At 41.1% G+C, this 144,179-nt stretch overlaps 1 protein-coding gene across 1 annotated transcript; it reads left to right on the top strand.

Annotated features, from left to right (window-relative positions):
* The first annotated feature begins 48,744 nt into the window (after positions 1-48,744).
* On the top strand, positions 48,745-134,357 carry tie1 (tyrosine kinase with immunoglobulin-like and EGF-like domains 1). Its single transcript, XM_072574559.1, has 24 exons — positions 48,745-49,254; positions 76,826-77,119; positions 80,106-80,216; positions 82,612-82,767; positions 83,852-83,983; positions 85,527-85,667; positions 89,922-90,050; positions 90,944-91,089; positions 95,116-95,260; positions 96,619-96,780; positions 98,785-98,922; positions 99,914-100,201; positions 106,085-106,360; positions 106,524-106,826; positions 108,376-108,566; positions 110,922-111,132; positions 111,746-111,856; positions 112,433-112,623; positions 113,783-113,896; positions 115,834-115,904; positions 120,089-120,129; positions 128,784-128,880; positions 130,186-130,285; positions 133,409-134,357. The coding sequence occupies exons 1-24, from the start codon at positions 49,206-49,208 to the stop codon at positions 133,478-133,480; spliced, it is 3,669 nt and encodes a 1,222-aa protein (XP_072430660.1). The 5' UTR covers positions 48,745-49,205; the 3' UTR covers positions 133,481-134,357.
* The last annotated feature ends 9,822 nt before the right edge of the window (positions 134,358-144,179 follow it).

Genomic DNA, 144,179 nt, shown 5'->3' with positions numbered 1-144,179 from the left:
GTTATTTATATTCCCTGACAGAACTACATATCAACCACATGTCACCAGTCTGTTGCTTTAGGCTTCATGTTCATGATCATGCAACTTATTTTTTCTGGAACACAAAACATAGAAACTGAGAGTGCTGTGTTAAAATCAGGTGAGGAGATGTTGGATGTCTCTGTTTACATGGTGTGATCATAAAGTAACCACAAAATACAGGTTTCCTTGAGCTAAACAATGAGATTAGTTTTACGTTCCTTAAACTCATTGAAGTAATATAAGAAAATACATGCTGAATTTTGCATGTGCAAACATACACAGTCAGCATTCAACAACAAATTATAGAGTGGGGAGGTAAGGTGGTCAAATTGTAAAATGTCTTAAAAAAGGAAGAGCCTACAGTTTGGTGCCTTGGCTTGTTTCAAATTCAACAGTTTTGGTGTTTCCAATTTAAAGACATCAATGATTGAATTAGTTGTTCCTCTGGAGGCAGTATTGTTCAGTTAAATTCTTTTAATAGATTTCTTTTTGGAGGACTTCCCTAAATGATCAGAGTCAGAAAACAGAATTTAAACTCACAGCCCAAGAAAGCTATCAGGTGATTTGAAGAATGAAGGAGGCAGTCTGTGTAAGGTAATGTGTCTTTAAAGGTTAATTATGCAGTCTGCATAAGGCTCTACCCAATCTGATGATGTCACACAGTGGGTGGAGAATCAAGGACTCCAGCTCTGTATCTTGATGGGGTTAGACATGACATGTCTGACGACTGATAATATTAATAAATATGTCCAATAAGGCAATATAATTTGTACCTATTTTTATCATGCACCATCCTAAACATTGTTCTTAAGACAAGTGCCTCTTCTTGTTAAAACTCATTAGGAACACATCCTCTTATACTGTTAACTGAACAGATCCTTAGACCCATTATAGAAAAGATGAGTGGTGGCAGTACTTTACCTTAACATCAGGCTGCTAATGTTAGTAGGAGACATCCCACCTCAGTCTTCTCCCTAAAATTGTGTCTTTAATTCTGCTGCAGAAGCACATGATTAAAACTTATAAAATGGTTGACTTTCCTGTGATCTGCCAGAGGGATCAAAAGCAAAGATTGCCTGTATATTCCAAAGTTGACATCCTTAGTTCCTATTGGTTACCTAAGAGTTCATTGTCCAAGCCATTAGCCTTAATGACTTATTTTAATGAGTTGAACAACTCAGATGATTGCCTAGATGCTTTGCTGATGAGATGGGAGATGTGAGTCAATCACACTCCTTGAAGTCAGTGTCTTTGATGGGTTTTGCAGACAGACTGCCTCCATTGCATTGAATTGGAATGTAGAATGCATAACAATACAAATCAAAATAGCCATACTGGGCTGAGTTCAAGTCACTTCCATCTCTATCACTAGACTCATCACAGCTCTATATAACAAGAATTGAAATATGACATTCTAAATGTTAAGCAAATAAGTCTGATTTTCCACCCAAATGAGGCAAGCATTTTGCTTCCACAAGATCATTAGCATGCATTAGCCATGTCATTATTACTGCCTCATTTTTATGAAGTGTCTAGATTAGAGTGGTGTTGGAACATCCGACGAGCAGGCAAATCGACATTTTGGGCAAAAGCACTTCATCAGGAATAGAGGCAGGGTGCCTGAAGAGTGGAGAGATAAATGAGAGGGGGGTGGGGAGAAAGTAGCAAAGAGTAGCAAGTAGCAAATAGGGGTGGGGATGAAGGCGTTAGGTCAGAGATGAGGCTGGAGTGGAAAGGTGAAGGGAAGATAGGCAGGTAGGACAGGTCATGAGGGCAGTGCTGAGCTGGAAGGCTGGAGCTGGGGTGAAGTGGCCTCCTTCACCACCGTTCCCTCACAACCCGGTGCCTGGAGGAAGGGCGCGTCACCTTCTGCCTTGGAACACTTCAACCCCAGGGCGTCAATGTGGATTTCAGCAGTTTCCTCATTTCCCCTTCCCCCCACCTCACCCTAGCTCCAGCCTTCCAGCTCAGCACCATCCTCATGACCTGTCCTACCTGCTTATCTTCCTTTCCACCTATCCACTCCACTTTCGTCTCTGACCTATCGCCTTTATCCCCACCCCCCATTCACCCATTGTACTGTTTGCTACCTTCCCCCACCCTCCTCTCTGATCTATCACCTCCATTCCCACCCCCATTCACCTATTGTATTCTATGCTACTTTCTCCCCACCCCCACCCCCACCCCCCTCTCATTTATCTCTTCACTCTGCAGGCACCCTGCCTCTATTCCTGATGAAGGGCTTTTGCCCAATCCATCAATTTTCTTGCCTGACCTGCTGTGCTTTTCCAGCACCACTCTAATCTAGACTCTGCTTTCCAGCATCTGCAGTCTTTGTTTTTACCTCATTTATACGCAGTTTGTTATATTATAATGCAGTGGAGAGAAACTTACAGCAACAATTCTTGATATGGAGGCTTGAGCAGCCTCCTGGTGACTCCAGCTCACTACTGCTCATTCAGGCTTCCATCTTGGTCAGCATTCCTTAACATCTAAGTACTACCTGCTTGAACAGGGATCACCTGCATCTTTTGACCATGGAGGTTGGCAATGGACACAAACCATCCTCACCATATTATCATGGCATATCTCCTACTCACTTAGAATACAGTTCACCATATCTGAAATGCATTTTGGAGAGCATCGATACCTTTCATTAAAATGTTGCTGCCAAGCCACTTTGTACACCAAAAAGCACCTATCATATGCATTAGAATAGATTGCTTCTCAGGGTTTTTCACTTACTTTATTCATGCATAACTCACTTTGTTCCTACCGGATGCTAATAACACCTCTGCCTTGCCTTAGATTTTTGCACATTGGTGCCTCATTCAGAATGTCTATCTTACAGTGCTTCTGTTTTGCATGCTAGTCAGACAGCTTGTCATGTATGTCACCAGTAATCAGTCAAGAGGGTGAATGTTATTTAACCGAAGTTGAGAGGACACTCCACATGTTCCACCCTTAAATTCCTGCATGCCTACCAGTTTGACTCCCAAGATGCCTCAAAGAAGCTGATGTTAGATCTTCTGCTGAGGCCATTCCTCTCCAACCCCACCAATTCCCTTCAGTTAAGAGATCTTAAGGGACTTGAGATGGGTAGGCAGAAAGTCAAGGGACATTCTCTGACTAAGCTCAAAATCTCAAGGGAAGAAGGCAGGGTTCAGCTCAAGGCCTCTGATTTGGACGCCAGTGCACTTATATGGAAAGGGAAAACAATTCAGTTCTTGAGTAAAGGTTGTATTGATTTTTTTTACCATGTATTGTTCTCTGAACAATTCTGATCAGCAATTCAATATACATTTGTCCTGAGCTATTGGTAGATGTCTGATTGACAAATCTTTGGGACAGTATCAATACTACAAAAGATACTTTTGCTATTTATAGCATATTGTGCCAAACAAGTCTGAATGATAAAGTTGTGTAATCTACAAAGTTGAATTGTTTTCTAAATGTAACAATTTCTTTATAGCCACCTAAACTCAATTGATTACTCTGTGATTAATTATCCATAGAGAATCTGCTTTGGGCCTCCAATTTCACCAGTCCTACTGTTACTTTACTGTAATGCATATAAATGTAATGAAAAAAAGATAAAATCGACATTCGTGCAGTATCATTCATGATGTTCCAACTTGCTTTACAGCCAATTTAATTACCTTTGGCTTGTGGTCACTTGGATAGTATAGGGAATATAATAGGAGGAGACACAAGGATCCAAATGACCTATTCCTGCTCCTAAAACATATCATAAAACACAGCATGGAAGCAGGCCATTTGGCCCAAGTCCACACCTACCCTCCAAACACTAACCCAGCCAGACCCATTCCCCTAACCTGCACATCCCTGAACACTATGAGCAATTTCACATTCACCCAATCTGCATGTTTAGACTGTGGGAGGAAACCCATGCAGACACTGGGAGAATGTACAAACTTCACACATACTGTTGCCCAAGGCTGGAATCGAACCCAGGTCCCTGGTGCTGTGAGGGAGCAGTGCTAACCACTGAGTCACTGTGCTGTCATATGTTAATTTGGATGGATGAGTTGAGCTGAGCTAGATGTCCTTTGTGAGTATATTGTGAACAAATACTGGCATAATTGGCACGGTGGCTCAGTGGTTAGCACTGCTGCGTTACAGCACCAGGGTCCCAGGTTAAATTCCAGCCTCGGGCGACTGTCTGTATGGAGTTTGCACTTCTCCCTGTGTCTGTGTGGGTTTCTTCGCACAGTCCAAAGATGTGCAGGTCAGGTGAATTGGCCATGTTAAATTGCCCATAGCATTAGGTGCGTTAGTCAGAGGGGGGTGGGTTGCTCTTCGGAGAGTCGCTGTGGACTGGCTGGGCTGAAGGGCCTGTTTCCACACTGTAGGGAATCCAATCTATAATGGTTGAGGTCCTCCTGCTGCAAGTGAAGGTTTGCCATTAGCAGGTTTTGTGGGTGAAATTGCAACAATGGGACTGTATAATAGGCTCACAGTAAAGCACTAACATGCATACATGTCACATGATTCTCAAAAGTATTTACATTTACATCAATTTTGTCCCATTGTCAATTTTACTACAATCACACTCTATTCTGGTACTTATATATGCTTTAAGTTTTTGTACTAAAATTGTTTTGCATAGTAGACATTACAGTGGGAAGCAAAACTCAACAGAATCTTTACACTTGTTCATCAGGAATACTGATACAAAACTGTAAACCATTTAGACTCTTAAAAGTTATATCACACAGAGACCTGAGGGCTCCAATGCTTCTCACTACTCATAACGATCTTTGTTGTTAAATCATTCTATATTGTTGCTCAGGAGTCATTAGATTTTTCTGGGATTACTGATACACTACAATGCAATTACATTCCACTCCCCTCCCCCCCACCCCCTTGTATGAAGCAATTATCCTGAATAATATTATGCACCCGAGAGGAGGAAGTCTTCGACTTTTATAGAATGGGAAAGATCTTGTGCAGTTTACCCGTGTTGCAGGTATTGAATTATTCCTCCAAATATCCATTTACTGTCACCAAATACATATTGTGGAATGTGCAAAATATGTTCATGAGGACTGAGGCTATCGCTGAAATCAGTGTTCTTATCTGTACAGAGTTACAAACAACTAATGAAATCATTTCCTGTAAAATTAACAACATTGCATGATGCTGATAAAATAAAATTTGTCCCCTTTAGTTTGCTCAATACAGTGTGATCAATGATAGGGTACGCAAAAACTAACACGGTTATAACATAGCTGTGGTAATGTTAACATTAATGATACATACTGCCAATAAGTAGCAGTTGTACTGGGCCATGACCATCTCCAACATGAGAGAATCTAATCACAGCCGCTTGTCATTTAATCACAGAATCACCCACATTCTGGGGAGCAGAGGGAGTCCATTTGGCTCATCATGTCTGGACTAGCTCTCTGAGCTTTTTGACTCATTGCCAATCGTGTATCTTTTCCCCATAGTCTTGCAAGTTGTTTTTGTTTAAATAAGAATCTAATGCCCTTTTGAATGCCTCAGTTGAACCTGCCTCCAGCACACTTCCTGGCAGTGCATTCCACATGTTTAGTACTCTTTGAGTGAAAATGTTTTTTTCTCACATCACATTTTCTTCTTTTGTAAAACATTTTAAACCTGTACCCTGTCCCCATTCCTGATCCTTTTACGAGCAGAAACGCCTTCTCTGTCCAGGTCTGTCCTGATTTTGTAAACTCCTGTCAAAGTTGCTGTTAGCCTTCTTCTCTCCAAGTAAAACCATCCCAACTTCTCTAACCTATTCTTATATTTGTAGTTTCTTATTTCTGCAACCATTCTTGTGAACCTCTTTTGCATTCTGTCCAAAGCATTGACATTCTTTCTAAAATTTGGCACCCACACTGTACATAGTGTCTTATATAAACTTAATGTAACCTCTTTGTTCTTGAAATTTATACCCCTAGTAATGAAGCCTAGGATATGCTATGCTTCATTGACAGCTGTCTCCACCTGTTCTGCCACCTTTAATGACCCAGGTCTCTCTGGTCCGGCAAATACTTGAATTTAGTCTTCTTTTGTTAAAACTGTATCATCTCACACTTCTCTACATTGAACTCATCTGCCACCTGTCTGCCCATTCACCACCTTGTCTATGCCCTTTTGGAGTTCTACTTTGGAGTGTAGTTTGTGCTGTCCATGTAGGAACTTTGGTCCCGGGAAAACGTCGTCTAATTTTTACTGTATCAGTTGCATATGGTAGAAATGGCAAATAAAAAGCTACTCTACACTGTCTTCCTCACAGTTTAAAATGCTCCCAAATTTTGTTTTGTCCACAACTTTGAAGTTGTCTCCTGCATGTTGAGATCTAGGTCATTTATAATGGCATTACCATCACAGAACCTTCCATTATCAATATCCTGATGGCTGTCATTGGCTAAAAGCTGAACTGGAATAGCCATATAAATACCATGGATACAAAGAGTATGATGTAAGCTAGGAATGAATAACTCACCTCCAGTTTCACCAAGGCTTGTCTACTATCTACAAGTTAAAGTCAGGAGTATAATGAACACAACTGTGCACTTACCTGGATGAGTGCAACTGCAACAAACACTCAAAAAGCTTGAAGCCATCCAGGACAAAGTATCTGTTTGATTGGCATCCCATTCACAACCTTCAACATTTACTTCCTTTACCACAACGAACTGAGGCAGTGATGTGTACAATCTACAAACATACACTGCTATAACTCACTAAGGTTCCTACAACCAAATCTTTTAAAGGTGCAAGCTCTACCCATCTCAAATAGCAGAGGCAGCAGAAGTATGGGAACATCAACAGTTTTGAGTTTCCCTCCAAGCCATACACCATGTTGTGTCTGAACTATATCACCATTCCTTCACTGCCAGTGAGTCAAAATCCTGCAATCCACTTCCTTACGGCACTCGGGGTGTACCTACCTCCCAGAACTGCAGCAGTTCAAGAAGGCTACTCACCACCACCTTCTCTGGATTATTAAGAATGGGTCTAAATGTTGGCACAGGCAGTGATACCAACATCCTAAGAATGAATAAAAGAATTCCACGTGCTATTTGTTACTAGCTGACAACAATGGATATTTTCATTTCTATGCTTGTTTGATGAACTCTGGAAACAGAAACATTGATTATTCAAAGGGCCATATCCGATGTTGTGAGGGTGGGATGTTTCACAGGAAAGAGGTGGACAAAGTGGCCGGGAAACAGGAAAAATACCAGGGCCCTTAATTTCCCTTCCTATATTTGGCCCAGTCCCTCGTTGACCCTTACCTGTCTACCTGGTCTGATTGAAATCTGGACTTAGCTGAGTTTCCTGCAATATGGCTCTTCTTTATTGGAGCTGACTGGACCTCCCAGTCACCGCCCATTTCAATTCCCCCAACCACTGCCTTTCTGACATGACTACCCTTGGCCAAAACAAACCACAGCTCCTATTGGAGGAACAACACCTTATCTTCTGCCTGGGCACCCTACAGTCTGGAGGACTCAACATTGAGTTCTTCAATTTAAAATAACACCCCTCCCCAACACCAGACTCCCTTCCCAGCCCCTTCACCTCCCTGCCATTCCTCCCAGCCACCAATCGGATTCACTCCTTTCATTGACCAACCAGGTCGTACCCTCTACCTGTCTTCACCTGCCTCCCCTTCACCACCCAGTCCCTGCCTCCCCATTTCTCTGCAGCTCCCCCACACCCACCCCCTGTCCTGAAGAAGGGTTACACTCGAAATGTCAATTTCTGCACCTCCTGATGGTGCCTGGCTTGCTGTGTTCTTCCAGCATCCTGCCTGTCTACTTTGGATTCCAGCATCTGCAGTTTTTTTGTCTTCTTTACTAGAGACTGGCTATAGTTATACCTGTGGCTACTGTTCTCAATGATGCTGCTTGGACTAGATGGCCAACAATTGTGGGAGGGGCATCTCACCCTGAGCCAAGTACTAGTCTGTCGGTGGGCAAGCCTTCACTTAAAACTCTCCCACAATGAGTGTGCAACAAAGTGACAGGTGAAGTATGATGTAGGGAGGTATGAGGGTATTTGCATTCTTCATGAGACCAGAAAAGCAAAATTCCTGCTAAAAATTAAGGAAATTGGAAATGTTGGTCTTTAGATAGATTGGAAAGTACTGGGATAAATAGCACAGAAAGCGAGTATGCAGAACGGCAAAGATTTGGAAGTTAAATTGCAAGGACAATTCATTAAAGGGCACTATAGCATAAGATTAATGAAGTCTTGCTCCCAGGCCTTGTTAAGGCTACACCTGCAATACTAAAGTTTTGATCTCCATATCTAAGGAAGAATACACTCACCTTGAAAACATAATGGCAAATGTTCTCTAAATTGAAGCTTCAAATGAGAAGCCTGTCCTATAAAGAAAGACCAATTTTTTTTATTCATTTATGGGATGTGGGTATTGCCAGCAAAGCCAGCATTTTTTGCTCATTCCTAACTGTCCTTGAACTGAATGGCTTGCTCATCCATGTCAGAGGCTGGTTATAAGTCTGAAGTCACATGTAGGCCAAACCAGGTAAGGTTGGTAAATTTCTTTTCCTAAAGGATTTTAGTGAGCAACTGTTTTGAAACACTGTTATTTACAAGGATGGCTGCAGGTTGAGGTAGTAAAGAATTTAGTTCACTTAGTGAATTCTGTGCAGCTGTGGGTTCCAGGTAAATTGGATCTGAGAGATTGTTTACAAGTGAAGCTGTTTGGTCCCCAGTCCAAAAAACAATGATAGAAGACAAAGCTTCTCTGCCCATCAACAACTATGTGATTGGTTGTCAGGGAGCTGAACAGCTTGGGCTGTGAACAAGACAGAATTTTGTCAAACGAGAAGAGAGGATCAGAGCAGCAGCCAGAAAACTCTCTCAGTTCTCTACATTAAACCACTCTAAGCTGAAGTAAACCAGCTTTTCTTTTCCTTTAATGGATCCCGCAATTTGTAGGTTGAATCAAATAAGAGACCTTTCAAAAAATGAAACAGCCACCTTGTGCCTCATGCAAATCAATGGAAGAAATTCAGAAAAAGGATGATCAAGGAGAAATCTTCAGATAACAAGAAACAGTTTTCCAATGCTTATGTGTTTCTTTTTGTTCTGTTTTTGCATGTCCGTCTGTGTGTATATAAAGGGAAGATTATATGAAGCTTAAAGTTTTAATTTGTTGAATGTACCTAATTTAGTTTATTTATTTACTGGTGGCTAGAAACGAATTACCTGTAATATATAGTGATTCATGTTAAGTACAGAAACCTGGTCTGTGTTTTCAGTCAACCTGGGTCTCAAGAACAGTAATTTGGAGTTATTTTTATATTTCTTTGAAATACTTTAACTTTGTGATGACATTGGGAATACTAGGGTCCCTCAACCTCTTCATAACACCCCGCGCTGGCCTATTACCTGCCCTCGACCTCTTCATAACACCCCGCGCTGGCCTATTACCTGCCCTCGACCTCTTCATACACCCCGCGCTGGCCTATTACCTGCCCTCGACCTCTTCATATCCAACTGCCGCCGGGACATTAACCGCCTCAACCTGTCGTCACCCCTCCCCCACTCCAACCTCTCACCCTCACAACGCGCAGCCCTCCAATCCCTCTGCTCCAATCCCAACCTCACCATCAAGCCAGCGGATAAAGGGGGCGCAGTGGTAGTCTGGCGCACTGACCTCTACACCGCTGAAGCCAAACGCCAACGCGAGGACACCTCTTCCTACTGCTCCCTCAACCATGACCCCACCCCCCATCACCAAACCATCATCTCCCAGACCATACAGAACCTCATCACCTCAGAAGATCTCCCACCCACAGCTTCCAACCTCATAGTCCGGGAACCCCGCACTGCCCGGTTCTACCTCCTTCCCAAGATCCACAAGCCTGACCACCCTGGCCGACCCATTGTCTCAGCATGCTCCTGCCCCACTGAACTCATCTCTACCTACCTTGACACTGTCCTATCCCCCCTAGTCCAGGAACTCCCCACATACGTTCGAGACACCACCCACGCCCTCCACCTCCTCCAAGACTTCCGTTTCCCCGGCCCCCAACACCTTATCTTCACCATGGATATCCAATTCCTCTACACCTCCATTTGCCATGACCAGGGCCTCCAAGCCCTCCGTTTTTTCCTCTCCAGACGTCCCCAACAGTACCCTTCCACTGACACTCTCATTCGTTTGGCCGAACTGGTCCTCACCCTTAACAATTTCTCCTTTGAATCCTCCCACTTCCTTCAGACCAAAGGTGTAGCCATGGGCACACGTATGGGCCCCAGTTATGCCTGTCTCTTTGTTGGCTATGTAGAACAGTTGATCTTCCGTAATTACACCGGCACCACTCCCCACCTCTTCCTCCGCTACATTGATGACTGCATTGGCGCCACCTCGTGCTCCCGCGAGGAGGTTGAGCAATTCATCAACTTCACCAACACATTCCACCCTGACCTTAAATTTACCTGGACCATCTCTGACACCTCGCTCCCCTTCCTGGACCTCTCCATCTCCATTAGTGACGACCGACTTGACACTGACATTTTTTACAAACCCACTGACTCCCATAGCTACCTGGATTACACCTCTTCCCACCCTATCTCTTGCAAAAATGCCATCCCGTATTCCCAATTTCTCCGCCTCCGCCGTATCTGCTCCCAGGAGGACCAGTTCCACCATAGGACACACCAGATGGCCTCCTTCTTTAGAGACCGCAATTTCCCTTCCCACGTGGTTAAAGATGCATCTCGTCCACATCCCGCACCTCCGCCCTCAGACCCCACCCCTCCAACCGTAACAAGGACAGAATGCCCCTGGTGCTCACCTTCTACCCTACAAACCTTCGCATCAAACAAATCATCCGCCGACATTTCCGCCACCTCCAAAAAGACCCCACCACCAGGGATATATTTCCCTCCCCACCCCTTTCCGCCTTCCGCAAAGACCGTTCCCTCCGTGACTACCTGGTCAGGTCCACACCCCCCTACGACCCACCCTCCCATTCTGGCACTTTCCCCTGCCACCGCAGGAACTGTAAAACCTGTGCCCACACCTCCTCCCTCACCTCTCTCCAAGGCCCTAAAGGAGCCTTCCACATCCATCAAAGTTTCACCTGCACATCCACCAATATCAGTTATTGTATCCGTTGCTCCCGATGAGGTCTCCTCTACACTGGGGAGACTGGGCGCCTCCTAGCAGAGCGCTTTAGGGAACATCTCCGAGACACCCGCACCAATCAACCAAACCGCCCCGTGGCCCAAAATTTCAACTCGCCCTCTCACTCTGCTGAAGACATGGAGGTCCTGGGCCTCCTTCACCGCCGCTCTCTCACCACCAGACGCCTGGAGGAAGAACGCCTCATCTTCTGCCTCGGAACACTTCAACCCCAGGGCATCAATGTGGACTTCAACAGCTTCCTCATTTCCCCTTCCCCCACCTCATCCTAGTTTCAAACTTCCAGCTCAGTTCCTGTCTCCTTGACTTGTCCGACCTGCCTATCTTCTTTTCCACCAACCACTCCACCCTCTCCTCCTTGACCTATCACCTTCATCTCCTCCCCCACTCACCCATTGTACTCTATGCTACTCTCTCCCCACCCCCACCCTCCTCTAGCTTATCTCTCCATGCTTCAGGCTCACTGCCTTTATTCCTGATGAAGGGCTTTTGCCCGAAACGTCGATTTCGCTGCTCGTTGGATGCTGCCTGAACTGCTGTGCTCTTCCAGCACCACTAATCCAGTATTTGGTTTTCAGCATCTGCAGTCATTGTTTTTACCTTGTTTGATTTCTAGTGCGCTATCCCAGTGAATCATGACATTATGTTTCCACATCCAATTCTGCCGTGCTTCATCTTGGTTCAGCTGTTTGAATTAAATATTTGGCATTTGGCCCTATATTTCAGCTGGTGTTTGAGTATATACTGCATTCATCAGCTCTACCCTGAGTCAAGTGACAGTCACTTATATCACAGCTGAAAATTCCAAGACATGCCAACAAGAAGATAATCATTATTATTGGTAAAATAGAATTGTAGATAAAACATAAACTCTTGAAACTGATCTGGCTCATACTATTTTCCAGACACTGCATAAGTTTTGATTGCCCTCATTAATAAAATTCTTAAATGGTGATATATTGTACATAAGGATAGTTATGGGATTTTCCCTGAGGTTAGTGGGCTTTTTCAATAAATATTACAAAACTTGTGTACTTGTGAATAAATTGAATTGGTATGTTCCTGTATTGTCCCAAACATCTGGTTATTGTGGAAGCGGTAGAGGGAACTAATTGCTTATTGCTGGGTCACTAAGATTGAAAATAGACAATAGACAATAGACAATAGGTGCAGGAGTAGGCCATTCAGCCCTTCAAGCCTGCACTGCCATTCAATATGATCATGGCTGATCATTCCTAATCAGTATCCTCCTCCTGCTTCATCTCCATAACCCTTGATTCCACTATCTTTGAGAGCTCTATCCAACTCTTTCTTAAATGAATCCAGAGACTGGGCCTCCACTGCCCTCTGAGGCAGAGCATTCCACACAGCCACCACTCTCTGGGTGAAGAAGTTTCTCCTCATCTCTGTCCTAAATCTTAAAATGTACCCATAGTCCCTTTTATGTCAATTGGACTTAAACTCTGCCCTTAGTTTATCAAGATCCAGTGTCTGATTTTCTGAGGAGTAGTAATCTCAGGCAGTTTGGCAAACCATGTCCCTTTTCAGAGCAGTCAGCTGTTGTATTCTGAAGTTTTAAAATCCTGACAGCTGCAGTCAAACTATACATAACCATAGAAACAGAAAAAAATAAGAGCAGGAATCGACTATGTGGACATTCAAGCCTGCTCTGCTATTCATTCCAATCATAGCTGATCATCCAACTCAGTAGCTTGCTCCGGCTTTTCCCACCTATCCTTTGATCTCTTTAGCCCTAAAGGCTTTTTCCAACTCCTTCTTGAAATCTTAACATGCTTTGACTTTGACTGTTTTCTGTCATCGTGAATTTCACAGGCTCACTACTTTCTGGGTGAAGAAATTTTCCTGGCTAGACAGGGCAGTTAATAAGGTGTTTAGCACACTTGTCTTCATTAATCAGACCTCTAAGGTTTGGGATGTAATTTTGAGGTTGTACAGGATGTTGGTGAGGCCTCTTCTAGAATACTGTGTGCCATTCTGGTCGACCAGCTATAGGAAGGATATTATTAAGCTATGGATTCAGGACAGTTGGTTCAGAAAAGATTTAACAGGATGTTTCCATGACTGAAGAGTTTGAGTTATAAGGAGAGGCTGGATAGACTGGCACTATTTTCAATAGAATGTAGGAGGTTGAGAGGTGACCTTATAGATGTTTATAAAATCGGGATGGGGGGGCTGGAAGCAGGATATAGATTGGGTTAATGGTAGGTGTCTTTTCCCTAGGGTTGAGGATTTCAAAACTAAGAGGCATATTTTTAAGGTGAGAGGAAAAAGATTTTTAAAAAGATATGAAGGGCAACCTTTTGTACACAGAGAGTCATTTATATGTGAACTTCCCTAGGAAGTGATGGATGCAGGTACGGTTACAACATCTAACAGACATTTAGATAAGTACATAAATAAATGTTTGGAGGGATATGAGCCAAGTTCAGACAAGTGGGATTAGTTTACTTTGGGATTAAGATTTGTATGGATTGGTTCGACCAAAGGGTATGTTTCTGTGCTGTATAGCTCTATGATTCTATAACTCCAAATCCTTAAATGTTGGTCCCTGGCTCTGGACTTCCTTCTGATTAGGAACACCCTTACTGTATCTACCCTGTCAAATCTTGTTGTAATAGTATAACCTTCCAGGGGATACCCTCTCGTTCTTCTGAACTCCAGCATTGTAATCCTCATCTGTTCAACCTCACTTCATATGTCAGTCCTGCCATCTCAGGAATCAGTCTGGTAACCATTCACTGCAATCCCTCTATTCCAAGAAGATCCTTCCTCAGATAAGGAGACCATAACTGCATGCAATATTCCAAGTGTTGCCTCACCAAGAGCCTGTATAATTGCAGTCAGTCGTCCCTGCTCCTGCACTCGAATCCCCTAGCTATGAAGCCCAACATGCCATTTGCCTTCCTGTGGATTGAAGAGTGAGGCTTTAGCTCAGGAGTCTTTGACAAGGAGGTTGAGTGAAGTGATTACGTCACAGTTGAATACGGTGAAGACATGACTGCCCAGCTGGTTCAGCGCGCTACGTGCTTGATGTGGGAGGTCAACGACTCTGGTGTGTCTGGCTCGTATAAGTGTGGAAAGTGTGTGCACGTTCAGCTACTGACCGAGTATATTGCAGCGCTGATGAAAGAACTCAAGGACCTTAGGCTCATCCGAGAGAATGAGATCTTTCTGGACAAGACCTTCAGCGAGGTTATTACACTGACCATACCAGAAGACAGCAGAAGAGGACAGATGATGAGGAAGGCAGAGAGGAGACAGGTGCAAGAGACCCCGGGGGAAGTACCTGTCAGGAATAAGTTGAATCTTTTGGAAACAGTAGAGACAGATGACACTACCATTCCGCGAGGCGGCCAGGTCTGTCAATCAAAGGTTGGCGTGGAGGCAGAGCGGAAGAGTTGGACATCGCACAGAGCCGTGGTAATAGGGGACTCCATAGTGAGAGGAACTGACCGGGGTTTTTGTGGCAGCAGGCGGGACTTAAGGATGGTGTGTTGCCTTCCTGGTGCAGGGTTAAAGACATCACAGACAGAGTGCAAGATATCCTCAAGGATGAAGGTGAAGAGCCAGAGGTGGTGGTACATGTTGGCACAAATGATGTCGGGAAGAAGAGGAGAAACATACTACAGCGGGACTTCGGAGAACTAGGAAGAAGGATGAAAAGCAGGACGTCCAAGGTGGTTATCTCCAGTTTGCTTCCAGTTCCTCGGGTAGGAGAGGCCAGAAACAGGGAGATAATGGACTTGAACGTATGGCTGGGGAACTGGTGCAGGAAGCAAGGATTTAAATTCTTGGATCACTGGGATATGTTTTGTGGTAAGCATAAATTATACAAGAGAGATGGTTTGCACCTTAATAGGTTAGGGACCAGCATTCTGGCAGGCAGGTTTGCTATTGCAGCACAGCTACGTTTAAACTTAAGTAGCGGGGGGAGGGGTCAAACTAGATGTCTAAGAAGGAAATTGAAGGGAAAGTTAGAACAAGGGAAGTCAAGAAAGACAACTGTATCAATGAGGCAGAAAACTCCAAAGAGGGATCATGCTGTAAGGTTGAGTGAAATAGGAAGTGATGGGAAGGGTGAGGGCAGTGACAAATTATAAATACATGAATGCATTAGAAATAAGATGGATGAGCTTGAGGCTCTTTTAGAAATTGGCAGATACGATATTGTGGGGATAACTGAGACGTGGCTTCAAGTGGACAGGGCCTGGGAAATGAATATTCAAGGCTACACATGCTATCGTAAGGACAGACTGACGGGCAGAGGGGGTGGGGTGGTGTTGGTAAGGGATGATATTCAGTCCCTTGTGCGGGGGAACCTAGAATCAGGGGAGGTAGAGTCAGTGTGGATAGAGCTGAGAAATTCTAAGGGTAAAAAGACCCTCTTGGGAGTTATTTATATGCCCCCAAACAGTAGTCTGGATGTCGGATGTAAGTTGAATCAGGAGCTGAAATTGGCCTGTCGCAAAGATGTTAGTACAGTTGTTATGGGGGATTTCAACATGCAGGTAGACTGGGAGAATCAGGATGGTATTGGACCTCAAGAAAGAGACTTTGTGGAGTGCCTCCGAGATGGATTTTTAAAACAGCTGGTGCTGGAGCCTACCAGGGAGAAGGCAATTCTGGATCTGGTATTGTGCAACGAACCAGAATTGATCAGGGACCTCGAAGTGAAGGAGCCATTGGGAAGTAATGACCATAATACAATAAGCTTCAATCTGCAATTTGAGAGGGAGAGGGTACAAACGGAAGTGACAATATTTCTGTTGAGTAAAAGGAACTATGGAGCTATGAGGGAGGAGCTGGCCAAAGTTCAATGGTGCAATACCTTAGCAGGGATCACATTGGAGGAACAATGGCAGATATTTCTGTACATAATGCAGAAGATGCAGGATCAGTTATAGAGTCATAGAGTCATAGAGATGTACAGCATGGAAACAGACCCGTCGGTCCAACCCGTCCATGCTGACCAGATATCCCAACCCAATCTAGTCCCACCTGCCAGCACCTGGCCCATATCCCTCCAAACCCTTTCTATTCATATACCCATTCAAATGCCTCTTAAATGTTGCAATTGTACCAGCATCCACCACACCCTCTGGCAGCTCATTGCATACACGTACCACCCTCTGCGTGAAAAAGTTGCCCCTTAGATCTCTTTTATATCTTTCCCCTCTGACCCTAAACCTATGCCCTCTAGTTCTGGACTCCCCGACCCCAGGGAAAAGACTTTGCCTATTTATCCTATCCATGCCCCTCATAATTTTGTAAACCTCTATAAAGTCACCCCTCAGCCTCCAATGCTCCAGGGAAAACAGCCCCAGTCTGCTCAGCCTCTCCCTATAGCTCAAATCCTCCCCAACCCTGGCAACATCCTTGTAAATCTTTTCTGAACCCTTTCAAGTTTCACAACATCTCTCCTGCACCTATTGTCTATTGTCTATTCTATTGTTACTGCTTGCTGTACCTTCATGCTTCCCTTCAGTGACTGGTGTACAAGAATACCCAGTATATATATGGTAAATGTGATGATAGGATTCTGGGAGTGTTGGGTGCCAGATGGGTAAGGAGAGCCAGGTAAGCAGGATGTCAGCTGGGGATACATTGTGTGCCAAAGGTAGGATGTCAGATGTGTCTGGGATAAGATGCCAAGTTATTAGGATGCCAGCTGGGTAGGGAGCCAGTTTAGAGTGAGTTGGGTGCCAGATGGGTAGGGTTAGATCATGTACTTAATAATATAATGTTTTTGATTAAGTATTTTGCTTAATTTCATCGGAACTCTCCAAAGTCTCTTATTTAAATGGAAACTTTCAGGGGTTCCAGGAGTAGAGGGATCGCCCAGTGAAAGGTTCAATTTCCTTAGCAATTCCTTCAGACTGTGCTACAATGGGGATTCAGCCGGGGTTCCCATCTGAAACACGTAAGTAACAACTGCATGGGCAGTGGGAAATCTACACTCCTCCCCCTCCTGATCCGTACAACTATTAGAATTATCATAGAATCTCCACAGTGTGGAAGCAGGCCATTCAGCCCATCAAGTCCCTCTGACCCTCTGAAGAGCATCCCAACCAGACTCATCCCCCTGTCCTATCCCTGTACTTCCTAGCCTACACATCCCTGGACACTATGGGCAATTTAGCATGCCAATCCACCTAACCTGCACATTTTTGGATTGTGGGAGGAAACCAGAGCACCCAGAGGAAACCCAGGGAGACACAGGGAAAATGTGCAAACCCCACACAGACAGTCGCTTGAGGCTGGAATCAATCCCAGATCCCTGGCAGTGCTAACAACTGAGCCACTGTGTTCCCCATGTGCTCTAGACAGCATTATTGTTGTAATTTTAAATGTATATCCCTGACATAGAGTTGAAATTACTCTTTCACGCTGTTTGCTTTTTGAAACTGGATGAAAGGACATAGGCTACGGAAAAAATGGGGGAATCGCACAAGATGTCTAACGAGGCATTTCTTTATGTCGAGATAAATTGCATTTTGCAACAGATTTCCAGGTGTCAAGATGAGATTCTCTCTAGGCAGTGGTGAGATATCTGTTAACAAGGATTATTGCTTATTCTCACCCTCATTAACTGCACAGCTCACCTCAATAATATTCGCCTTCCTATATTATCACCCACTGTGTGGAAACTAGATGCTGAGAAGTCTCAACGTGGCCATTTGAGTAGATACTTGGTGAGTTCAGCTCACTGCTTGCTCCTCCAGATTGCTCTCATCATCTCTGCCCAGCCTAGCCAAGCCATGACATTAGCTACATTAGCCAGAGCCTAAATGGTCACTATCCTGCTCCACTCACTATTGAGTGTATACACAGAGTCAGGCTGCCCATCCTGATTGTCAGTTGTGTTCAGTCCAGGGGTGGACATCTCGCTGTGCCATACAGTGCATGTCAATCTCACCCCTCACGGCATGATCAAGCTGCCTGCATGGCAAACACACTGCACGATATTTCAAAGTCTGTGGGAAGTAATCCTCAGTCAAGTTGATGAGGGTTGCTGTCAGGAGTCCTGGCACAGTTAGCCAAGGGCAGATTCCACACACAGCCCAGGGGCTTGGTCACTGTCTGTCATTCGCTCGTGGCATTCATGGTCTGACCACAGTCCGGGGAGTAGGCCACAGTCAAACCTCTTGGGCCATTGTAAAGCAGTCAGGGTATTCATGTAACACCAGTTAGGGAACTGCACGGAGAACACTCAGGGGTCTATTGAGAGCTGATGTCAAAGTCTAACAGGAGGAGGGAGAGCAGTCAGTCCTAGGGGAGGGAGGTGGGTTGTCCATACTTTCAGGAGGTGAAGGGAAAAGGGACTGGGGGAATAGCAGGTGCTCTGATGCAATAGTGGGAGCATTCAATGCTGTTTTGGGGAGTGTGTGGTGCAAAAGCATGTGTTGAGGAAAAGACAAGTATGGTGACATGGTGAGTCTCGAAATATAAGGCGGAGAGTTGGTGGACAATGGAAGGACATGGAAGTCTATGGGATGGTATATTATTTGGAGTGACACCATCATGGTGGGTATCAACAGACTTTAGTTCTGGTGTTCGGGGGTAAGGAGCAAAGTTGGAGGTAGAGTGTAAATGTAGGCTGACTGAGTAAAAGGTAACAACTTCAACAACACATTCCACCCTGACCTTAAATTAACCTGGACCATCTCTGACACCTCCCTCCCCTTCCTGGACCTCTTCATCTCCATTAATGATGACCGATTTGACACTGACATTTTTTTAAAAACCACCGACTCCCACAGCTACCTGGATTACGCCTCTTCCCACCCTACCTCTTGCAAAAATGCCATCCTGTATTCCCAATTCCTCCGCCTCTGCCAGATCTGCTCCCAGGAGGTCCAATTCCACCACAGAACACACCAGATGGCCTCCTTCTTTAGAGACCACAATTTCCCTTCCCACGTGGTTAAAGATGCCCTCCAACGCATCTCGTCTACATCCCGCACCTCTGCCCTCAGACCCCACCCCTCCAACCAAAGCAAGGATAGAATCTCCCTGTGCTCACCTTCCACCCTACCAACCTTCGCATAAACCAAATCATCCGCCGACATTTCCGCCACCTCCAAACAGACCCCACCACCAGGGATATATTTCCCTCCCCACCCTTTTCCGCCTTCTGCAAAGACCGTTCCCTCCGCGACTACCTGGTCAGGTCCACGCCCCCAAACAACCCATCCTCCAATCCTGGCACTTTCCCTTGCCACCGCAGGAACTGTAAAACCTGCGCCCACACCTCCTCCCTCACCTCTATCCAAGGCCCTAAAGGAGCCTTCCACATCCATCAAAGTTTTACTTGCACATCCACTAATATCATTTATTGTATCCGTTGCTCCCGATGCGGTCTCCTCTACATTGGGGAGACTGGGCGCCTCCTAGCAGAGCGCTTTAGGGAACATCTCCGAGACACCCGCACCAATCAACCAAACCGCCCCGTGGCCCAACATTTCAACTCCCCCTCCCACTCTGCCGAGGACATGGAGGTCCTGGGCCTCCTTCACCGCTGCTCCCTCACCACCAGACGCCTGGAGGAAGAATGCCTCATCTTCCGCCTCAGAACACTTCAACCCCAGGGCATAGATGTGGACTTCAACAATTTCCTCATTTCCCCTGCCCCCACCTCACCCTAGTTCTAAACTTCCAGCTCAGTAACTGTCCCCATAACTTGTCCGGACTTGTCCTACCTGCCTATCTTCTTTTCCACCTATCCACTCCACCCTCTCCTCCTTGACCTATCACCTTCATCCCCTTCCCCACTTACCCATTGTACTCTATGCTACTTTCTCCCCACCCCCACCCTCCTCTAGCTTATCTCTCCATGCTTCGGGGTCACTGCCTTTATTCCTGATGAAGGGCTTTTGCCCGAAACGTCGATTTCGAAGCTACTTGGATGCTGCCTGAACTGCTGTGCTCTTCCAGCACCACTAATCCAGAATCTGGTTTCCAAGATCTGCAGTCATTGTTTTTACCCCTGAGTAAAAGGTAAGATCAGACATGGAGCCCTGGTGGCGTGCCTGACAACTAGGCTGAGGCCAGTGCTGAGTTTGTTCACAGGATCGGAGATCCTTGCCATCACTTTCTGATTGCTAGAACTGGAAATTGCCAAAGACACTGCCCAGGATGGGCAGAGTCAGTTTGATGGACAAGGTCATAAGTTCACATCTGCTCACTGAGAGACCAATGAAGCTGCAATGGCATCAGTCATGCACTTCCAGATTGCAGCTTCACATCATTTGCAATCACATCATTGTGCATCTGACATGCAAATACTGTTCACAAGTGATGTCCACTGTGCAAAGGTCCTTTCAAATTGCATATAGACATCTCAATGAATCATAACCAACTTTAAAGCAGGCATATATGGACTACTTCCAATATAATTCTCCTGCAATGTCCAATGGTGCAGTGGGGCACAGAACTGAATCCTGCTCCATCTGCACTATGACTATGATAATTTACACCATTAGTACATAGGAACTTACATGGTTGAAATGGGGCTGAAATGGGAGGGGTTCAAAGTGTATGGAGCACTCCCAACATGCTCTCATGTGTTTGTCACCCAATCAGTAGAGCTCCTCTACAAAGTAATTCCCTCTCAATTTGCCATCATACCTCAATACATGGCTCTCTTTCTCTGGATAATGCATGTTTTATTACATGGAGAAATATATACAATTGTCATCTGCAAGGTAAGTCAACACTAACTCTTCTCAGGGCTAAGAACCTGTTCTGTTTCTTATGATCCCAACGCAGGCTATTGCTGAAAGGATCAATGGGTCGAGTGAGTAGCAACTTGCTAAGGAAATGCAGGCAGGTGGAGGAGGACCAGATGCAACAGCAAGCCTGGAGCAGCTGCAAGTGTGATGGAGGGTGAAGAGACTCCAGCACAGGAAGACGTTGCTGCTGTAGGCTGCATTGGGGAATGCAAAGGCCAGAATCTTTCATCCTCAAGGACAATCACTCAGGATAAGTGAGGCACAGTGTTGTCACAAGCTTTGTATGCCCTGGGGCACCATAACTGAACTGTGCCAGCTGTTGAGCAGAGCCTGAAACCTCCTGGAGTGGTAAAGGACATGCTCTCCCATTGGCTCATGCTGAGTATAAATGGAAGATAACCTTTGGTTTTATTTCAATGCTTCCCTTATGTGAAGGTCCATTAGTGGACAATGATAAGATGTTTGTCTGCAGTAGGCATTAGAGAAAACAGGAGGATATGATAAGGTTATGACAGAAAAATATGTATGGGCTGATGATTAAAAAATGATTTGGTGGTGTATGTGCAAGGGAGTGTCAGTTATGCCAGCTCAGTGCCATGAGCAGCCTGAGTCTGTGTTTGCTGTGCCAATGTATTGATGGCAAAGGGTAACTCCAGAGTGCCAATGCTTGGCCAGGTGTTTTCCTGGGATTGCAAGGCAGCACAGGAACCAGGGATACAGATCCATTCCAGAATGTCTTGGAGGTGTTGAGTTTTTCTGCCCAGAGTGAGAGGGGGAATCAAGCTAGCACCAGACAAGGGGAGTACCATAGGGGCAGAATATGTAGACAAGTTTGGAGTGGTAGAGCAAGGAAACAAGTCAGGTCTCACTGAGAGTAACCCTCCTTAAAATTTGACAAAATTGACACCACCAAAAAAAATTTAAATTCACCCCTTCCTCTTTATTTGTTTATCATAATAACATACCAACTTAAGACATTAGAAGGAATAGACTGTATGGACCTTCATCGGGATAAAGGGCCTTTGCCTGAAACGTTGATTTTCCTGCTCCTCGGATGCTGCCTAACCTGCTGTGCTTTTCCAGCACTGCTCTAATCTTGACTCCAATCTCCAGCATCTGCAGTACCCACCTCTGCCTATATAGGCCTTGAGTCTTTCCACCATTCAGTGTGATTATAGTTGATCTTGAACCTTAACTCACCTTCCCACCTGTTCCCAAATCAAAAGCTTCCTGGCAGATTTCACACTGGCACACACTGAATCCACGTGCACTGGTGATGGAGGGAATGGATCTGAAGGTATTGGTTCAATTACCAATCAACAGGCTACTGTGGTGGATGGTGTTGAGCTTCTTGAGTGTTGTTGGAACTGCATTCATCCAGGTATGTGGAGAGTATTCCAGCACAGTCCTTATTTATACCTTGTATAGCAAGCTTTTAGGATAAGTATGTAAATTAGCTCATGATCTTGAAGGTTTGTTTTCATCAATGAGAGTCTTCGGTGAAGCATTGACGGTATGTCCCATCTCTCTATTTATAGGTCTTAGTTTCCTAAGGTGGGTGATGTCATTTCTGGTTCTTTTTTTAAGGGAAGCTAGATAGGATCGAAATTGATGTGTTTATTGATGGAGGTCTGGTCAGAATGCCATGCCTCTAAGAATTCTCGTGCTTGTCTTTGTTTCACCTGTCCTCGAATGTGTGTGTTGTCCCAGTCAAAATGGTGTCCTTCTTTGTCTGTATGTAGTGAGGAAGTGAGTCACTCACCTCCAAGTTGCAAACCTCTGATCTGCTATTATAGCCACTGTATTTCCACGGTTGGTCCAGTTAAGTTTCTGATCAGTGGTACCCTCCATGATCATGATGGTGGGAGATTCAGCAATGATTGAATGTCAAGTGGAGATGGTCAAATTCTCTCTTGTTAGATACAAGATAAGGCACTTGTATGGTATGAATGTCACTTGCAGTAACTTTATTATTCCAAACTCCATGAGGCATGTTTCACATATTGATCTTTTACATGCCATCTCCTCAAAAGCCTTGTGGAAATCCAAATGTATTACAGTTTCTGGGTTCCCTTTATGTAGTTCATTATTTAGGTGCCCAAAAATCTCAAATAAAGTTGTAAAACATGATTTCCTTTTTGTAAAATGATGTCAACTCTGTCTGATCATACAGATTTTTTATGTGCATTGTTAATAACACATTTATTGACAGTGAGTTCCATTATGGTTGTAACTCATATCAACTTTTTTTTATTTCTTGTCCATTCTTGTCAGTAAGTCAGCAAGCCTCATCCCAATCCTATCCTGTTGATATCAATCTAATTGATCCACTTTATTCTTGCTAAAAATCCCAAATGAAGAAATTGATGATAACAGAAAACTGTTTACCATAAACACTGTAGATAAATCTAATTCCTTTTTAAAAATACACTCGCCTTTTTAATTAAAAGAACAATTTGCAAGTACAGTCCATTAGAGACAGCGTAACAATAAGAAAATTAGAAAACAGTGAAAAGTAGAGAGGGGGATGGGATTAAATTAAAATGGGAAAGTGCCAGTTGTAAAGTTATCATTGTAACACCAAAGCAATACAGGGTTCAAAGAATCTATTTGAAATGATTTCTAATAAACTCAGTTAAAGTTGGCTCAGGTTTCAGTATCACAACAAACTTGTATGAAGAACCAATGTAATTTAAGCCAATCTGAACTAGCACTTTTGAGAGTCATGTTGAAAGTTCACCAGCTCTCTTAGAAGCACCACATTGGACCCTCATTGTGAGATGTGCTGGGAGGAGGTAGATGGAGGGGGATTAATGATACTGAAAGTAAGAAAAAAAAAGACAAGAAAAAGAAAGCAAATGAGTTCAATAAACATTTAACATTCAAATATAGAAGATTCAATAAACACTAAAACCTGCTTATATTGTCCATATTAAGGACTCATTCTTAGATTGTGAGTTGGGGTGTTTGTCACTTTGAAAATGAGAATGCTCTATCTTTCCTTGTCTGACTCTAATGATGGTAGAAGGATGTAAACAGAGGGCTGATAGGTGATATGATAGCGATCTTTGAGATAAAAAAGTACTGTATAGGGTTATCATAGAAAAGATGTTGCAACTCGTGGGGAGAGATTGAAACAAGATGTCATAAATACAAGATCATCAAAAATACCTGAAGAAATTAATGAGAATAACCAGAGAGTGATTAATATGTTAAGTTTGCTTACCACGAGAAATAGTTGAGACTATTAACACAAGCTACAGAAATACATGAGGAAAGAAGGAACAGAATGTTGTATTGATAAAGATGAAGTGAGTTGGGAGGAGGTTCATATGGAACAAACACAGCATGTGTCAGATGTTTAAATGGCTGTTTCTGTGACCTAATTCTGTGACAATCAATCTTAAATCATGTAACTGTACCAGACATAATAAACAAATCCTGATGAAAACTTTCATCTGGACTTTATTGCTTCATTTCAACATTCAAGTTGCTTTTTCTTAATTGTTATATATGCTACTTTTAACACATAATCCTCTGGTTTGCTAATCTAGTACTGTAGCATTAACTGTTGAGCAGCTTGATAACAATATATTTATAGCTCATAGGAAACGTGCACTTTCCACACTGACACTGGGGTTTATTTCCTCTCTTGTAACTAAAACCAGAAGTAAAATCTATTTAAAATGGAATCACACCCTGTTTCCTCCTGAATTGGCCAGATCCAACTGGGTTGATCCTCTGCTGAGAGTGGCTCCTGCACTGTGGGGGATCAATTGGATGATCGTCACATGTTAGCCCAACTCCAGATGGTTTCAGTGTTCCCATAAAATTATAATTGTTTTAATTTCAAGCATTATCAACTTTACAAGTATGTGTCTTGCTGATCTTTGAGGTCACAGGCTCATACAGACTTTCTTTCGTTTTTTGATTTCCCAATGCATATGGAGGGCATTGGGGAGGCTTTGAGCAACTGATTACACTCAATTACCCCACAACTAACATAGTGGTTACGTTGCTGGTCTAAAAATTCAAAAGTCTAAATCCTGTAATAGCAACCTGTAAATTCAGTGAATCTTGTCACTTGTTTCCTGGTATTGGGAAATAATAATGAAGACTGCTGGGTTGTTACTAAAATGCATCTGCTTCACTAATCGAATTCAGAAAAATAAGTCTTCCACTTTACTAGTCTTCCCTACAACATGTCTCCAATCTCACACAATGCAGTTAACCCCTGATGCCCAGTTGAGGATCCCAGTATCACTCATCTCCTAAACACAAATTAAAAATATGCAGTGTGCCACCGTTAGTAACAGAAATATAATGGTGCAAACTTGACAAAGATGTACAATAATTGCACAATTACCAAGGCCAACTTGCTGGTCTCACTTCCTCTGTTCAATTCTTTTTATGTCTGTACAAAATATCCTTCTTGTGCGACCAGGCTTCTCCATATATATCTTTACTTCCATTATGTTGAAACGACTAGAATGTGGGCTTGAGCAATTTGGAAAGGAAACCAAACTATATCATTTATCTTTCCTCCCCCATTTTACAAGTTGTATGAGACCTGCAGATCCATTTTGTGGGTGAACTCTGAATGAGAAACCCAAACATTAACTAGATAACTGGTGGAAGATAAGCTGTTAAGTTTGGAGATGGATTGTGGAGGATCCAGCTAAAACCTCAGGTATTGAACGGTCCAGCCACACCACAAGGTCTTGGCCAGTTTCAATTATATCAACAGATCCTGGTCAACCTGAACTAGACTGCCAGTTTTCGGTTATCATACAGATCACTGGAAATTCAACAATTTCAACTAGACCACCATCTGCTGGACTTGAAAATGGACTGGTATCATTGAATAGATCTCACTGAACCATCAGGTATAGATGAAGAGAAAATATGTAAGGCATAGAAACTTTACAGCACAGCATTAGTCCGTTATCTCTTGATCTGTAATACTGTTTGTTATGGTACTTCAAATGTACATCCAAGTAGCTTTTAAATGATTCCACCTTATCAGTAATTGTGTTGCAAACTCCTGTGGGTGAAAACAATTTCTCCTCAACTTCTCCCTGGTCCTCCTGTCATTGACTTCAAATATATGTACCTTCATTATTGCCTCTTTTCTAAGGGAATTAGATCCTTCTTATCCATTCTACCTAGGCACATCATACTTCGAGATACCTCAATCTAAGTATTCTTCAGCCTCCTCTGTTCCAAACTACTTAAAGCCCAGCTTAACTAAGCTTTTCTTGTCAGTAAAAAGCTCTGTTACTAGCAACGTCTAATAATTCTTATTTGTACTCTCTTCCATACAAGCAAATCTTCCTGTAATGCAGTGCCAGAATTGCATGTAATACTTTAGCTGTAAATCTAATTAGTGTTTTTATAAAGTTCCAGTATAACCTCTCTGCTCTTATATTCTATAATCTGGATTAGTAATGCTGGAAGAGCACAGCAGTTCAGGCAGCATCCAAGGAGCAGCGCAATCGACGTTTCGGGCAAAAGCCCTTCATCAGGAATAAAGGCAGTGAGCCTGAAGTGTGCAGAGATAAGCTAGAGGAGGGTGGGGGTGGGGGTGGGGAGAAAGTAGCATAGAGTACAATGGGTGAGTGGGGGAGGGGATGAAGGTGATAGGTCAGGGAGGAGACAGTGGAGTGGATAGGTGGAAAAGGAGATAGGCAGGTAGGACAAGTCCGGACAAGTCATGGGAAGAGTGCTGAGCTGGAAGTTTGGAACTAGGGTGAGGTGGGGGAAGGAGAAATGAGGAAACTGTTGAAGTCCACATTGATGCCCTGGGGTTGAAGTGTTCCGAGGCGGAAAATGAGGCGTTCTTCCTCCAGGTGTCTGGTGGTGAGGGAGCGGCGGTGAAGGAGGCCCAGGACCTCCATGTCCTCGGCAGAGTGGGAGGGGGAGTTGAAATGTTGGCCCAGAGGGCGGTGTGGTTGATTGGTGCTGATGTCCTGGAGATGTTCCCTAAAGTGCTCTGCTAGGAGGCGCCCAGTCTCCCCAATGTAGAGGAGACCACATCGGGAGCAACGGATACAATAAATGATATTAGTGGATGTGCAAGTAAAACTTTGATGGATGTGGAGGCCTCCTTTAGGGCCTTGGATAGAGGAGAGGGAGGAGGTGTGGGCGCAGGTTTTACAGTTCCTGCGGTGGCAGGGGAATGTGCCAGGTGGGAGGGTGGGTTGTAGGGCGGTGTGGACCTGACCAGGTAGTCACGGAGGGAACGGTCTTTGCGGAAGGCGGAAAGGGATGGGGAGTGAAATATATCCCTGGTGGTGGGGTCTTTTTGGAGGTGGCGGAAATGATTTGGTTTATTCGAAGGTTGGTAGGGTGGAAGGTGAGCACCAGGGGCGTTCTGTCCTTGTTACGGTTGGAGGGGTGGGGTCTGAGGGGGGAGGTGCGGGATGTGGACGAGATGCGCTGAAGGGCATCTTTAACCACGTGGGAAGGGAAGTTGTGGTCTCTAAAGAAGGAGGCCATCTGGTGTGTTCTGTGGTGGAACTGGTCCTCCTGGGAGCAGATCCGGCGGAGGCGGAGGAATTGGGAATACAGAATGACATTTTTGCAAGAGGTAGGGTGGGAAGAGGTGTAATCCAGTTAGCTGTGGGAGTCGGTGGGTTTGTAAAAAATGTCAGTGTCAAGTCGGTCGTCATTAATGGAGATGGAGAGGTCCAGGAAGGGGAGGGAGGTGTCAGAGATAGTCCAGGTAAATTTAAGGTTAGGATGGAATGTTTTGGTGAAGTTGATGAATTGCTCAACCTCCTCACGGGAGCATGGGAGTTGGCGCCAATGCAGTCATTAATGTAGCGGAGGAAGAGGTGGGGAGTGGTGCCAGTGTAATTACAGAAGATCCACGTAGCCAACAAAGAGACAGGCATAGCTGGGGCCCATATATGTGCCCATGGCTACCCCTTTGGCTGGAGGAAGTGGGAGGATTCAAAGGAGAAATTGTTAAGGGGGACCAGTTCGGCCAAACGAATGAGAGTGTGGGTGGAAGGGTACTGTTGGGGATGTCTGGAGAGGAAACAATGGATGGTATGGAGATCCTGGTCATGGCGGATGAAGGTGTAGAGGGATTGGATATCCATGATGAAGATGAGGCATTGGGGGCTGGGGAAACGGAAGTCTTGGAAGAGGTGGAGGGTGTGGGTGGTGTCTCGAACGTATGTGGGGAGTTCCTGGACTGGGGGGATAGGATAGTGTCGAGGTAGGTAGAGATGAGTTCAGTGGGGCAGGAGCATGCTGAGTCAATGGGTCGGCCAGTGTGGTCAGGCTTGTGGATGTTGGGAAGGAGGTAGAACAGGGCAGTGCGGGGTTCCCCGACTATGAGGTTAGAAGCTGTGGGTGGGAGATCTCCTGAGGTGATGAGGTTCTGTATGGTCTGGGAGATGATGGTTTGATGATGGGGGATGGGGTCATGGTCAAGGGGGCAGTAGGAAGAGGTGTCTCGAGTCGGTGCTTGGCTTCAGCGGTGTAGAGGTCAGTGTGCCAGCCTACCACTGCACCCCCTTTATCTGCTGGCTTGATGGTGAGGTCAGGATTGGAGCAGAGGGATTGGAGGGCTGCGCGTTGTGAGGGTGAGAGGTTGGAGTGGGGAGGGGGGGTAGACAGGTTGAGGTGGTTAATGACCCGGCAGCAGTTGGAAATGAAGAGGTCGAGGGCAGCTAATAGACCAGCACAGGGTGTCCAGGTGGATGGAGTGTGTTGGAGGTGGGCAAAGGGGTCCTCGGAAGGTGGGCAGGAGTCCTGATTGTGAAAGTAAGCTCGGAGGTGGAGGCGGCGGAAGAAGTGTTCGACGTCACGGCGTGTATTAAATTCATTGATGCGTGAGCGGAGGGGGATGAAGTGAGTCCTTTGCTGAGGACTGTTCATTCGTCCTCAGTGAGGGGGAGGTCTGGGGCGATGGTGAAAACTCGGCAGGGCTGGGAGCTGGGATCTGGTGTGGGTGTAGAGCTGGGAGTGGGGGCAGAATCAGTAACTGGAGTGAGTGTGATGGTGGGGGGAATGGGGGTGGAGTCATGAGCAGGGGTAGTGTTCCCCTTGGGGTTCTGGGGGGGGGCGTGTCAGCAGAATGCAGGTGAGTGGCGCTGGTGGGGGCAGAAGTGGTGGTGACCACGACAGTAGGGGTGGCAGAAGTCACTGAGCATGTGGCATCAGCAATGATGTGAGGGGCGGAAGTGATGTCACATGTGATGCATGAGGAATTGTGAGGGGTGGAAGTGGTTGTGGGAGTGGCCAGAATGGGGGCGGAAGTGACATCATCAATCAGCGTGGGGGTGGCAGCTGCATCAGCTGCATGGCTAATGGTGTCTGAGTAGATTCCGAGGCTTCTTATATTCTATACTCAGCTAATAAAGTAGGTATACTATCTGTCTTCTTAACCACATTACTTATTTGTCCTTCTATTCTTCCAGGTGTTTTATAAGCTTTTCCATTGTTTTGGAACTTTGAAGAAAAATCAATCAATGACACTTAAAAACAAGTGGAAAGAATGAGAGTAGGTACCACGTGGGAGGTGAAAACAAGGAGCAGTGACCCTGCACAGCTGACTGACCAGGCGGTGAACTTTTACAGCTGACTGCCTGTTCTGTGCAGTTACAAGCATCTCTGGATATTAGAGTTCAGTCTACGCAAAGCATGGTGCATACATGGAATGAATTGCAGGAGGAAGTAGTGGAGGCTGGTACAATTACAACATTTAAAAGGTATCTGGAGGATATAAGAATAGGAAGAGTTAAGAGAGATATGGGCCGAATGTTAGTAAATAGAACTAGATTAATTTAGGATTTCTGGTCAGCATGGATGAGTTGGATCAAACGGTCTGTTTCTGTTCAGTACATCTCTCTGACTTTGACCTGCGGACATGCAATCTAATTTCCCAACAATTCTTACTATTTTAACATTTATTGACCTGATCAATTGTTATAAATTCAGAGGAAGGTTTACAAAAAGCTTTGCTCAGAGCTCATCCATGGTTTCCATAAATCTTCCACTGAAATTATAGGGGACCAGGGAATTCCCAGAATGAATATTAGCAAGTTATTCAGCTACTAGAGCAGTAGAGCCATACATGACTCTGTTCTCATTCAGTACCATACAGACCCTCCCAAAGTGTAGAAATGTTAGCACGTTTTCCCACTAATTAGAATTGATACTAATTAGAGTATTTTCTTGACTAAGCTAACCGACAACACAGTAAACCTGAGACCATCTTGACCTGGTGGCTCAGTTCCACATGAGCCATTACTTTTACTAATATAGCCCTAATGAGACTTAGCAATAATTCTTATTTGGAGACATGGTTGGTCTGTAATCCATAAACCCCTGGTGTGAAACTCCATGGTACAATAAGCCACTGTGCAATGCCATATTTCTGTTGAAAGGAACTTGCCAATTTAACAAGCCCTGTATAAATTAGATGGTTTTGACAGCTGACACACTAACATGTACAGGAAAATTTCTCTAGATGTAGAGCTGGAACTGTGTGCACTGGGAGATGTCTCAGATGTGAAATGTTGCACAAGCGAGGTTGGAGTATGATCCTGGCCATGAGCTGATGCTGTAACAATCCCTGTGCATTGTAATTTTTACTCTGCAGTGCTGGTATTGTGTTATACACAAGGCCTGTGTAAGTAATGTATTTGAGTTTAGCACCAATGTGGTTTTTTTCTCTTGGACACATACTTAGTAGCTTCTTTTTGACTTATTGATTTTTTTTTCCACTTCTACTCAAAACATAACTTTAAAGTTGTGCCTGGATGTTGGTTTGACAAATTTATGATCATTCGACTCCCAAAGCTGCATAAAATGTTTCTGGTATTTATCCTTTGTAATCTATGTTTTTAATCTGTTAACTTGTTTTTTGCAAAGATCATTAAGGCAATACTAAGGGTCTGCATGTTCTGGATAAGGCTGGCAGTCTAAGAGGTCTAGTTTTATGTGTGTGAGATTGTTCTCCTCCCTTCCTCCTGGCAGATTGACAGACTTTATTTACAGTAGTGCCTCAATTTCTATGGAACATTGCTATGCTTACTACTACAATTCAAAGAGGCAATTTCCTTTCAGTTAACTTACACATCAAGCAAGGAAGTATTTACTTTGGAAAGGGCTAAGGATTTGGCACAAGATTCATGGAGCTTATGGAAATTTCCTCAAGATCCCACATTTAAGGGAACAAACCTGGATGCTAAGATGCACAGTTTTATTCATCATGCCTGTATTGGTAGGGTTATCCAAACGAGCAGCGAACTGCTGTGCTTTTCCAGCACCACTAATCCAGTATTTGGTTTTCAGCATCTGCAGTCATTATTTTTACCAGGGTTATCCAAACAATGATCCAGGACACCAACAGTCATGTGATGGCTACATCATCCTTCTTGCAATGTTGCAAGGAGCCCTATCTTTTCAATTAAATGTAACAATGGGAGAGTATTAGATATTTAAAATTGAAGACAGAGATTTTCTTATGAAGCTTTCCCTTGTCCTTTGTCCCAAAGCCAATAAGAAAAATGCCTTTATATATTTTTAAGACAGTGGTGGAGCTGAGCAATATCATAGTTATGGAAATGTACAATCTATGTGTAAGTTTACATTTTACATCTTTATGGGAAGTGGACATCATAGGAATGCAGATATATCAATCAAACTTACACTGTTGTTTTCAGCAAAAATAAGCAGGCTGGAATCCATCGTGTAACTTCTCTTGAATTAATGTAGTACCATGATGCAATGCAATGTGCATGCTGAGGTTTTTCACTGTCTAGCCTCTTAACTATAACCAGTGAACCATCAAAAGCATCAACTTCATCATTTGTCAAATGTAATTGTCACAAAGAAGAGCAAAAGTCTGGAATGGTCTTCTCAGAAAATATATGGAATCTGAAGTTTTCAAGATTGAGGTGGAAAGGTATTTGTTAAATAAAGGACATCTAAGGACATGGTGTAAAGATGTATAATTGGGGTTGACGTAAAGGATCACAAGATCAAGCTAATTGAATGACAAGAAGGAAGGTTCAATACATTAAATAATGAGGGGTATCAATAAGGGGAATAACAGGTGTCTTTTCCGTAAGGTGGGGGATTTCATAAGCTGGTGACATGGAGGAGAGGTGGTGCTGGAAAAGCACAACAGGTCAGGCAGCATCCAAGGTGCAGCAGAATCGATGTTTCAGGCATAAGCCCGTCATGGTGACATGGTGCAATGAGAACCATGTCTCTCTCAATGTCGGCAAAACTAAAGAACTGATCATTGATTTCAGAAAGCAAGGAGGAGAACACGTCCCTGTCTACATCAACGGAACTGAGATTGAGAAGACAGAGAGCATCAAGCTCCATGGATAACTGACAACCTGTCCTGGACTTCCCACATAGATGCCACAGTCAGAAAGGCACAACAATGCCTCTTCTTCCTCAGGCTGTTCGGGAAATTTGGCATGTCTGTAAGGACCCTCACCAATTTCTACAGATGCACCATTGAAAGTATACTGTCCGGGTGCATAACAACCTGGTATGGCAAATGCTCTGCCTAGGATTGTAAGAAACTACAGAAGGTGATGCGCACAACCCAGACCATCACGATAGCCAACATTCCATCCATGTACTCCAGTTGCACAGCTCACTGCCACAGAAAGAATGCTAACGTCATCAAACACACTTTGACCCTGGTAATGATGTCCTTCAACCTCTTCCATCAGGCAGAAGATATAGAAAGCTGAACACACTCCTGAAGGCTCAGGAACAGCTTCTCCCCTGCTGTTATCAGACTGATGAATGGATTCTCTAGCCTAAATAATGCTGATCTTGCTAACGCTGATCTCGGCTAGTGTACGCCCCACACAATATAGCTTGTATGTTTCAAAATCTTTTGATCTGTACATTCTTGCTTACTATGTACTGCTATGTAAATCATTACTGCCTGTACTGCTTGTAAACAAAGCTTTTCACTGTACTCTGTACACATGATAATAAATAAATCAAACAATCAATCAAGACTAGGGGACATTTTTAAGGTGAGAGGAGAAAAAAGACACGAAGGGCAATTTTACACAGAGATTGGTTCGTGTGTGGAATGAACTGCCAGAGGAGGGAGTGGATACGAGTATGGTTACAACATTTATAAAGCATTTAGATAAGTACATGAATAAGAAAGGTTTGGAGGGATGTGGGCCAAGCACAGTCAGGTGAGACTAGCTTGGTTTGCGATTATGGTTGGCATGGATTTGTTGGGCCAAAGGGTCTGTTATGTGTTATATGACGATATGACTCTATAAGAATTCTATTCCTGTTATAATGTTCCTAAAAATGGAATATATTACAAGATAACTTTAATGCCAGGAACAATAGGATCTAAACTACAATCAGAAACTTAATATATCCTTAATACGAAAGTTTTATCAGGCCCGATTCTGGTAGATTGGCATCTGTAAGCAAATTGATTATAAAATAAGTAAAATGTTTATAGTCTTTGGGAATGATCAATTATCACAAGTTGTGTCAGCATGTCATGCCAACAACTGTACACATGTAACTGGATAAATAGCTGCCACTATTCTCATTTTCTGATTGGGTCTACAGGGCCTACTTGGTCTAAATGTTAGCGGTAAATCACTAGGTAGTCTAACGAAAATATGCCCTTGTCTCAAACAAAGGTTAGTTTATTGCGTGTTAGCAATCAGTTGCAAGTTACATTAGTAAGATGGACATTGATACTAAAACTTTTGGGAGACTTAGAATAATAGACTTGTTCCCCTTATAATTTTAAGATAGTCTGCCTTTTCCAGTCACCCGCAATGAAATAGTCAAATTGTATTGAGCTTAATATTAAGCTCAGTATTAACCCTTTAAAATTCATCACCTTCTGCTAACGCAGAGGCCTGTGACCAGTGGAGTGCCACAAAGATCGGTGCTGGATCCACTACTTTTCATCATTTATATAAACGATTTGGATGCGAGTATAAGAGGTACAGTTAGTAAGTTTGCAGATGACACCAAAATTGGAGGTGTAGGGGACAGCGAAGAGAGTTACCTCCGATTACAACGGGATCTTATCAGATGGGCCAATGGGCTGAGACATGGCAGATGGAATTCAATTTCGATAAATGCGAGGTGCTGCATTTTGGGAAAGCAAATCTTAGCAGTACTTATACACTTAATAGTAAGGTCCTAGGCACTGTTGCTGAACAAAGAGGCCTTGGAGTGCAGTTTCATAGCTCCTTGAAAGTGGAGTTGCAGGTAGATAGGATAGTGAAGAAAGTGTTCAATTTGCTTTCCTTCATTGGTCAGAGTATTGAGTCCAGATGTTGAGAGGTCACATTGCAGCTGTACAGGACATTGGTTAGGTCACTTTTGGAATATTGTGTGTAATTCTGGTCTCCTTCCAATTGAAAAGATGTTGTGAAACTTGAAAGGGTTCAGAAAAGATTTACAAGGATGTTGCCAGGGTTGGAGGATTTGAGCTATAGGGAGAGATTGAATTGGCTCGGGCTGTTTTCCCTGGAGTATCGGAGGTTGAGGGATGACCTGACATAGGTTTATAAAATCAGGAGGGGCACAGATAGGGTAAATAGGCAAGATCTTTTCCCTGCGGTGGGGGAGTCCTGAACTAGAGGGCAGAGGTTTAGGGTGAGAGCGGAAAGATATAAAATGGACCTAAGGGCAACCTTTTCACGCAGAGGATAGTACATATATGCAATGAGCTGCCAGAGGAAGTGGTGGAGGCTGGTACAATTACAACATTTAAAAGGCATCTGGATGAGTATATGAATAGGAAGGGTATGGAGCAATATAGGTCGGGTGCTGGCAGGTGGGACTAGACTGGGTTGGGATATCAGTTTGGCATGGACAAATTGGACCAAAGGGTCTGTTTCCATGCTATACATCTCTATGACACTATGACTCTATGTTAATGATAATGGTCAAATAAACAATCACTCATCAAGGATTAATTAACTGCATAGATTAATTTATTTAAACCACATTATAAATTATAATGAAGGCATTACAGGAAAGCAAAGAACTATGAATACTTGAAATCTGAAGAAAGGTCTTAATGGACTCTGCTTTTTCTCCACAGATGCTGCCATACCTATTAGTTTCTCCAGCAATTTCTGTTTTTATAAAAGGAGAGATATTGCTTTCTTGGTAATGTAAAGGTAAAGCACATTAACTGAAAACTAACATGGTATACACCACAGCAGACCATGGAATCCAGAAAGATAAAGTCTCTTAACTGCTAAATGTGTATAAAACATCCCCATTTTTAGACAAAGAAAGTTTAAATAATTACAAATCACATGAGCCTGTCATGCTTTACAATGCATAAGTAATTTGCTGTTTTGATCTTTAAGAGCTTCTATGTCTTTTTAAAGCTCATGATTTTCAAACTCGTCTAATTCTATCAAAGTTTTAGCCTGCTGTTAGTCCAGTATATATTTTTTTCTTTATACTCTGTTCTAATAATTATTCAGTGTCCTCAACTTCATTCTTTTGCCTGTTTAATTTCTTTAGAGACTTGACCTCTCCCAGTTGCCAGGTTTGGAGGATTTGAGCTCTAGGGAGAGGCTGACTAGGCTTGGTATGTCTTCACTGGAGCATTGGAGGCTGAGGAGGTTTATAAAATCATGAGGGGCATGGATAGGCTAACAGCTAAGGTCTTTTCCCCAGGTTGGTGTAGTCCAAAACTTAGAGGGCATTGATTTAAGGTGAGAGGGGAAAGATTTAAAAGGGACCTAAAGGGCAACTTTTTCACATAGGATTGTGCGTGTATGGAATGAGCTGCCAGAGGAAATGGTGGAGGCTGGCACAATTACAATATTTAAAAGCCATCTGGATGGATAAATAAATAGGAAGTGTTTGGAGGGATATGGGCCAAATGCTGGAAAATGTGACTAGATTAAATGAATATACCTCTTAGGCATGAACAAGTTAGGTTGAAGGCTCTGTTTCTGTGCTGTACTCTATGACTCTATTCTAGTGATTGTCAGGTTTCCTTCATGCCCTACTTGAATGCTTTCACAAGACCATCAGTACTGGTATGTATTTCTATAAGGATATCTCATCAATGTTTGCAGCTCTTTGTTGTATCAAAGTTTTAGCCTGCTGTTCCTCTCCACCTGTTTCTCCAACATTACTTCAAATTCAAATCAATGTTTCCGTACCTGCTTCTGCTGAGCCTATTCTTTTTTATATTTTGGTTACTCCAGATCTTCCTGTAAACTGGCAATCTTTTCATTAGTTTGATGATGCAGAGCTTGTCGTTAATCTTGCTTCTTTCTTTCTTGCTCAGCTTGAGCTGTGAGTTGAATGGAGGTGTCCTCTGATTCATCATCTCATAGATGGTATTCTCAAGTTAGGATTTATCCTGAGCCTTTTCCTCCTGAACTTCAATTTTTTTCTCCATAGCTGAGAATTTAGCTCCAATAATTCAAAAGGAAATGCAATGTTGCATTCTTCTTTTATATTCAGTTCTACAAATGCTTCTTCAATTGACAGATGCAGTTCCTGTTGTGTCTGTGATGTCTGACTGATTCCATAGATTGTGAATAGTGCAAAGACACAGCATACTTGCATTGGTGCAAATGCTGGTTCAACAGTGTCTTCAATGTAGAATATCTGCAACATTTCGGTTCATTGGTTGTATTTACTGCATTATTAACATTGAATTGGTGAACCATTGTATACTAAATGTTTTGCATTTATGGATTTCTTCATGGCTTCCTGTGTCAATTAGTATGAAGATCGTATGAGGAAAGGCGGAGGCACTTGGGGCTGTTTTCATTGGAGAAAAGAAGGTTTAGGGGTGACTTGATAGAGGTGTACAAGATGATTAGGGGTTTAGATAGGGTTGACCATGAGAACCTTTTTCCACGTATGGAGTCAGCTATTACGAGGGGGCATAGCTTTAAATTAAGGGGTAGAAGGTATAGGACAGATGTTAGGGGTAGATTCTTTACTCAGCGAGTCGTGAGTTCATGGAATGCCCTGCCAGTAGCAGTGGTGGACTCTCCCTCTTTATGGGCATTTAAACAGGCATTGGATAGGCATATGGAGGATAGTGGGCTAGTGTAGGTTAGGTGGGCTTGGATCGGCGCAACATCGAGGGCCAAAGGGCCTGTACTGCGCTGTATTTTTCTATGTTCTATTTTCTATGTTCTATGTCTCTTAGAATTTGCAGGGATAGTATATTGGCACTTGCCTCTCTGTCAAATTTAGCCATTTTTATTTTTGCCTTTGAGATTTGTAACATCATCAGCTATAGTGCAAATTAAATACAAAGGTATGCTTATTTGTTCAGGTTCTGATTTAATGTCTAATTTCGAAGCAATTGTGAATCTTAAGAACTGTTTTCTATAACAAGTTCAATTCTGTGCTCTATTTAGACCATATCTGAAATTAAATCTTCCTAACAATATTACCTCCTTTGAATTGATCTCAATTGCTCCCTAACATGATTATTCATTTTTCTCACTTCAAAGTTTTGCAACTCTACAGTGTTGCTGACTCAAAATTCTGGAATTTCTACCTATTGGGAATTGTGGGTCAAACAACAGCATGTGAAGTACAGGCAGTTCAAGAAGGCAGCGCACTACCATATTCTCAAGGGACAGACAATAAATACCAGACAATGAGCGATGCCAACTTCTCATGAATAAATAAAAAAAAATTACATCCTGGTGAAGGTGAAAGACTTGAAAATCCTGGGTATATGTATTTATGTTGATCTGAAGTGGGAAAATCAAGGAATCTGTATGCTTTCAAAAATAAAGAGATGTTCATCCTCAGATCCATCTTCCTTTCCAGACTACATGTCCACGCTCTATTACTGTTCTTCACTGGTTACCTCTGTCCCTGAGTCAAGCACACTGTGCTTTTGTGACACCCTGGTCTCTCAGAACACAAACCACCTAAATTCAAATAACATAGAAGCATGTGTTCAGTGTGATGTTTGGATCTCAATACCAAATTTCATGGCACAAAGTTCAAAAATCTACAAACAAGGAGAATTAGCATTTCTGTTAAATTCAGCAATTATTTGAGTAATCCATCTAATTTCAGAGCTGGTTACCCTCACCATACCCAGAGCAATAAAGATAAATTTGACGTTTGTCTGAATTAAACCCCATGAGTCGCAGAATAAGATGGTAGTGATATAATCCTACAGTTCAGATTCTCAATGAAGTACTTAAATTATGTAATTTATACATGCTTTAGGACCTATAATGTAAAAATAGTGAATTGGTTTGTAACTTTAATGTAACTTTATTACAGCATTATCCTTGTTTTAATGTCCTGTTAAATGTCCTGGCTAACTAACAGGAAACAACAAAGATGAATGGGTCATAGTCAGGAGGGCAAACTGCAGTCAATGGAAAACTACAGGGATCAGTCCTGGAGCTTCAACTATTTAGAATCTAAGTTAATGACTTGAATGACTTGGATGATGGGACCAGCTGAAGTGTAGCCAAATTTCTTGACCTTATAAAGCGTTATAAGGCTAAAAGAATTCTGCAGAGAGAAACAGATAGATAAAGCAAATGAGCATGGAATTGGCAGATTCAGAACTTACACACTTTGGCACATAGAATAACAAAGGAGACTATTATTTAATTGGTTAGAGACCACAGAATGTTGCAATATCAAGGGATCTGGATGTTCTTGTGTATGAATGATAAAAAGTCAGCACGCAGGTCCAGCAAGTAATTAGAAAGGCAAATAATATTGGTGTTTTTAGCAAGGGAGATAAGTATGAAAGTAAAGAAGTCTTAGTACAACTTTACGGGGCATTAGTGAAATCACACCTAAGGTACTGTGCACAAATTTGCCCTACTTAACGATTTACATACTAGCTTTGGCAACAGTTCAGAAAAAATTCTGAAGAAGAGTCACTGAACTCAAGCATTTACTTTGTTTCTCTCTCCATAGATGCTGCCAGACCTGCTGACTTTCTTTAGCGATTTCTGTCTTTTCTTCACACAAAATTTGCTCGGCTGATTCCCGGCAAGAGCAGCTCATTTCATAAGGAAAATGTAAGAGTAAGCCTTTACTCATTGGACTTTAGAAGATTGAGAAGAGATCTAATTGTAACATATAAGGTTATGAGTTAGGTTGACAGGATAGATGCAGAGGGGGTGGGGTCAGGGCTGAAATTTCCCAGCCATTGAATAATGTTAGCATTGGTGAGAAAGCTGGAATAATAAATAGGGAAATCTCCGATGCCAAGAGGAAAACGTTCCATTTTCCAACCAAATGTTTGAAGAGCAAGATGTCACACTTGCTAGGGATTGCCAGATGCCTTTTTATAATTAATTCATGGGACATAGATGTTGCTGGCTGGCAAACCCAGGAAACCCAGGTGATCCCACCGGTGGTTAATACTTTGCCTGTTTGCAAGCATGCAGTTTATTTACTGGTAACTCGAAGTGGTTTCTAACTTTTATCAACTGTAGCAGATAGCATCACACTGTAGAAGAATGCAGGCAATACATTTTGAAACATAAACATACCTACTTTGGAACTCTCTGGATCAGAAAGCAATTGAGTTGGACCTATAAAAGATTTTTAAGGCAGGAGGAGATAGATTCTAGTCAGGCAAGAGAATCAAATTTGATCAGGCGATAGATAGCAATGCGCAATTTGGAACACAAACAGATGTGTGTGATCTTACTGATGGCAGAACAATCTTGAAAGGTCAAATGGTCTATTTCTGTTCCTAGTTTGAATGGTCACAAAGCAGAATGTTAAACTGAAACAGAACAGGTCTCACAGCACCATTTTGCAGAGTGAACAGGTATCTCCAAAATCAGGTCCAGTGTATGCCCAACAACTGCCATCATTATTTGCAGATCCAAGTATTAGTTCTCACCCTGAAGTGTTAACTTGGAAATCTTTGCTATCCCGCTCTTTGGCCATATGAGTCATTTGGCAGACTTGATCCTTGTAACAGAATTTCTGTATGGAAATTAATTTCCTTTGTTGTTCATGTGGAGTATTTAAATTTCAAATTAGATCACACTAAAGTCACAATATATTTGAGAATTCATTCCAAGACACATCGAGTGGGTTTTGATTTGATTCAGTTTAAAGAACAATATAGTCTTCGAGAGGATAATTATGCTATTGTTCTGCAGGAACAATGATAATAGATTTATTGGTATTTCAGAAATGCGTCAGTGACACATAATTCATTTAGTAGGTAAAGGGGTGTATTTTTGGATTTAACTGAGAATACGAAATGGTAGAATTTAACAGGTAAACAGAATTTAGCTTCATTCTTCAATAAATAAGCAAAAAATTCTGAAAATACAACAAGTATCAGTCAACAACTAGTAGAGATTGGAAATTAATATTTCAGCAGACACTTTTCATTAACTTCTTAAGAAATTTGTCCTTGACATCATCCTTGACTTATCTTAAACTGACCTCTTTAGGCTTCCAGTATTTTTTTTGTTCTTACTTTCAGATTTACAGCATCCGTGCTTTCTTTCTCTGGGTCATGCATTGTGAAAAATGAAAAGGCAATAATTTCAATCATTGTTATATAATAAAAACCATGCTGCTAAAGGTAACAAATTAAAACATCGACAGCCAGGCTATGTTCCTGTCCATTCAGTATTAGTCCTGTACTTCCTTTTTCCCAGTCTCCGGTAGCACTAATCCACCCAACCCAAAGACCCCTGTCGAGTTCAGACTTCCTTCCACTCGGCCGCCTCCAGTGTTAGCTAAAATCATTAGTCAGTCTTAGTTGTTTTTGTGACTATTTCCTGTGCAAATCCCTTCCTGTGCACTGGGACACAATACTGACAGAAAGAACATTTTCCACAGTCTCTGCCAGTCATCACTGCTTTTTCCCAATCTGGAGATTCGCCTGTTTCACTCACATCTTTCTCCCTGTGCCACAGGCTGCATTGCTGCAAACAGATGTAATTATCACTACATTAATGTACTGTTTGGTTCTATGCTGCATAAAACAACAACTCCAAAACTTGTTCAGAACAACTTAATGAATTTTTCTGGAATTGTCAGCAGCGTAAGGGTTAAGACTGCCTGCTAGAAATTATGGAATTAGCAGCTCAAAAAGATAACATTATTGAGGTGAATTCAAAGCTGTCAAAGGTATAGATGAATCTATACCTTTCCCATCTAACCTTGAAGCAAAAAGTAGGGGATGTTATGCCATTCTGTTGCTCAAATGATAAATTTAGGCAGACTGCATGAAAAATTGATATGGCAAAGCATATAATTGAATTTGTAATGATAAGAATATTTGAAAAAGGAGCAGAAGAAGACCCTCAGGCCCAGAAAGCCTGCACCACCATTCAATGTGATCTTGGCTGGTTTTATAATGTTAAGTTTTTACAGGTTAATGTGTGTTACTGTGTAAATAACACCTCCCATGATGGTGTTATAAAAAAAACACATGACTGAGACACTTGGAGGGAAAATGATCAGGCTTTACCAGTGAATGACCTCTTCATGAAGAGTAGTATACAATCAAACAGAGGTTGCTTGAACATACCAATAGTTCAGTAATCATTCCCAAGCTAAACTGATTAACATGCAACACAAAGTCAGTAGTGCTGGACTGGAAACAGAGTTTTAAGCAAGTTGAGAAAGTGATGCCAAAACTGCAGAACTCAGGAACAGACAGTTGAGGAACTCTAAAGTCGCTCCTTAGACAAATAGAGGTCATAAGGGTCAAGAAATCAACTTTCAAAGTCATTCAAGGCTGCACCACACATGCATGGTGGTCCGTGAAGAAAACTCCCATCCATTGATGACAAGCTGTAAATCAGAGACCCAAGCAAATATCATGGATTGGTGAGCCACCCTACAGTTATACTCTCACCAAAGCCTCATACAATTGTAGCAAGATTTCTTTATTTTTATATTCCTGTCCACTTGCAATAAAGGCCAACATGCCATTTACTTTCTGAATTGCTTGCTGTAACTGTAAGCTAACATTTTGAGTTCTTTGTACGAATACACGTTTAAATCGCTCTGGCTATCAACCCTTACAAGTTACATAACTTTCACAAAATACTTTGCATTTTTGTTCTTTCAATCAAAGTGAATAATCTTTCATTTCCCCCATTATACTTTATCTGCCACTGTTACTTATTCTCTGTCAATTCTTTGCAACTTCTTTGTGGTGACGTCACAGCATATATTTTTACCTAGCTCAATAGCATCAGAAAATTTTGATATGCTACTCTCTCTCTCTCTCTTTCTCTCTCAATGTGGAACTGTTGTTCCCTCGTGATGAACCAATCCTCTATCGATGCTAATAAATCACACCCAACTCTATGATCACTTATCTTGAAAATTAAGCTGTTGTGCAGCACCTTATAGGAAGCCTTTTACTGGCTTCTTAGCATTTTAGTTACATGTTCAAAATACTCAAACAAATTTGCAAATGGGTTTCTCTTTCTTAAAGCTATGTTGATTTTCTAAACATGCTTTGGTTTCAAATTGTATTATTAAAACTTCCTTCATAGAAGATTTTAGCAAGGAGCCAATGACTGAACTCAAGTTGATTGTCCTGAAGTTCACTATTGGGTCTCTCTTTCCTTGCTGAAAAGTGTTGTTATATTTGCTGACTTCCAATCTGCTGAGACCATCTACTAAGAAGATGATTTTATTCTTTGTTCAACGTCTGCCTTTCCTCATTCCCTGCAATAATGTCTCATGTCTCTCCTTCTAATGGACCAATTTTTTTTAGCTACACTCTTACTTTCTTTTAGATTAGATTAGATTACTTACAGTGTGGAAACAGGTCCTTCGGCCCAACAAGTCCACACCGACCCGCCGAAGCGCAACCCACCCATACCCCTGCATTTACCCCTTACCTAACACTACGGGCAATTTAGCATTCGCCAATTCACCTGACCTGCACATCTTTGGACTGTGGGAGGAAACCGGAGCACCCGGAGGAAACCCTTTCTATATGCTTGTAAACTCCCTTACAATCTGTATTTTATTCTGGCTAGGTTAGTATTGCAATCCATTCTTTCCCCTTTATATAATTTCAGATTTCTAAAACACTTTCCATCAAACTTCTTTACAAAATAAGTCTCTTATTTTCGTTGAATACTGTCGTTTACCTTCTTAGGAATGCACAATGGATCTTTTTTTGCTATGTTTTTGTTCTACAGCCTAATGTATTTCTGTTGAATATTTTGACTTGTTTCTGTTTATTTACTGTCATAAATTTGAGACTCTTTACCCAATGAGTCTTAGACAACTTTCCCTTCATATCTATTTAATTTACTTTGTTTAAGTTTAAGATTCTCATTTGAAATTTGCAGTATGTCACTTTCAAACTTTATGTGGAATGCAGTTGTATTACAATCACTATTTCTTGTGCATCCTTTACTATTACATTACTAATTATTCCTGCACCATTACACAACACTGGATCTACACGGGAGCTAAAACAATTTTATTCCACAGCAAATTGCTCCCGAAAATGTCACAAAAGCAATTTTCCAAAAATATCTTCCAGATCATCTTTGATAATTTAATAAATCTGGTGGTAATGAAGATCTAGCTCCCCCATAACTATTAATTAGGGTGGAATCTTCCCAGTCACTGAACAACATGGGCATTGGCAAGAAAATGATGTGAGAAGGCCAGTGAAAAGGTTCTCAATGTCAAAAGTACTGAACAACAACATTAGATTCTCACTAGTGAGAGGTAAGAGATCTATTTGCATGTTTACTTTGCATTTGCAGTTCATTCTTACCTAACCTCATCTCATTTATGCACAGTTTTCCAATCTGCAATCTGCCTGATAGAAATTTAATGCTGAGAATCCTCAGTGTAAAAGGGAGAGGGATAAATTGTGACTCTAACTTACCACTTGCTCCTCTGAACCTCCATTTTGAACACATAACACCAATATTTTAGGGCACACTTCATGAACATTCCCTGCCCAGGGACTTTGGCATCTGATACATACCTGCCTCACCGCACCGTCATGGCACATCTCCTACTCCACTTGCAAGATGGTTCAGCACTTCAATGCTGCACTTTGGAGCACATTGGCATTACCCATTGGAATGCTGCTGCCCAGATATTTTGACACTCATCATACTTCTGTTTTAGATTAGATTCCCTACAGTATAGAAACAGGCCATTTGGCCCAACAAGTCCACACCAATCCTGTGAAGAGAAACCCTCTAAACCCCATTCCCCTACCCTATATTTACTCCTGTCTAACACAGCTAACACAATGGGCAATTTAGCATGGCCAATTCATCTAATCTGCACATTTTTGGATTATGGGAGGAAACTGGAGCACCCAGAGGAAACCCCATGCAGACACAGGGAGAAAGTGCAAACTCCACACAGGCAGTTGCCTGAGGCTGGAATTAAACTGGGTCCCTAGTGCTGGGAGGCAGCAGTGCTAACCACTGAGCCTTGCCTTTTAGTACACACAAAGCCTGGCAGTTTGGTATGCTTGTCAGTAGTAATCATTCAAGGAGGTCAGCATGATGCTGTACATCAGTCTACATGTGCTATGTCAATCACACAATTGTACATGTCGGCAATGCTTTTTACTTGATTGCCAGGACCTGGGGGTTTCAGCATCATCACATGAGCAATATTGATCTTCATCAGCCAGCACCAGGATCCTCTTATCTTAGAGGGTGAGGAGACAAATGTCACATGCCCCACCACCCACCTGACTCTCTCCACGCAATTATGGGCCATTTTCTTCCACAATATGACAAAGGAAGAGATTGAGTGAGATGGAACTTTATGGAATAACTTTAGTACTGGTGCAGGTAGGAAAAGCGAATTCAGTGTCTGAATACACATTGGAATGAGGTTGGTCAAGTGGATCTCGCTGAGTATGAGATCCCTGATTGGGGTTGTTAACCTGGTTCAATCAGGGAGCCCTGGCTGACAGATATAAACAGGAGTCTCATATTCTTAAAAACCTTCTTCTCTGTTTTTGGTTGCACTTCAGCCCATGCTCCTGATCTTCGGATACCCACTGTGGAGGGGGGTGGGTAGATCGTGAGTCTGCTCCTAGGCCTGACCAAAACTGGCCATAAACTGGTTCAGACAACGGGCTGTGGAGGGGGTTGTTAGGGCCGACTGCCTGCCCCTCTTCCGTGGTTATGTCAGAGCCCAGGTGTCCCTGGAGAAGGAGCACTCAGTGTCATAGAGATGTACAGCATGGAAACAGACCCTTTGGTCCAACCCGTCCATGCTGACCAGGTATCCCAACCCAATTTAGTCCCACCTGTCAGCACCCAGCCCATATCCCTCCAAACCCTTCCTAATCATATACCATCACCAACACCTCGAGATTTTCAGGGAAAGGTGGGCATCGCAGGGAGTGGAGTGTATTATTTCCCCCTCCAACTCTCTTTTGATTTAATCCCAGCAACCCCCCCCCCCCCCCCTCATTGTTTCATCATGCAGTATTGCCCTTTGAGAAGGGCACTGCTTGACACTGGCCAATTTGGTGTTTCCTATAGAAAAAAAACAAAAAATTTTTTAAAGAAACAGGTATCTCTGAATAAAAGTAAACAGGAGTCTCAGAGAATCTCCTCATTCTAGGAATTGACACTGGATTAACAAGTCAACATAGCTGTGCTTAGGTAAATAAGAGGTGGCTCGATGATGGGATACCAGCCTCTGTACAATTATTTCAGATTGAGTGATTAGGTAGCGCAGAGGCCATGCAGGTTTAGTGGTTTGGAACATTGGTCTGAGTGAAAGCAAGAAATAGAAGATGTTGCAATGAGAGAGGTAGACAATGGTGGCACTTAGCGTGGTAGAGTGAAGAAGGTCTTTGACCTTCTTGTGGCATTGCTGAACATTTCTCCAGTCTGTGGAGATTACATTGATGCAGGTGGCAATCTCAGACAAGGGTGGCATTGTGACCTCCTCTGCTGCTCCTGGGGGATGAAAACAGTCCTCTTCTGTGCCACCCTTTCCACCTGGATCTCCGAGGCTCTGTCTATAGCGCGAGGCACCAAATTTCTCTTGTCTGCTATGTCTGTGAAAAATAACATGAACGGTGCAGAGTCTCTCTGGAATGACAGTGCTTGACCAAGTGAACAATTGCCTTTAAAATGGCATCACCACCAGGAATCCCAGAAAGTGCCAGCAGTGGCCAGTATTTATTAATGGTGGGTGAGAGAATATGTTAGGTGGGAGGCCATAGGGGCAGGGTGCATAGATAATGAGGTGAATTTGGGAAGATTGCCTGAGAAAATTCGCTAAACCTCATAGACAAACATCCTCCATGAAACTGGCTACACTTGACACTTAGCTGATTTTTGATAAGTTTCAGCCCAAGTCTTTATTATAGCCATCAATAATTTTTTTAATGATCTATCCAGTGTTGTAACTGTGACTAAGATGCCTATAAATTAGTTTCACCAGTGTTTCCTGACATTTGCTGTTCCAAACTTTCATCTGCGCTGATTCTATTTAATGATTTCTCAGTCGTGGTTCTTTCTCACTAACTTTATGTCATCTTTTATTAAGAGAGTTACCTCTTGTTCTTTCCCATTCTGCCAATCTTTTCAAAATGTTAACCAGAAGAACTGCGGATGCTGTAAATCAGAGTTGAAAATAGAAATTGCTGGAAAAGCTCAGAGACTGAGGAAGGGTGAATTAATCCAAAATGTTAACTCTGATTTCTCACCATAGATATTGTCAAACCTGCTGAGATATTCCAGCAATTTTTGTCTCTTTTCAAAATGTTAGCCATGATGTGGAGGTGCTGGTGTTGGACTGGGGTGGACAAAGTCAAAAATCACATGACACTAAGTTATAGTCCAATTGAAACCTGCACCTCCTTTCTCACAGATTAAAGACTTAATAGTTGTCTAGATTTATTCAATATATTTGCATAAGTTGTATGACCATTTGATCTTTTACTATATACTCTGTGTCCGATGTATTCTCTCTCACTAGCTGCCTGAGGAAGGAGCAGGTGCTCCGAAAGCTTGTGGTTTCAAATAAGGCATTTGGTATCCTTTCCAGAGTATTGAGTACAGCAGTTGGGAGGATTGTTGCAGCTGTACAGAACATTGTTTGGGCCAAAGTTGGAATATTGCGTGCAATTCTGGTCTCCTTCCTATCAGAAAGATGTTGTGAAACTTGAAAGGGTTCAGAAAAGATTTACCAGGATGTTACCAGGGTTGGAGGATTTGAGCTATCAGGAGAGGTTGAATAGGCTGGGGCTGTTTTCCCTGGAGTGTCGGAGGCTGAGTGATGACGTTAGAGTGTATCATAAAATCATGAGGGACATGGATAGGATAAATAGATAAAGTCTTTTCCCTAGTGGTGGTGGAGTCCAGAACTAGAGGGCATAGGTTTAGGGTGAGAGGGGAAAGAAATAAAAGAGACCTAAGGGGTACCTTTTTCACGCAGAGGGTGGTACGTGTGTGGAATGGGCTGCCAGAGGAAGTGGTGGAGGCAGGTACAATTGCAACATTTAAAAGGCATCTGGATGGGTATATGAATAGGAAGGGTTTGGAGGGATATGGGCCAGGTGCTGGCAGGTGGGACTAGATTGGGTTGGGATATCTGGTCAGCATGGACGGGTTGGACCAAATGGTCTGTTTCCATGCTGTACATCTCTATGACTCTGTGAATGGAAACAGAGAAAACGTAAGCTCACCAACTTTTCTTTAATGTTTCCATACCTATTGAGAGACTTTTCTTACCCACCTATTAACACAGATCAATCAAGCTGATTTAAAGAGAGATAGGAGAGAGAAGGACAAAACTCACAGTAAACGTAGAATAAAGTAGCCACAGTAACTCATCTGAGATTGTATAAAACTGTTGAAGAATCTTTATGATGATGAGAAGAGCGTTAGGAAGAGTGTTTAGTGAAGGCTTCAGGATGTTGGAGATATCTTATGATTAAACTGCTCCTTTGGGAAATAAATAGCACGGTGTGGGCGATGTTATTCAGATAGAATGTGCATTGTTCAAAGATCAATAAGGTGCAGGGTGTCCCTTACAATGTAGCAATAAGATCAGAACCACATAGACCTCAGATTGCCATCTACAGTTGGATACAATGTTCCTTCTAAGCTACACATGTGCTTAGCAGTACTGAGGTTCCATGCATGTTGATTGACTTGCTGACGAAGTTGGATTTTGAAAGTCCATGCCATTCATGGATCTCAGAGGACGCTCACTGAAGTAAACCTTGGAAGGACTTTTGGCTGTATATGGGGTTAACATGCAATAAGGAGTTCTAAAGAACATTAAGCCTGAAGATAGCACTTCACATACCTCTCCCAGACTAGTCTGTCCCGAACCCAAACACTAAACCCGAAAACCACACAACGTAAGAGTAATGAGGTAGATTTTCCTTTACAAATGGGTGTAATGTTGCAGTGAATTTGGCAGTTGGACAGTTTGAAGGACAGACTGTGGCTCAGCAGCACCAGTTTTATGCCAAAGTGGTATAATTCTTGCCTCTTAGAGTACCTCAATTTTGCAAAAGGATCTGGGAATCTGTGAGAATGCTGACTTGAATAACTTGCCACAAGGCTGAGGTAAATTTATATGCAGGGCATAAACCTTCAATCAGCTCAACATCCTTTAATTCTTAACATTCATTTAAAAAGAAAACACTTAAGAGTTATTAATAGATCAGGAGGCGAGGTGGGACCGTGCTAATGATTTAAAGTAACTGTCCTATTTTAGCTGAGTTATGACTCAGAGATGAGATGTTATCTTGGCAGTGTAACAGTCCCGGGGATGACTGTTCCTCAGTGATGTTCCGGACGGGAATGATGTGGAGGGTAGCACTAATGTCTGCTACAATCCTTGCTCTCTTGAATCACCGCTTCTCTCGGCACGAGTGACGCTTTTCCTCTTTGCGTTGAGTCCAGCAAACCACTGTGAGAGGGGGAAGAGGGGGAACGCGAGATTCCCAGGGGGAAAATGGAAATAGGTCTTACTCCCAAACAATCTTATCGGCTTTGATAAAGGTTTTGACAACCACCTGATGAAGGAGCGGCGCTCTGAAAGCTACTGTGCTTCCAATTAAACCTGTTGGAATATAACCTGGTGTTGTGTGATTTTTAACTTTGATAAAGGGACTGCATCAAAGCGCCATTCTTGACAGCAGAAGCTAAAGTTTCAGCCGGACCTAACCGCACGCTCAGTTCGTGGGAGAACTTCTGGATTGTACAACATTCATTTCCAAATCCTGGAGTTGCTCGCTGTATTTTTTATAACGGAAGATAAACATGTGTGTGTGCCGGCTGTACTGTTTGACGTTCGCTTTTCATCTAACAGGTAAGACTTCCAGAATCACTTTTTTTTGTTCATTTGTTTTGATGAAAGTTGCAGTTTGCGTTTCGAAAAGGTTTCTCCAGCACACTATTTCATCTGCAATAAACACCCTCCCAGGTTTCCCTCGATGGGGGTGTCCTCTATAGAGCTCTGTCGATTTGGAGGTGAAACAGTTTCTGCAGCTTCTGGACAGAGCCCCCAGTCTCCAAACACTCCGAAGGACTTGGCTTCCCCTTCTAGCCAACGCTAGAGATTACAGCGCAGAAAGCTGGAGGAGCAAGATGTAAGGCAGATCTCATTCATTAAGTATTTCATCGGGCGGCAAAAGAAGGATGAACAGGGTGTTTTCTTGCTCCACTACAGTCAAAGTGTTACCATTTTAAGTTTTGAGGGTCTTTGTTTTTGCCTTTTACAGAGCAGTGCTCCCCCTGTCGATTAAAAGGCCCTTGCTCCTGGAGCCTGACTGGGATATGGGCAATCTGATGTGATTTACAAATGAACATGTTGCCCCTCCAACTGGGGGATGGGTATTCGTCCCTTGTTCACACCAACTCAAAGGAGCAAAGCCAATGTGTGTGCCAGTTCAGGGACTATTTCGATCACTAACTTGCTGGTAACTCGGGGAGCAGATGTCCCTTTGTAGCAATTGGACCTGACTGAAATTCTTACTGAGAAAATGAATGAGGAAGCTTTGATACATTTATGATTTGGAGATGCCGGTGTTGGACTGGGGTGTACAACGTTAAAAATCACACAACACCAGGTTATAGTCCAACAGGTTTAGTTGGAAGCACTACCTTTCGGAGCACTGCTCCTTCCACAACACCTGATGAAGGAAGGAGCGGCGCTCCGAAAGCTAGTGCTTCCAATTAAACCTGTTGGACTATAACCTGGTGTTGTGTGATTTTTAACTTGATACATTTAGGAATAGCTCATTTGAATTTGTAATCAGAAGAAGCTCATAAAGAAGAGTCTAAGCAATTTTTCTTTAATTAGTGTGAGTCAGATTATTAAGAATATAATTTTTAAGATATAGTATATTCAGTAGCATCTGTTGTGACTTCAGAAAACGGTGAAGTCACAGCCAATTAAGTACTTTGGAAATATAGGCACGAATGTAACTTAGGATGCGCCGGAGTGTATCCGTGCTCAGCAAGCTCCCACAAATTGATGATGATCAAGTATCTTTTATGATGCTGACAGAGTGGGAAATGTTGGTCAGGACATGGAGGATAGTTCACCTATTCATCTTCAAAATATTGCCAAGTGATCTTTGGTGCCCACTTTATAAACCAGACAGGGTCTCAGTTTAGCATATGAACGGAAAACAGCATCTCCAGCAATGCAGCACTCTTCACTCCTGCAGTGAAGTGGTTGTCATTCTTTGGGAAGGATGTTAAGGCTTTGGAGAGAGCACAGAAACACTTTACCAGGTTGTTGTCTCGTTTGGAGGGTATTAGCTATGAGAGAAGATTGAACAAATTTGGTTTGTTTTTACTTGAACATCAAAGGATGATGGGTGACTGGATTGAAGTTAACAAAATTATGAGGCATCGATAGAATGGATGGTCAGAGTCTTCTTCCTGGTATGAAAATGTCAGGTACTAGGGGACGTAGGTAAAAGGGCTGAAAATGTGTTGCTGGAAAAGCGCAGCAGGTCAGGCAGCATCCAAGGAACAGGAGAATCGACGTTTTGGGCATCAGCCCTTCTTCAGGATTCCTGAAGAAGGGCTGATGCCCGAAACGTCGATTCTCCTGTTCCTTGGATGCTGCCTGACCTGCTGCGCTTTTCCAGCAACACATTTTCAGCTCTGATACTCCAGCATCTGCAGACCTCACTTTCTCCTTGACGTAGGTAAAAGGAGTAAGTTTAAAGGAGATGTCAGCTCAGTTCTTTGTGCTCATATCTTGAGAGGGGAACATGAATTTTCAGAGTCAAAAGTACTACCAACTGATCCTTGGCTCACCCAAAAGAATCACATCCAAGTAAAAACAAAATCGTTTTTAATGATGGTATATATGTGCAAGTTGTTGTGGAAAGACCTATATTATAAAATGGTGGAATTTATGGAGAAAGCATTAACAAATGGTAAATATTGTAAATGGCAGAACTCCTTTGTAGCAGCATCAAAATACAGAGGGGTCTAGGCATACGGGTCTATAATTCTCTGAAAGTGGCAATGCAAGTGGATAAGATACTCATGAAGCCATACAGCATGCTTGCTTTCGTCGGTCAGGGCATAGAGTAGAAAAAGGGGCAAGTCGTGTTGCAGCTGCACAGACCTTTAGTTAGGCCACATTGAGAATATTGTGCACAGTTCTGGTCGCCACAATGCCAGAAGGATGTGGAGAGGATACAGAAGTGGTTTACCAGGATGTCGTCTGGTTTGGAGGCTATTGCCCATGAGGAGAGATTGAACAAACTTGGCTAGTTTTCACTTGAACATTAGCAGATGAAGGGAGACCTACTAGAAGTTTACAAAATTATGAGAGGCGTAGATAGAATAGATAATCAGAGTCATTTTCCTGGTGTAGGAATGTCAAGTATTAGGGGACGTAAGTAAAAGGGGTAAGTTTAAAAGAGATTTGAGAGGTAAGTTTTTATCCAGATGATGATAAGTGCCTGGAATGTGCTGCCAGAGAAGTCGTGGAGGCAGATAAAATAGCAATGTTTAAGAGGCACCTTTTAGGATATATATATGTTAGGATATAGAGGTATACAGACTGCATGGATGCAAATTTTTTTTTAGTTTAGAAAGGCATCATGTGTCAGCTTTGGTCAGCTGAAGGGCCTGTTCCTGTGCTGTACTGTTCTCTGTTCTTTGTTCCAAACTCGACATGTTTAGTATTCTTACTGCACAAAAAAGGATAACAAGCATCAGTGAAAAGTGAGGCCTTATCTTGGCTTATTATTACTTTCAGAAAAGTAAAAAGATGCAATCTGATTGAACCACAATCAAAGTTAAAAGTGTGTGTTTATCCAATGTCATAAGTATTGTGAGTGGTTATGGCTCCACTCTTGGCCAGAAATGAGCTCCAGAATACTTTCAGTGAAGAAAAGACAAAAAAACAGTCAACAATGCACAAGATAAGAACATGCATGTTGATGTATTCAATTAGCACGTTCACGAGTGCTTTATCCTGTTTAAAAAGTTGTGTCGAATGTTGATGTTTCAGAAAGTTCCCAGAATGGTGAAGGTTTTTTTTTGTTTATGATCCCCACACTACCCTCCCACCCCAAAAATAAGTTGGTTTTTAGTCACTGATTTCCAGCATTTTGCAGAAGCACTTTCAGAGATCAAGGCAATTCGATTATCTCACTAAGTATTCTGAGGTGTTGCTTTTAAGACTCACTTATGCACGGAGTTCATCTGTACATGAACATTGAAGTCCTGAAACTTTGAAAATCAACGCAAGCTTCAAAATGTTTCTGAACAACATTTTCACACTGCAAACCACACTGTAATTATTCAGTAGTACATGAATGCAGTTCATCAGCCTTTAAGCTATTCTGTCTACTTCACACACTCAATCTCGAGGCTGCATTAATTTTGATGAGACCCTGCTATAACTAATTTCAAATTATTGCTTAGGCTATAAATATCACCAACTATCTAATAACCAAATGTAATTTATTATTCATTAAAATAAAACAATGAACTGAGGATGCTGGAGATCTGAAACATGTATTAATCATTATGGTTTCAGAGCAATAACAGAGTATTTACTATACGCACAAAATATATTATTAGTATTTGCAGATGACAGAAATGTAAATGGAGGCACAGGTAGTGTTGAGGAAGCAGGGAGGCTGCAGAAGTATTTGGACAGGCTTTGAGAGTGGGCACAGAAACAACAGATGAAATGCAATGTGGGAAAGTGTGAGGTTATGCCGTTTTGAAGGTAGAATAGTGGCATAGATTATCTTCTAAACTGGGAAAGGCTTCAGAAATCTGAAGCACAAAGGGACGTGGGAGTTCTAGTTCAGGATTCTCTTAAAGTTAACATGCTGGTTCAGTTGGTGATTAGGAAGGCAAATGCAATGTTGGCAATCATTTCAAGAGAATGGGAATACAAGAGCAGAGATGTATTGCTGAGGCTGTATAAAGCTCTGGTCACACTACATTTGGAATATTTTGAGTGGTTTTGGGCCACATATCTGAGGAAGAGTGTGCTGGCATTGGAAGGATTCCAGGGGAGGTTTACCAGGATTATTTCAGGGATGATGACTTTGTCATATGTGGAGTGGTTGAGGACCCTGGGTCTGTATTTGATGGAGTTCAGAAGGATGAGGTGGATATTTAATTGAAACTTACGTAATACTGAGAGGCCTCGATAGAGTGGGCATGGAGAAGAAGTTTTCACTAGGAGAGACAAGGACTCAAGTAAGAGAGACTCGGACCAAAGGACACAGCCTCAGTGTGAATGGATGACCCCTTAGAACTGAGAAGAAGAGGACATTTTTTCAGCCAGAGGATGGTTAATCTGTGGAACTCATTGCCACAGAAGGTTGTGGAGGCCAAGTCATTGAGTGTATTTAAGATAGAGACAGATCAGGTCTTGAGAAGTAAAGGGGTACAAAGAGAAGGCAGGAGAATAAAGTTGAGAAACGTATCAGTCAAGATTGAATGGTGGAACAGACTCAATGGGCCAAATGACCAAATTCTGCTCCTATATTTGAAGGTCTTTATGATGGAAATGTGCTTTAAAGTACATCACCATGAATAGGTTTATACGTGTCTTGAATCTAGTGCACATCTGACGTCTGTTACACTCCCGAATGTTATGTTTCAAAGTATAACATTTGTCAAGGATAGAAAACTTAGGAATTTCATTTATGATTCTCCAAACCTAAAGCCACAAATTAATAATTGATCTCAGTACTTTATAATTGTCTCAATGGACCACCTGGCTGTGAGAAATATTGTGCAGTGGCCTTAACAGAAATAGGGAGGCTGAACATAATTCTGTCTCAGAAGTGTTACTGAAGGTCATATGGACAAGTCATGTTTCAAGTGACACCTAGCTTGACAGACTGTAAGTTTTAATTTTGCAATTTGGCTATCACCCTCATCAGTCAGTGAATATATTTCGAAGAAGCTTCCAATGTACTTTTGACAAAAGAACTTCAATTTATTGCACAAACGAATAGAAAAAAACCCCATCAAGTTACATAAACAATATGTTTAACAATTTAGAATTGTAAAGTCCCTGCAGCGCAGATAGAGGCCATTTGGCCCATCGAGTCTCTGCCAACCCTCTAAAATGCATCCTTTCCAGACCATCACCCCTCTGCGTTACACCACATTTACCTAGCCTGCACATCTCTGGATAGTATGGGACAATTTGGCAAGGCCAAACTACCTAACCTTTGGACTATGAGAGGAAACTGGAGTACCTGGTGGAAACCCATGCAGACACAGCGAGAATGTGCAAACTGCACACAGCCACCCCATGCTGGAGTTGAACTTGGGTCCCTGGTGCAGTGAGGCAGCAGTGCTAGCCACTGTGCTGCCGTGCTGCCCTTGCAAAGCTTTTATAAACAGCAAAGAAAGTTCAACCTTTTTTTTCAGCATTATCCTTTATAGATGCTCAACACCAGCGAATTATCATTACTATCTTCACTGTTTAACTTCTTATTGAACTGACATGTTGCAAGCCTTTTCTTTCTGCACATTCACCTAATGTGAATCCTCCCATCTCAGGTACAGGAAAAATCATTAACTTCTTTCACTGAACTCTAAGAAAAGAGCTTTTTCAAGTTACTTTGACTACAGCCCATCTGCTGACATGGATTTTTTTTCTTCTGAACTGAATCTGTTTCTGCCATCAATTTTTGGTTGGAAAAGCTCAGTTAATGAATACTTCCACAATTATCTTGGTTTGTCTAGTCCATCATGAACTTGATCAAAAACAAAAACAGAAATTGCTGGAAAATCTCAGCAGGTCTTGCAGCATCAATGGAGAGAAATCAGAGTTATGAGTTTGGGTCCAGTGATCCTTCTACAGAACTAACATCTTTCCTTACTTAATGTCTTGATGTTGCAAGGATGTTGTTATATGGGTGAGGTATCATAATGTATAGCCAAAGATGTTTTTCCTGATCTAATTAACAAATTGATTTATGAATTTGTAATTGCTTTGATACAGTTTTGATAGTTTTCATATGAAGAGAGCATAATGTTCCAAATAATATTGTAAGCACCTCTGAATCTGATTGGAGAGTTCACTTTTGAATTTTCAATTTTGGATTCATATTTCAATCATTGTGATATTTTTATTTCACTCCATATTTCTTTCATCATGGCAAATACATTTATGTTCTGACTATCTTTCCTGTTGTATCACTGTAACATATTAACATGACACACCCTCTTAATTTTTTTCCCTGTATGGAGTACTCATTACATTACTGACATCACTGACTTTCATTTTGATTCGATAAGTTCCCGTGAATCTTGCTTTTAAAGGTTCCCTAAAGACATTGGGTGTTGGTGACAGGATGAATCAACTTAAGATGCTGGAAATCTGAAACAAAGAAAGAAAGTGCTGCAGAAACTCAGCATCTGTGAAAGACAGGGAGAATTAAAGTTTCAAATCAAGTATGACTTCTCTCGAATTGCTGCAGGAAATCTTGTTAAACGTCCAGAATTCTGAAGAAGAGTCACACTGGACTCACATTGTTTATTCTGTTTCCAACTCTACAGGTCCTGCCTGGTCTGCTGAGTTTCTCCAGTGTTTTCTGTGCTTGTAACAAGATTCTCCAGCAACATAATTCCGAGCTGTTGTCCAGTCTGCTCTAATTTTTATTATTTGTTGAGAACTTTAGAAACTTGACACAAAGGCTGGAAGTGCAATCTCTCAGTTTTGGTTGATAACTTTCTCTTCAATTAGCTTCTCACTTCATGTGCATTTATTAGTTTGAAGGAACTGAATCCAGTGCACTCATTAGGACATCCTTGACAACAAACTATAGGCATGGTTTTTAAAGTACAATGCCATCTTTCGAATGGTCCTTGAAATTAGAATTGATAAACTGAGACTGTAAATTGTTTTATTCTCAATCTGTTGGCTGTTTTGAATATTTGCAACATTAATCTGTGCATTACCAGGATGTTGCCTGATCTGGAGGGAAGGTCTTGTGAGGAAAGGCTGAGAGACTTGAACCTGTTCTCATTTGCAAGAAGAAGGCTAAGGGGGGATTTGATAGAGACATACAAGATGATCAGAGGATTAGATAGGGTAGACAATGAAAGTCTTTTCCTTAGGATGATGACATCAGCGTGTACGAGGGGGCATAACTACAAATTGAGGGGTAATAGATTTAAGACAGATGTCAGAGGCAGGTTCTTTATGCAGAGTGGTAAGGGCGTGGAATGCCCTACCTGCTAATGTAGTCAACTCAGCCACATTAGGGAGATTTAAACAATCCTTAGATAAGCACATGGATGATTTTGGGATAACTTAGGGGCATGAGCTGAGAATGGTTCACAGGTCGGCGCAACATCGAGGGCCGAAGGGCCTGTTCTGCGCTGTATTGTTCTATGTTCTATGTTATATCTGATTGTATTTGTTTGGGTAATCCATAGCTTGTAAAAAATTGAACTAGATTTTCCAATCCCAGTTTTGCTGTAATTTCCCCAGAGACACTCTGCAGGAAATCTTGTTAAAATATCTATAATTGTTAAAATATACTGATTTCCATGCTTATTTTTAAACAAGGGTCTAAGATTCAGATACTGATGAAAAATCTTTGAATTCTGGTATCAGAACAATGCTGGACTAGAGCCCTGGCTAACCGCATAACTAGAGTCATGGATGGGAGTGGTATACAAAGCTCTTGTACACCACTTGTAACAAAGATGTGGGGAAGAAAATAAATCAGGAGATAGAAAAGGCATGTCAGAAAGGCATTTTTCAATAACTGTCGGGACTTCAGTATGCAGATGGACTGGGAAAATTAGGTTGGTAGTGGATCTCGTCGAACGTCTATGAGGTGCTTTTTTGGAACAGGCAGTTCTGGATTTGGTGATATGGAATGAGGCAAATCTGATTAGGAAGCTAAGATAAAGGAACCTCTCATTGGAAATGACTGTAATGTGATAAAATTCATCCTGCAGTTTGATAGGGAGAAGATTGCATCAGGTGTAACAGGATTACAATTGAGTGAAGACATGAGGCAGAAGCTGGCCAGAGTTATTTTGAAGGGGAGCCTAGCAGGGAAGACAGTGGAGCAGCAATGGCAGGTGTTTCTAGGGATAATACAGGAAGCACAGCAGAAATTAATCTCAAGGAAGAAGAAACAAACTAAGGGGAGGATGAGGCAACCATGGCTGACATAGCAAGTCAGGGACAGCATAAAATCAAAGGAAAATGCTTTGAATGTGTGAAGATTAGTGGGAACTCAGAAGATTGGGAAGCTTTTAAGGATCAGCAGAGGATAACTAAAAAAGCAAAGATGTGCTGGCATTGGACGAGGTGGACAAAGTTAAAAATCACACAACACCAGATTATAGGCCAACAGGTTTATTTAGAAGTTCAGCTTTCAGAGCACTGCTCCTTCATCAAGTAACAAGAGTGGGGCAGGATCATAATACACAGAATTATACACAGAATGTATAGCAAAAGATCACAGTGTGATGGCAACTAAAACGATATATTGAGCAAACCTATATTGCAATCAATATGTCATCAGGAATTCATCATTCACCACTCTAATTTTGACTCTAATCTAGAGCATTTGCAGTACCCACTTCTGCTTAGTCTCTATGAGATGGTTAATTAATCCTATCTTGTTGCACAATACCAGGTCTCAACTCCCGAACATGTTGTTCTAAGAAACTATCCTGAAAACATGCTATGACATCTCATTGAGGCTACCTTTGTTCATCTGACATTTTCAGTCTATATAGGTATTAAAATGTCCCATGATTATTTCTATACCTTTCTGACAAATCTCATTATTTCTTCCTCACTTATTCACTCCACTGTATGGTTACTGCTAGGGGGGGGGGGGGGGGGGGGCGGTGTACAACACTCCCACAAATGACTTCTTGCCTTTTTCATTCCTTATTTGTACTAAAACTGTTTCCCCATCTTGGCTTCCCGATCTTAGTTCATCACTATGGAACTCTACTGAGCTAATACCATCATTAACTAAGAGAACCACACCTGCACCTTTTGCTAGTTTCTTATCAATTCTAAATGTCCTCTACCATTGAAGATTGAGGTCCGAATCCATGTTATTCTACTGCCACATCTCTGTAATGGCTACTAGGTTGCGTTTATCAATTTCTATTTATCTCACAATTTATCTGCTCTGTTTCAAATGCTGCATGTGTTCACATACAGAATATTCAGTTTCATCCTTTCATTCTTTTTGTGAATTGTGGTGTTATCTGTTTAGTGAATCTTAGATTCCTTTCCTGCACAGTCTGCTTATCATTTACCGCATAATACCTTTTACTTTGTCCTTGAATCTACTCTTTGATTTATCACATTTTCTCAAAATTTTGATCCCTTACCCTTGATCATTTAGTTTAAAAACCTCTCCACTTCCATAGTTATGCAGTTGGCAAAATCACTGGCCCCAGCATGGTTCAGGTGGAGATAATCCCATTAGCATAGTTCCTTAGTGCTTGTGCCACAGTCTCTCCAAATCTGGTACTCATGCCTTCGAAAACATTATTTTTTCAGAAGTAAATTCTGTGACATTGTGTCATTATTTCTGCAAAGGTTTAAAATATTCTAGAACTTCATCTATCATAATATCTGTCCAATAAAGCTTTGACAAAGACAGGTGATATAAATGAAATTGCATTTAAAAGTGCAATAAAATGTTTCACTTTGTGTGCAATAAAATGCTCTTAAATAAAAGGAATTGTGGCTTGATGCAGAATACCAATTATTCTTGAGAACTTAAACGATAAAAGGGATCACTCAGCAAGATGCTAGAAGTGACCTTTCATTTCTCCTATTTTGTGCATTATTATTCATAATTTATCCCTTTCTAAACTTCTCAAAAGTGATATAAAAGTCATTTTTAATAATAGTTTTGCAGATACACGCAATGTTTGTGACTCTACCACTTGCTTCTTGTAACATATTTTCTTTCAGACTTTTTGACACCATCTTGTTATTTCCACCTTGTAATTAAATTTCCCTTTTGATTTTTAATTAAGGTGATAATTAATTATCGCCCATGCAGGACTGCCCAACTCGGAGACCTTTTGGTGCCAATCTGTCCTGATACCTAACTAGCTGGAGGGAATCATACTATTTGCCTGTCATGACATAATTCCCAAGTGTTTCAGGCCAGTCATTTTCCTTATTGAATTGATTGTTCCCTGTTCCCCCCCCCCACCAATCCTCCAACCCAGACCCCATTGAGAGTCAAAAGTGACAGTCTTCCCATGCTCTACACAAACCACGCATCACACGCACATCAGATACCTTCCCCCTCCCACTTGTTCAGCCTCGTCTAATTTCTCAGGCTTGAAGTTGGCCAGATTATCCACAGACCTTCACCTTTTATTCTGCCCATGTAGTGGGCCTTACTCAACCCCCACCAATGTCATCCAGAATTCCATGATGGCTATACCATGAGACATGCTGACCAAGCACACAGAAGTCTTTAACCCTGGCCCTCGTAATAGACATTTTTCTTGACCAGTCTGACAGTGCAAAACCTGCTCTTGCAACACTCTGAACTTATAGCTAACACCATGGTAATGGCTTTGTAGTGCAGTGGCGGGATACTTTCGTAGCTTCCACATTAAGCTTCTGCTTTTTGAACTTCAGACTCTTTCACTGAGAGGGGCAATCAACTGGATACCAGAGAGGAATTGAAGAATGGTGTCAGTTATTCTCCTACACCATCCTTCCTTCTGCTCTCAGCCCCTTTGCGGGGCCTTCCTTCATTTATTGCTGACTTCCTACTCCTTGGCCTTTTTTATAGCCAATTCTATCTGACACCTTGAGGGCCAATATGCCCTTTTCACTCTTTCCAACAATCTGAAAACCTGAAAACAATCTGTCCAAGCCCAAACATCCTAAATAACATCAAACCCAAAACCACATTCAGTTCTTCCAAAAGTATTGCCACACCTCTGTTCTACATTAATAGACCATTAAGCCTCTCATTAATGTATGTAAGGAACTTCCTGCCTATTGAAGGCAGTGCTTTGGATTCACAAACATTAGTCAAGGTCAATATAACGCTGAATATATTTCAATCATCCTAGAGTGCAGAGTATAGCTTTGTGAGTTTGAACCATTGTTGTGTATATTTTATGGACGGAAAATATGCACAAAGAGGACTATTTTCTAACTCCATATCTTCTGACTCATCATGAAAATACCATGGAAGCTCTGAGAGTTTAAAGCTAATATATGTCTTTGCACATTTCCTGTTTACAAAATTTTCACTTCCCTTGGAAATTCCACATTCTTTGCTGAAGATGTGTGTAAACATACCATCCTCTGACCTTTAGTTTGTGGTGGCACTCACAGTTTGTTGTGTATAAAGTATTGAATCATCCAGCTCCCCAGTCTGGACTGTGGAGAAACACCTACGTTCTATTTCCCTGCTTATCAAATTTCATTACAGTTTCATACCTTTTAGAAAGCTTTTAAATCATAATAAAATCAATGTAGTTGAACAAAATATATGACGTTAAAATAGGGACTGAATTATGTGTTCATGTCTTGGTTTAATTACCCATTGCTTTCTAATTTTGATTCATTTGAAAATTAAACTTGTTCTTGACTCCCTGTATGAAATGCCATGGTAACTTCACTGGTGTGTTTGTATCTATATGTAATATATTAAATTCCATACATACATATTTCTTTAAAAAATATATTATATATCAAATACTCATTTACATCTACCTCCAAGTGTTTATATCGATGACCCATTAAGAACTAAGCTTACCTCCAGTTCTAGCCTCCTTTGCCTCCCTGAGTTCCTTCACCTTTCCATTGGTGATCATGCTTTCAACTGTCTCTTAAGCTCTGCAGTTCTGTCTGTAAGGCTCACCACTTTGTTACCTCTCCTCTTTTGATGCTTGTCAGACTTCATTGACCAACTTTTGTCGACTAATGCTAAATGTTTTTTCTCCCAGTGTCATTGAAATTGTTAAATTGTCAGCGCCAATCCTAAGAAGTGTCTTGGGTTATTTTACAATGTGATGAGTGAGTTCATTTTGTTGCGATAACCATTGCCATTTTGTGGAGGAAACTTAGCTTGTGCAACATTACTCTGCTGAATTGCATCAGTTCCCATGTCTGTCAGTCCCACAGGCTGTCAAGGTTGCTTCGCGATGATACAGTATCCAAATTTCTCTCCCTTTATGTTCGTACAAATATTGGAAAAGGCAGGATTTATGATTATTTGGATGACAGTTTGATGGATGACAGTCAGCATGGCTTTGTGAGGGTCAGGTCATGCCTCACAAGCCTTATTGAATTCTTTGATGATGTGACAATACACATTGATGAAGGGAGCAGTGGATGTGGTGTATATGGATTTTAGCAAGCCTTTTGATAAGGTTCCCCATGATAGGCTCAATCAGAAAGTAAGGATGCATGGGATACAGGAAATTTGGCTGTCTGAATTGGCTAGCCCATAGAAGACAGAGGGTGGTAGTAGATGGAAAGTATTCAGCCTGGAGCTCGGTGACCAGTGTTGTTCCACAGGGATCTGTTCTGGGACCTCTGCTCTTTGTTATTTTTATAAATGACTTGGATAAGGAAGTGGAAGGGTGGGTTAATAAGTTTGCCGATGACACGAAAGTTGGTGGAGTGGTAGATAGTGTGGAGGACTGTTATAGGTTGCAATGGGTCACTGACAGGATGCAGAGCTGGGCTGAGAAGTGGCAGATGGAGTTCAACCTGGAAAAGTGTGAAGTGATTTTGGAAGGTCAAATTTGAATACAGAATACAGGGTAAAAGGCAGGATCCTTGGCAGTATGGAGGAACAGAGGATCTTGGGGTCCACGTCCATAGAACGCTCAAAAGTTGTCACCCAAGTTGGTAGAGTTGTTTAGAAGGCGTATGATGTGTTGGTTTTCATTAGCAGGGGGATTGAGTTTAAGAACTGTGAGGTTATGCTGCAGCTCTATAGAGCCCTAATTAGACCACATTTGAAATATTGTGTTCAGTTCTGGTTGCCTCATGATAGGAAGGATATGGAAGCTTTAGAGAGGGTGCAAAGAAGATTTACTAGGATGCTGCATGTCTTATGAGGAAAGATTGAGGGAGCTAAGGCTATTGTCATGGGAGCAAAGAAGGATGAGATGTGACTTGATAGAGGTGTACAAGATGATGAGAGACATAGATAGAGTGGATAGCCAGAGACTTTTTCCCAGGAGAAATGACTATCACAAGGGAATATAATTTTACGATGATTGAAGGAAGGTTTAGGGGAGATGTCAGAGGTAGGTTCTTTACAGAGAGAGTGGTGGATGCGTGGAATGCACTGCCAGCAGTGGTAGTAGAGTCAGATACATTAGGGACATTTAAGCGACACTTGAATGGGCACATGGGTAAAATATAGGGTATGTAGGTTACTTAGATCTTAGCGTAGGATAAAAGGTCGGCAAAACATTGAGGACCGAAGGGCCTGTACTGTACTGCTCTATGTTCTACGTTCTCACTGTGACTGCTGCAAAACTGAAACAAAAAGCAGTTCAATAAATATTGAAATAAATAGGTGTGGATCCATTTTCAGCAGGATCCTTACCTGTTATGTACATTTTATTGTGTCCTGTTAGACAAAATACAAAGTAGGAAAACTCATCAGAAGAAAAGCAGGCTGCTGTTTCTTCCTGTAAATGCCATCTCATGCTGGCAGCTAATGGAGATGGGACAGAGACTGCAATTTGGGGCAGTCTGTTCGTTCACTGATCATGGGCTTTTCATCGAACCCATCACATAGCACTATATGTTTCAGGCATTCTGAAGTGTTAGGTCTCAAAGGCAATGGTATACCCATTGAAAAGGATCATCACCATCAGTTGCCACATGTAGTTAATCACATTCAGATCTCCAAATATTGATTAGCAGCCAATAAATGTGCTCCCTAGTGGCTGGATTGCTTTATAATGGGGTTAAAGAAGCAGATTTCAGTCACTGAGTTTCACATGTGGATGCTTGTTGGCCATTACTAACCACGAATAGGTATGAATGAAATTCTCCAGAAATAGGTAGTGTAATAAAGAATTTTTGCAGCTATTGAAGGTGTAGTGGTAAATGTTGTAGCCTGTTTAAAAAAATATGTATAGGTTTGTGCAGTTAAGAATGAACCTCACATCAGTGATAGAAATGGAAACCATTATAAAGGGTAGCATTACAGAACTGTTCAAAAAGCTAAGGCCAAGAAGGAACTGACAATAGATTTGTCATTCATTCATTTTATTCTACACTAATTTCATTCTTTGTTTTCACTGTTGTATGTCCCTGGACAAAAGGACAAAGGAGATGGAGGGGATGTTATCTATTTTTCATATTTTAAAAAAGGTGATAATGTTTCATGTAAAATCCTTGTTTTAAAGGAGAAAGCAATGTTATTAAAGGTGAAGTGGAAACATGGATAGAGGGATTAACAAGAGATTAAGAGTAAAAGACGTTTCTCATATTAATAAAATGAAGCTAACAGGAAGTCCAATGGATTGGTATTCTTTTCATTCTTTATAGAAGCAAACAATTTGCATAGACTGGGAATAATGCCAGAATTTACTGACGATAAATTAGAGAATAAGAAAGTGAAGGAAACTTCCAGATGAGTGAATAATTAAGAAAAACTAACAATTCCCTAATTATACCCTAGAAGCACAAATACATTGAGGGATGAAGATAGCTAGATCTTTATAAACGAAATGACAAGAACAAAATGTCATTAAACAATGGCATATTGATTTCTTGGTCTGACATCCAGGGTGCTCTATACAGGAACAAGGAAATAATTATGAATTTGTACAGGACGCTAATTTATTTTGCTAGAGTATTTTGAATATTTTATGGCGTGGATTTGTTAGATGACACCAGGAATGAAAGAATTTACTAAGGATGAGACAAAAAAGTAAAGCTCTGTTCACTTAAGTCGAAGAAGTTAAGGCGGGATCTTGGAGTCGTGTTTGCAAAAATTATGAAAGAATTGATAAATCACAAAATAAAATATCTACTGTCTGGTGAATTGTTAAGATTAATTTCACATGTGATAAGATTGAGAACCGAGCACAACATCTGATTGAGAGTCCCAGCGAGCAATTATTTTGTGAGTCTTTCTGTGCCTTCATCAGAATTGAACTCTCAGTGTCAAAGAGGAGTACAATAGCATTGCCAACTGCAATAGAAGATTTACCTGCCGATTTCACAACACAGTTTTGCAACTCCAATCATCTGAGTCAATCTTGTATTCCCCCATCTCAGTACTTTCTTTTAACCATATCAACAAAAGTATCCAAAGAAAATTTGAAGAAATATGCTTTTTAATGCCCTATAATTTCTCTTCTGGGTTTCTCACAGTACTGTCCAGAAATTTTATCCACAATTTCCGAGGGAACTCTGTGTTCTTGTGTAACTCATCACTGGGGTCTTACCAACCCCGGCTAGTCTCACGTAAAGTGGTCCTCATGTAGATCTTAGGGTAGGGTTGAGTATGGTGGAACTAAACAACGAACTAAGAGAGTAAGTATCAAATGGCAATAATCCACAATGTTTCTATGGAAGTGCAAGGATCATTTCAACTCCTCTTGACTCCATCAAAATAAAACTTATGAGGATGTTTTGGTATCTGTTTTTGTTTTTGGAGCAGCCTTGATTATTCCCTTTAAGAAACACTAACTATGCTGCTCAAGAACAAGTACATGGAGCTTGTGCAACATAATCTTTGACCAAAGTACCTGAAATTTGTTCTGGCTTTTCTCTGAGCCTGTTTCAAGTAAGTAGACAGCTAGTCCATTGAAGGGACTCACTTGAATATGATATCTGAAACACCATGGGCTAAAATCTTCCCCACTCCTGGACTTTGGAATGCCAGTGGCCTGGTGGTTGTGCATATTTAATTAAAACCTCATTCTATGTACCTGTCATTACTGCTACTCCCACTGGTCGTTCTGTGATAGACACTTCCAATATTAAAGGTTTTATGTTTTGTAACGTGCATTAGCTGTTACACTATAGTAAGAATGATACAGCATCTGGCCACAAATTTGTCAAAGCATTTTCCGAGATGATTTTCATTCCCCAATCTGTTTTCTGCAATAATTGACTAAACTAAATCCAAACTAAAAGGCTTTAACATAAAATATTTTAAGGTTTAAGAAAATGACATATTCAACAGCAGTATTTATTAACTGGTTTGTTTTTTTCATGTTCTGAAGAAGGGTCACTAGACATTAACTTTGCTTTCTATCTGTCGATGCTGTCAAACATGTTGCGTTTTACCAGCAATTTTAGTTTTTGTTTCTGATTTCCAGCATCCACAGTTCTTTGGTTTTTGTATTTTTTAATGTCTTCTTTGTAGGTTTTATTTGGAGTCTCAGCTGCTTTCAAAAATCCAAAGTTATAAGAAGTGACTCAGATATTTGCTGCTGCTGCATCGGTACAAAATGTTGCCTGGTTCATGTATTAATAACAGGACTAGCATGTGCTTGACTCCACCTGACCAAATGAGTTACCCTCTATTTAGTAAATTATGTCTGCGTTCCACCTTCCTAGATTACCACAGTCCTGACAGAATAGCTGAAGATGGCTGAACATCTGTTAAATAAGCTTACCTGAATATCAGGTCAGAAGGTGCGCATCATTCCTTTCAGCACCATCGCAGTACCGCACATCATTTCCTGCGTCCATTCAGCACTCACAAATTCCTCCCCACCCTCCACTCTCCCCGTTTCTGCCAATCACTGTATTCCATTCTTCCAGACAATACCCTCTTGCACCAACCCCAAACTGGAAATGCCCAGCAAGTCTTAAATATTCTCAATGATTTGGCCTCCATGGCGTAAAATGGCAATGAATTCCACAGATTAGCCATGTTTTGGTTAAAAAAATTTCGCCTCATCTCAGTTCTAAATGGTTGTCACTTCACTCTGAGGTCATGCCTTTTGGGTCCTAGTCTCACCTACTAGTTTCATTTAATTTATCGTTGTCACATGTACCAAGATACAATGAAAACTGTTGTTTTGCATGCTATGTAGGCAGATTATACAGTACAAAGTGCATCAAGGTGGCAGAATAGTGTGCAGAATCCACTGTTATAGCCGCAGAGAAGATGCAGAGAGAGAGAGAGAGAGAGAGAGAGAGAGAGATCAGAATTAACATCTGAGAGGTCTGTTCAAAAGTCTGATAACAGTGGGGAAGAAGGTGTTCTTGAATCTGTTTGTATGTGTATTCAAACTTCCATAAATTCTATCCAATGGAAACATGTAGAAGAGAGTATAACAGGGCAGGGAGGGGTCTTTGATTATGTCAGTTGCTTTCCCGAGGCAGTGGATAGTGTAGATGCAGTCAATGGTTGGAAGGTTGGTTTGCGTGATGGACTTGGCTATGCTCAAAACTCTGTAGTTTCTTACAGATTTAGGCAGATCAGTTGCTATACCATATAATAAAAGCAAATTACTGCAGATGCTGGAATCTGAAACCAAAAAAGAAAAAAATGCTGGAAAATCTCAGCAAGCCTGGCAGCATCTGTAAGGAGAGAAAAGAGCTGACGTTTCGAGTTTAACTGATCCTTTGTCAAGGGTCAGTTAGACTCGAAATGTCAGCTATTTTCTCTCCTTACAGATGCTGCCAGACTTGCTGAGATTTTCCAGTATTTTCTCTTTTTTAGTTGCTATACCATACTGTGATGCATTCAAATAGGATGTTTTCCATGGTGTATCTATAACAGTTGCTAAGAGTCTTTGTGGATGAATTTCCTTAGCCTCCTGAGGAAGAAGAGGCATTGTTATGATTTTTTGACTGCAGTGTTGAGTGGACCAGGACAGATAGCTGGCGATCATCACTCCCAGGAACTTAACGCTCTCGACCATCTCCACCTCAGCACCAAAGATGCAGACAAGGGTGTGCCCTCCACTTTGCTTCCTGAAGTCAATGACCAGCTCCTTCATCTTGCTAACATTCATGGAGAGATTGTTGTCTTTACATCATACCGATAAACACTCAATCGCTTTCCTGTAATCTGTCTCGTCATTGTTTGAGATCCAACCTACAAAGGTGGTGTCGCCAGCAAACTTGTAAATGGAGTTGGGGCCGAACTTGGCCACACAGTTGTGATCATATAAAGATAACAGTGGGGGGGGGAGCGAGTATGCAGCCTTGTGGGGTACTAGTGTTGAGAAAACATCCTCTCCACATTCTCTCTATCCAGGCCTTTCAGTGTTCTATGAGTTTCAATCAGATTCTCCCTCGTCTTTCTAAACTTCATTGACTACAGACCAAGAGTGCTCAACTGCTCCACATATGACAAACACTTCAATCCTGAGATCATCCTTGTAAATCTTCAATGCCAGTACATCCTTCCTTAGATACGGGGCCCAAACCCGCTCACAGTATTCCCAATATGGTCTGACCAGAGCCTTAAACAGCCTCAGCAGTACATCTTTGCTCTTACATTCTAGGTTTCTTGCAATTAGGCTTTTGCCCAAAACGTCAATTTCGCTGCTCGTTGGATGCTACCTGAACTGCTGTGCTCTTCCAGCACCACTAATCCAGTTCTTGCAATTAATGCTAACATTGCATTTGCCTTCCTAACTGCAAACTGAACCTACATGTTAACCTTAAGAGGATCCTGAATGAGCGTTTAGGAAATACTATATGCCTCTTTTCTTCCCACCAAAGTGCATAACCACACAGTTTCCCACATTGTATTCCATCTACCACTTCTTTGCCTACTCTCCTAGCATGTCCACGTCCTTCTGCAGTCTCCTCACTTCCTCAAAACTACCTGACCCACCACCTATCTTTATGTCATCTGTAAACTTAGCATCAATGCCCTTAATTCCTTCATCCAGATCGTTAATGTATAACATGAATAGTTGTGGTCTCAAGATGTGGAACTCCACGATTCATTGGCTGCCATCTGAAAACAACTCCTGAATGTAGACATGTGCCATTCAATAGTGACTTTCCAAAACAAAAAGAAAATTGATAAATTGCGCTGATAGAGAAGCTATTTCTGCTGACAGTAGGTGAACTGAACTCATTGACTTAAAGGTGTCCTCAGGATGTTTCAGTGTCTTTGCACTGTTTGTCTTTGGCATTTTCATTTTTTAAAAATTGTTTTTCACAATTCTTTAAAGACTTGATTGAAGGAAATGTTTTTATTGACTTTGTTTTGAAAGGGGGCATATATTTCTGTCAGGGAGAGAATGAGAGAAATGTTTGAATTTAAAATATAAACCTTCTGTAATTTTCGTTTTCTACTCAATTTACCCCAGAAAATGTATTGAGAGAATTCAAGAAAACAGTTGGATATTTAATTGGTCTTAATATGCACTTGTACTTTGTTGATGATTTAGATTTTCTTCCAGTGCCATATCTATGAGACAATGTGGTAGAGCTTAACTTTATATAAGTGGATGAAAGTGAATTGGCATATCATAGAGTCATAGAGTCATACAGATGTGCTGCGCATGGAAACAGACCCTTCGGTCCAACTCATCCATGCTGACCAGATATCCTTAATTAATCTAGTCCCATTTGCCAGCGTTTGATCCACATTCCTCTAAACCCTTCCTGTTCATAAACCCATTGGATGATTTTAAATATTGTAACTCATTCTATACACACACCACCCTCTATGTGAAAATGTTGCCCCTCAGGTCTCTTTTACATCTTGCCATTTACCCCATCCATGCTCCTCATGATTTTCTAAACCTCTATAAGCTCACCCCTCTGCCTCCGACGCTCCAGGGAAGATCGTCCAAGCCGTTTCAGCCTCTCCCTATAGCTCAAACCTGCCAATCCTGGCAACATCCTTGTAAATCTTTTCTGAACCCTTTCAAATGTCACAACTTCTTTTCTTGTAGCAGGGAGCTCAGAATTCATGTTAGATCTCTTCCTGTTTTCACTTACATTCAAAGTTTTGAATCTCCGTTGCCCATTTCAGACAAAGTCTGTCTCAAAGAGTGAGAAAAAGAGAAGGGTGGTGGGATGAAGAGACAGAATATAATTAAGAAAGTATGAAAGTGTATATTTGAAGGAAATGAAGGGAAGCAGGAGAAAGGGAGCATCTTTGATAGTGATGACTTTTACTTGGGTAAGGGCAAGGATAATGGATGGACAATAATGGGTTGAAGGTGAAACAAGTGACTGCAGTGCAAAGTAGAATGGTAGAATTCAGCATTGAGCAGATAATGCAAAAGGGTGGGTTAAGATTAGTTTTGAGAATGAGGTGACATTGGGAAGCCAGTAGGGTAGTGAGAAGGTGAAGAGGTAGACTATTTTAATGTGTCATGACTAAATATAGTACAGACTATTGATCTTTGTGTTCCATGAGTCAGTTTAATACCTGGACTTACATGAATTGAAATAGTTTTAAAAAGGAATCAAAATACTGACTTAAAATGGCCACAGAGATTTCCTGATCCAAACAGATTGGCCAAATTTCATGGAACTTACATGGATTAGATTGAAGACCCATGAGCAAAGAAACCAGTCAAATCAGAATAAATGGGAGGTGTGAAAAGATTCCAATTCCTTATTTGGTTTACACCATTCTGAGAACCTTTCCTTATTAGTGATGAAACATCAACTGGAATTATCAACCCGGACACAATGACCTCAACAGACATAGCTTATACAGTCAACTTATATTTCAAGAAATGCTTTGGCAGACCAGGTAGGGATGAAATCAAGAATACAAAACTGAACAACAACTGAGAAGCCAGTCAGTCTGAAGAAGCATAGTGCCTAGCGTAACATTAATTGTAAAGAAGAATCAGAGAACCGAGAACTTGGAAGGATAGCTTTAGTTACTCAACACCGCTGAGGTCCAAGAGTTCAATGAATCAGCTGCGGTCATGGTTAAAACATGAACACACAAGGGACTCTAAACTGTGACTATAGATACATGGCCACAGATACCTGGAAACAACACTACTTGGAAGTTTCCCTCCAAGCCATTCACCATTCTGAATTGGAAATATATCACTGTTCATTCACTGTGCTTGAGTGAAAATCCTGGATTTGCCTCCCTGATGGCATTGTTGATACACAAATGGACTGCAGTGGCATCTCACCACTATCTTCTCAAGAGGAACTAGGAATGGGCAATTCAGTTGGCCCAATCAGCAATGCCCACATCTCACGAATAAATAAAAAAACTTATCTTCCTTTGTACTGGGCATTATCTATTTAGCTTTTATAACTTTGTACTGATGTGTGTTTGCGTATGAAGGTCCAATGTACAAAGGCCCTATGTTTGACATTCCATCTTTATTATTTTCTATGAGATTGACAGGTAATAAAATTGATTTTTCTTTCACACAAGAATATTCTGTGATTGACTCACAGAAAAAAAACTACATTTTAATTGATAAAGTGAAGTTTTGTGCTTAAAAGATCTTCAATCTTTTTCATTACCAAATGAGGAGGTTGAAAACAGAGGAACTGGCTTATCCTTTCTCACTTGATCCTAACAAGCAGAACTGATCTGGTGAGGAGAAGCTTGATTAATTGCAAGTGGGGTTGGAAACAGATGCACTAAGGTCATGTTTTCACCACAGCCCGGTATAAATGTAGATATGTGTTTAAATTGATTTAATATAGAACACAAACGAAACAGTTATGTTGGCAGAATTGATTTAAGAATGCAGATCTTATATTTCAAGCATGTTGACACTGTGATAATAGCTTTGGCGAAGGGTGAAATTTTACACAATGGGACAGGATATATGTCTGTCTGGATCTGTGTGTTCAGCAGTCTCTTTAATGACCTAAGGGTCATTACATCCCAACAAAGTTAAACTCAGTAAGAATTTGACAATGTATGTTTATTTTCATATTTGACTCATTGATATATGAAGCAAATTTCAGCTAGGAACTTCAGGAATATTCTTCACACAACTTCCTAGACATAGAGCTGGTGTAACTTCCTAGACATAGAACTGGTGTGTGTGTTGCTCTCTGAGGCTTGAGATGGATGTTGGGAAAACAATAAATCAAGTTAATTGTCAAATGATCATCAACAAAGCTCTTCCTTTTCCAACTCTGTTATTAAAAGTAGAAAAAGGATACTCATCCCAAAGGCAGCTGCAAACATTGACCACTGCCCTCTTTAGAAAAGCTGGAATGTGGCTCTCTTGTGGTGCAGTGGGAGTGTCCCTAGCCCAGGAGCAGGAGATCTGAGTTAAAGCTCCACCTGTTCCACAGTTGTATAATAACAGTTGTCTCTGAACAGGTTGATTAGAAAAATAGGTTAAATAAACAAAAAAAAGAAGCTGGGTTAACCCAGAATCAGCATTTGGTTGCAGCTCTTTCATAGCTGTGTAATGTAAGAGAGAAGATTAAATGAACACTAGTGCCTAAAGGCCTGTTCAGAAACTTGCATTGTTGGCTGATTTGAATCTTATGGCTTCAGTTATGAATCACTTAGCTAAATCAGGGACGGATCTGTTTATGAACAGCCCTCACCTTCGCACCTCTCACACTTACCCCATCATGCTAATGTTCAATGCTTTACTTTATGGACTGGCAAACACCACCCCGCACCCTTTCCCATCCTTCATTTGCACCAACTCACCTTCCATCTCCTTCCCTCCTCTTTGCTTGCTCTTTTTCTCCACACTCTGTCATTTTCCACTTCTAGTCCTTTACTATTCCACCTTCCCCATTTCAAATGTATGAGTCATAGAGAGATCGACCCTTAAATCCAACTTATCTGTGCCAACCAGCTATCCCAATCTGACTTAGTCCCATTTGCCAGGATTTGGCCCAGATCCCTCTAATCCTTTCTTTTCATATACTCATCCAGATGCCTTTTAATTGTAATTGTACCAGCCTCCACCACTTCCTCTGGCAGTTCACTTGATACACGCACCACTCTCTGTATGGAAAGGTTGCCCCTTAGGTCCATTTTAAGTTTTCCTCTCTCATCGTAAATCTATGCCCTCTACTTTTGGGCTCCCCCATCCTTGGAAAGGGCCTGGGCTATTCACCTTATCCATGTCCCTCATGATTTTATAAACCTCTATAAAGGTCACCCTCAGCTTCCAATGCTCCATGGAAAAAAAAACCCGGTCTATTCAACATCTCCCTATAATTCAAAACCTCCAGTCCCAGCAACATCCTTGTTATCTTTTCTGCACCCTCTCAAGTTTAACAATATCCTTCCTCGAGAAGGCCAACCAGAATTGTATGCAGTATTCCAAAAGTGGCCTCATCAATGTCAAGTGCAGCTACAACATAACATCCCAACTTCTAGACTCAATGAAGTCAGGCATGCCAAATGCCTTCTTCACCAACCCATTTACCTGTAATACCACTTTCAAGGCACCCCTAGGTCTCTTTGTTTAGAAACACTCCCCAGACCTGGTTTACCTTACCAAATGCAACACCTCACATTTATCTAAATTAAACTCCATCTGTGATACCTTAGCATTAGCCCATCTGATCAAGATTCCATTGTAATATGAGACAACCTTCCTCATGTTTTGGTGTCATCTGCAAACTTTCTACATTCACTTCCAGAACATTTATATAAATGACGAAAAGCAGAGTCATTATCTCTTCACTTTCTAACCACATGTTTAACCTGAATGCAGTACCTGGTCTTCATACCCCTGAATAACACCACAGCAGATTGAAAATCAGCTGGAATATCAATGGGAATTGTGTCTACAGCATCCTCGCTACATCAGAGTTATATGTCTCTAAGTAATATTACAATTGCAGCTACTCCTGTCTCAAGAATAGTTACAAACAGAATCGCTTTCTGTTAACTTGCCTTGGAGAAAAAAGTGTTTCAGGTTTTACTGAGGTTATAGTAAAATATTTAAAAACAGGTTCTGATTATTTATCTGCAGTTCCTGTTCAAATCCTGATTTCATATACTATTCTACTCAGTGATACATCATATGGATCTGTCTCACACGCATAAAAATTCTGATGAGGTGCTATTATCAATCAAACAGACTGAGGAAATGAACTAGACATCGTTTCAGAACTATGACAGTGCAGGAAATGAGAAAACAGCTGCATCACCCCCTGTGAAATGTGTCAGTCTTCTTTTTGTTCTGGAACATGCTATTCCATTTTCTAAGTATCAGCTCGAAGGTATACGATACCAAAAGTCAAGCCCCTCTCGATTATAAAAACCAAGCAAAGCTCTTGCTGTCAATAGTAACCCCTATAATGTTACAAATGGGGAAGAACAAGGAGGAATGAGAAAATGGGAATAGCTAGATATGATAGGAAAGACATTTCAGCCTGTTAGAACATTGAGCAAGAGGTCTGTAAAGGTAGCAATTCAGAATGTGATTACTTGCAGAAATAATGGGGAAACTTTCTCATGTTAGAGTCTAAGGACAATGAGCTGTGATATTTCTCTTGGGAGAGTTACGTTACCATGTCCTCTTCAAAGTGTTTTACACTTACTTTGATCATTGTACTTTTTTCATTTAATAGAATGTGGACATCACTAGCTAAGCTAGTATTTATTGGCCAATCCTTAACTGTCCTGAGACAGAGTGGCATTTCAGAGGGTAGTTAAGAATCAACCACATTATCTGCAGTCACACGTTGGGCTGACCAGGCAAGGACAGCAGATTTCTGTTTTTACATAACAACCAATAGTTGTAACATGACCAACGTTATATTCTAGATTTTTATTCAATTTAAATTTCACTATCTACCCTGGTCTGATTTGAACTCATATCCCCAGAAGATTTGAGTGGGGAATTTTGGATTACCGGCTCAGTGACATTACCCACTATGCCACTGCCAATGCGTCACCTCCTGTTGTGACCTTCGGCTATCTATCAGTTAGAGTTATAGAGCTGTACAGCATGGAAGCAGACCCTTCGGTCCAGTTCATCCATGCCAACCAGATATTCTAAATTAATCTGGTCCCATGATGCCTTTTAAATGTTGTAGTTTTACCAGCTTTCACCACTTCCTCTGGCAGTCCAACCACACATCACCCTCTGCATGAGAAAGTTGCCCCTTCAATGCCTTTTAAATCTTTCCCCTCTCACTTAAATCTATGCCTTCTAGTTTTGGACTGCCCCACCCCAGGGAAAAGACATTGTCTATTTACCCTATCCATGCTCCTCATGATTTTATAAACCTCTATAAGATCACCCCTCAACCTCCAACACTCCAGGGAAAACAGCCCCAGCCTATTCAGCCTCTCCCTGTAGCTCAAATGCTCCAACCCTGACAACATCCTTGTAAATATTTTCTGAACCCTTTCATGTTTCATAACATCCTTCCTTTAGCAGGGAGACCAGCCATTTGTGCTGCAGTGTTAAGCCAAGCTAATGAGCATAGTTTCACTGGATTAATAACCTGAGCAACTGTTGTAAAAATTAAATACCAATCTTGACAGGCATTGGTTATGGACCTACAAAAGTATTTTTGATATTTCAACATGGAAGGAGGCTCTTTGACCCATTCTGCTTGAATCAGTGCCAGTTCCATTTTAGTGCTATCTATTCAAGTGATAATTTCTTCATTTTCCTTGAAAACCTTTAATATCTTTCTATCTTCAACTATTTATCTAAATCCTATAATTGACTATCTATCTAACAGCACTTGATGACATACCCTCACTATAGGAATATGGTCATTCATCATCATCTCAAGGGCAGTTAGGGATAAATGATAACTGTCAGCCTTGCCAGCATTATGGCAGTCCCTGGGCATGGCTCCCCCCCTCCCTAACCCATCCTCCATTTGTCACAACAAGATTATTTTAAAAATAATCCCCTTCATAGTGGATACTTTTCACTCAGACCAAAGGAATTTAAATTGTAAAAGCAGCCAATTGAATTGGATTTCTTGAGTTAATTAAAGACTGAGTAGAAAGTGAGGACTGCAGATGCTGGAGATCAGGGTCGAGAGTGTGGTGCTGGAAAAGCACAGCAGGTCAGTTAACATCTGAGGAGCAGGAGAATCGACATTTCAGGCATAATCCCTTCATCCTGATCACTCTGAATGAAAGACTGAGTTCATTAGCTGAGTTTATTAGCAGCTAACCATGAGGTGAAATAATAATGCAACATGTAAACATGTGGATTAGCAACAGGAAGTGACAAAAAAGTACAAGTTAAAAAGTGTGGATCGGTCCCTGAGTTATCTGTTGCAGTTGTTACAGTGGATGTTCTTGAGATTGGTCATTGAACAGCCTTTTTTGAGATTTTTGGTTTTGCAGGTTGATTGAAATTGGCTTGTCTTGGTTCTTTTCGACAATGGCTGGGTGGCAGTCCCAAGTCTCCATTGTCAAAAAGTACATTTAAGTCGTCATTGGACAAACATATGGACGTACATGGAATAGTGTAGGTTAGATGGGCTTCAGATTGGTATGGCAGGTCGGCGCAACATCGAGGGCCGAAGGGCCTGTAATGCGCTGTAATGTTCTATGTTCTATGTTCTGGCTTTTTCCATGTTTCACCTGTAGTGCAGGGGTGTTCAATGGCTTTTGAAAACAAAGATGAAAATTTTAAATTCAAGGTGTTGCTTAAGTCTGAGACAATGTAGGTCTGCAAGCAAAGTGATGATGGGGGAACAGGACTTGGTGTGCATTAGGACTGCAAAAGCAGGAGAGTTTTAAATGGCCTCTTATAACATTTGCATTTGATTATCTATATGCTTATAATTGCAGCATTAGTGTCTTCAACCATAACCTTTGGAAAGCTTTTCCTTAACCTCTACACTTCTCTACCACTATATATATATAGCTTCTTAAAACTTAACTCTTTAGCCAAACTTTTGATTGGCTGCGCTAACACCTCTCTATGTGGCTGTGTGTCAAATTCTGTTTGTGAAGCATGTGGGATGTTCCCAAGCTTTAAAAAGGTTAACAAAAATGCAGAAGTCATTGGTGTAATGAAAGTGCACAATTAAAATCTTTGGTACATTTTTAAAATTTCAATTTACAGATAACTTGCTACTCACTAAACCATTCATGCATTTGTAATTATGATAAATTAGGCATTCCATCAGGTTAAATAATTTAAATATCTAAACTTCCCCTTCAAAAATGAAACATCCCAGTGTTTTTAGATTAAAGAAGAGTATTTTCTGTTGAAATTGAGGGAAAATACTAAATTTGTGAAATAAATGTAAACACAATTGCTTTAATTTTCATATCTTCCAAGAGTTTAAAGGATTACAACCTATACATTTTATAGAATACAAGACCGTAATCCCATCTGAAATGAATTGTTATAATTGGTTTACAGTGACCATGAGTTTCTAGTAAGCAAAGTTTCTTACAACATTCAGAATAGGGAATGTGTAGTTTCAAAACGTAACCTTTCTGAGGAAGGCCTGAAAGTCATGTGACTTTCATTGCAAATTTTCACATCTTGAATCTTCAATGCTTTCTATGTATTTTTTCATACAGGAGCAATTTTGGACCTCTACCTAATCACGGACCTCAATTCTTCAAATGTATTTCCTCTTTCCTGTGTGTCCGGTGAGCGTCGTTCTGATGGACCTGAACTTAGAATGGAAAAGGACAGTTCAATAGTTCAAGTGAAAAAACACAATTTCAATTATGAAACTGACTCCAGCAGACACAATGGCATCCAGGCAACAGGTTCCAGTAAGGATTGGGAACAGGTGGGGATCTACTACTGCGAAGGAAGACGACAGACAGAGAAAACTCACATTGTGACAATTATCAACAGCAATGCAGGTAATCTTTGGAACAACAACTAGACAGAAACAAAGTGGCTTTGACTGAGTTTTAATTTGGTATTGATGCTTTCTGGCACATAAGCAGTTCTAAAACAGTTTCAGTCAGGGAAATCATCACCCATGGTTGAACTCAAGTTAAACACCTTGTCAGCCATTACTCTTACCTGTGTGTCCTAAGGTTCTGTCTCCAAGTTCTCATTCAGGGCTTGAACATGAAAATTAAGGCTGACATTCCAGTGTTGCATTATCGAAGGGATGCTGTATTGTTAGAGGTGCCATGTTTTGAATGCAACATCAAATCAAGACCTCATCTGCCTGCTAATGTCAAAGATGTCTTAGCACTATCGTAAAGAGGATCAGGAGAACTATTCTAAATGTCCCAGTCAATTAGTTTTCTCTTTCTTTTCTTTTTTAATGTGGGTTTGGAATTTTTATTTTGGGTGGTATCGCATTCTCAGATACAAACAGTCTGTTATGCAATTCCATTGCAGGAAGTGGAATTCAGTATTGGACAAGGCAAATAATAAATCTAACCTTTACTTAGCTGTGAAGTATTCCTTTATAGATAGGTTTAAAACTGCTGTCTTTTGCAGCCTCCATCTATTACCCCTCCTCCATAATCTTCGGTCTCCGTCCTCCTCCTTCACCATTGAAACCTGCTTCTCCCTGCTCACACCTCTAGCTCTCTTCTTCATGTGTCCTCTTTTTCATCTCATTATGAATGTTCCTTTTTCTTGACCGTACATGCAGACCACTTATACTGTCCCTTTCTTCCTGCTTGGAACCCTCGTTCTTCCCCCATGGCAGCCATCTTCCTCACCCATGGCAGCCATCTTCTTCATTCATGGCACCCAAAGTGCTCTCTAAGCCCTCCTTGTGGCTCTTGGAATTCTGGGGGAGATCCAGCCAAGGTTTGCAATAATGAACCTGGGGATGAAGGGCTTGTCATATGATAGAGTGGTTAAGGACTCTGGGTCTGTACTCAATGGAGTTTAGAAGAGTGATGGGAGGGGAGTTTTAATTGATATTTTCAGAACACTGAGAGGCCTGGATGTAATGGACATGGCGAAGATGTTTCCACTAGTAGAGAAACTTGGACCCAAGGGCACAGCCTCAGAATAAAGGGGATGATCCTTTAGAACTGAGATGAGGAGCAATTCATTCAGCCAGAGGGTGGTGAATCTGTGAAACTCAGAAAGCTATGGAGACCAAGTCATTATGTGTGTTTCAGACAGAGATAGATAGGTTCTTGATTTGTAAGAGGATCAAAGGTTACAGGGAAAAGGCAGGAGAATGAGGTTGAGAATCATATCAGCCAAAATTTCAAATGGCAGAGCAGACATGATAGGCTGAATGGCTTAATTCTGCTCCTCTCTTTTATGGTCTTTTGATTTTTTGGAATCTGAGCTAATTGGATAGTATTTAATATCATACTAAGGATGACAACTGAAATCTTACCAAATATGTTTGTTATACAGTTTGGTTCTTCATATTTTTATTAATTGAACATGTCATTTCTGTATAACTAGGTGACTTGAGCCCCCTCTAGTGCTCAGATGCACCTTTTGCAGTTATATAGAGAATAATCATATTTTTCACAGCATTCCATAACTCAGCTATCTCTTATGATTCTATAACGTATCCAGTTCTATCCAAAACTGTGGATACTGTCAATCTGAAATAAAAGCAGAAAGTTCTGGAAAATGTCAGCATGTCTGGCAGCATCTATGGAGAGAGAAACAATTAACATTTCAGGGTCCAATGCGTTATTAAGTTATAGAAAAGCAAAATACTGTGGATGCTGTAAATTTGCACTGTTGGGAGTTAATGGTTCGAGTCTGGTGTTACTTCTTCAGAACAGTTAATGTTAAATCTATTGCTTTCCACAGATGCTGCCAGATGCCGAGTTTTTCCAGCATTCTCTGGGATTGCATTAGTATTTTTCAGCCAAATTTCCACAGGGACACCAGAGAAAATGACTCCTATGTCTCTACATTTAGTAACTTTTTCAACCATCAATGCTAACATCTCCATGTGGTGGTATTTATTGGGTAAATCATCATTTAAAAATAGTTGTCAGATCTGTGTTTAACTTTCTCTGTCACGAATAATATCTACACTGTCTCATTGTTCTTCCTCAGTCATTAACACTGCCATTTTTTTATGGGATTCTTTTCTGCCCTTGCCCAAGGGCACTTAAGAGTTAACCACAGAGCTGTGCATCTGGTGGTGAGGGAAGGTTTCCTTTCCTGAAGGATATGATTGAAACAGATTTTTCTTTTTCAACAATCCTGTATTTAACAATGGTTACAATTACTGATACTAGACTTCTATTACAGGTTTACTTTACAACTGAATTTACGTTCCTCAGCTTTAATGATGGGATTTCCATTTTTTTTATTAATCCAAGCCTCTGAATTACTGAGGCAAAAGTGAATACTGCAGATGCTGGAGATAGAGTCAAGAGTGTGGTGCTGGAAAAGCATAGCACGTCAGGCAGCATCCGAGGAGCAGGAAAATCGACGTTTCGGGCAAAAGCCCTTCATCAAGAAACGTCGATTTTCCTGCTCCCCGGATGCTGCCTGACCTGCTGTGCTTTTCCAGCACCACTCTCTTGACTTTGGATTAGTGAGTCCAGTGATACAGCTTCCATACTTAATACTGTGCTCATACATGTACCCTACTCTGTTTGATCATTCTTGTTTAGCCATCACTAGAGGTGTTTATGTTCATTAACTCACAAATCTCCGTCACCTGTCTCTATCACTGTCTCTGGGAGGTCTCCTTCATCATGACCAGTTGTTTCTGCATTTGGTAACTCCTCCTCTAGAATCACTAGCAGTGTCGGTGTTTGCTGGACACTGCTGCATCCTCAATAATCACTTGGAAAAAGAAATTCTCTTTTTCATCATTGTCACTGTAAATTTTCCACCACTGAGTCACATTGTTTCAACACATAACATGGTTTTGTTTTGACATTCCAGCCGAATTCTACCCGAGCAAGCTCACAACAACAGTGAACAAGGGGGAAACAGCTCTGCTTGTGGTCCAGAGACTGAATGCTGTGAATGAAGATGTCATGTGGAAGTGCAATGGTGAGTGAAACAATCCGTTCTTGAACTTTCCCTTCAGCTGTGTGTCAGCTTCCCTGCAGAGAGGCTATTAATAAGAACACAAGGAATAGGAGCAGAAGTAGGCCATTTGGTCCTTCAAGTCTACTTGGACATTCAACAAGATTATTGCTGATCTGTCCCAGGCCTCAACTGCTCATTCATGCTAAGTCATCATAGCCCTCAAATCCCTGATTGTTCAAAAATCAATCAATCCCTTCTTTATTGATTTTCAGTGATGTAAGCTGAGTTAATTCACTCTCAGGGGTAGAGAATTCTTTACATATTCACTATCCTCAGGGAGAAGAAATCCCTTTGTATTTCATTTTTACATGAGTGCCTCCTTATTCTTTTTTATTCTTTCACGGGATGAGGGCATCACTGACTAGGCCAACATTTATTGCCCATCCCTGATTGCCCAGAGGGCAGGAGTGGGCTGGAGGAAGGGAGTGAGGCTGTAGGAGAGGAGTAGGGCTGAGGAGGGGAGTGGGCCAGAGGAGTGGAGTGGGCTGGAGGAAGGGAGTGAGGCTGTAGGAGAGGAGTAGGGCTGTGGATTTTGCTGTGGATCTGGAGTCACATGGATGCCAGACCAGATAATGATGGCAGTTTCCTTCCCTAAAGGACACTAGTGAACCAGATGATAATCGACAATGGATTCACAGTCATCGTTAGACTCTTAATTCAAGATTTTTATTGAATTCAAACTTGATCATCCGCTGTGGTGGGATTTGAACACAGATTCCCAGGATATTACCCAGGTCTTTGGATTAACAATAAAGCAATAATACCACTAAGCCATTGTCTCCCCTAAACTCTGTAAGTATGCTCCCTAGTTTAAGACTCCTACACTCAGTACAGACACCTTCTCAACACTTACCCTGTCAAGCACCTTCAGAATTATGTCTGTTGTAAAACATAGCCCTCACTTGATAGTTAGATAGTGCAATTCCTACTTAAAGGGTTTCAAAGATGTTAACTGCAACTTAACCTAATGTGCCGGTTGAGAAAGACAGTGGTATCGCTGAGGAGATAAAATGATGTTCAGGGCAGGGGCACTTAAGTAATATACACAGTGGTTGAGACAAGATGGGTGCAGATCAATGGAGCCTGCAGAAATGGCACAGTGGCAGGGATCCAGAAAGATTAAGCAGGATTACCTGTGTCCAATTCCTGATATTGGGAACACTGTCCCTAACTGAATGTGCTAGGGATGGAGAACTGAGGCATTGCTTCTGGCAAGATATCAGTTAAGCTCATCACTGCGACAGTAAAGGCCGTAAGCTCACACGGAGTTAATGGTTCTCATGCATCTTCCGAAAAGTGGGCTACAGTAGGATTGTTCATTCACAGACACTGTGCCCAAATGAGGAATCCAGCAACGAGCACTGTGCACTGCCCTTGTATAAGATCCTTTCTTCCTCCACCTCACTGGCAAAGTCCTATCTCCAACACCTTATCACTCCACTCGCCTGTCTCCAACAATCCAGTAATGGGCCCTGATGAAGGAACTATTTTATTACTGGCAGTGTCCACCAACTCCCATGGCACTGTTGGTAATGGAGCCTTATTGCCTCTGGATAGGCAACAGCTCTCATGAATGGGATTTCCACCCCACTGGGACCTTAATAACATGGGAGGTGGACCCTTGCCTACTTAAGTGATTGATTATTAATAAATGGGTCATAAATAGACAGTAACACTGCTGAACTCTCATCAGAGGGAATGTCCAGACTCAAGGATCACATTCTGTCTACAAACTAAGGACGTAGGTTTAAGGTGAGAAAAGGCACCTAAAGGGGAACTTTTTTCACAGAGTGTGGTGCGTGTATGGAATGGCTGCCAAAGGAAGTGGTGGAGGCTGGCATAATTACAACATTTTAAAGGTATCTGGATTGGTCTATGAATAGGAAGGGTTTAGAGGGATATGGACCAAATGCTGGAAAATGGGACTATATTAAGTTAGGATATCTGGTCGGCATGGATAATTTGGATGAAAGGTCTGTTTCAATGCTGTACATCTCTATGACATGATATGTGGCACATGCTTGGGAGGAGAAAGTGACAATGACCATATGATTCCCAAAGTTTCCCACGACTGGGCAGAGGACATTACACTGCATCTTGTTGTACCCATTGCTAACTAATTGATAGATCTCAATTACTATTAGTCATCAACTTGAGAATTGTTGTATCATAAAATATCTACATGGTGAAAAGTGAACTAAATGAGCCCTGGTCTTTTCTCCATAAAGTTATTCTAGTGTTCTGTTGCAGCTAAACATTTGTCATATTTCAGTCTTATTGTTCCAATCTACCCCTTCCTCTTTGTCACTCTTACTGAATTCTTGAAAGTGTATAAAGGATGCTCTTGTTTTCTCAGGTACCTACTTCAGTACAATTCACGTTAATGAAATCGAGAACGGGACTGTTTCCTTGAAGATTGATAATGCAACTCCATCTCACACCTGTGTTTATAGCACATCAGCACTTAGTGGGAATTTTCTGAATGGAGTTTTCTTCAGACTTATAGTCCGAGGTAAGGCCTAGTTTGAATTTGGCAGAAAATGCAAAGGTACAAATTGATGGAGACAAACCACAGTATTATCTGAATAAGTGATAGTTCAAACAGCATTTCTTCATTTCAATATAATAATAGCATCAAGATGATAATGTAAAGAAACCATGTTCAAATACAATAGTTGAAAGAAGGTTTTTCAAAAGCTTGATCTGCAACAATATATTTGCTATTTGAATAATGTTATTACACTTACTGTTCAAGGACTTCAGATTAATGTTATAAAAATTCACAAAAGAAAACATATTGTCAGATCATCATAAAGTTGCATTTGTCTCATAGCCAGCAATAAAGTAACAATCAAGCCTTTTCCAACCACAATTCCATACATTTTCTCCAGCAGAGGCTGCTGGAGTCTGTAACAAGAGCATGATACACGACCAAGCCAAAGTTAGTCTGCAGCTATAACATCCCAATGCACTCACTTGTGTCTATAAGAAGTTCTCTATATGCATCTCTTTGAATTTCCTACTCTGTCACTAAAAGATCTCCCACTTGCACAATACCTTGTTGCACTGAATTGTCACCTCAATTACAGTGCAGGAAAATGCTCACGAATAGTAATAATTTCTCACCTAAGTGAAAGGGGTAACACTCAGACACACTATAGGCAAACAGTTCTTTGGTGGCCTCAAATTAACTATAAAATATGCAGCACAAATTGCAGATCTGAATATTAATACTTGACCTCAAATTTTACATTTTTGTTTGTATGAGTTTGTGAGGTAGCTCTTAGTGTTAATAGCATTTATCCACCCAGTCTGTTTTGAAGGCTGGGTGGTCAGTACATATTATTACCCAAAAATGAAAGGAATTCACTGAATGAAAAAGTAGTTGATTTCTCATTTGTAATGTGTAAGCAAAGAAAATGAATATGTTGCATCCATTCTTCAAACATTGATGACAAGTCTTGTTTATTATGTAAAACAAATTCTGAAATAACGCTAGGATATATGCCCAAGAAATTGTGCATAAGTTAAGTTTGACTCAATACTTACCAGATACTAATTTGATGTTTTACTTACACCATTATGTTATGTTACAGCTTGTCCTCATAAGAAATGGGGAACAGCTTGTGATAAAGACTGCCCTGATTGTCTCAATGGGGGAATCTGTCATGAAGGTACAGGGGAATGTATCTGTGGACCAGGCTTTACTGGAGAAAACTGTGAGATGGGTGAGGAATCACAATTATTAATATTGCAAAATGAGATTTTGTAAATCAGTCATCCATAGAGAGTTTATGTCTCAGTATTCATATTTAATGTGAGTACCAGTATTCATTTTAAATGTATATATGGCAAGCAACTGACCTATTGATTGCAATGTTTTGTACTGAAACTTGCTTACTGTGAACCACAGAGCTATAAGTCATCTACATGCTTAGAACTAAAACTGTATTGTTCAATAGAAATAATTAGTCATAGTCATATTCAGAACAACAGTGCTAAACTTAAATGCACTAATTTTAGTAGACAACATACTTCACACATGTATATATACTTAGCAAACATTAATCATCATTTAGTAACCAAGGTAATAAAAGCACTTGATGAAGAAAAATAGCCACACAGTGAATTTTGCCTTATCATTTTACTATTAAGTTATTTATAAGTTAATTCCTATTCTTAAAATCAGCTGGACACATCTAGATTCCCAAGCTCACCATTTGAGGCTAATTACTAACATCACAGACTGGACTGGACTGAAACACAAGAACTGTAACTCTGGAATTAATCCAATATATGTTGCTGCATATGCATTTAAGTGCATTCCACCTCTACAATGCAACATTTTTTGTACTGGAATGGTACAATCCAGTACTCTGTACACTAAACACCAACTCCACTCAATACAACAACAACAACTCACGCACAGCCTTTAATGTGGGGGAAAAAAAATAGCAAGGTGCTCCATGGTCCTGTAAGTAAAAAATGCTGGTGGTGAATGAATTATTAACAATGCTGTACTGTTTCTCACAGCAAATAAAAGACACACCTTTAAAGGATATGCTTATGATATCATCACCAAAACATGGCAGGTGACTTCATGGTATAAAGCTCTGAGTATCCATTTTACTGAGCTCTGTTCTCCGGCAGCCTAACCTGTTTGAGGGAAGCATCAGCTAAAGCCCAGACAAGCAAGTGTTTGCAATTCATATACACATATACGAAGTGCTGTAGTAAAGGCTCAATGAATTCTTTCAGCACTGCATGACTCACATTTCGTTCTTACATTGTGGGAGCTCACTAAAGTATCACAGATCATCAGTTTATCATGCACATCATATCATGTCCAAGCAGAATGAGAAAAAGGCTTTCTAATAGTGGTGGGTTTTCAGGAACTTGTGGAGGCAGATGGTCTTTGGGAAGAAATGTTAGAATATTCACTCTAGATGGGTATAAGCACAGCCACCAGTCGTGAGACAAAGAGAGGAAGATATAACAGAGTGATGTCAGCAGAACAGAGTGTACTGTGGGATGGGACAAAAGTTTGTAGGGTCAGAGGTGTTTAGAGACATAGAGAGAGGCGAGGTCATAAAGAAATTTAAACAGGAGGATGATAATTTTAACTGTGACATTGGGGAGCAGGACGGTTGAACTAATCCATTTCTGCACAACTATGATGGTCAGTGCTTTACAATAAATTGGGACTTGGTTTTTGATAAGCAGTGACTGTAAATGTTTCAGAATCTCAACAAATCATTATCTGGTTTTTAGTCTGTGAGAAAGGAAAATTTGGTCGCAATTGCCAGGAAGACTGTAAGCGCCAGAAGAGCTGCAGCGGCTATAGATTTTGTCTGCCTGATCCCTACGGTTGTTCATGTGCTGCCGGTTGGCGTGGGAGGAAATGCAGTGAAGGTCTGTATGAAAAAAAACACCCGCTTTATAGAGCTGAAGCCTTGTTTAATGGTGCACAAAATTAAACATTCTAATTAAATATTATATTTGTGATTAAGCAATATGTAAAGGTGATATTGGGTAATTGCATCATAAAAATGCTATCAGATAATAAATTCTGAATTCAAGCACAGCCATTGAATTTGCCACTCATCTTGATTCATCCTGGGAACACCAAAGAGTAGATATTCATTTTTTTCTAACCTTCACACTCAAGGAACTGAGTGTTCCCCATCGCAGAGATCAGGAAAATTAACCCTCAGAAACTCATTGCTTTGACTTCAGAAGTCTTCCACTTTCTGTGTGGGTTGAATGAGTAAATTGGCACAACAGGTTTCATTGCCAGACCACTCTAGGAAGAAGCCATGCCTAAAAAGAAAGAGATAGCAAAAGTCAAAAATTAATTCAATATAAATTTTGACATCAATGATGAGGCTTGTTCTATACCCTAAATACACATTCCCTAAATGTATATTAGAACAATATTGGTGTTTCTTCACTGTCACTAGAGTCAAGATCCTCAATCTCTCTCCACAACGACACAGGATATATATCTTTAAGGGATAAACTCTTGATGTCATCACCATATCATGTCATGTGACATAATAATGTTAAGTTTGTAGTCTCCATTTTATTGAGCACTGCAATCTTCTCAAGGGAAATTAGGAGTAGATAACAAACGCTGGCCTGGCCAGAGGACCCAAATCCAATGAATGAATGAATGAGCAAAAAATGGTCCATTGAGTCTTTGGAATGAAAAGACTCTCAGTTTGAAGGTTCTGAAACATTTTTGATTGAAAGGAACCTTCTTCAAATAGATCATTCATTGTAGAACCTCCTCTCTCCATCATTAGTTAATAGTATACCATATTTATGATATGAAATGCTGCAAAATATAAAGTATTTTAGTGATGCTATTAAAAAAACAGGTCATTTTCTGCAGTCCTCCATACACATTCCCTCACTAAATGACAAAGTCAACACAAACTGCATGGTGCTTGTCGTGACTGAACTCTGCTTCCTGTCAAATTATTTTGTGGATGCTTTATAGAAGCCACTTTGAGAGACAGACAGATCCCTTTCTGCTCAGGATCGTGTTTCTGTTTAGCGACATGTCTGTAATTTCCCTTTTTATAACAAAATGCAAGAGATAGGTATTCTCCTGCCACCATTCTTAGCAAGTACAAAGATAGCTGGAAGAAAACTGTATCATAACAGCTTCATTATATAATGCCTTTCACATCTTTAAAATGCCCCAAACTACTTGTGGTTGGTGAATTACTTTTAAGTTTCAGTCATTGTTGATTTGTAGACAAATAGCAATGATTACAAGAATGAGATGAATCAAGTAAATTCTTTTCAAATGCCTCATACAAACTATCAGATTTATCAGGGAAAGTTCCTTCAAAATATATTTTGAGCCCCAAGTTAATCTTCAAAATAATTTCCCTTCCCATGCCTCTACAACTGCACTCTAGTCACTGCTGTTCAATAGCATAAAGAACCCTCTCCCACAATACCCATCAGCAAGACTTTTGGATTATAAAACCAATTAGCAGGTTCTGCAAATTGCTGTTAATTGCTGTACTACATAGCTGAAAACTGTGATGGTACTTAGGCCGTGCAATTACTTTTCAACTATGTTTATTTTGGTAGAAAGCTATGTTTATATTCAAAGTTTTATTTCGAACTCAACAACGGCTGTTTGATTTACTTGTGTCTGTTTAAAGTGATGCCAGTAATACACTGACTTTCTTCTTCCTACTGATTTAAAATGTCTACAGTGTGTAACTAGTGCTCACCACTTTGTTAAATGCAATGCCTCAACAGCTACGTTTAAATTCTTCAAGGGGAAGTGTGCTGTGGCTGCAGGAGGTGGTGGAAACCATTTTGGTGGCTCAGTGTATCAGGGACCTAGTTTCATTTCCATCCTTGGGCAACTGTCTGTGTGGAGTTTATGTAATTGTCTCTGTGTCTAGTCGATTTCCTCCATGTGCTCCAGGTTCAGGTGGAGGTCATGTTAAATTGCCCATAGTGTCCAGAGATGTTTAGGATGAGTGGATTGGCTATGGGAAATGCATGATTACGGGAATAGGGGAGTGGATCCGGGTGGGATGCTGTTTAGAGGGTTGGTGTGGACTTGATGGGCTGAATTGCCTGCTTCCACACTGTAGGGAGCCTATGAACAGCCTTTAAAGTGTTAATTGTGATCTGTCTCTGAGTCACTTGTACCTGGCTGTACATAATGTTAGCATATCCAAGTAACATCTTGCTATTTTATTCAGAACCAATAAAGGAAAACTATTCAGGGATTCAAAATATCACCCAGTTAGTGGAAGCTGTTGCTTTATTTACTATGTTCAGTGTCTGAGTATCTGTGTGCTGCCAAACATAAAGTCACCCAACTTAGTGAGTTTCCATTTAGTACCTTGCTGCCTCACCCAGCATACTTGGGCTGGTTAAATAACACCTATTTAGGCATTCAAAGGCTGAGCATTTTAAACAGTTTAACTTTACTTTTGAGAAAGATGCCCAGCTTGCTAGCAGTGTGTTTTTTGATAAATTTATTTGTGCAATTGTTGCAGCTGCTCATTCCTCAAATTAACATAAAAACATTTTCAAGATTCAAATTCATGAAGAAAGTGCAAAAGTAGAGCAATATTCCCACCTGTTTCACCTCATCCTAACAGCTACATGTCATTCTGGAATACATCACCAGCTCTGTCTTTCCTTGTGTAAAATACACAGTTAGACATTTTTGTATATAGTAAACAAGTACATTAGCATTATTCAATATGTAATGTATTACTAGCTATCAATCACTAGCTATGCAGAATTGGTAACTCACTACTTGCTGAATATTCCCTTGTTGTTAAAATGTACTGTGATAATCTGTAATATTTTAGAAACATGTATCCCTATATGAACTCTGCAATCCATTGAATTCCATCCTCCATAATAATATACTGCAAACTACGTATTTCCCTTTTATAACATACAAATAGCTTCAAGTCATTTCATCCATTTTGAACTGGAGGATATGTATGACATTTTCCATGGGTAAGAGTCTGGGTGAGTTGCTACTCGACTCCTTCAGGGCTTCTACCAAAATGCAGAGTGTGCCTTCATTGGTAAACCCCTCTTAGTATAGAGTAAACAGGGCTCCACAGAAACCACAGCCCTGTTTTCCTGGCAGTCATTTGCCTTATTCTGAAATACATTTCCCCACCCTCACAACCACTTTGACAGTTACTGTGAAACAGTAAGTGCAGAAGGTAAATCTGTGGGCAAGGATAGGGTGCCAGCTGGATAGGGTGCCAAGTGAGTAGGAGGTAAGGAGGTGGATGCAGCATCAGGGGAGAAGCGGGAGGGTTCAAATCCCAGCATATTGTGCCCTGGGCATGGAAGGGGCTGTCAGGTCCAGTGGAGGGGTGTTAGTGTGTTCCAGGCATTAGGGGGTGGGGCTGCTGGGTGGGTTTGTTGGGTTCAGGCACATAGGAGAGTGTCTATTCGGGGTCTAGGGTGGATGAAAGCAGTCTGGGGGAATAATGAGGTAATGAGTTGTGAGGTGTGATGTAATGAGCTTTGGGTCAGGGTGGGGCGTGCTCAGTTGAATAGTTACTCAACAGTTAGACCAGCTATTTAATAGTCCAACATTTCCTAAGTAACTATTTACTTAAACTGCGGTGGAACCCTCCAGTATGCTTTGATTTAAATTGAGACTTTTGGAGGATTTCAGGAGTAGGAGAATTTCCCAGAGGCATTTTCAATTTCCTGGACAATTCTTTTGAGCTCTACTCCAACTGCAGAATCCCATCTACATTTAGATTAGATTACTTACAGTGTGGAAACAGGCCCTTCACCCTAACAAGTCCACACCGACCCTCCAAAGAGCAACCCACCCAGACCCATTCCCCTACATTTAGCCCTTTACCTAACACTACGGGCAATTTAGCATGGCCAATTTTCACCTAACCTGCACATTTTGTTTGGACTTTGGGAGGAAACCCACTCAGACACGGGGAGGACATGCAAACTCCACACAAACAGTTGCCTGAGGCGGGAATTGAACCAGGGTCTCTGGCACTGTGAGGCAGCAGTGCTAATTACTGTGCCACCATGCATAGAACTGATTATCCGGCCATTAGAAAATCTGGGTCTATGATTTAAGTTGCCTGATGTGGATAGCTACCTGATTTAAAATTATGTTCACAGAGTGTAGCCCAAACACCTATGGACCAGAATGTAGGCTGAAATGTCAGTGTCAAAATGGAGCATCATGTGATCGATTCCATGGCTGTAAATGCCCAGTTGGATGGCATGGCCAATACTGTGAGAAATCAGGTACGAGACATTGTGATTTCACTTATGAATGTATATTGTTGCATGCATGTGCGTTTGTTGGAGTAGGGACCAGTGTTTACTTTCCTCAGATGAATGGTTGCTAGTTCAAAAGAAAGCACCAATTTAAAAGGGCTTTCATTCGTGTATTATCAAGCAGGATGCAACATTTTGCATCATTCAAATTATTGTGTTCATGAGCTGTGCTCACCATGCTATGATTTACTCTAGCATAATTTGTAAAAAGTAAACTCAGTATTACTTATTTGAATGCCAAAGTTAACGTTCTGCTACAAAATAAACCCTGCATTAAAGCAGCTGTCAAATTATTTGGTTGATTTCATGCAATGACTGCTTTATTATTTTAATTTGGTACGTGTGGATCAAAAAATATAGGAATATGCACACTGGCACTAGCAGAATCTAAAAATCTGGAAATAATATTTTACTATCAGACAGCTCCTAAACATTTGTTGAGTTCTTTAGCAAAGAAAACTACAGTTTCATACAGTCTGCCTTATGTATAAATTTAATCCTGTAACGTCATTGTTGATTCTTAATCAACTTGTGATGTGACGTTGTAGGCTATTTACTTGTGTCAAAATACTCACTGGCTCATATAGAAGATCCATTCATACCAAAGCAATTAAGATTGGACACACAATACCAGTTTTGCCAGAAAATCCGAGATCTCAAGAACAAAAGGGTTGTAACAGTACTGGAGACGGTAATATTGATGGTTGTAGAAATATAGGGATTTTGAAGTTACTAATAACATTGAGGGTGAGGGTCTGGATGATAATGTATTGTACATTTAAAACACTTGTGTACTTATTAAGCTAAATATTAATACATTTTAATAAAAGTTAGTAATATATATATTTTTTTCCCTTAAGATCACATCCCAAAGATCGTTGACACATTTACAGAAGTTGAACTGAACCTTAACTCAAGCCCAGTAATGAAATGCTCTGCCTCAGCAAAACCACTGCCCAGTAACAAGGAAATTCAGATCCGTAAACCTAATGGAGCAATTTTGAAGGTGAACCTCACAAGAGATATTTCTCTAACTTAACAGACTTTGCCAATCTAAGCTTAAAAACTTGAACTGCAGACCAAGAGTTTGTGACCAACAATTGTTTGTATTGTTATGATCAATGATTAAGAGAATCATTCCAAACTTTTGCCATTAACAGTATTTCCTACATATTTACTATTATATAGAATTAAATGGAATTTTGGAATCTTTTATAGTGGTAGTGCCCCTACTCCTGGGCCAGGAGGCGTGGGTTCAAGTGTCACCTGTTCCAGAGGTTTGTAATATTATCCCTGAACAGATGGATTAGAAAATACCTGAAATGGAGTTTTGCAGCACAGAAAGAAGCCATATAGTCCAATGAGTCTATGTTAGTGTTGATGTTCTGCAGTTTATTTTATCTCACTGCATCATTGTATCTATGACTATTCAGGACTACTGAGATATGCACGCGACAGCATGATCACAGGAAGAGAAAGAAACTATAAATACTCAGTCATGATTGCCGAGGAAGAGAACTTTTGAATTATATAAATAGAATCATAATCATAGCAGGGGCTGGAGGCCAGTGATCTACACAGAGAGTAACGTGATTGTTAGGGAAAGGTCTGTGATCAATACAAGCAGCAACATATTGGGGAATGATCTGTGAGCCACAAACACACGAGTTCAATCCCTGGATGAGACGCAGAATAGCTATACACTGAGTCAATTGAAGAATCTGTAATGTGATGAAAGTTGAGATGGTACATTGCAGTTAGATTTGCAGTGGCCTCGTCTGATGATAAACACAGTTTGAACTATGAACACTGTACATGTGGTTTAATTACATCATCGGTCCTCAGCAGTGGAGAAATAGTTTAAATAGTTCAATGATGTATATCAAATTTGAACGTATCTTTTCTAGGCGTTCAAATGTTATTTGATCATTAATTTACTTACTATCATTGGTAAGATTACACAACATTACAATCTTTATAAACGGCAATGATCAAAAAAGCACAGCCGTCGTGGGCACCCTTAACTCAGGAAAGTTGGCGTGTGGCATTTTGCATTCCTCTCATTATAGAATTGTGCAATGATTCTATGACAACGTCTGTTCATATACCACCTCCAACATCATATAACATCCCAAAGAGCGACAAAAGTACTAAATAAACTTTGATGGTGAGCCACATAGGAGATATTACATCAGATAGCCAAAACGGTGGCACAGTGGTTAGCACTGCTGCTTCACAGCACCAGAGACCCGGGTTCAATTCCCGCCTTAGGCGACTCTCTGTGTGGAGTTTGCACATTCTTCCCATATCTGCGTGGGTTTGCTCCGGTTTCCTCCCACAATCCAAAAATGTGCAGGTCAGGTGAACTGGCCATGCTAAATTGCCCGTAGTGTTAGGTGGAGGGGAATGGGTTGCGGGTTGGTGTGGACTTGTTGGGCTGAAGGGCCTGATTCCACACTGTAAGTAATTAATCTAAAAAAAACGTGGTCAAAAAGGTATGTTTTAAGGAGCATTTTTAAAGAAGGAGGAGAGGTGAAATAGATGAGAAGTGTAGGGTGGTGATTCAAGAACTTTAGACCTTAACATTTGAAGGCTTGTGTCCAATAGTGAAACAATTAAAATACAAGAGGGCAGAACTAGAATAACCCTGAATGATTTGTAGGCCTGGAGCAGGTTACAGAGAGAGGAAATGGTAAGATTATGGATTGATTTCAAAACCAGGGTGAGAATTTTAAAATTGAAGCTTTGCTTAACTAGGAGGCACTGTGGATAAGCAAACAGAGGGGAGATGTAGGACGCATACATCAGGTTTTTGATGACCCCTAATTGACAGAGACAAAAACATGGAGGCTGATCAGAAGGAGAGTGGAATAGTTAAATCTGTACAAAGGGATGGATGAGGGTGCAACACAGAAGGAGGCCATTCAATCCATTGTGCCAGTGCTGGCTCCCTACACTGGCCCAACCCCCCACCTTTTCCTCCGCTACATCGATGACTGTATCTGCGCTGCCTCGTGCTCCCACGAGGAGGTTGAACAGTTCATCCACTTTACCAACACTTTCAACCCCGACCTCAAATTCACCTCGACCGTCTCAGACTGCTCCCTCCCCTTACTAGTTGTGTTATTAAACTTTTCCTCACTCAGCCACTCTTCACCCTCAAAAACCATGCATGCAGATTATAATGTTTAAATCCAAGTTTGGGCTATATCTACAGAGATCCTTTTGAGCTCAGCAACACTAGGGTGAACCACTGGTCCAGTGAAAACATTAAGATGATAAGTTAAAAGCAAAATCTGAAAGCCCATTCTCCTGCATGTATCATACAAACAGCATCTCAGAAATGTCATCTTTCAGATTAGCTGCACTTGAACTGGATGGACCTGAAGCAAGTATACCAGTGTAAGCGCCGGGAGAATTAATGTCAGGTACTTTTGCAAGCAGGTAACTTACAATACCAAGAGGTGGAGGGCAGGGATTAACTGCTTGCAGAATTCCTTCGGTGCTTATTATTGATGTTCCTGCATTGCTCTGAATAATGGAGACCACACTCAGTAAATTTTCGCCTTTGTCCTTGTTAGCATGCATTCAATGGTTGAGCAGAAACCATTGTATCTTGTAAGGGAAAGTTGATGGCTGAAGTAAAAGAAGTAAAGGATTCAGCAGAGACAACACAGCAGTGAGATTAACTTTAGTAAGTCAGCACAGACAAATTCGGCCAAATGGCCTCCCTTTGCAGTTCCAAATGAGGCTCCACCACCTTTCCATCCAAAGTCCATCGAATTGTCATCATCTTAGGAATGTGAGATTCAAAACTTTATGCAAACTAGGAAGATTAAGCAAGATGTGTATCATTGATTCAGACATAGATATTTGAAGGTGACTGTTACTATTCTTTCCCAGAATGTGGTCACATATAAATCATGCCCAGGTCCAGCAAAATAAAAGTCTTTCAGGTTCTCCCATTGTTGTTTAATGTGCTTGTTTATTTAATGAAGTTACTACCTGTTGTGTTTAATGGTTTTCTATATTTTTAGCCATGTAGCATTTACCTGCGTAGCATTTGCAGGTCAGTTAGTTCAGTTGGCTGGATAGCTGGTTTGCAATGCAGAGTAAAACCAACAGAGCAGGATCAATTCTCATACTAGCATTCTCAAACTTGCCTCTCCACATCTGAACTGTGATGACACTCACATTAAACTCAACATTAAACACCAATCATTTCTCTTATGAGAGAGCATAGTCGGACTATGGTGATTTTACCATCACCTTACATACCACAGAGGTTTGTATTGAGTCATATCCGGACATTTATTAACAACTAAGTGTATGCATTAATGTGACATCTCAGATGTACATATTTGGCCTGGACTATCTGCTCACTTAGATTGCTGTTGTATTATATATGTTTTTATATATCCTGACTAGCAGTCTGGGCAGTTGGCTGAATGCCTGATGGCTGAATTTGCAGAAAGGTGGAGTTCCCTTCTGTTAGAGCATCATATGTTGAGTGTCAATTAGCTGTCTTAAAGCAGTAATGCCTTTTGCGATCTTTGCAATAGTGCAACTCTATCTTTAGGTCAGAATTGCTTCTAATCTTCCTGAGCCCACGCCCAATGGCGCATCTCTTGACATGCCTTAACTGTCTAAGTATTTGGGTGCTAACGTCTTTGTAAGCAACCGGCATTGTTTTTCCATTCGAGTGCACATTAATGCAGCCCCCTGGCAAATTTCTGTCTGATGCTTATCTCTATTTCCTTAATGTGGGGAGCAAGAATTCACAGTGGTGCGGCCGGATCCTAGTCTATTGAAAACAGTGAGTTCTGAGGGTATCTTCTAGTGCAGATAAAGAGTGGATGCTGTGTCACTGTATGGAATTCCTTATCATTTTATAGAATGAGGATCTATTACCATGTTATTGTATGCAGGTCCATTTTTCAGATAAACATGCAGAAAGAGTAATCAATTATTGTCATATTTTCAGTGAAAAGTCTGAAATTAATTGCATTGTATTTTGTATTTTCATTCACAGGCAACCAAATCCATCATGCAAGGGAATTTAACCACTTCAGAATTCAAATTACCACAGATAAGTTTGTTGGATGCGGGGGTCTGGGAGTGTAGAGTCAGCACATCCACTGGCACTGACTCGAGGAGATTCAAAATCATTGTGAAAGGTAGGAGACTTTGAAAGCTTAATACTTTGGGCTGAGATTTTCACATTTGAGTTGATGTGTGGAATCTTTTAAAATCTAACTGTACATAGTATTATTGTGGACTGAATTATTGTTCTGGGGTCCAGATCATTCCTGTATCCCAACCCCAAATGGTGCCAGGGTGACATGGTTGTTGAATTCCAGACCAATTACTGGTCAAAGGTTGCCCTCACCATCCAGTTAAGGAGGTCCTGAGCACTGAGTGCACCACACGGGGGGCCATGGGTTAGGGGAGAGACAGGGTGGGAGGTGAAGGTGTTGGACACATCTGCTGAACGGAAAGTTCCAGTCAGAAGAGGAACCTGAATAAGCCTAGTTCATAGAATCCCTACAGTGTGGAAACAGGCCATTCGGCCCAACAAGTCCACACCGACCCTCCCCAAATTTCCCACCCAGACCCATTACTCCACCCCTATCACTCTACATTTCCCCTGACTAATGCACCTAACCTATGGGTAATTTAGCATTGCCAATTCACCTAACCTTTGGACTATGGGAGGAAACTAGAGCACGCAGAGGAAACCCACACAGACACGAGGGGAATGTGCAAACTCCACATAAGACAGATGCCCGAGGTTGGAATCAAACCTGGGTCCCTGGCGCTGTGAGGCAACAGTGCTACCCACTGACCCACTGTCCTATGTGATTGTCTACATGCTGGGGTGCCATTTCATCTAGGAACCAGCATGTTCCATAATGGCCTAGATACAGAATGCACCAGAAACAAGCACATCACCAACAAATAGAACCTTTGCCCTGAACTTCAGATCAAGGGCAGCACATACATGGGGGCACCACCTTCTGCATATTTCCCTCCAAGCTACTCACCCTCCTGACTTGAAAATAAAACAACGTTCCTTCATTATTGCCGGTCAAAATCCTAGAATATCCTCTCTAAAGACATTATGACTGTGTCAACATGAAAGTCACCGCAGTGACTACCTTCTCAAGTGCAACTAGGGGTGGACGATAAACACTGGCCCAGCCAGCCATTCCCATATCCCATATCCCATGAGTGAATGTATATCAATCTGACTGAGATACTGAAAATGTCTTCCCTCTGATGATTTGAACTGAAAAAAGTTTAACCAAATCTAGTCAAAATCTGGCGTGGGTTGAAAATTATTCTTCATTAACCAATATGGCATTATTATCTTTCCTCTGTAAATGAATATACTTTTTCAAAGTTTTACTTCTTTTGGACAACTATTTTTGAGATGTAATTTATGAATTTACCTTTTGACACAGTGTTTTGGATTGTACTGATGGATCATTTGTCAGGTTTAATTTCAAGAAACTAATGCCAATTTTCATTTCAGAACCTCCTGTCCCAATAAGCATACCAAGACTCCTGGAAAAGAAAAGCAAGCAACTAAAAGTGGATCCAAACAGTGTGAACTTCACTGGAGATGGGCCAGTGAAATCTGTGAAACTGCTCTATAAGCCAAATGACAGTGGGGCGCAATGGTCTTCAATAGTAGGTAAATAAAGTCACAGAATCATAGAGATGTGCAGCACGGAAACAGATTCCTTGGTCGAACTCATTCATGCTGACCAGATGTCCCAATCCAATCTCGTCCCACCTGCCAGCACTCGGCCCATATCCTTCCCATCCCTTCCTATTCATATACCCATCTAGATTCCTTTTAAATGTTGTAATTGTATTAACCTCCACCACTTCCTCTGGCAGCCCATTCCACACACGCACCACCCTCTGCGTGAAAATGTTGCTCCTTGTCTCTTTTTGTTGCCCTCTAGTTCTGGACTCCCCGACCCAAGGGAAAAGACTTTGTCTATTTATCCTATCCATGCCTCTCATAATTTTATAAACCTCTATAAAGTCACCCCTCAGCTTCCGACACTCCAGGGAAAACAGCCCCAGCCTACTCAACCTCTCCCTATAGCTCAAATCCTCCAACCCTGGCAACATCTTTGTAAATCTTTTCTGAACCCTTTTAAGTTTCACAATCACAACCTTCCAATAGGAAGGAGACCAAAATTGCATGCAATATTCCAAAAGTGGCATAACCAATGTCCTGTACAGCCTCAGCATGACCCCCCAACACCTGCACTCAATACTCAGACCAATAAAGGAAAGCATACCAAATGCCTTCTTCACTATCCTATCGACCTGCGACTCTACTTTGAACCTGCACTCCAAGGTCTCTTTGTTCAGCAACACTTCCTAGGACTTTATGGGTCATACTGCTATTCAAAAAGAGCAATTACGGTTAGATGGTAATGCAAATCATTGAGAACTGTGTCTCTAATTATGAGGATGGTTTTCCACAAGACAATTTTCTTTTGACCCAAAAATCATGGAAAGTTGTATTAACAGAGAAAACACATGAGGAGTCCTCTCTTGGTCTGCTTCAGGTTTGCAGCTAACTCTGCCTTAGAATTTTCTGAGACTAAGTATTTCTATTTCTGGTGCTAGATGGTGCAAGTTCTGCCTGAGTGATAATGTGTTAAAATCACTTTAATTCCGTAGGTCTTTATATATTATGCATAATGGATATATGTATATCTTTATTCACAGATCTGGATAAATAATTAGGTAAGTGAATAGGGCGTACAAACAATGTGCAAGAAATTTGGGTTGTAAATGCATGGTAACATGTTGGGACCAATGGGAGTGTCTGCACACCCTGAAACTCTGCCAAAGTCAGACCACTTCAGCCCGCAGCTGTGCATATGCAGTTGGTAGGTGGCTCCAATCAAGGCTGGACAGTACCCTTCCAACAGCTCTTCACTTAGAGTCACAGAGTCATACAGCACAGAAACAGGCCCTCCAATCCAACTCATCCATGCCAACCTCTTTCAAGTGCATTGATATAGGAGCAGGAGTAGGTCATTCAGCCCTTCCAGCCTGCTCCGCCATTCAATATGATCATGACTGATCATCCAACTCAGCACCTTGATCCTGCTTTCTCTCCATATCCTTTGATATCTGTAGCCCTAACAGCTACATCTATTTCCTTCTTGAAAACATTCAATGTTTTAACCTCAACTTCTTTCTGTGGCAGAGATTTCCACTCTCTCATTGAAGAAATTTCTCCTCATTTCTATCCTAAAAGGCTTATCCCTTATCTTTAGTTGTGACCCCTAGTTTTGGACTTCCTCGTCATTGAGAACAACCTTTCTGCATCTAACCTGTCTAATCCTATTAGAATTTTATAGATTTCTGTGGGAACCCCCCCCCCCCCCCCCCCATTCTCCTAAAGTCGTGAAGATACTCATAACAGATTCATTCTCTCTCTATGTAGATGTGTGGTATTCACCTTGAGGGAGCCTAGTGATGTCCTAATAGTGCTCTGCACATTATTGAACTGGTGTGGCACAGTTTGTGTGTCATTTGAGTAGAATCTGCTAGTCCTATGTATACTAAAACACTTACATGTACAGATTGACAGCAATTATTACTGAAGTATAATGTAATAACACTTTGACTGGAATTAAGAAATGTTTTGTCTCCATTATTTCAGTTGATAATAATGAGCCAATCACACTGATGAATTTGAAACCTTCAACAAGCTATCTGGTTCGCGTACAGCTCACTCGTCCTGGAGAGGGAGGAGAGGGGCCCCCAGGTCCCGATGCTATCTTGGAAACAGATTGTCCAGGTATGTTTTTAGATATGTCTATTTGATTGATGGAGCTGTTATCAACATGCTTCGTGAACTAAAATTTCTCGAGGCAAATTCTTGCATATGTACAGCACACAGTGACAGAAAGGTCTTGTGACACAGTGAGTAGTATCCCTGCCTCTAAACCAGAACCTTAAGTTGATACCCAAACCAAGACTTGATGGCCAAGGGAGATGCATTCATAATGCAATCAAATATGTCATTCTTCTGATGTACACAAATGGCAGACACTAAGAATAGGAGAGCTTCATGGTTAGAAATATGGTAGAAAGAATATCAGTGTCTACCATCACAATCCATAGCTCCAGTCAACAACATATGTGTACACATTGTCACTTTCTGAGTGATCTGTAAAATTACCACATGGCAAAATGGACAGGTAAGTCACACTGAATGCTGTGTGAGTGTTTTATGCTTTAGAAATAAGCTTTGTTCATGTTCCTGTTGTAGAGTCTTTGTTCCAGGAAAGGTACCTTTGAAATTCAACGAGTGAATAATTAATGTAAGCTCTGTCCAGCTCATCCCTTGGTATCATTCCTGAATATGATGCTTTTCAGTAAGTTATGGGGTTTGAATATCTCCATGCCAACTCCTGTTCATAAAGCTAAATGTCCATCCCAGCAAAGGAGACCATACTTAAGACAAACACAGAGAATGCTGGAAAAACTACAGGTTTGGCAGCATCTGTGGAGCACACCTCTCTCTTGCCAGACCTGCTGAGTTTCTCAAGCATTGAATGGTGAATAACTTGTGGTGAATAATTAATGGACATGGTTGTACTAATTAGCATGTCTCCTATAAAGATGACACTTATCCACAAGATTAATTTTGCATTGTTTGTACTGTATAACACATGTAAATATCTTTGTTATCAGCCTATTGAAAGTGCTGCTTTGCGGCGTTGCTTGTTGTATCCCACCCTCCATGGTAATGCACCAGAATTCAGTTCCTTTCCTTTTTTTGTCAGAACCCACTATGGTGGCAAAGATTGACCGGGCTTTGGCCGAGGGTAGGGACACCATCTCAGTCAGCTGGAACGTCTCCAAAGATCATGAGCCTGGAACTGGGTTTGTTGTCCGAGTCACTGGCTCTGGAAATTCTATTAAGAAAGAGGTTCGAGTGCAGCCCCTGTCAGTCCGGTCGACACAGATAACAAATCTACAACCTGGACAAGCGTACAAGGTGGACGTCATGGTATACCATTGTGACAGTCTTGGGCCACCATCTGAGTCAGTCATGGTGGAGGTAGATGCAGGTAATGTAGGACATTCCACAGCTTTTTAGGTTTTTTCCATACAATTGAACCTGGAAAGTAAATTGATTTGAATTGAATTGAATTTATTGTCATGTGTACTGAGGCACAGTGAAAAGCTTTGTTTTGCGAGCAATACAGCAGACCACATAGTTCAGTTGCATTTCCAGTTGTTTTTCACCAATTGGGATCTATAATCTTCTATATGAAAGATCTTTTTAAAAATTTTAATAATGATATGAAGTTACTGAATAAAAGCACTTTTATCTTACTATCTGAGACAGATGAATGAGACGGATGTTCTTTCTCCTGTTCAGTCCCGATATCTCTTGATTCCCTGCAAGTTCAAGAATCTACCAAACAAAGTCTTAAATGTGTTCAACAGTGGAACATCCATCACCCTCTGCGGTGAACATTCTTAAAGACTTTTCACTACCTGAATGAGGAAGGTTAATCTGATCTAGTTCTAAATAATCACCCTCTTATCCTCAATCTGTGTCACAACCCTATCTTGTCAACACCACCACTATGTGTTTATGGACTCCCCTTCCATTCTAGGAAGATAACCTCACACTCTCTACCCCTATTCTGCTCAACCTGAAACGTTAACTCTGATTTTTCTCCACAGATGCTACCAGACCTGCTGAGCTTTTCCAGCAATTTCTGTTTTTGTCTCACACTATCCACCCCGTGAAGCCTCTTTAACAGCTTGCATGTTTCAGTGAGATCACCTTTCATTCTTTTAAACTCCAAAGAGTATAGGCCTAATTATTTAACCCTCTCATATAACCCTTTTATCCAAGGAACCAACCTGGTGAACTTTTCACTGCATTCCTTCCTTGTATATCCTTTGTTAGAAGTTCAACTATTAGCCAATCTATCTAGAAAGATGACCTGTAAGATCATATTTGTTCTCAAACACCTATAATTTAGCGTCTTTGATTTGATTTGATTTATTATTATCACATGTACTGAGATACAGTAACACCATTGTTCAAGGAGGCAGCTCACCACCACCTCCCCAAGGACAACTAGAGATAACGTTTGAATGCTGGCCCCACTACGATGTCCATATCCCATGAATAAATAATTTTAAAAAGTTATTGTTTGATCAGAGTTGCTGATGTGAGGGTGGGTAGGTGCTCTTAGCCTGCCCGGAGCATGGTCCCACACCCACGACTCATTTATTCTACTCTATTGTGGGAGGCCCCTTCTGGACAGATAGACCATCCCCTGCCTCTTGCAGGAACATACAGCCTGACTGAATAAAGTCATCTCAGTTGTTGGAGCTGCACTCATTTCGGAAAGTAGAGAGCAAAACATCACACTCATGACTTGTATCTTGGTGATAGTGGACAGGCTATGGGAAGTCAGGAGGTGCAAAATAAGCTTCTGATCTGTAATAGTTACAACGTAGATGTGTGTGGTTCAGTTAAGCTTTTGAACAATGGTAAACCTCAGGGTGTTAATGATTGGAGATTTAATATTAGCTTCGCCATTGCATGTCAAGGGGAAGATATATATATCTAGATAGATAGATAGACAGACAGACAGACAGACAGAAAGAAAGGATCCCACTCAGACCCATTCCCCTGCTATCTTATATGTATCTCTGACTAATGCACCAAACCTACACATCCCTTAACACATACGGGCAATGTGGCATGGCCAATTCACCCAACCTGACCATCTTTGGATTGTGGGAGGAACGGGAGGTATCTCCTTGCAGATACAGGGAGAACATGCAAACTCCACACAGGCAGCCACCCGAGGCTGGAGTCAAGCCCACGTTCCTCACTCTGTGAGGCAGCCATGCTGAGCACTGAGCCACTGTGCCGCCCCATCTTGACCTGTCTTTTGTTGGAGATGATCATTGCCTGGCAACTGTGACATGTGAGTTTTCCTTGCCACTCATCAGGCCAAGTCTGAAAGTTGTATGGAGTCCTTCAGGATCTGAGAAGGTGCGAATGGTACTGAACACAATACAATCCTCAGTGAACATCTCCACTTTTGACTTGATTATGAAAGAAGGTCTGAAAAGGCTGGTGATTATTGTCCCTAGGACACTACTCTGTAGATCTCCATGCCTCTGGACCAGGAGACCTTGGTTGAAGTTCCACCTGCTCTAGAAATATGTACTGGCATTCCTGAAGTGGTTAATTAGAAAATATCTATTCTGTAGAACTCCTGTGATGATCTGGGAGTGATTTAATTGACCCCCAACAACCATAACCATCTTGTGCGAGGTAGAACACTCACTAAAGAGGAATTTGCTACTAATTCCCATTTTGCTTGAATGCTTCAGTGCCACATTGGGTGAAAATGGGTTGCTTTGGTTTTGAGAGTAGTGGCTCTCACCTGAATGTTTCAGTTGACAATGAGATTATGATACTGTTTGGAGTGGGAAGGCTTTTCCTGGTCACCTACAACACCAGGGCAGGCATTGATTAATAGCTTCAATGTAGGGAAGTGGAATGCATAAACAAGTAGCATCTGCCTCACAGTGTTAGGGACCCGGATTCAATTCCAGCCTTGGGTGACTGTCTGTGTGGAGTTTGTACATTCTCCAATGTTTATATGGATTTCCTCCCAGTTGAGCAGGTTGGAACATGAGAACATAAGAGATAGGAGCAGGAGTTGGCCATCTGGTCCATTGAGCTTGCTCCGCTATTCAATAAGATCATGGCTGATCTTTCTCGTGGACTCAACTCCACTTATCTGTCTAACTACCATAACCCCTAATTCCTTTACTGTTCAAAAATCTACTGGTCTTTGCCTTAAAAACATTCAGCGAGGTTGTCTCAACTGCTTCACGGAGCAGGGAATTCCACAGATTCGCAACCATTTGGCTGAAGATGTTCCTTCTCAAATCAGTCCTAAAACTTCTCCCATTATTTTGAGGCTATGAACCCTAGTTCTAGTTTGGTGGATTGGCCGTGCTCAATTGTCCAGGGATGTGCAGGCTGGGTGGATTAACCATGGGGAATGTAGGGATAGGGTGGGGTACTGGGCTCTGGATGGGATGCTCTTCAGAGGGTTGTGTAGATCCAATGGGCCGAATGGCCTCTTTCGCACCGTGGGGATTTTGTGAGTCTGTGAAAGAACAGAAAAGAAGAATATTTGTGTCAGACTATAAATTTAACCGTGACATTCATAGAAAATTCTGGGCACAGCATGGAGTAATTTAAGATGAAAGAGATGCCTGTCCTTCAAAATTCTTCTGCTTATCATGACAGTTAGTAGCTCAAGTATCAGCAACAATGTCCTGGAGAAGACATTCTCTACTGTTACATGATATAGTGTCCCATGGTATTCTGTGTGACACAGACGGTAGTTTTATTGTATTCTGTGTTCCAGTTCAATGATATCTGTATGGTATATGGTGCAATGTCCTGTGCTATCTGAGTTTCACAACGTAGTGTTCCATAACTTTCTTTGTTAATAGGGTACATTTACATAGTAATTCCTGGTTTAACAAGGGGCAATCTCATGGTCTGTAATGTCCATTTTCCAAAGGGAGTGAGGCAATGGCTTAGTGGTATTAGTGCTACACCTACTAATCCAAAAACATCGATAATATTCTGGGTATGCAGATTCGAATTCTGTCATGGCATGAGGTAAATTTTGATTTCAATAAAAGTCCAGAACTAAGAGTCTAATGAAGTCAATTTAGGGAAGCAAACTGCGGTCCTTACCTGGTCTATCCAGTGTGTGACTCCGGACCCAGAGTAATGTGATTGGTTCTTAACTGTCTTGCAAGCAATTAGGGATGGGCAATAAATCTAGCCTAGCTGGCAATGCTCACATACTGTGAATGACTGAAAAAAATCTCTCTGTCTCACATTATTATCTCTTGAAACTTTCATGTTTTGTAGAGTTATCAATATGAATTTATCACAGTGATTATAGTGCCATGGTGTATATTCTGGCATTTTCTCCAATGATCACTCCCATTTTCTTGTGGTATTTGCATACGGGTTGTTTGAGGTAGCTTGCTCTTCTGTCATGGGTTTATCAAGTGATTAGTGGTAGATGATATATTATAATAGAGGATTACTGGATAAAGAGAATTTCCTTTTTATTTGTTTGTGGAACATTAACATCACTGGTTCGAGGGCAGTTAAGACTCAACCACACTGCCATAAGTCTGGAGTCCACATGTATACCAGATCAGGTAAAGATGGCAGATTTCCTTCCCTAAAGCACTTAATGAACCAGATGGATTTTCACAATAATCATCATTTAATTCCAGATTTTTATTTGATTATATTTTACCATTTGCCTTGGTCGGACTGGAACTCGCAGCCCAAAACAGTGCCCTGGTTCTGTATCTCTAGTCCAGCGACTCTATCACTTCACTACTGCTTCTCTTCAATGCATGATAACAATATGTACAGCTGTAATTGATTAGGCATAATTACACGTGAGCTTAGGAACTAGTACAGATGCATCTGCTCCCTCCAAAAGCTAGAATAGAACTTCTTGTTTCTATCTACACCGTACGTGTTATCAGTGGAATGGATGAAACCAATGTGACATGAGCAAATCCTCTTTAGAACCCCTGCTTTATACAACATATGTGTGTTATTGTGCTCCATGAGGTGCAATACTGTGGTATCACTATGTTGCACAGGGACTGTAGAATGTTGTCAATGTGATATGAAATGCCCTGCTACTTCACTGATCATGACATTAATTTCAGTATTTTGCTACATTAGTGATATGGTCAATTATGTATTTTATCAATATTAAGTTTAGAATAAAAGGATCCATCAGCCATGTACTTTTAATAAACGACAAAATAATTTATTTAATTGTGAACAAGAGATATCCAGCAAAGAAGTAAAGCTAGTTTAAAATATGAAAGTAGAAATACTTATCCTTCTGAATACCTCAACAAACACACACACAAGTTAAAAGAAACAAGAAAACTGATTCATCTGCAAGAATTTACTTAGAAAGGCAAATGATTTTGGCAATAAATGTTCTTGAAGGCAAAAAAGATAGTATGGAATGTTCAGATGGCTGTCAGTGGCTGGCATTTGGCATGTATTAGACATTGGACATTGGACATCTCTGGGACTTATCCAGAGGCAGATGTTCAGAAGATGTCAAGGAAAAGTCCCTCAGAGTCTTCTCATGAGAGCAGCTGAATTAGTGTTCCAGTTACCATACTAGACGCAACGAAAAGAGATCAGCTGAGCTGGGAAGCCTCTTTCTTCATGGTGGCTTCAGTGGTTAGTACTACAGTCTCAGCTCCAGACACCTGGGTTCAAGTCCAGCCTTGGACAGCTGTCTGTGTGGAGTTTACACATTCTCTTCATACCTGTGTTGGTTTTCTCTTAATGCTCTGGTTCCCTCCCACAGTCCAAAGATGTGTGGATTGGCTGTGCTAAATTGTCCATATTGTGCAGGCTAGGTGAAGTAGCCATGGGAAATGCAGGTCTACAGGGATCGGGGGGTGGGAGGGAATGTTCTAAAGAGGGTCAGTGTGGGCTGAATGGCCTGCTTCCATATTGTAGAGATTCTATGTATCAGCAACTCTGACTGTAATTCAAACACTTTAATAAGAAGCTAGCTCCCTGACATTCATAAAGCTCAGGCAAATGTCTTCTAGAAAACAAGTTTAGCCTTAAAAAGTTCCAAATTGATCTTTTTATAAAAATGCACAGGTATCCATTGAAGTGTACCCATAATCAACTTTTTCCACAATCCTTCTAGACTCAAGTCATGTAAAAATATTATGGAAGCCTTCCTAACGGTAGGAATTACACAGTGCTGAGGTAGTGGCAAGGCCCGCCTTTAGGTCAGAATCATGAGATCAATTATGTATGCATGTGGAGAAAAAAGTGCATGGCAGTGAAGAAGTTGATTCTGTTTGTGCAGGCCCACCACCTCCCAGAAATCTACAGGCCATCCCCTTGTCCCTGACCAGCATACAACTGAAATGGCTGCCGCCTCTCAGCACAAAGGAGATAAACAAATACACCATTGAGTACCAGCAGGTGGAACCACTCAGCAAGCCCACATGGATCGATACGACTGGAAATAAAACTCTCAATGATCTAAGTCCCAGCACACAGTACCAGTTTCGTGTCCGTGCCCAGTCCAATGTTGCAGGTGAATGGAGCACTCCTGTCACATCTTGGACCTTCAGTAACTGTAAGTGAGATTTTTTTTCCCTTCTCCTCTCTCCAGTTTTGGAATTTGTCCTCTCAGCTGCTTTCTCTCTGTTGGACCCTCTCTCTTTGCACCTTTTACTGTGACTGGCTTTCCATTGCCTAAATAAATGAGTAAATATTCTCTTCCTTGTTTTGAACTCCAGCTATTCCTCCAGCACCTTATGACATTAAAATATCAAACGTTACTGACACATCTGCAGTGATCTCCTGGGTGTTACCAAAAAAACATGCCATCTCCTCTGTGGTTATAAGATGTAAGGTGTATGGTGCAACAACATACACTGAAGATATATCAATCAACTTGGCAGAGATGCCAACTTCAGAGTACGTCTTGAAGGGGTTACAACCTGAGACTCCCTACTTAGTGGAGGTCTTAGCCAAGAACAATAAGGGGGAGAGCAAACCAAATGTAATGAAAGAACTTCGAACGGCAGCAACTCCACCAGGTAAGAATTGTAAGAACTCAGCTAACTGCAGTATGAATCTGGATTTGTGTATATAAATATATGTATGTACAGAGGAATCTTGATTATCTGCAGAACACAGCCAGGCAGTATTTCATTTGGTTAATCAAATTCCAGATAACATAGTTTAACTGAGCATCAGGACCTTGCGATCTTTAGATTAGATTAGATTCCCTACAGTGTGGAAACAGGCCCCTTGGCCCAACCAGTCCACATCGACCCTTTGAAGAGTAACCCACTCAGACCAATGCACCTAACAGTATGGGCAATTTCCCTGACCTGCACATCTTCAGGCAGTGGGAGGAAATCAGAGTACCCGGTGGAAACCCGCACAGGTACAGAGAGAACATGCAAACTCCACACAGACAGTTTCCCGAGGCTGGGATCGAACCTGGAACACTGGTGCTGTGATGCTGCAGTGCTAACCACTGAGCTACTGTGCCACCTGGTGGGTAGATTATCTTGCAGAAAATCAGACTATCTTGCTGGATAATTTGATATTCGGCTAATTGACTGCCAGATAATCGAGGTTTCACTGTATATATACTTATATGTGAGAACATGTAGGCTTATCTTGTTAATATTCAGGCTCAATATGCATTAAAAGAACATCAAATCAATCCTTGCCTTGTTTCCTAACGTGGCTTATATTTCTAAGCACAGCATACTAAAATGTCCCAAGCGACTTCACAATACTGTTACCAGACAAAAATTGACGCATAAGAGGCATGGTCAAGACTTGGGATTTAAATAACATTTTAAAAGGAGGGAAGAGAGAGAGAGAGAGAGAAGTCGAGTGATGGAAAGATTTAAGGAGAGGACTACAGAGATCAAAACTTAGTCAGCTGAAGGAATTATCCTGAATATTGGGATGAAAGAAATTTGGGGTACGCAAGAGGTCAGAACTGGAAGAATACAGAGTTCTTAGAGTATCGTAAGGATACAAAAGGGTTTAGATGGATTTGAACTCAAGGATAAGAATATCAAATATGAACCATTGCTTACCTTTGAGCCTACTTATGTTGGAGAGATCAGCATTGTGTGTGGTTAGATATGAGTTTGGTAACTGTCAGGATATGGGCTACAGTTCTGTAGGAAATAATCGGTAAGTAACTTAAAGCTTGTTCCAGGAGGTGGGTTTTCTGCAAAGTCTTAAGGCATGAAGTCAGTATAGAGGTGAAGCAGTTCCAGAGATTGGAATCTAAGTTCTAAGCATAGCTGCCAATATCAAGAAAAGGGAGTGAAAGGATTTTCAAAAGGCCACATGTAGAAACACAAAAAGGAATTGTGCATGTCTAAGAGTCAGCTTACTTGTCTTGAATGTAGTGCATTTTATAGTGCAACATTTTCAGGATCGACCTGAGTGCAAAGTCCAGGATGATCAATTGTGATGATACTCATTGAATCAGCTCAGTTATACAATAGGTGTAGAATGGTGCATGAGGGGTGTTTGCAGAAGGTGTAATTGCAAAGTCAATAACACCAAAAATGACTTTTGCTTCCTCACATTGGCTTTGTTGCTTTTCCTTAGCTACTTCTGGTATTGTTCAGACACCAAAACCTTTGGAACCTCTCACTGGTGGTGACCAGCAACTCTTGATGGCCATTGTGGGTTCAGTGTCCGTCACCTGTCTGACCATCCTCCTTGCACTTCTGGGTCTCTTCTGTGTACGTAAAACCCTCTTTCAGCGACGTCGAACATTCACTTACCAATCAGGATCTGTAAGTAGCACTTAGGTTAAGGTAAATACATAGCATAATCTGATGATTCTATTCAAATTCACCATTTCAGATAAAATATTCTGTGGAAATCTCCAAATCCACTTGTTCATAACCTCTTAGGAATTTTCAAAATGCACAGTTGGATTTAGTGCGAGTGCAGAACTGTTATTCAAACTGATTTTGTTATGAGAAAAATTTAGCTTTGACTGTTTAGTACCTTTCACAATACCAGTTAAAACCCCTGTTTTACCTTTCCTTCTCTCTCTCACTTCTTTTGTATTTCTCCTGTTCTTTATCACTGTTCCTTGATTGCTGAGTTTGTTTTATACATTTTTCTTTGTCATGTGAAGATGGAAACAAAATGCTCGGGCAGTTTAAGATAAATGTAGTAAAGAAGGAGGAGCTTCAATGAACCAAATTATTACTTTTTAGTCCTTGATTCTACCTATACATTTTTCTTCTGTTTGAATTCTGTATTTCTTCCTTTTTATTTAAGTTGGTCTTCATATTTGTTGATCATCAAGGTTCAGAGCACATCCACAATTAAAGATAAAGGCTGCGATAAGTTCCTGAATGTTCAACAAAAATGGTTTTTCCCACAAATCTTTATATGTAAAAGTGTGATTTATCTATAAATCCTTAGACTTCTTGAACCTTTTAAACTATAAACCTTCTTGTGTTTTTTACATGAATGACATGTCAGTGGTGGGTAAGTTGTTGGAGGGGATTCTGAGGGGCAGGATTGACATGTATTTGGAAAGGCAAAGACTGATTAGTGATAGTCAACATGACTTTGTCACGGGATATCATGTCTCACTAACTTGACTGAATTTTTTGAAGAGGTGACAAAGAAGATTGATGAAGGCAGAGCAGTGGACATTGTCTATGTGTACTTCAGAAAGATGTCTAACCCAGTTCTGCATGATAGACTAGTTAGCAATTTTAGATCACATGGGATCTAGAGAGAGCTAGCCATTGGATAAAAAAAATGGCTTGACGGTAGGAGGCAGAAGGTGGTGTTGGAGGGTTGTTTTTCAAACTGGAGGCCGGTGACAAGTGGTGTGCTGCAAGGATAGTTGTTAAGTCCACTGCTTTATGTCATTTATATAAATTATTTAGATGTGAGTGTAGGAGGGATGCTTAGCAAGTTTGCAGATAACACCAAAATTGGTGGTGCAGTGGACAGTGAAGAAGGTAGGCTGATAGGCCAAGGAGTGGCAGATGAAATTTAATTTTGATAAATGTGAGGTATTGCATTTTGGTAAAGCATATCAGGGCAGGACTTATGCAGTTAATAGTAGAGTCCTGGAGAGTGTTTCCAAACAAAGAGACTTTGGAGTGCAGGTTCATAGTCCCATGAAGGTGAAGTCACAAGCAGACAGGATAGTGAAGAATGTATTTGGTACACCTGTCTTTATTGGTCAATGCGTGTAGGAGTTGGGATGTCATGCCGCATTTGTACACAACATTGGTTAGGCCACTTTTGAAATACTGCATTAAATTCTGGTTGGGGTTGGAGGGTTTGACCTATAGGGAGAGGCCGGGGTTATTTTCCCTGATATGTTGGGGGCTGTGGGGTGACTGTATAGAGGTTTGTAAAATCATGGATAGGATCCTCTTCCCCTTTTTAGCCAAAGTATTTTTCCGCGGGGAGTCCAAAACTAGAGGAAATAGGTTTAAGGTGAGAGGGGAAAGATATAAAAGGAACCTAAGGGGCAATGTTTTCATGCAGAGAATGGTATGTATATGGAATGAGCTGCAAGAGGACATGGTGGAGGCTGGTAAAATTACAGCATTTAAAAGGCATCAAGATGGGTGTGTGAATAGGAAGAATTTAGAGGGATATGGGCCAGATGCTGGCAAATGAGATTAGATTAATTTAGGATATCTGGTTGGCATTGCCAAGTTGGACTGAAGGATCTGTTTCTGGGCTGTACAACTCAGTGTCTTTTGCAGTCAGCAGCTGGATATTGGGAAAAACTGTCAGTCTGCTATTGTCACTGGTTCCTTAACACTGTATTAGGTCATGCTAAGGCTGGTCCATAACAGGAGTTATGTTGTCATTTGCTGCAAGCATCCTTCTGTTATTGTTCATCTGCGACAGCACAAAGTAAACCTTCAAGCAGTGATTCCATTTCCGTCAAGTAAATCTGTGTTTTTTAAGGAAGGATTCCTTGTTGCAATTCTTTCATAGATGGACTTGCATCTCAACTGTTATAAATCATTATCCTGAAATAAAAGAAACGTTTGTACCCTGAACACTTCACTGAACTGTTGCAGTAACATGCCAGTCAAATCCTGCTTGGCCAAAAGGCAACAAATGGGTAACCTTCAGTTTTATTTGTTTGCTCTGAGGGTGAAGAGACAGTCCTTCAGTTTAACTCTGGAACTCTGACGCTCACACGCAGGCCAAAGCCACAGCCCGAGCCGTTGACTTACCCTATCCTAGAATGGGACGACATCAAATTCGAGGATGTTATCGGAGAGGGAAATTTTGGGCAAGTCATCAAAGCCTTAATTAAAAAGGATGGACTGAAGATGAATGCTGCAATAAAAATGTTAAAAGGTATTATTTAAAATGTTAAAAGAAGGCCCTCCAATCTGGAGTTTTTGCTTGATTACGCTAATTTTTGCTGGGAACTTTATGGAATTACATGTAGCATATACCGTATGCAACACAATTCAAGTTTCTGCAATCCTTTCTGCTAACTTTAAAAACATGAGATTAGAATCCAGCCCTTCCTACAAAACTGGCCACACCCCATGGTGAATTCATTATCATTGGGATTTTCTGCCTGATTTGATCATTTATAGCCCTTCAAAGGGGGATCAGAAAATAAATTGGAGGTTTGGATACTGAGAGATATATTTTCAAAACATTTGAAAGGTTTTAATTGAAAATTTATCAGGGGGCGTATACTACTGTACATGAACAAGAAAATCACATTACATATTGTTGAAAGCATGTAAGTGTACTGTTTGTTGGTAAATGGTAAAATGAAATGCTTGCTATAAGTGGTTTTTGAGCATTGCATTTCATTCACTGTAAGCTGGATGCAGGATGTTGGTCAAGCAAAAATGCTCATGCAGATGACTTTTACTGTCTAAGTTTACAGTAATTTTTTTTACTAAATTTTGCTAACTCTTATACTGTTACGGATGTGCTGTACTTTACACAGAATTTGCATCTGAGAATGATCACAGAGACTTTGCTGGAGAACTGGAGGTTTTGTGTAAACTTGGGCATCATCCCAATATCATCAATCTGCTGGGAGCCTGTGAGAACCGAGGTAAGAAATTATACAATTCTACTCAAAGGTAAAAAGCTATAAAAGAGTATAGAATTTAGCATTATAAAGAAAAGTATCAAATCCAATATTTTCAAATACATGTTAAATGGCTCTGTGCTCAGATTTTCACAAATTAGCCCTTAACTGCACAATATTCAGCACTAAATCTCAAAATGCATAACCTGCATCCATGTGTTTATTTGGAGATTATACCAGAGTGTATGTAGAAGACAAGGGGGATTTAGCTCAGGTAACAGTCAAGGGTTCAACACGCAAATGTGCTAGGGTCAATGATCAGGTGAGATGGCATATAATTATTCAGAGATAAATCGGAGAATGTACATGGATTAAAGGTCTTTGAAGTCAGGTAGTATACATGAATTAAGAATTTAGTGAACTTGTACACAGCAATCAATGGTAGATTAATAAAAATGATATGGATTAAGGATTAGGCCAGAGAGCAAGCAAGAGTCGAGGGTTAGACTAGCAAGTGTGCAGGTACCAGTTACCTTAATTCGACAGAGTTACGTCATTCTGATGTGATGGTTTAGCGATGTCGCCTGTTTGACCCATCAGGTTACCTGTACATTGCGATTGAATATGCCCCATATGGAAACCTTTTGGATTTTCTACGGAAGAGCAGAGTTCTGGAAACAGACCCAGCCTTTGCAAGGGAGCATGGAACTGCATCAACACTGACATCTCAGCAGCTCCTACAGTTTGCATCTGATGTGACAAAAGGAATGCAATATTTGAGTGAGAAACAGGTGAGAAATGGAATGAAAGGGATAACATTTTTATTTATTGGTTGACATCATTATGGTGCCAGCGGCTGAGGGTAAATGTGGTCATAATCATTGTGAGTGTGCGAGTTAACTATGTTTGTGCATATGTGATCCTTGTATGCATCACCTGTGTATATGTGCAAGAATTTAGATGGGGAGGCAATAGCCTAATGGTATTATCACTAGACAACAGACCCAAGAAATATTCTGGGGGCGCAGGTTTGAATCTCACCATGGCAGATGGAGTTAAAAGTCTAATGAAATCATTTCAATTGCTGAGAAAAACAAACATTCACCTGGTTCACTAATGGTCTTTAGGAAAGGAAATCTGCTGTTCTAACCTAGTCTGGCCTACATATCACTCCAAACCCACAGCAATGTGGTAAACTCTTAGGATGGGCAATAAATGCTGGGCTAGCCAATGACCCCCACATCCCCTGAATGAATGCACAAATAAGTGTGTGTGCTGTTAGTGCCTCCAGTGCACAGTTAACTGTATAAATATAAGCATGTTATTTCAATTCTGTGTATTGAATTTGTTGAAGATTTTAACTTAGGTATGAAAGTGTACTGTAAGTGCCTTGTATGTGTAAAATAGTGTAGTTAAGTTGAACTGATGCTGTCCTATGCATCCTCTACCACATTTTCAATTGTTTCTATGTTCCTTTCCTCCGTCCCACTTTATGTTCTCTATACTTGCTTAAAGCCTGTCATATCTCGAACTTGTTTAAGTCCAGACACACCTGAAATGACCTGAAATGCTTACATCTAAATTTAATAGTAAACTTTATGCTATTTTACTTGCTGAACATTCCAGTATAATCTGCTTATATTTCACATTTCCAGCATCAACAGTATTTTATGATTGTATTAGAGGATGTAGTGGTTATTAGTTAATACTTGAATTGAGTTGACACTCCCACTAAGTGGAGTTGTCAGTGTGCTTTATCCACTTACACATCAACACATGGAAACCTGCTGAGACAGTGGTACATGAGCTTTCACATAAAGTCACAAAAAAATTGCACAGATGACCATTTTCATTTCATTGAGTCTGAATCCCACTGTGAATTAATCTTTGATCACTGCTTCATGCTGAAGTACTCTGCTGTTTCCAAATCTGATGCAAGAATTGTCTCAGTTCATTCATAGGGATCTCGCAGCCAGAAATGTGTTAGTGGGAGAAAATCTTGTGGCGAAAATCGCAGACTTTGGGCTTTCCCGAGGGGAAGAGGTGTATGTAAAAAAGACAATGGTAAGATTTGAATACAAAAGTATTTTATCCAACAGGATGTTTTTATATTTCTCCATCATTAATGCCGCCCATGAATTATCTTGCCGTATATTATCTTACTATGCCAATAGTGGCTTTGGAACATTACCTATTCACTTTTGGTGAATTCCTGAGGAGTTGAAATTTCCTGAGTGCCACCTTCAAATGAAATATTAGATCAATGCCACATCCACAGGTTCCTGTGGCCATAGTAGGCATCAAGGATTCTATGGTGCGATTTAAAGCAGAGAGGAAAATTCTCGTGGTGCTACAGCCAACATTGTTTCTTCAACAAATACATGTAAATCAATTGATAATACATCTCATCTGTTTGTGGGATCATGCAGGGTAAATAATGAGTCACATTCATTTCTCGATTTCTTATAAATGTTAGCTTTGTGTCTAATTACAAGAAATGTAATATGTATATTTTTTATGCTCTAAGCTATAATCGTTTCTATAAAGAACCTTATTTTGCTGCTGCCACCTGTAGCTACTCCTGCCAGGAGATCTGCTATCATGGTGTGCCCAGCTGATCTGTCCTGTGTCATCCTGACATGTCCACTGTCGCTCACCTGCGACCAGTCAGTGAGATCTGTCATCCAACTATGTCTCGGCCTATCCCTCTTTCTGCCATCCTCTACTTTGTACTCCAGAAGAGATTTGTGTAGCTTTTCAGCTCTTATCAAATACAGTGCTAACATTTCTGCATCACTTTCTAAAAAATTGTGAAAAAGGCTTATTTAGCCAGTCAGGACTCGTCATATTTCTTCAATTAAAATATATGATGTATTCAAGTAACAGGAAAGTTGATTGAAAAAAAGGTTTTAACACAACAAACTGTACTTTATGAAGTTCTTTTCACTCTTACAACTTCAAGTAGGTGGTCTGTATATGAAATTTATGTCTCAGCATCCATGTTTCAAATGCCTCATTTTCTTCTATGAACCTTTACTTATCATTCAGGTTTTTGAAGCATGGAGGATTATGGAGTTTTTGTCCCCTTCTCACAAGATTGGGCTCATCAGCAAATTACTATCAATATCCTTCTAACTCATGCATCACATGCCATTTTCTGCTCCTATGTTATTCCAGTGTGATTGCATCCACTTCAGTCTTCATTGTAATTTTCTCTAACATATTCATGCTACTACATTTCTTTTTATTATTCCTGGTGTTCATACTCTATACTGTAAACCTTTAGATTTAGGCAGATCATGACAAACAGCATATTCTTTCAGCTTTTACCAGCAAGCAAGGTACTAACTACAGGCAAGTAAACCATACTCATAAAAGATATAACATCATCCAACATTAGATGTGATTCTATGATTGGACAATATTTTCTGAACAATCCTGAGTGTGTCAAGAATTATGTGGACAACCAATTCAGGGTTGTTTATCGGACTCACAGTGTGATGCACATTTGTGCTCAGGAAGCTAAATATGTTATTACAAGGGGCTCTGTTCTTTGCAGGAAGAACATGTATCTACCCTGCAGATGATAGCCATTCTCTAGGTCATTTCTCCGGTCTTGACCAATCACAGCCAACCTACCGGCTTGAAAATTTAAACCAATCATGGTAATTAATTGTCATTCATCATTAACTGGTGCATACTCCATGGTTTTGCCTCAGCCAATCAGAATCCAATGAATCAGCACTTGCTACTCTCATACAGTATAAATATTATTTTCACATTACATTGGTATTTATTATGAATTATCCTATTGAGAGCAAAATGAAAAGTCCCCACTGTCTATTTGCTTTTACTACTTGTTTCGTTTGTCCTGATTCCTCGAACCTAGAACAGTCATACTTGTTTTGTTTTTTAAGTGTGAATGCTACACTAATGCTTTTATCCTTCAACATGTCAAACTTTAAAGAGTCACTCATTTTGTTCCCCTGTGAATTGTTTAGGGAAGGCTTCCAGTGCGATGGATGGCAATTGAATCCTTGAACTACAGCGTCTATACAACTAAAAGTGACGTGTGAGTAACCAATAATAAGAAAGAGAATTTTGACACTAGTTCAGTTCAAGTCACTTTGTATGTTACTCACTGATGTCCTAATGCAACCAGTGGCATCTCACCTTGCGTGTAGGCTTTTATGAGAAAATAGGAATCAACAGTCTTCGAGTGATTCTGAGGAAGAGTCACTTGACCCAAAAAGTTAACTCTGATTTCTCTCCAGAGATGCTGCCAGACCTGCTGAGCTTTTCCAGCAATTTCTGTTTTTGTTTCAAATGGGGCCATTAGGTAACAGTTAGCACAGTATGCGAGATTAATACAGTGTAGCATAGAATAGTGCCGACAGCATGGATTCAAAACCTGTCTAAGCTGAGATAATTCTCGGGCTATCTCCTCACCTTGCCCCTAAAGATACCATGATAATAAGCTGCAGTTAGCAAAGCTTGAACATGTAAAATAGAGAATAGAGCACAAGGAGTTATGCCGTGGTAACGTTTCTGGGATGTGATTTTCAACAATCTGTGTGCAGGAGAGGTGAGGTATTATGCAGGTACCCAATATAATCCATGACCAATTTTTCTTTCTATGGAACTAAGTCAAAAGCAAGGTCAAGCAAGAGATGCATACTCAGAGATGAACTCTGAAATTGAAAACTGCATCCATAATTTTTGTCGGTTTTAAAGAGAAGCTTCCCCCAATTGTTATTAAAAGAATTCCTATCCTGATCCTTTCTTCCATCAAACTGACAATTAAACCTCAATTTCTAATGTGGTGATGCCATTTTGTTTATTAGTTTTCTCCTTTAATAAATATTCTTGAAGTTAAAGATTATCCTGCATTTGTACAAATCTAATTGACATCATTATATGGAGAGGTGAGAGTAAACCAACTGTTTCTGGTTGTGGTGACTGACTCTGAGCTATTTCATGTCAGAGTGTCTCCTGATACTGCTATCAGCCAGTCAGTTGGAAGCATGCTAGGACTTATAGCAAGATTCACAGTAAGCAAACATAATCTATTCATTCGTCAAACAGAGCCCAATTAAACATTGCCAACCATAAAAGAAATTCAGTGATAGCATCGGTGTGAGATGTACAAAACTGACCTCACAATTTAAAATGATAGAAACTTCTGATTAAAAGTGATTTTTAAAGCATATTGAAGCAAGGTAGTTCCACAACAAAGTTTATGTGTCTAAGGTCAATCACAGTCACTTTCATCAGTGTGATCTGCTGAAATGATTGATGAGGGAGTTGCTTTCCACTCAGGACTGGAATAATATGTGTCACCGTATGCAGTCATTTTTATAACCTAATGTTTGTTGAAGTATTTAGTCTCTCCATATCTGCACCCATTCAAATACCCTTCCAGAGTCACCAGGCTGAAGTTTATCTTCTGCACTGACTGATTTGAAAGCACAAGAGCCACAAAAATTTAGCAGATTGCTTTCTGCCACATAACTGCCTCCATTTTATGGGGCAGGGTACCCCATAAAATCCAATCCAATGAGACAAATTGCTAAGACAAAATGATAAATAGTTATGTCTTTACCACTGAGTCTTGGGGAGGTACAACTTGACTGTCATTTTTGTCTGAAGTTTGGCTTTATTCTCCATCATTGGACCTTACAGACAGGTCCCTCTGCACTGTCAAATTCATTTCACAACTCAAGGCTCTACAGCAGGCATTTCTTAATTGACCAATAATTGCAAGTTAATTGTGAGAAAGATCATTCAATGCGTCTTGATTCGTGCATTAGAAAGATCCCAGCTCCCCCAATTCCAGAATTTATTTGTTTCCTAAATAATACCCGGGATTTGGAATTAGTGTATCTCAAAGTTCCTTTGCATGTGGTAATCATATTTTATGCAAAAAGCTCTTGATACCTATTGTGCCTTTTACAAATCTTATCCCAGTATTTACATCCTTTTAATCTTTCTCTAGTGCTTCAATGTCCTTTTTTATTGTGCGGAACAACTCTTAACCCTCAAAGATTGATTCCAGCCACCACTGGTGCACAGTGGCAATATTGTGTACAGAAGATACACTACAGCAACTCAGCAGTCCTTTCTCCCAAATCTGTCATCTCTAACACTTGGAATGCCAATGGTAGTAGATACTTGGGAATTTACAAGTTCCATTCCAAGCCAAACTCTATCCTGATTTGAAAATATGTTGCAATTCCTTCAACATCACTGGATCAAATTTTTGGAACTACTTTCCTCCCAGCACTATAGGTGTGCCTGCAAGAGATGAACAGTAGCGATTCAGTTGTGAAGCGTAATTAGAGACAGGCAATAAATGCTGACTCTGAAAGAATAATAAAAACCTATAGTGCTCCATGTAATCAAAATAAGATTCTAGATAATAAACCTAATTTTATGTCTACTCTTCCACAAATGAATCTCAACATTTTATAATCATTATGGCCTTATAACATCTTTTCCTAAACATTTGTCGTATTCTACAGAACATTACTTTGCCTTCCCTATAGTTGAACTTTTGTACAGAGGCCTTGCTGGTCCTCTATTGGTTTTTGTTCTATATCTTGTATCCATTTGGTGGCTGTCATTTACTTAGGCAGACTACCACCATTGAACTTCCTTCTGCCTCTTTCACTATTAAGCTTCTAACCAATGCTTGATATTTAAAAGGAAAAGATTTAAAAGGGACCTTAGGGGCAACTTTTTCACGCAGAGGATGTTGCATGTATGGAACGAGCTACTAGAGGAAGTGGTGGAGGCTGATACAATTACAACATTTAAAAGGTATCTGAATGAGTATATGAATAGGAAGGGTTGAGAGGGATATGGGCCAATTGCTGGCAAATGGGACTAGATGAATGTAGGATATCTAGTCGTCATGGATGAGATGGACTGAAGGGTCTGTTTCCATGCTGTATAGCTCTATGATTCTATATACTGTTGCAGTTCCTAATATATAGGCTGCTATCTAGCAGGTTTTGTCTTTACAGCATTCATATCTATCTATTTTCCAATAAATAAAGTCTGGCAGTTTTTCTTCTGTCACCTGCTTCTTATTCAAGGTTTCCTCAATGCTATTTCTTCTCAGACCTGTTTTCTTGATGTTAATAATATATTATTATTCTATTGAATGATCAATTCCTCTCACCCCATTTATCTTTAATTTGGTACTTCAGTGGGATATATATCTAAGAAAGTACTGACACGCACCAATGATTAAATGCTGATGATGCAGAGTGGACCTACACTCCTGAGGAGAAGTTTCTGTAATTTGATATCAAGCTGATTCTGCAGGAAATATGACTTCGGTGATGTGCTCATTCGGAACCACGCATGTAAAGATAACTTTTCTCAGGAAGCAGCTGGTGTTCATTCAGCCACAGTTTGTATCCAGCAGTACATGCCGCAAGATACTCAAAAAGAAAATGTTTCCTGGATTTCTGTTACTTCAGTTATTTTTCAAACTACACCATGCAAACCATGGGAGGAAAATTGTGCCCAGATAAAGTTAGCCTGACAATAATTCTGAAAGCCTTTGGAGGATCTCAGAAAGCAATTCAGTCTGTTAGCCTCTTAAGCCAAGGCTGCAGTGCATGAAATAATGAAGGGTCAAGCACAAAATGAAGGGAAAGAAAACTCTCAAGATATAAACATGCTTCCACAGGCAACTGATCGAGCCTCCAACTCACTAAGTGGTTGCTGTTGAAGAAGCAGTGTTGCTGCATAATACTATTCCTCTGTATGTCTACATAGTACCATTCCCAAGGCTCAAGACAAACAATGGCACAAGTAATTCTAAGGAAGCAACATTTGTAAAATCACGTACTCTTTAAACTATTTATCGCATTGCATAGGAAACAATTATAAACTAAAAATAAAACTGATATTTGTCCCATAACAAATATCAGTTATTGCTCAGAGTCATTGCATTTAGAATATCCTATGATCAAAGCCCACTCTTTGCTTGGAAATGTCAAGATCGTGCTCATTATCAATGCTTAGATATTACTCAGAACCATAAGGATTACTCCAGACAACCAGTGACCACTTAGTGCATGGAGCTATCAAAATTATTCTCCCCACTGTCAGCGTCCAATTCCTGCTGTTGGACCTGTTAGATTATTACTGTTACTGAGCTATGAGTGATGGCATGCTGTTCAAATTTTATTGTCTGTTAATCTAATTGCAAATGATTCTCATATGAATTTTATCTTCCTTCAGCTGGTCATTTGGAGTGTTGTTATGGGAGATTGTCAGTCTTGGTAAGTGAGATCAACCCGCATTTGTTTTTTGGATTGTATGTTTTTATTCTGAATGGAAAATGATTTAAAAACTCACCTCTAGCATCACGGCCCGCCATTGTTGTTCCAGCAGCAGGAAGCGTGGGAGCATTGGGCAGGAGGCTGTCGGGAAAGTGAGCAAAAAATTTTAAAACTCACCTCTAGCGTCGAGGCCCGCATTTTACAGGAGCAGAGGCAGAGGTGAACACCAGGAGTTGCTGGCAGCATATTTGGGCAGTGGGAAGATTGGGAAAACTTTAAAGGTCAACAGAAAGCCACATAAAACGCTATAAAGAAAAGTAAGATAGAATATGAGAAAAAGCTAGCACAGAATACAAAAGGCAGATAGCCAAAGTTTCTATAAATACATAAAATGAACTGAGTGGCTAAAGTAAATGTTGGTCCTTTAGAGAATGAGAAGGGGCAGTTAGTTATGGGATATGATGAAATGGCTGAGGCGTTGAACAGGTACTTTGCATCGGTCTTCACAGCGGAGGATACTAATAACATGCCAGTAAGTGACAAAGAGACAGAGGTACGTGAGGACCCGGAAACAATTATTATTGCAGAAGAAGTAGTGTTGGGTAAGCTAATAGAGGTAAGGATAGATATGTCTTCTGGCCTTGATGGAATGCATCCCAGGGTACTAAAAAAGATGGCAGGAGAAATAGCAGGTGGACTGGCAGATTTTCTAAAATTCGCTGGACTCTGGAGCAGTCCCAGCAGATTGGAAAATAGCAAATGTGATGCCTCTGTTTAAAAAGGCAAGTAGACAAAAGATGGGGAATTATAGACCATAAGCTTAACCTCTGTAGTGGGGAAGATGCTTGAGTCTATTATCAAGGAAGAAATAGTAGGACATCTCGAAAGAAATTGTCTCATGGTACAGACGCAGCATGGGTTGAGGAAGGGCAGGTCATGCTTCACAAATCTTTTGGAATTCTATGAAGACATTTCAAGCAAGGTGGACAATGGGGACCCAGTGGATGTGGTGTACCTAGCTTTCCAAAAGACCTTTGACAAGGTGCTGCACATGCGGTTGCTGCATAAAATGCATGATATTAGGGGTAGAGTATTAGCGTGGATATAGGATTGGTTGACTGACAGGAAGCAAAGAGTGGGGATAAATGAGTGCTATTCTGGCTGCCAATCAGTGACTAGTGGTGTACCTCAGGGATCAGTGCTGGGACCACAATTATTTATATAGATAATTTGGAGTTAGGGACCACATGTACAGTGTCAAAAATTGCTGATGACACTAAGATGAGTGGCAGAACAAAGTGTGCAGAGGACTGTCTGCGGGTGCAACAGGTAATTAGGAAGGTAAATGGAATGTTGTCCTTCATTGCTTAAGGGGTTAAAAGCAGAGAATTAATTGCTAAAAGCAGAGCAGTAATGTTACAGCTGTACAAGGTGCTGGTGAGGCCATACCTGGGGTACTGTGTGCGGATTTGATCTCCTTACTTAAGAAAGGATGTACTGGCAATGACAGGGATACAGAGGAGGTTCACTAGGTTGATTCCGGAGTTGAGGGAGTTGTTTTATGAGGACAGGCTGAGTAGACTGGGATTATATTCATTGGAATTCAGAAGAATGGAGAATGGTGGGAGGTAGGGATCTTATAGAAACATGTAAAATTATGAAGGGAATCAATAAAATAGAAATAGGTAAGATGTTCCCACTGGTAGGTGAGATTAGGACAAGAGGGCATGGCCACAAGATTAGAGGAAGCAGGTTTAGAACTGAACTGAGAAGGAACTTCTTCACAGAGAGGGTTGTTAATCTATAGAATTTCTTGCATAGGGAAGTAGTTAACACTGCTTCAGTAATTACTTTCAAAGCTAAGGTACTTTTTTGAAAAATAAAGGAATTAAGGAATATGGTGAAAACACAGGTAAGTGGAGTTGAGTCCACGAGAAGGTTAGCCATGATCTTACTGAGTGGCAGAGCAAGCTCGAAGGGCTGGATGGTCTACTGCTGCTTCTAGTTCTTAGGTTCTTATGATCAGAATTACGTCTGGGATGCTTCAGGTCTAACCAAGATTGTATAAAATTGAAGTATGACTTCACTATTCCTGCACTCAAATCATCTTGCGATAAAGTTATATTCTATTAGCACTCACAATTGTTCGTTGCACCTGCATGTTAGTCTCCAATGACCTATTAACAGTCACCCAGAAATCTTTGTATGTTTACACTTTCTAATCTTTTGGAATGCAAGAAGTACACTGTATGTGTTCCTCATACTAAAAGCAGATCACCTCACATTTTTCCACATTATATTTCATCTGCCATATTCTTGCCCAGTTTCAAGACTGTCCAAATCCCTTTGAGGCCACTCTGTATCTTCCTCACAGCACCTATTCTGACTTAGCTTTGTGTCATCCACAAGCATGGATATATAACATTTGATCTCCATGTTTAAATCAATATATATTGTGAACAGCTAAGGCCCAAATACTGATCCTAGTCACAGCCTGCCAAAGTGAGAAGCATCTGTTTAGTTCTAGTCTATTTTTGCATGTTAGCCAAAACCAGCATATTACCTTCACTCCCATATTCTTTAATATTGCTAACCAACCTCTTGAAGGAGACTTTACCAAAAGCTTTCTGAAAATCCACCATATTCATTGACTCCCATTTGTTAATACTTCTCAAAAAATTCTCAAAAAACTCCCAACAGTTCATTAGACATGATTTTCCATTCATTTGTTCATGTTGATTATGTTCAATCAGTTCATATTGATCCTGGTGTCCATCGTTTATCTCATCATTTTCCCTACAACCTAATGGAAACCAACAGGTCCGTAATTCCGCATTTTCTCTTTGCAGCTATTCTTAAGTCATGGGTGATATTTTCTACCACTAAATCTGCAGGATCCCTTCCAGAATCACTCACTATCTCTCCACTGTTTCTTTCAACACTGTAGCATGCAGAGTGTCAGGTTGTGGGCACGTATTAACCTTTGCTCCCATTAGATTCTCCAACACACCATTATTATTCAAACTAATTTCTTTCAATTCCTCAAACTCCCTAGTCCCTTGGATCTCTAATTTTTGGAATTTGCTTATATTTTCCTTAGTCAAGGCAGGCACTTAATAGTTATTCAGTTCCTATGTGGTTTGTCCATTCACCGTTTTAAATTCTCCTGAGTCTGCCTGCAACAGTGCAGAAGAACAATAAAGCACAAGTCAGAATTTATGAAAATCAAATAATCAAGGTGCTCAGGGGTAAAAGGCCTCCCTGATTGCTGGCATACAGGCGGCCATCAAGTAATTAGCAATCCTCCCATGTAATAGTAAGACTACATTACTGCCTGCAAAATGCTGTAGGCCATTTAATTACAACTAATGGATGTCATAATTATGAAAACTGACCGTCTAGCTTCATGGAGGGTAGCCAGGTAATCTACAGTATAGACAAGCAGGAGGTTGGAAGAACACAGCAAGCCAGGCAGCATCAGGAGGTGGAGAAGTCAATGTTTTGGGTGTAACCCTTCTTCATGATTAGGGGAGGTGCAATAAAAGAGGGTGGCGGGATTAGGGTGGTGAAGTGAGGGATAGGTGAATGCAGGTAGAGGGTATGACCTGGTTGGTCAATGGGAGGAATGAATCCGGTTGGTGGCAGGGAGTGGTGGAAGCGATTGGGAGGAGCTGGGAAAGGAGTCTGGGGATAGGAAGGGAGGTTATTAGAAATTGGAGAACTCAATGTTGAGTCCTCCGGGCTGTAGGCTGCCAAGGCGGAAGATGAGGTATTGTTCCTCCAATTTGCAGTTTGGTTCATTGTGGCAATGGAGGAGGCCAAGGATACTCACATCGGAAAGGAAGTGGGAAGGGGAATTAAAATGACCGCAGAGGTTCGGTCAGCCCTCGCGGGACCAGTTGAGATGCTCGCCGACCCATTCCCTAAGTTTACATTTGGTCTCACCGATGTAAAGAAGACCACGTTGGGAGCACCTGATGCAGTAAACTAGGTTGGAGGAGAGGCAGGTGAACCTCTGTCTCACCTGGAAGGACAGGTAATCTGCAGGTGAGCTGGCCACTGCTGGAGAACCTTTCTGGATTGCATTAGGAAGCAGTCACACATGGTTCCCTTGTATTTTACCAGCACCAGCAGCCTGCATTCTGGCTACCTGGGCAGAAGCCAAGTCCTCTGGATTATGGTCTGGTAACATCATAGCTATGCTACCATTTACATCCCTCTGTGATGTAAGGTGTAAGATTTATATAGAGTCATAGAGATGTACAGCATGGAAACAGACCCTTCGGTCCAACCTGTCCATGCCAACCAGATATCCCAACCCAATCTAGTCCCACCTGCCAGCACCCGGCCCATGTCCCTCCAAACCCTTCCTATTCATATACCCATCCAAATGCCACTTAAATGTCGCAATTGTACCAGCCTCCACCGCATCGTCTGGTAGCTCATTCCATACACATACCACCCTCTGCGTGAAAAAGTTGCCCCTTAGGTCTCTTTTATATCTTTCCCCTCTCATCCTAAACCTATGCCCTCTAGTTCTGGACTCCCCGACCCCAGGGAAAAGACTTTGTCTATTTATCCTATCCATGCCCCTCATAATTTTGTAAACCTCTGTAAGGTCACCCCTCAGCCACCAACGCTCCAGGGAAAACACCCCCAGCCTGTTCAGCCTCTCCCTATAGCTCAAATCCTCCAACCCTGGCAACATCCTTATAAATCTTTTCTGAACCCTTTCAAGTTTCACAACATCCTTCCGATAGGAAAGAGACCAGAACTGCACACAATATTCCAACAGAGGCCTAACCAATGTTCTTTACATGACCTCCCAACTCCTGTACTCATTACTCTGACCAATAAAGGAAAGCATGCCAAATGCCTTCTTCACTATCCTATCTACCTGCGACTCCACTTTCAAGGAGCTATGAACCTGCACTCCAAGGTCTCTTTGTTCAGCAACACTCCCTAGGACCTTACCATTAAGTGTATAAGTCCTGCTAAGATTTGCTTTCCCAAAATGCAGCACCTCGCATTTATCTGAATTAAACTCCATCTGCCACTTCTCAGCCCATTGGCCCATCAGGTCCAGATCATGTTGTAATCTTCGCTGTCCGCTACACCTCCAATTTTGGTGTCATCTGCAAACTTACTAACTGTACCTCTTATGCTCACATCCAAATCATTTATGTAAATGACAAAAAGTGGAGGACCCCGCACCGATCCTTGTGGCACTCCACTGGTCACAGGCCTCCAGTCTGAAAAACAACCCTCCACCACCTCTTTTACCTTTGAGCCAGTTCTGTATCCAAAGCATTTATTTTGTATTTTGATATGGTGGCTTGTGACATTTTTCTGTCAATGAAGGTGTTCATGACTAACTTGCAAGTATTTACTGTAGGGAAGGACGTGGAAGCAAGAGAACTTGAGGAAATAAGTGATATCTTGAAAAGTATCCATATTATAGAATAGGAGGTGCTGAAAGTCTTAAAAAGCATAAAGGTAGATAAATCCCTGGGGCATGATCAGGTGTTTCCCAGAACTTTGTGGGAAGCTAGGGAAGAAATTTATGGACCCCTTGCTGAGATATTTGCACCAGCAATAGCCATGACTGAGGTGGCAGAAGACTAGAGGGTGGCTAATGTGATGTCATTATTTTTAAAAGACTATAAGGAAAAGCCTGAGAACTACAGAATGGTGAGACTTAGATCAGTGGTGGATAATCTGAGGGACAGGATTTAGATGCATTTGGAAAGGCAAGGACTGATTAGAGTAGTCAGCATGGCTTTGTTTGAGGGACATTGTGTCTCACTAACTTGATAGAGTTTTTTTGAAGAGGTGACGAAGAAGATTGAAGGCAGAGCAAAAGATGAGGGGAGATCAAACTGAGGTATTCAAGATAATAAAAGATGTAGTTAAAACAGACGTAGAACGGATGCGTCCTCCTGTGGGACATTCAAGGATGAAAGATCATATTCTTAGGATATGGGGGAGCAAATTTAAACCAGAGTTGAGGAGAAACTACTTCTCCCAAAAGGTTGTGAGTCTGTGGAATTTGCCGAAGTGCAGTGGATGCTGGGGCAGTGAGCAATTTTAAGGAAGAGTTTAGACAGATTCTTAATTGGTAATGGGTTTAAAGGATATGGAGAGAATGCAGGAAAATGGGAGTGAGGACCATATCAGCCATTTCCAAATGGCAGAGCAGACCCGATGGGCCAAATGGCCTAAATCTGCTCCTATATGTTATGAACTAATGAATTTATGAGCGTTGTCTGTATGGACTTCAGTAAACATTTGACAAGGTTACACATGTTAGACTGGTTAGTAAGATTAGATCGCATGGGATCCAATCGAAGCTAGAATTTTGGATACAAAACCGACTTGAGGAAAGAGAGGGTGGTGGCGGAGGGATGTTTTTCAGACTGGAGGCCTGTGACTAGCGATGTGCTGGATCCACTGCTTTTCATCAATTATATAAATGATTTGGATATGAGTATAGAAGCTGTTGTTAGTAAGTTTGCAGATTACATCAAAATAGGTGTTATAGCGGATAGTGAAGAGGATTATCTTAAAGTAAAATGGGACCTTGATCAGACGAGCAATGGGCTGAGAAGTGGCAGGTAAGAGATTAATTTAGATAAATGTGAGGTGTTGCAGTTTGGTGAGCCAAACTAGGGTAGGACTTAAGCAGTAGTTGGTAGGGCCCTGGGGAGCGTTGCTGAACAGACACCAAGGGATGCAGGTGCATTGTTCCTTGAAAGTGAAATTGCAGATAGACAGAGAAGTGACGAAGGCATCTTGCACGCTGGCCTTCTTTTTTCATAACACTGAGTATAAAAGTTGGGATGTCACGTTGCAGTTGTCTAAGACATTGATGGGCTGAAAATGTGTTGCTGGAAAAGCGCAGCCGGTCAGGCAGCATCCAAGGAACAGGAGAATCGACGTTTCGGGCATGAGCCCTTCTTCAGGAATCAGATTAAGACATTAATGGGGCCACTTTTAGAATACTGCATACAATTCTGTTTGCCCTTCTATTGGAAGGATAGTACTAAATTGGAGAAGGTGCAGAAAAGATTTACAAGGATGGTGCCAGGACTGGAGTATTTAAGCTGGAGGAGATGCTGAATAGACTTGGGCTTTTTCACTTGGAGCAATGGAGACTGAGGGGTGACCTTAGGCTTATAAAATCATCAGGGGCATGGATAGGGTAAATAGACAAGGTCTTTTTCTAAAGGTGGCAGAGTTTAAAACTCGAGGGCATAGATTTAAGGTGAAAGGGGAAAAATTTAAAAAGGATGTGAAAGGTAACTTTTTCACATTGAGAGTGGTGTATGTATGGGGAACAAGCACCCAGAGGAAATCATGGAAGCAAGTTACAATTACAAAATTTAAAAGACATCTGGTTGGGTCTATGAATTGGAAGGTTTTAGAGGAATATGGGCCAAGTGCTGGCAAATGAGACCACATCAGATTGGGATGTCTAGTCAGTGTGGATGAGTTGGACAAAAGGCTCTGTTTCTGTACTGTATCACTCTATGACTCCATTTCCCTAGCTTTTCTTTTGAAACACTCTGTGAAAGAAAAAGAGTTCATGAAGAGTGAGGGGCATTTGTTTTGATTACAAGCAAACATATTAAATAATTCTTATCAGGTTTCAACCTGAGAAACTCTCTTTAGTTTGAGATTGTAGAAATCATGGCTGAAGCTGATTGTATAAGACAGTTGATCCTGAAGATTAGATTCCCTACAATGTGGAAACAGGCCCTTTGGCCCAACAAGTCCACACCAACCCCCCAAAGAGTAACCCACCCAGACCCATTTCCCTCTGACTAATGCACCGAACACTATGGGCAATTTAGCGTGGCCAGTTCACCTGACCTGCACATCTTTGGACTGTGGGAGGAAACTGGAGTACCCAGAGGAAACCCACACAGACACTGGGAGAATGTGCAATCTCCACACAGACAATCACCCAAGGCTGGAATCAAACTTGGGACCCTGGTGCTAGGAAGCAGCAGTGCTAACAATTGAGCCAGCGTGCCACCCAAAGAAGAAAGGGGATTATTTCAAACAGTTAAGAAATAGGTTCCTTCAGTGTAAAGAGAGTTTAGTTTGGAAGTTCCAGACCAGAAATGATTTATTCAATTCAAAATGGGTTATTTGAACCTTGGTTGTGTGAAGACTCAAGGAAAAGGCTTTTGAATTTGCAAGACAGAGAATCAAAGTCACAACTAAATTAAGCCCTAGACATGTTAGAGAAGGGAGTTCTGCCTGAATGTGTTGCAAAGAAGTGCTGATGGGATTAATGTGATTGTCTTTTACTGGGCATTTCAAAATGTTATATGTGAATTGTTTTATTTATTCCATTTAATTATTCATTTATTTTATGTAACAATATTTTGCTTTATTGTGATAACTAAATCTGCAGCATTGCATATTTGTATTTCAGTGAAATTCCACCTTGTTAGAACAAAACAAAAATCTGATCTACCCCTTCAGCCTTGTCCAATAATAATCTCAGCTGGGATTACACCGTCTTACTTTTCAAATTTGATGGTGGCCTATATTATATGTCATGGACTCTCATGTTGCCTAACATCAAAAGAAGTCTGTCCAGTTTCTCTATTCATTTTGTGCTATTTCCTGTCTCTTTATTGTAGGTGGAACACCATATTGCGGAATGACATGTGCAGAACTTTATGAGAAATTACCACAGGGCTTCCGGATGGAGAAGCCTCTGAATTGTGATGATGAAGTGTGAGTTTCTAACTGTTGATCCTCGTACTTACAGCCACCGTGCTGACTCTGGAATCCCAGTCTCAACCATACTCACAAAGCTTTTAGACCTTTTAGTGTTTTATGTCTTTATTTGTTTTATATTTGTTTTCCATGCTGGTGACCATTTAATTCCATGAATAGCATCACTAATATATTTCTTACAAATGCCTTTTCTTTCATTCTGATCAGTACTTTTAATATTAATGGTTAGTCTTTAATTTTACAATTATCTAAGAAATCTCAGGCTCATCAGTTAGGATTATTTATAATGAAGGTGCATGTGTCTCTGAGTGAATACTTATATGCAAACAATGCCATATGCAAAGACTGCAAGGGAGAGGACAATACCAAACAATTTAATCCTAATTTATCTGGAATTCATATCCAACAATTCTATATGCCCTCTACTGGGATATATTTGATCCCAGATGAACTTCCAACTTCACATTCTCACCATCATTAAGACACCAATTTTCACCCTGTAACATTAGCAACCTCATTCTTCTGTCAGTTAATGTATTGCCCTCATTATGCCTTGACTCAATTATTCCAATCTATCTCATGTCAGTGCCTGAAATTCTACCTCCATGGCTTCTCCCCACTTATTAATTTGCTACAGCCTTAAAACACACAATAGATAACTCCGTTCCTGTAATTCTGGCCTACTGTGTATCTACAGTTTTAATTGTTCCACCACTGACAGCGATGCCTTCCATTGCTTAGCCTCCAAGCTTTGCCATATCTCTTTGCCACTCTACTTCTGAAGGACAGTCATACCAGGCTCAAAATGTCAACCCTGTTTCTCCCTCACGGATGTGGCTAGACCTGCTGAGTTTCTCCAGCATTCTTTGTGTTTGTTTCTCTGGCTCTCTGCTTCATTTTCCTCTTTTAAGACAACTCTTAAAGCCTACCTTTTTGATTTTGATCATTTGAAGTGTTATCTCCTAATATATTTTGGGGTTCTATAACACTCCTGCGAAGTGCCTTTCGCACGTTTATATAAAAATAAGTCGCCATTTTTTATTTCAGTGCAATATTATCTCTATTGAAACAGCTTATTTTAATTTTTTTGCCTCCTAATAATAGATCTTTATTAAATCCAAGCCTAATATATCCAAGTTCATGCAATTTACAAGGAGCCAATTTATAGTTAATTAACAGGCAAATCTCAAATTGACTTTCTCCCCTTTGATATTTCTTGCTGTAACTTAAATATTCAATAAGAAAATCGAATATTGTATACCAGCGTAAATGCTTATCGTTACTTTTTTGAAACTTTCTTAGCTATGAATTCATGAGACAATGCTGGAGGGACCGGCCCTATGAGCGACCGACCTTTGCACAGATTTCAGTGCAACTCAACCGAATGCTTGAAGCAAGAAAGGTAATTCAAAAATATTTGGGATTATTAGCCAAGTAGTGAGTAGTGCTCAGTCATGTAAGTGACCCACGAACAGTTGGTTATTGACATAACAATGCCGCTAACCTGAAGGGCCTCTGTTGTGGGTTACACAGCAGCTGTTGTGAAGCCCAAAATGCTTGCTGCGTGCAGATGCAAAGGAGTCATGGGTGGAAATTTCAACTGAATAAATATATAGATTTTCCACAGAAATAGGTCAAGTTTTTTTTATTTCTTTATAAGTTCTGTTTTCCTCAAGTTTCTTTGTCATCTCTGCAGAGCTCTCTATGCACAGAGATTGCAGTGCATGTAACTTCCCTGAGTAGCTGGCCAAAACCCTTGTAATCCCTCTGTGTAGCCACAACCACAGTGGCCCTGAAATTGAACAGGAAGTGATGCTGCATTGTCCTCCAGGAAAGTGTCCAAGAGCTTTGTCCAACATTGAAGTGTATAGGATCAACATGAGGATAGTTACCAAAGGGTGCTTCTTTTATGTCCACTTAGAGTCATAGAGATGTACAGCATGGAAATAGACCCTTCAGTCCTTCCCATCCATGCCGACCAGATATCCCAACCCAATCTAGTCCCACCTGCCAACACCCAGCCCATGTCCCTCCAAATCCTTCCTATTCATATACCCATCCAAATGCCACTTAAATGTTGCAATTGTACCAGCCTCCACCACATCCTCTGGCAGCTCATTCCATACACGTACCATCCTGTGCATGGAAACGTTGCCCTTAGGTCTCTTTTATATCTTTCCCCTCTCACCCTAAACCTATGCCCTCTAGTTCTGGACTCCCCGACCCCAGGGAAAAGACATTGTCTATTTATCCTATCCATGCCCCTCATAATTTTGTAAACCTCTATAAGGTCACCCCTCAGCCACCGACGCTCCAGGGAAAACAGCCCCAGCCTGTTCAGCCTCTCCCTATAGCTCAAATCCTCCAACCCTGGCAACATCCTTATACATCTTTTCTGAACCCTTTCAAGTTTCACAACATCTTTCCAATAGGAAGGAGACCAAAATTGCACGCAACATTCCAACAGCGGACTAACCAATGTCCTGTACAGCCGCAACATGACCTCCCAACTCCCGTACTCAATACTCTGACCAATAAAGGAAAGCATACCAAACGCCTTCTTCACTATCCTATCTACCTGCGACTCCACTTTCAAGGAGCTATGAAACTGCACTCCAAGGCCTCTTTGTTCAGCAACAGTGCCTAGGACCTTACTATTAAGTGTATAAGTCCTGCTAAAATTTGCTTTCCCAAAATGCAGCACCTCGCATTTATCTGAATTAAACTCCATCTGCCACTTCTCAGCCCACTGGCCTATCAGGTCCAGATTCTGTTGTAATCTGAGGTAACCCTCTTTGCTGTCCACTACACTTGCTACCCTGCACGCCAGAAAAATGGGGAAGCCACTAAGGTGTAAGAAGTTGTTGACAATGCCCTCATTTGTTGAAAAATGTGGTGCTGGAAAATCACAGCAAGCCAGGCAACATCCGAGGAGCAGGAGAATCGATGTTTCGGGCATGAGTCCTTGAAGAAGGGCTTATGATCGAAACATTGATTCTCCTGCTCCTCGGATGCTGCCTGGCTTGCTGTGATTTTCCAGCACCACATTTTTCAACTTTGGTCTCCAGCATCTGCAGTCCTCACTTTCTCCTCGACAATACCCTCATCCCAATATTTGAACACAGCACTCATTGGCTCCAGAACAAAGAGAAGGTCCCATTCCATATATGTTGCAATGTCTCCACAGGTTCAAAGGAAATCCAGGGGTCTCAGTGTGTGTCTTGGTGCCTGTCATGACACATCAAATTGATGTTTGCAATCGCTGAATCAGTATTTTGGAGGCAGAATTAGTCTAACATTGCCTCCTAGTCAAAAACTAGCGGGGCTGATCACTTGCATAATCATTAATTCAGAGCATTAAATCGATGTCTCCTGATTTGGAAAGTGATGATTGTAATGGTTTGGCTCTATGGTTTCTTAGGTTATGAATATATCTTTAATTGTGAAAGTGGGAGAGGTTAGAACAGTCAAACATGGAATCTGTTTGACTTCCGCTCAAACTACTGAGATGTATTTAACCCTGAGTGGTCCTCTGCAAAACAAAAATCACAATTTGAACCCTAGGTTCAAGTGATTGTGAATTTACAGTAAAAGTAATTATTTCTTTGACCACATTTTTGTCATACACAAAGATATGATTGCTTGAGGGACAGGGAAATATTATATTTATGCACTAGTAAGTATTCCTGTTAATTCACAGTAGAAGAGGGTTTGTACTCTCTGGGCTGTAGCAATGGCTCCATTAAATAAGAGAGAAAGCATCCAACAGAATGCAAGGCATCCCTCTTTAGTCTGTAGGTTGATCCTAAGGGAAGCTGAGTTAACAACCAGGCAGGGATATCCATACCAAAAAAAGTCCAAGGTTTCAACCCTGACATAGGCTAGCCTTGCTGATTTCACCTGGAGACTTGGTTGTGATACTTGTCTCAATGGCTGTCAGATAAATTTGGGAATGGTAAGGCTAGCAAGAGGGTATATCTAGGGATCAAAAGTGAAGACCAAATTCTGCCAGCACTGTCATATTCAGCAATGTGTACCATCTATTGCAGAAATTTACCAATTCTTCTTCGGCAGCACCTTCCAAACTCTTGACCACTACCATCTAGGATGACATGGGCAGCAGATAGATGGGAACATCAGCTTCAAGATTCCTTCTTATTGACTCACCATCGAGACTTGGAAGTATAGTGCCAATTCCATCATTGTAGCTGGGTTAAGAGCCTGCAGTTTCCTCCCTGACAGTGTTGTGGGTGGACTGACCAAACAGTTTGCAGCAGTTCAAGAAGCTAGCTCACTATGATCTTCACAAGGACACACAGGGATGGGCAATATCTAGAGTCCCAGGCAGCTCCACTTATGAAGAATAAATAAAACAAATGCGATCAAATCGTCTGTATCCATTTCTAATGGGCACAATATCATTGCCTGCATCATCCAGCCTAGTTAGATATCAGTACTTTGAGGGGGTAGGGAAAAATAAATATACCTGTAATAAGTATTTAAACTTGTTAATTTTTCTCCATAGGCTTACGTGAACACAGCTTTATTTGAAAACTTCACTTATGCTGGAATAGATGCTACAGCAGAAGAAGTGTGATAACCAGGCTACCCCTGGGCTCATGCAAATAGGAACACTACCTGAGGTCATGTGGGTTCATGCTAATGATGCTCACAGACTGCTCCACAGTCTACAATCCCTGTTCAAAGAGATTGCAAAAAGCCTGAAGTTGACTGCTTGCACCATGAGCCAACAAGCTAAAGTAAAATATGAAAAGAAATGATTACTTCCACATTATAAAGATTAATGTGAGTTTAAGACCTGTCCCTAATCCCTGTGACAGAGTGGATGACTGTTCTAATCCAAATGATGGAATGGGGATCTTCAAACTATCTTGTGAGTTGTGAGATTGAGGTTGCCTGCCCAGCTTCACCTGAAAATCAGCTGTGGAAATGGCATCTTTACATCCGATAAATAAGACAGCATTACTCAATTCCAACTTAAGAACGAGACTCTCTGCAACGTGGCAGTTGGAACAAAAGAACTGAGTGAAATAGAATAATAATGATGAAGTCAGTCATTTGAATGTGTGCAGATGGTGTACTGGCAATATCACTGAACTAGTAATCCAAGGACCCAGATTAACACTGTGGGGACATGGGTTCAAATCCCATCATGGCTGCTCATGGAATTCAAATTCAATTTATAAAAGTCTAAAATGCAAAGCTAGTTTCAGTAATGATACCATGAAGCTACCATTGATTGTTACAAAAAAGTATATCTGGTTCATTAAAGGCCTATAGGGAAGGAAATGTGTCATCATTACCTGGTGCAGCCTCTGTGTGATGCCAGACCCACAACAAAGTGGTTGACTCTTAACTGCCCTCTGAAATGGCCCAGCAACCAACACAGCTGAAGGACAATTAGGGATGGGCAAGAAATGATGGCCTTGTCAGCAATGCACACCTGCCATGAAATAAAGAAAAAAATGAATGTTTTCAGTGTAGTTGGTGTTTTATAGTAGTACATACACACTCTAAACAGTGTTTGTGTGCGTGTGTGTGAGATGGTAAGCAAACTTGCCAGTGGAAACCTGGAGCACGAGGTTAACAAAATGCTGTACATCACTAAATGTGCTAAGGTTTCTGTGAAGAATTTTCTGTTTTTTTGAACCCCAAATAGTCGAGAAGTAATACGTTTGTCCAAATTACATTGGACTTTAGAAGGGTGTAATTGGTCCTCTTTACTGACCTATGGCTTCTCAAAGTTCAGCTTTGAAGTCAAATATATGCGTCTGAGTGTTAATTGAAAGATATTTTCTGGATGTCCAATCAATGCATTTATACAATCAACTAAATTTTGATGGGTGGAGATTCTAAAAGATATATTTTAAGGTTGATAAAATGATGCACAAATGTGCTTTTTCAAAGAGAAAGTACAGACATAATTGTCTGAATGGTTGCATTAGAACATAGAACAGTACAGTACAGGAACAGGGACAGGCCCTTTGGCCCGCAATGTTGTGCTGAACATGACGCCAAATGAAACTAATCCCTTCTGCCTGCCCTTGGTCCATATCCCTCCACTCCTCGCATATTCATATGCTAATTTAAACGTCCCTTAAACGCCCTTATCATATTTGCCTCAATCACCACCTCTAGCAATGCGTTCCAGACTCTGACCACTCTTGGTGTAAAAGAACTTGCCCCTCATGTTTCCTTTGAACTTTTCTTCTCCCATTTTAAATGCATGCTCCCTGGTTTTAAACACTTCAACTTTGGGAAAAAGGTTCTGACCATCAAACCTTTCTATGTATCTCATAACTTTATAATGTGGAGGTGCTGGTGTTGGATTGGGGTGGACAAAATTAAAAAACACGCAACACCAGTTTATAGTCCAACAGGTTTATTTGGAAGTACAATCTGTCAGAGTACTGCTCTTTCACCAGGTAGCTACTTGACAAAGGAGCAGTACTCCGAAAGCTTGTACTTCCAAATAAACCTGTTGAACTATAATCTGGTGTTGCATGAATTTTAAAATAATATTATACACTTCTGTCAAGTCTCCCCACTGCCTCTGCTGCTCATGAGAAAACAATTCACATTTTTCTAGCCTGTCCTTATTCCCTCTAATCAAAGTGGCATCCTGTTATATCTCTTCTGCAAAGCCTGTAATGTGGTGACCGGAAATGAATGCAGTACTCTAAGTGTGGCCTAACTAAAGTCTTACAAAGCATGACATCCTGACTCAATTCCCAACCAATAAAGGCAAGCATGTCGTACACCTACTTCACCACCCAATCTACTTGCATGACCACTTTCAGGGAGCTATGGGCTTTAATTCCAAGATCCTTCTGTACATCAGTGCTGTTCCGAGTGCTGCCATTAACTGTATACTTTTCCTTAACATTTGATTTCCCAAAGTGCAGCAGCTCACACTTATCCACATTCCATATTGTCAGTTTCCATGGACTGGGTTTTAATGTGTAGACATGCTGACAGTGGATTGAGGGGTGGGGGAAGGACAGGAAATGTAACACGGATCTTGTGAGGTACATCTGCTAATTACATTTTTAAACACCACTACTATCAAGTTAATTAGTATCAGTGGGTGATGTGACAACTTACAAAATACAACCTGAACTCCAAATATTCAAGTTGAAGGAAAGAATGAGAGAAAAAGATATGGCCACAGACAGTGGAAGGTCAAAGACCATGCTTGGCTTCAATGATACCTGAGTGAAGGTGTTGCAGGCAAATTCTGGAGAAAAATACCGTTGCATCACATCAGGAGGGTCAAAACATTTAAGGTCACTGATCGGTACACACAGGGCACCCCACACCTTAAATACATTATCTGGGCCGACGTGACACCAATTGTTCAAGTTCACTTGAGAATGTAACTTTTAAAAAATTCTGCAATTTACATATGAAAGGACTGAAACCAGCATGTTTATTCTAAAAGATGAGAGACTTAACAAAAAATCCAGGTCTTTTTCAATATATAATTTCAGTTACATCCACTGTAATCTTTTGCTACAAATTCTGCGCCTTATGATCTTATACTCCACAACCACCTGATGAAGGAGCAGTGCTCCGAAAGCTGGTGCTTCCAAATAAACCTGTTGGACTATAACCTGGTGCTGTGTGATTTTTAACTTTGTGCACCCCAGTCCAACACTGCCATCTTCAAATCATGACTGAGAATGTAGGATTTGAAGAGGGAAAGGAGATCAGGAGATTGAGTGTAGTCTCAACCTTCTGAATCCAATGCAGAATTTATTTCACTGATCTAAACAGGGCAGCTAAAGTGAGAGCAATGGCAAAAGCATCTACATCCTGATTTGTCACCATAACCTACTCTACCTTCTCAAGCCTAATGCAGCACAGTAGCTCTCTCATCAACTTGTCTTGCAAGTCCACTCATCCTCTGTCTAAGCCTTTCCTCATTTCCAATCTGTCAGTCCACCACTGACACGCGCTCATCATTATGCAATATCATGCATCTTCCCCCTTAGTCACTCTTAGCCAATGATTTGGGTTTCTTCCTTCCCTTATCGCAAGAGAAGATTTCAAAGAACATGGAAGAGTGACAGCTAGAGAACTGATGCCTCGATTCAACTATTTAACTGCAGATTAGAAGGAGTTGGAGGTCAGCACAGTTTCTATTGGAGTTGGAGAGTTGGAAGCTTCCCAATTTCTTTGTGACAGAATTAAATATCAGACAACTCCAGAGCAGACAGCATTCAGCCATGTTGGCTTAATGTGAACAGCCAGTGAAATGTGATTATTTGTGTGCTGGTAAAATTCAAATATTCTAACCTTGGAAATTATTATCCAGACCTTCTCATCTACCACGGGATTGTCCTGTATTTCTTAGAGAAGGTTATTAATCAATTTGAGGCAGTTGGGTTTGGTGTGAAAGGGTTTCTTGATTGTTTGCTGGACTGTTTTGAATTTTGTGGCAGTGTTAAAGTAAGATGGAGGATGAGAATCAAAAGTGGACTTTGAAGGCGGTTGGCAAATTGGGTACGTAATTGAAATCTAAGTGAACATTACAACGGTGGGAACAAGCCAGGCGCTGGTGCGGCTGATGGTGAATTTTACACATCACTTGTTGCCTCTTCCTCCTCTTTGGAATCATCTAAAGGTAGGTCTGCAGCCCTGTACCTTGCTGCTGTTGTACAGCCAAACATCAATAATGTCTAATATGGTACAGATGCAACACAGGTAATCTAAAGTTGCTCGTCAACTTGGTGTGAGAAGATAACTCTAGATTTATTCTGATACTGAATTGCGTCTTCAGTGTGTTCTCTGATGACACTGTGGCATTAATTTCTTAACTCCGACAACCTCATTCCTCATTTTCCTCAGACCATGTTTTGAGGACACATTCCAAGGAAGCTGGCTGGTAACTTGGTTTTAAGGTGCAGAGAGGTCAGTCAAGAGGAGCTGCTGTGGGCAAAGAGCACTGCGGCAGCTGCTTGATTAGTATTGAAACAGGCCCTTTGGCCCAACAAAGTCCACACCGACCCTCCGTTAAGTAACCCACTCAGGCCCATTCCCCTACACTATATTTGCCCCTGACTAATGCACCTAACACTATAGGAAGTTTAGCTTGGCCAATTCACCTAAACTACACATTTTTGGATTGCGGGAGGAAACCCACGCAGACACGGGGAGAATGTGCAAACTCCACACAGGCAGACACCTAAGGCTGGAATCAACCGGGGTCACTGGTGCTGTGAGGCAGCAGTGCTAACCACTGAGCCACCATGCCGCTTGGGAATCGTGTGTACGCCTCCATTAACATCTTGTTACTGTTTCTCCACAAAACGCTGATGCAGACACATCCAACTGATCTGGCACTGCCTCAATTGTCATGTGCACAATTGATGACACCTGACACATTTGGGAAGCTGCAGCTAAACTCACAAACCTAAACGTCTGCTCACTCAGACTTAGGGGATGGGGGAAGCGGGGGGGTGGGGGGGAGTGGGGGGAGGGGGGAGGTGCGGCATCACTGGTCAAGGTGAGAAAATTCCTAGCCCTGGCAGAGCAAGAATCATAGAATTCCTATAGTATGGGAACAGGTCATTAACAAGTCCACATCGACCCATTCCCCACTACTCTACATTTTCCCGCGACTAACGCACCCAGCCTACACATCCCTGGACACTACAGGTAATTTAACATGGCTAATCCACCTAACTTGCACATCTTTGGACTGTGGGAGGAGACCAGAGCACCCAGAGGAAAACCACGCAGGACATGGGGAGAATGTGCAAACCCCACATAGGCAGTCGCCTGAGGTTGCAATCGAAATAGAATCCCTGGCACTGTGAGGCAGCAGTACTAACCACTGAGCCACCATGCCACCCCAAGGTGGGCAGCAACTCAGAAAGAAAAGCCACTCAGGTTTTGAATCTGTGGAACTCACTGCCACAGAGTGCAGTGGAGGCAAAATAAATCAACAGACTCAAGATAGAAATAGATATAATTCGAATGAAAAGTGGGATAAAGGGCTATGGGGAGCAGGCAGGAGCATATATTTGTGACCAAGATAAAATCAGCCATGATCATGTTAAATGGTGGAGCATGTTTGAAGGGCTGATTTGCCTCATCCCTCTCCTAATTAATATAGGTGCCGTGCTTGGGCGACTTATAAAACCTTTCACTGTACTTTTCATGTGAAAGTACACATGACATTAAATGTCTATTCTATTCCACTGAATTCCTGTGTGCCTGAATGTGTGGAATGACATGTTCTGGTCTGACTGGTATACTTTAAACTGGAACTTCAGTGCAACCACTATGTTCCTTTCCGATTTATACTGCTTTATTCAGAAACGCCAGCCTAGCCAGCAATGCCTCATCCTGTGAAAGAATAAATAAGAAAAAGTCACCTGTCTTCTGCATTGCTGGCCACAGGCTGCAAGGCCCCTGCACCTGTCTCTGACAGAATCCTGGAAAGATCTATCAGCAAAGAAGCTGTGGGTAGTGGTGATTTTGCCAGCCATTGATAAGTTCAGTTCAATCAGTATCGATCTGGGGCAAGACAGAGAGGGAATTTTACTTGTCGTGCAACACTCAACATTGCGTTTTTGACATTGAAATTGAGTGTTCTAATTAGCAAGCTCCATTTCCTCAGCATTAATCTCCCTTGCCTTTAATAAGTAATATTTTTAAAAAATAAAGAAATGATAGCCCACTGTGGATGCTGGAAATCTAAGAAAAAGAGAAAAAAGCCTGGAAATTTTCCAACAGGTCAGGCAGCATCTGTAGGGAGAAGCAGAGTTAACTTTAACTTGAAAACTAAGTGAAATGCTGCAGATCTGAAATTAAAGCAGAAAGTGCTGGAGAAATGCAACGGGTCCAGCAAGATTTGTATAGAGAGAGAGAGAGAGAGACAGAGAGGATTCATATTGGATTCAAAGTCTTAACTCTGTTTCTGTTTTCACAGATGCTGCCAAAGCTGCTGAGTTTCTGGAGCACTTTCTGTTTTATATTCATATTCAATATGTTTTCTCCACTGATATTGCTTGACATGGTGTGTTTCTTCTGGCTTGTTTTGATCTTGTTTAATATAACCCAGATTTCATGGTACAGACTTGTTTTTAAATTGCATTTTGTTCTGTGCTCCATTAGCTGATTCTCTCCTTGACATTTTGTGGTACTTCACGTAGAGTCATAGAGATGTACAGCACAGAAACAGACCCTTCTGTCCAACCCGTCCATGCCGACCAGATATCCCAACCCAATCTAGTCCCACCTGCCGGCATCTGGTTCAAATTCCTCCAAATCCTTCTTATTCATATACCCATCCAAATGCCTTTAAATGTTGCAATTGTACCAGCCTCCCTCACTTCCTCTGGCAGCTCATTCCTTATATGCATCACCCTCTGCGTGAAAAAGTTGTCCCTTAGGTCCTTTTTAAATCGTTCCCCTCTCACCCTAAACCTATGCCCTCTAGTTCTGGACTTGCCCACCCCAGGGAAGAGACTTTGTCTATTTATCCTATAATTTTATAGTTTTATAAACCTCTATAAGATCACCCCTCAGTCTCCAACGTTCCAGGGAAAACAGCCCCAGCCTACTCACCCCCTCCCTCTCCCTCAAATCCTCCATCCCTGGCAACATCCTTGTAAATCTTTTCTGAACCCTTTCAAGTTTCACAACATCCTTCCGATAGAAAAGGAGACCGGAAAGTGCATGCATTATTCCAACAGTGGCCTAACCAATGTCCTGTACGACCGCAACTCTGTACTCAATACTCTGACCATTAAAGGAAAGCATACCAAATGCCTTCTTCACTATCCTATCTACCTGTGACTCCACTTTCGCAGAGCTATGAACCTGCACTCCAAGGTCTCTTTGTTCAACAACACTCCCTAGGACCTTACCATTAAGTGTATAAGTCCTGCTAAGATTTGCTTTCCCAAAATGCAGCACCTCGCATTTATCTAAACTAAACTTCATTCTGCCTGCCAATTTATTTCCTTTCATGTGAGGGAAAATAACTTTGATGCTGTTAAGTGATTCCTATCCACCTTTAACATAATATGAAGTACATAATAATTTTATCAAGGAAAGGGATATATTCACCTCAATAACAAAAGCATATTGCATAGTTAAGAAGAACCTAAATGACAGAAGCTGTTGTAAGGGTTAAGTAGTTTCCTCCTACTCCTGCGTTCTTACTGCAGACAATTGTCAACACAAGGTCGTAATTCTTAGAGACCATCAGTTGGAAAGTCAATGGCCTGTTTCCTGCCAGCTTCCTTCTTCTGCTCACTGAGCGGTGAGGTCAGTTCCTCAAATCTGTCGTCTCAATCGAATGAGTAGGTGAAAGTGAACACAATCTTTTCTTTTAAAGCAACATGGATGTCAAAACTTGAAGTTATCTTAATTTCAAAAAATCAGCTTTGCCATGAGTTAGCATTACCTTGTATTTCAGGTGCAGTTTTAGAAAGGTGTTATGGTTGAAAAGGTAGCGCACTGCCTCTGTACAAGTTGCTCTAGGTTCAAGGCCTGTCTGGAAATTGTTGACCACAGAAGGAGCATGCACAACGTAGCCAAACAGGCTAATAATCAATCTTCATAATCTTTCCAACATGTCCATGGCAGATAGTAGGAGTGTGTAGGATCCCTGATCAACCATGATTAATGTGAAGTTGCCCCTTTCAAGTTGTAAGAAATTCTCTCTCACACACACACACAGAACAGAAACTGCTGGCAAAACTCCACAGGTCTGACCGCATCTGTGGGGCAAAAGCAATGTTAACGTTTCAAGTCTGGTGTCTCTTCATCAGAATTGGTAGCAGCTAGGAAAAAGTGATATTTATGCTGAAGACAAAGTTGGAGGGGGAGGGAGAAAGAGGTGAACTGTTAGGTGTACAAAGTTGGAAGTCTCACGATGCCAGGTTATAGTCCAACAGGTTTATTTAAAAATACAAGCTTTCGGAGCGCTGCTCTGTCATCAAATTAAGATAGGTGGAAACAGAGCCTAAAGAGAGAGAGAGATAAGAAAGAGGTAGGTGGACAAAGGGGTTATTGATAGTAAGCTAGGACAGAAGAAATGCTGAATAAATGATGAGAGCTGAGAGTGGGAGAGAATGGGTTGAAAGCAACACATGTCATGACTGGATAAGGGTATGGGGGGGTGGTTAAAAAACATGGAAGGATGGAATCAGACTTATCGAAGTTACTGAACTTGATGGTGAGAACTAGAGGCTGCACTGTCCCCAGGTGAAAAATGAGATGATATTCTTTGGACTTGAGCTAAGTTTTGCTGGAACACTGCAGTAATCCTGAGACAGAAATGCTGGCCAGGGAACATGTTGGTATGTTGAAGTGGCAGGCAACTGGAAGCTCAGGGTTGCTTTTGCAGACAGCATGTAGGTACTCTGCAAAGTGGGCACTTAATCTATGTCTTTCTTTCCCAATATAGAGGAGACTACAATGATTGAGTGAAGTGCAGGTAAAATGCTGCTTCACCTGGAAGTCATGGAATACTCTCCATTTGCCTGAATAAGTGTAGCTCTAACATTCTAGAATCTCAACACCAGCCAAGACGAAGGAGTTTTCATTACTGGCACTCATCTAACATCTAACTGACACATGGTGGCAACAGTCTATGTTTTTCAGAGATGAAAAGTGTGGTCCTGGAAAAGCGCAGCTGGCCAGGCAGCATCCGAGGAGCAAGAGAATCGACGTTTCGGGCATAAGCCCTTCTTCCTTGATTCCTGGCCTGCTGCGCTTTTCCAGCACCACACTTTTCATCTCTGGTCTCCAGCATCTGCAGTCCTCACTTTCTCCATATCTAAAAGATGCACTATCACTATTCACCAAAGGTTCCTTAGACAGCAGTTTCCCAATCTGCAACCTCCGCTAGCTAGAAGGACTGGTACTTAAGGTTCCCTCCAAGTCACACACCATCCTGACTGGAACTATATCGCTGTTCCTTCATGTCACTGGGTCGTAATCCTGGAACCCCTTGCCTAACAGCAATTTGGGTGGATGTAGACTACACATTGAAGACATTGATGAAGACAATTCATCACCACCTTCTCAAGGGAATCAAGGATGGACAATAACTGCTGGCCCTTTTCTCCTAGTTGCCCCATCCAGGCCTTGTGCCATTCCTTTGCTCCTCACAATCTTCCTTCCTTGAGGAAATAAATGGGTCAATTTGCAAGCGCATAAAAAATTGTGATCACAAAGTGCCTTTTCCTCAGTCTCTATTTCAGTCTCTATTTCTCAAACTGACTTTTCTACTTTCAGTCTCTCTTGTTGTTTCCTCATTTCTAAACCCCAGAATATTTCAGTACAAAAAAATTGTAGTACAAATCAAAAAGATCACTTCCATTAAATGTTCTTTTCTCGGCTCAATGGTCGATACTAAGGATGTATAAATAACACTTTGTGATATTATTTTAATTTGACTTAAAGTTACAGTTGTGGCACCGTTATGAGCAACGAACATCTCTTGCTCATTGAAAAAATGCCTCAATTCTTCTCACTGAAAAATTAGTTATGAACCAAATTTACCTATTACAATTCAAAATAAAATCAACTGATTTATTTGAAATCCTAGCAATATAAAACTATTACAGATTATTTTTTTCTATTTTTAAAATCAGTATTGTCAATTACAGGGCAGCACAGTGGCTCAGTGGTTAGCATTGCTACCTCACAGTGCCAGGGACCTGGATCTGATTCCACGCTTGGGTGACTGTCTGTGTGGAGTTTGCACATTCTCCCTGTGTCTGTGAGGGTTTCCTCACACAGTCCAAAGATGTGCGGGTTAAGTGGATTGGCCATGCTAAATTGTCCATAGTGTCCAGAGATATGCAGGCTAGGTGGGTTAGCCATGAGAAATATAGGGTAAGGGGCAGTGGGTCGGGTGGGATACTCTTCAGAGGGTCAGTGTGGACTTGATGGGCCAAATGGCTGGCTTCCACATTATAGATTCAATGAATTAGACATTGTTTTCTCAATAATTTACCAAGTTTATATTATTCAAATCACCTTATCAAGTTTAATTTGAAACTATTTCAGAAATATGTTGTCTTACTTTGTAGCCAGCATTTAAATGAATGTCACGAACAAAAAATAGCAAATAACTAGATGGTGGAAATCAAAAACAAAAACAGAAATTGCTGGAAAGACTTAGCAGGTCTGGCAGCATTTGTGGAGAGAAATCAGAGTTAATGTTTTGGGTCCAGTAGCCATTCCTCAGAACTGATTGCAGCTAGAAAACAGAGCAGGAAAATTGATGTTTCGGGTAAAGCCTGATG

This window comes from Chiloscyllium punctatum, chromosome 7, assembly GCF_047496795.1.
Source record: "Chiloscyllium punctatum isolate Juve2018m chromosome 7, sChiPun1.3, whole genome shotgun sequence".
In the NCBI taxonomy this organism is placed as follows: Eukaryota; Metazoa; Chordata; class Chondrichthyes; order Orectolobiformes; family Hemiscylliidae; genus Chiloscyllium; species Chiloscyllium punctatum.
Note: the sequence above shows the minus strand (reverse complement) of the source record. Positions and strands in the feature narration are given on the sequence as shown.

Bases quoted from the DNA above. Each gene is read 5' to 3' on its own strand.
- tie1 (XM_072574559.1), top strand. From the start codon at position 49,206: ATGTGTGTGTGCCGGCTGTACTGTTTGACGTTCGCTTTTCATCTAACA. The intron at 106,361-106,523 runs GTAAGTGAGATT...TTTGAACTCCAG, and splicing joins ATCTTGGACCTTCAGTAACT to CTATTCCTCCAGCACCTTAT. The intron at 108,567-110,921 runs GTAAGTAGCACT...GTTTGCTCTGAG, and splicing joins TCACTTACCAATCAGGATCT to GGTGAAGAGACAGTCCTTCA.